Source organism: Lytechinus pictus, chromosome 5 (assembly GCF_037042905.1).
Source record: "Lytechinus pictus isolate F3 Inbred chromosome 5, Lp3.0, whole genome shotgun sequence".
NCBI lineage: Eukaryota > Metazoa > Echinodermata > Echinoidea > Temnopleuroida > Toxopneustidae > Lytechinus > Lytechinus pictus.
Window position 1 is genome coordinate 47,419,484 of NC_087249.1, and position 118,903 is coordinate 47,538,386.

At 36.3% G+C, this 118,903-nt stretch overlaps 3 protein-coding genes and 1 long non-coding RNA gene across 4 annotated transcripts; 1 reads left to right on the forward strand and 3 right to left on the reverse strand.

Moving 5' to 3' along the window:
* Window positions 1-7,144: 7,144 nt before the first annotated feature.
* On the reverse strand, window positions 7,145-24,855 carry LOC129261336 (neurogenic locus notch homolog protein 1-like). Its single transcript, XM_064099531.1, has 18 exons — window positions 24,840-24,855; window positions 23,948-24,076; window positions 23,616-23,732; window positions 23,031-23,153; window positions 22,216-22,341; window positions 21,049-21,171; window positions 20,193-20,318; window positions 18,722-18,844; window positions 18,205-18,330; window positions 17,699-17,824; window positions 17,166-17,291; window positions 15,163-15,285; window positions 13,981-14,106; window positions 11,659-11,763; window positions 10,980-11,108; window positions 10,111-10,164; window positions 9,457-9,544; window positions 7,145-8,150 (listed from the first exon to the last, which is right to left on the reverse strand). Exons 1-18 carry the CDS (start codon window positions 24,853-24,855, stop codon window positions 7,553-7,555), a joined length of 2,484 nt encoding a protein of 827 aa, XP_063955601.1. The 3' UTR covers window positions 7,145-7,552.
* Window positions 24,856-25,710: 855 nt separating this feature from the next.
* LOC135154147 (uncharacterized) lies at window positions 25,711-29,052 on the reverse strand. Its single transcript, XR_010293563.1, has 4 exons — window positions 28,957-29,052; window positions 28,137-28,259; window positions 26,674-26,805; window positions 25,711-25,826 (listed from the first exon to the last, which is right to left on the reverse strand). It is a non-coding gene; the product is annotated as an uncharacterized LOC135154147 (long non-coding RNA).
* An 8,960-nt stretch (window positions 29,053-38,012) lies between these two features.
* On the forward strand, window positions 38,013-46,744 carry LOC129261170 (neurotrypsin-like). Its single transcript, XM_054899230.2, has 5 exons — window positions 38,013-38,276; window positions 40,274-40,594; window positions 40,904-41,233; window positions 43,185-43,496; window positions 44,428-46,744. Exons 1-5 carry the CDS (start codon window positions 38,204-38,206, stop codon window positions 44,712-44,714), a joined length of 1,323 nt encoding a protein of 440 aa, XP_054755205.2. The 5' UTR covers window positions 38,013-38,203; the 3' UTR covers window positions 44,715-46,744.
* Window positions 46,745-47,443: 699 nt separating this feature from the next.
* Window positions 47,444-73,088, reverse strand: LOC129261335 (fibropellin-1-like). The gene is made up of 21 exons (XM_054899402.2): window positions 72,788-73,088; window positions 71,962-72,213; window positions 70,899-71,017; window positions 70,112-70,274; window positions 68,035-68,148; window positions 66,139-66,252; window positions 64,929-65,042; window positions 62,773-62,886; window positions 60,313-60,426; window positions 58,159-58,272; window positions 57,220-57,333; window positions 55,265-55,378; window positions 54,868-54,978; window positions 54,162-54,275; window positions 53,230-53,340; window positions 51,131-51,244; window positions 50,204-50,323; window positions 49,356-49,466; window positions 48,746-48,859; window positions 48,268-48,399; window positions 47,444-47,604 (listed from the first exon to the last, which is right to left on the reverse strand). The coding sequence occupies exons 1-21, from the start codon at window positions 72,939-72,941 to the stop codon at window positions 47,444-47,446; spliced, it is 2,688 nt and encodes an 895-aa protein (XP_054755377.2). The 5' UTR covers window positions 72,942-73,088.
* Between the last annotated feature and the right edge of the window lie 45,815 nt (window positions 73,089-118,903).

Genomic DNA, 118,903 nt, shown 5'->3' on the forward strand with positions numbered 1-118,903 from the left:
TTACCAGAGGAAGCAGTTTCTGCATCAAGTGTCAATATGTTCAAATCAGCTATTGAGAGGCACTGGAAAAACCATCCACTAAAGTTTTTACCCTACCAGAGACTATCCAACGTGCAGGTGCCAACGTGACGAGGGGCAAATAAGCTACAAGCTTTACGTCTCTACATCCAAGTATTAAAATCCAAGTAAGTAAAGTTGAAGTTGCGCTCAGTAACAATTAATTATGACGGAAAATATGAAAAAAATCGGCCCCGTGGACCCTCGGCCCCGTGGGGAGATCCCTATGACGGGTCTATTACAACACCAATAATTTTCATTTGTAAATTTATCTTTATATCAGACTTTATTGGTATATAACCTGCAGATTTTCAATGCATATTTGCACATTTGTAAGTAACAACATATATTGCGTTCTAGAAATATATACCAATAATTTGTTCATAGTTAACAAAGAAAGTCACTAAGTCACAAGAAAACACAATGTTTATGCACTGCAAAAACTCTGGTGTTGATTTAACACCAGCCCGGATTATGTCCAGAGCAGAGACAGAGAAGTCTTAAACAGCACCAGTTTCGTTTTGGTCTAACACCAGATAGGTGTTTATACAACACCAATTAGTATTAAAACAGCGTCGGTTTGATTCCAAACTATAGTGTTGTTTCAATATTTCTCTGGCGTGGACATAATAAATTCCGGGCTGGTGTTAAATCAACACCGGAGTTTTTGCAGTGTGCTAACACGGTTTACAAATTTGCCCGAAGGTAGAGGTTAAAAGGTCTTGTACGTTATATGGGGATCCTCAAATTGGCCAACATGCTTCAAAATGCCTGTGGGCAACTCTCTATTTGTTTTGTACACATTTTTTTAGATTTTCCCCATTATCGTCCAAATTGCATATAACCTCATTCTGAGCATAATATATGTCATGGGAAAATATAATTCACATCACATATGTCAAGGTCAGGAGGAAATAATGTGAAATATATACAATTGAGGGGAAATCTAACAAAACACTGTGTACAAAACAAATGGAGGGTTTTCCACAAAATCAGCCATTTTGAAGCATGTTTGCCAATTTGAGGATCCCCATAGAAAGTACAAGACTTTTAAACGTCTATAACTTGCTTATTTCACAACCGATTTTATTGAAACTTGTTTTAAATTGTTCCTTTCATTTTACTCTTTCCAATAAGATTGCTTTTCTTCTTGGGTTTTGGTTTCCTTTAAGGAAAAGTACCTGTACCAAAATAACTTTCTTAGGTTTTTTTTTTGCAAAATGCATCGGGTACATTATTTACATACATTCTTATACATTTACTATTTATATAGCGCCTTTCCATTATCATGACAAAAAAGTAAAATTGTACTCTCCAAGTGCTCCAAGCGCAAATGAAGAACACACTGCAAAAACTCCGCTGTTGATTTAACATCAGCCTGGAATCTATATATGTCCACACCAGAGAAGTGTTAAACAACACCAGTTTCGTTTTTGGTCTAACACCAGATAGGTGTTTATACAACACCAATTAGTATTAAAACAGCATCGGTTTGATTCCAAACTGGTGTTGTTTCAATACTTCTCTGGTGTGGACATAGATTCCGGGCTGGTGTTAAATCAACACCGGAGTTTTTGCAGTGCATGAACGGATAGTGGAAGGGAGGCTCGGCCTATTCCAATTACTGGGATCAGTGAAAAAAATGCATCGCTGACCTTTCAATCATAAGTAGCATCAAATTAAATGACTAAAAGTGAGAATAATCACTCATTAATGAATTCTAGGTGAAACAGATCTTATATTGACTTTGTATATATACGTTCTTGAGCACTTTGATCCGACATGCACATAATGTTGGGTAATTTCGTAACCGCGTGCTCGGGCGGGACAACTTTTGGTCTCAAAGTTGCGTGAGACTTGAAAGTAAAAAGTAAGCAAGCGGCGCGGTCAAAATATTTCACGCAGCTCATATCGCGAAAAATGTCGAGGGGGAGGGGAAGCCCTCCAGGTAAGTTAGAGTAGGCCTGGACAAGGGTATATGTGCGAGTGTTGATGTGTTTATATGTTGAATTTTTTTTTTGCCACTGCCTTCAATTTACAGTTGATACTTCAATATGCCTTTGTTCTATTGAATTGTCTCACATTTGTATTTGTTTAACAATTTGTGAATGATTAACGAATATGTATTTTCTGTAAAAGTGAGAAGACATCCGCTAAAGATAACTGCAATAATCTGAATTGGCAGAGTAAATTATTACTGAATTTGAAGTTCAAATGTTGTAGTAAGTTTAAATTGTCGTTGGAAGCTAATGGCCTCGCTTTGCATTTTGCATTTATGTAGGCTCCAATTACCAGATTTTTTTTTTCATATGTGACTGTTGCATGTAAAGTACTTAATAAATTCAATTCAACTGAGAAATAAGTCAAGCATTGGACGTAGAATCATTCCTGTTCCATGAGTTTGTAAAATTATTCCATTAAAACAGTTTTTATTTTGACAGGTATAGTTAATTAATTTGTTTGTGTGTTCAGCATTACAGCGAAATCAATGCGAATGCGATCATATAGCGTGACAACCGTTAAAATTGTATTCACCCTCAAAGGTTTCATCAATATTAAAAAAATAGAATATGCAAATAAACCATCCCTTTAAAGTTCCCGGTTAAAACTATGGGTTAAAGAATATAGTTTACCATGACTGTCACAAGCAATTCTTTTCTATTTTTACACTCAAGCCAAATTCTAAAATTTGTTTATTTAACATAGAAAATGTTAACAGGAAAAATTGATTAATGGTGTAATTTTGAAAGTTGTGTTTAAATGAAGAAAATAATCTAGATTTAAAAGGTATTGATAGATTACTCATTTTGGCCTTGTGGTGGCAGTATTATTGATTGAGTTGTATAAAAAAAAAACCTATGTATTTACTTACTTCAAATAGGAAGGGCTATAATGTATTCAGCTCTTCCAGGTTCTTTTGTTGTAGGTTCCAGGTTCTAGTAACAAGTGGAATAAACACTTAGCGTTCCAAGACCCGCCCAAGGTCCATTGATTGTACAGTGCACCTAATTGCGGTGCACAGAGAGTAGGATCACTCTCATTTTGTTACTCTTTGAGAGAGGTTGTGTTCTGAGGAGCAAGGAAGAAATGACCCTCAGTTTTTAATTTGTTTTGGAGTTTTCCTACCCACAATGGTGGGTCCTTTGGTCAGGGAGCTGTTACCCATGGACAGCCATTTTATTCTGGGGCTACATCCTAAGAAGCCTTCAGTTTTCGTCAGCCCTGAACCAAGATGTCATATCCTGAGTATTCAACCCCGAGTTCTGCTTATAGTTTCTTCTCGACGTCATGCGACAGGTCGGAAGCGCCTAGACTTCGGTGACGCCATTCTTCGACAGACTTTGTGGATCTTCGCGATAACCCTCGACACACGTCATTCTACGTCATCGGTCTTCAAGGTCATCGGATAACCGCTATTTCGGTCAACCTGTCATTTTTTCATCGACATCTTATGGACTGCATCCATGATTAATCAGGGAAGTCCTTTAATTTAATAAACCCGTTATATTGTCCGGATAAATCATTATTTCTCCCATCCATTACCGATATATATATTTTTTTATATTCCAAATCAAATTCTAAATTGATAAAATCAAACTCATTTTTTTAAAGATCTTTTGAAAGTAAATATCATTTATATGTGAACTTATGTTATATTCATTGTTGAAATTTCAATGGAAATTAATCGCATTTGGAGCGAAATGATATAGTTGTAATAAACAACTTTAAACCGGAATGATTATTGTGCAGTGCAATTACTTATGTGTACTTTGACTACATCATAGCTCTCTTCACTTTAAAAGAGGATGCTTGGGGTATGTGAGGTTGTTTATGTGATTTGGGGTGATTGGTGACCAAATCTTTAGGTAAACAAAAACCCAGGTTTGATCCTGACATGTAAAGTACTGTTGCATGTAAAGTACTTAATAAATTCAATTCAACTGAGAAACAAGTCAAGCATTGGACGTAGAATCATTCCTGTTCAATGAGTTTGTAAAATTATTCCATTAAAACAGTTTTTATTTTGACAGGTATAGTTAATTAATTTGTTTGTGTGTTCAGCATTACAGCGAAATCAATGCGAATGCGATCATATAGCGTGACAACCGTTAAAATTGTATTCACCCTCAAAGGTTTCATCAATATTGAAAAATAGAATATGCAAATAAACCATCCCTATAAAGTTCCCGGTTAAAACTATGGGTTAAAGAATATAGTTTACCATGACAATCATTTGGTTTCAGTAAAATAAAGAAAAATAGCTAAACAATACTGAAAGTTTTGTGAAAATCCGTTAAAGAATAAAAGAGTTATGAAGTATTAATTTGTGACGTCATATGCAACCGGTTTGTTGTGTTATATTAAGACAATAAGTTTCCATTCATAAGTTTTATGAGGAAAACAAATCATTTAGAAGGGGATATGAAATGGTGTGTGTGGTGTTATATTTCATGAAAAAATAAAATCTATTCAAATATTTAAGAAAATGGCATGTTATTTATACTACATGCCAATTAGAGCTGATCGTTTGCGACCTAAAAAAATACATTCTTTAAAAATCCACAACTTCTTTTCGCCAAACCTTTCACAATGCAATTTTTCTGCAGTTGTCGACCTCTAAATAACCTTTACGTCAGGGCACAGTGAAAAGTACTGGTAGGGGCACTCGCAGCCCCATAGGAAGAAAATACTGTGACAGAAAAGAATTTGAACGTTTTCAATCTCAAATTATTCATGTGAATACTTTCTGCCATGAAATGATGAAAATCCTTAAAAATTTCAGATGACGAGATCTCGGACCTTGTTTTGTCTGCATCCCTTAGAAAAAGATGACGAGATGACAAGATCATGGATTTTGTTATGTCTACATTCTGTAGAAATAATAATAATAATATAGGTATATTTACCCAGGGAAGCCACTTCAGTTTCAAAAACTGTTCTACCAGCGGGCCCTGCTATTATCATTACCCCGGCTTTAGCTGAGCTGCCTAGGCGCTCAAGCATTCAAGGAATTTCTTCCTACCGGGTACCCATTCACCTCACCTGGGTTGAGTGTAGCACAATGTGGATGAGTTTCTTGCTGAAGGAAATTACGCCATGGCTGGGATTCGAACCCACGACCCTCTGTTTCAAAGTCAGAAGACTAATCCACTGGGCCACAACGCTCCAGAAAGAAAGGTCAGGGCCTCGTATCACAAATGTAAGCTATTAATCGCTAAATGAAATCATAATTGCATATCAAGATCATTCTTATGTGGGCATTTCGCTTGGTAGAGTGACCAACTAGGAACCAATCAAATTTGCTCTTTCAATTCAAATTAGCGATTAATCGCTATCCTTTGTGTTAAGGGGCCCATATGACACGATCTTCGATCTCATCATGTCTCAAGAAATATGATGAGATGACAAGATCTCAGATGTAGTCATGATTGCATTCCACGATTTTGGATCTCGTTATGTCTATATACATCCAGAGAGAGGGGTTATCGAATTAGATTTCGGTTTACATCATGTTGAAAAGATGACCGGATGAACATGTCTTCTAAAATATGAAGTCTGAGGAGACTGATACTAAATTTCAGCCGTCAAATAAAACAGAACCATTTTGCTTCGGCATTTCACAACTATAAAGTATAAAAATGCAGGCCTATTTAAAGGAATATGGTAAATATATGGCAAATAAAACAGAACCGTTTTGCTTCGGCATTTCACAACTATAAAGTATAAAAATGCAAGCCTAAATTAAGGAATCTCGGTTATATGTAATTTCTTATAATCAGATTACAATTTTGAAGTATATGGGCTAGAAAAAAAAAGGAATTTGCTAATTAACGGCAACTCTGCAAGCGCTTTCTATATCTAGTCACTCATTCTTGTTTATAATGTACAATATAGGAATTAAACAAAAAAGATTTTCCTTAAAGAGTTTGATGAAGAGAAAAGATAGAAAGCCAAATCTCTTTGTCAAAGTCCACAGTGATCATTGGTACTGATTAATGTCTGAGTAAATTTTATATCAAGATTAGGTAAATCAATATAGATAATTTCTTCCATACATGGACATATAGAATTAAACGCATGCATTCTTATACAGACTGATTAAAGATTCAATATTGAAAGCGATGTTTAGTCCTGTCGGTAAATCACTCAGTTCAAATGCCCAAAGTTAGGTTCCCGACCAAAAACAAACTAATAAGAAACCGCTTATCAAGCATGGTGTGGAATTAAAATTACTTGATACAATTTTCGCAAGTAGTTTTCCGTAATGTAGTAACTAAACTTGTAAGAAATTTTTTTTTTAAAGTTTACCGAAGGAGTATGCAGAACCTTCATGATTTATAGATAAAAAAAGTCAAATTGTCATAACGAATATTACACATCAGTGTAAAGCCACTGTACGATCCATCAAATTGTGATATAGAATGATCCATTACGATTCATATTACTGAACTTTCAGAAAACATGTAAGCCTCCTTCACATAATAGACGCCGGACCAACCCCGATCAGATATGGGTGGTGATCCAGGGTACAGAGATCCGGCTTGGGCATCCCTTAAAGGTCAAGTCCACCTCAGAAAAATGTTGATTTGAATCAATAGAGAAGAATAAGACAAGCATAATGCTGAAAATTTCATCAAAATCGCATGTAAAATAAGAAAGTTATGACATTTTAAAGTTTCGCTTATTTTTCACAAAATAGTTATATGCACAATTTAGTCACATGCAAATGAGAGAATCGATGATGTCCCTCACTCACTATTTTTTTTGTTTTTTATTGTTTGAATCATACAATATTTCATTTTTTAAAGATTTGACAATAAAGACCAACTTGACTGAAACATAAAATGTTACACAATGGTAATTCCACATGTTCAGGGCGAAATAAAACTTTGTTTCACAGGACAACGAAGAGAAAATTCGAATATTTCATATTTCATGTAATGAAATACAAAATAAATAGTGAGTGTGTGATGTCATCAGTTCCCTCATTTGCATACCGACCAGGATGTGAATATAACTATTTTGTGAAATTAAGCGAAACTTAAAAATGTCATAACTTTCTTATTTTCCATCCGATTTTGATGAAATTTTCAGTGTTGTGCTTGTTGGATTTTTCTCTTTTTATTCAAATCCACTTTTGGTTGGGGTGGACTTGTCCTTTAAGGACTGTGAACGTCCGGAAGATCATCATGGCGAATTTGGGAGGTCAAAACTTCCGGCGTCATCCGTGGACTGCCAAATCCATGTTGGCAGAAAAATCCATGTAGACTCCTTCTATGCCGGTGAGGTCCATGTAAGCGTCATGTAGATGCCATGATGAAACTGCGTGTACATTTTATCAACGTTCGTCTCGTCGACACTTAATCTGCGGTAAAAAAAAATATTCCGAACCCCCCTCCCCCGGATCATGCCGGCATGATCTGGTGATTGCCAAGTAGATTTTTTTTAGGAATCGTGTTTGCGTGACAGGGGCTTTATATATTTACTTGCATCTTTAGCATTCTGTCTCAACCGTTGCATTGAGAACCATATGAAATTCATTGTTCTGAATTCCTCTGGGGACTTGTTGTTTAATGTCAGTCCGTCCCTGATTTGTTTCAGCGGTACAGTTCTCATACTTCACGCTGTTTTCACGTCTCTGTTCAATGGTTTCCTCGTAAACATGGTCCTTCGGGAGTTCTGGCTCGTACACAGGATCGTATCCACCGTGATCAACATCCGACTCAACATCAGCATCATTCTTATTCTCGGGTTCCAGACTATCATAGTCGCTTTCCTGTCCCTGCTGGCCATCGCCTTCATCGCCAACGTCTTCATAGCCGCCCTCGCTCTGGTGTTTCTTGTAAATCTCCTCATTTTCAATCAGTTCCACCTCCAGTGGTAGCGGAGGAAGTTGCCGGCCACTTTTCGTCATGGAATGTCCCGTGTTATAGGAGGTGGATACCGGTTCCAGTACGACGGTGTTTTCGTATGCGGACTCGACCCGATGGAACATCAGTGGTCCGAGTTTCAACTGATTAGCGAATAGCTCCGCAGCTTCAGCTTCAGGACCGGATAAAGGTTCATCTTTTCCTTGGTTATCACGTTTATGCCTGTTGAAAAAAAGGGTAACAAGAAAGACGGATAATGGGGAACTCCTATCTGCCTATAGGTCTACTAATCATCTCAATGTCAAGAGTCGGGAACGATGTATACATTGTGTTCGGGAAACACAGAAAAGAAACAACGAGAGAGGCATGCAGAGAGGGAGACAGAGCGTGTTCGTGAGAGAGGTAGGGGGGGGGGGGGAGAGGGGGAGTGAGATAAAAATGGGGAAAGTGATATGAGATGGGTTGAGATGGGAGAGGAGGAACTCATGAGGTACTATAAGGCTTTGGTGTTTGCTGGTGTAGTTTTGGTAGGGGCCGCGAAATTTACCAAAAGAACGGTAATACAATGTGATCATACTATGTATTTTTATTGATGTGCAAGCTATGAGAATCATGATTACCTTTTGTCTTACTTAAAAAAATACATTAAGATTGCGAAAATAATATATGATCCATATAAATAATTAAATTGAACAAAATTAATGAAAATAAAAACCAACTCTACAATCTACCATAATGGTTCTCTGAATGAGGGCGGAGCTTAGAGTGGTCACAAAATCTGAGCAGAGTGGACCTTTCTAAACGCAATACTGCAAAGTGTTGCTGCCCTCTACGTTCGTTGGTGATCATTTAGATTCATTAAAGCGCGTCACAAAATAATGACAATAGTTAACTGCTTTCATACATGGGGAAAAATCATGTTATCAGAGAAAATGATTTGGCGGGAAAAGGAAAATATATTTTAATTCCATCTGCTTCTGATTTTTTCTGCAATCTAGCAGAGTCGTTATATTACCCAATGATGCATATCTTCATTCGTACATTATGCGACCTTTCCACTCTCGTTGAGGCTCTGTTCAACCCATCGCACTCAGCCTATACGGCTTCGTGCAATGGATTGAACAGAGCCTCAACTTAAGTGAGGATAGATCGCATAATCAACCCATGTGTATGCATCTTTTGTATAGTATCATAATCATATATAAAAAAAAATCATGGATACACCCACAACAAAAGGGAATGAATAATAATGATTGAAAATGAAATGGTTTTATTTGCATCTTGTAGACCTATTTCGTTTCTCTATAATCCTCATTTGAGGAACTTTAGTTTGTACATACAGCCTGTATATTGCCATACACAATCGTCATTTACAAAAATATATTAACAATAAGCATTAATAAGCCTGTTGTATGGTAAATACAAAATCTCTCGATTTATTATTACATTTTTTTTACTTATCATTTCTGAAAGGGTTTTTTTACGATACTATTAGGAATATAAGTAGAATTTGTGATTAAATTATTACCGTTTCTTCAAGCAGTAACGTCCTATTGCTACTGAAGTCCCGATGATGATGATAACGACCAATATGACATTGATGATGATGACGATTGCTGGATAATAGGAAAGGCCATAAAGAATCATACTGTAAACAGGAAAGTTTGTGAATATATTTCATTACTCCTGTAAATCATTATGTTCATGCAAGTGCCTACTATCAATATCATTTAGGATTATTACTATCACCAACAATATATATCTTCACTAATACTTAATTTTCTTTACAACATAAGGCATTTCCACTGCTACTATACTACTTCTACTACTACTACTACTACTACTACTACTACTACTACTACTACTACTACTGCTACTACTACAACTACTACTACTAATGCTACTACCACTACTACTACTACTACTACTTCTTCTTCTACTACTCCTACTACTGCTGGTACTGCCTCTACCACTATTGCTACTGCTTCTTCTTCTTCTAATTCGTCGTCTCTTCTTTCTTTCCCATTTATATCCACTACTACAGTACTACTATATACGGGTGCTATTACTTCTTTTTCTCCTCCTCCCTTCTTTATTTTCATTTGCTCTATAAATGACTATTTGAATATAATCAAATTCATTGTATTTTCTTTTAATTCAAAGTGGAATGGTGGATACATACTCAATAGATCAAAGGATCCTGTAGGAGCCAATGTTGCCCGGTCTATTGTAGTACCTTGATAAGGGAGATAGAGAGAGGAGAGGGGATATGATAGAGAGAGAGAGTGGGATGGGGTAGAGAGTAGGATAGAGAGAGAGAGAGAGTAGTCAACTTATTAGAATAATGCCTATCATTTTCGAATGTATCAAGTACCAGCACAATACTGAATCTATCGTCCCACCTAGAGCTAACATGCTCGAAGTGCTGTTAGCAATGATCACCATTTTAGATTATAAGAATAAAACATTAATTCTCTTTTTACCCAGGGTCGGCACTCCAGCTAAAACGGGGCCTGAACAGCATAACATTATTATTACCCTTTTCCATTCTAAACCGACAAGCCCCTGACAAGAAAGCAGAAAGTCACATTTTAAGTCTGATATCGTTCGGGGATCGAACCTATTACCTCCCGTTCATTCGGCGGGCGCTTTACAACTGAGCCACCATATCTTGTATAAGATTCAAGTGAGATAAAGTACATCTTTTGTTTTCTTATTATACATGCTGAACGATCCAGTATTTCATCCTGTTTAGTGCACATATTTCAAGGCACAGAACGTTGAAAGGACGTGAACAGCAAAAGGAATAACAATTGAAAAAGAACGCTTCAGGACTTTCCCGTTTGTTATAAGATCAGGTGACTGTCGGCATATTCCCAAATTCACATGATATTCAAATGGTATGTATAAAGTCTAATGCTTCAGCACATTGGGGATTATGGCGATTTAATATTACCTTTTCACTCTCCGATTTCTTTCTCCTTATGTTTATTCTTTTATGTGAATAATTTCATTGAAGTTGTTTAATACCCACTTTAACATTACAAATACCTCTTGGATGGTCGGTGGGTTCTGCAGAAGACGGAGAGTAAGGGAGTGAAGGTTCTAGTGTCTCCAACCCTGTGACTTCTGTCCTTTCCAATGTGACTGAGTTTCCGGTGTTTTGAGTCATAGAATGTGCTGTTCAATCAAATGATAACATGAATGTCAGAATAAAGCCGTTAAGGCATAGGCTTACAGGCGCTGTTAATGACCTGCCTCGTCTCTCTTTTATTTGGGTCCTTCCTCTGTCTCTGCCTACTTATTTTCGTCCGTCTGTTTCTTTCTCAGCCTTCTCTCACCGCCTCTCTCTCGACAAGACGCATTTCAGAAACTTTAAGTTCTGACCTGGTATTTATTACGTAAACATGGCAACGTTAACGAATTTCGGCTAGCATGGTTATGCGACTTATCATATGTTTATGATTTATTGTTTTCTTTCATTTATGTACTTTGTGCCTTCGACTTTTTGAAATTTCGATGAATAAATATCATTATTATTATGAGTAATGGACAAAGCAAAGATCATGGAAACCATGGATCATTATGACAGGAAGTGAATACAATAAATGGGGAGAAAAGAGGCAGAGAAAGCTTCCGATGTGAATTAAACTGCCAGATTGAAACCAATAATAGATTAAAAAAACATTAAATTGAATACACATAGGTATCACTAAGCCATAAAACGTACAGTCTGTTGGAGTTGCTGAAGCTTCTATTGTCAAGACTGGCGACATCGTTGTGGTGCCTCCACTTTGGGTTGTATTTTGTTCCGGTGACGTCATAGTAGTAGGTGCTAAGATTGTTTTTCAAGATAAATATTCAACACAATCAATATCATGTACGGTATGCGTATCTATCAATTGAAAAACAAACAAAAATTATAGAGTTTCTAGGTATTTTGAAAGTTCGTGAAATACTCGAAGAATAATATAGGCTTGGCAAAGGAGAATGGTGCATTATGGGTACATATCCATGTACCAACATATCAACATACCACCACCGTGGTGGTGAAAGATGAGCGTCAGCTCAACATTCAAGTGTCATTTTGTTTCAAAACTTAAAGCGCCTAAGTTACCACCCGTTCTATTATTGAAGGTCAAGTCCACCCCAGAAAAATGTTGATATGAATTAATAGAGAAAAATCAAACAAGCATAACGCTGAAAATTTCATCAAAATCGGATGTAAAATAAGAAAGTTATGATATTTTAAAGTTTTGCTTATTTTTCACAAAACAGTGTTATGTACAACTCTAATGAGACAGTCGATGATGTTCCTCACTCACTTTTTCTTTTGTTTTTTATTGCTTTATTTATACAATATCTATTTTTTTATATATAGATTTGACAATAATGACCAACTTGACTGAATTTAACAGTATTAAACAATGCTCATTCCACATGTTCAGGGAGAAATTAATCGTCGTTTCACTCGACAATGAGGAGAAAAGTAGAATACTCCCTATTTCATATGAGAAATTACAAAAGAAATAATGAGCAGATGACGACATCAGTCAACCAGGATGTGCATATAACTGTTTTGTGAAATTAAGCAAAACTTCAAACTGTCATAACTTTCTTATTTTATCCGAATTTGATGAAATTTTCAGTGTTATATGCTTGTTAGATTTTTCTTTTTTCATTCACATCTACTTTTTTTTTTTTTGGGGGGGGGAACTTGTCCTTTAATAAAATCAGAAAAAAATTATAAGGAAAAAATGTTCGTAAATGTTTGATAAAAATCCGTAAAAATGCGGAGTTATAATTAAAGGTTTTGATTTCATGACGTCACTGCCAATCACATTATTTTTTCTCAAAAAGTGAAGAAAAAGGGAAACGAGGAGAAATAAATAAGAAGTGAAAGAAGAAAATAAAGGGATGGCGGATATTATAAAGGGGGTCAACTTTTTGTTGGGGTGGACTTGTCCTTTAAGCGATTCTTAACCAGTGCCGGGTTACTTACGACGTCGTAGAGTACTATAAACAAGTGGAGCGCCTCTGGCAGTCTCGCCTGGATTACGCGATTCAATATAGCAGCAGTGCTGACTTTGAAAATGACTATGAAATAATTATTCGCAAAAACATCATTCATATAATATACTACTACCTTTATTGACCCTAAATGATATTGGCCTTGACCAAGTGACCTAAGACAATAAGCAATGATACTGGATTTACCCCTATGTCCACATTTCATTAACTATATCTATAAACTTTGAATGTTACAATGGCAACTCAACAATTACCTAAAACATGGCCAAATTTCATCGACCTTAAATGACATTCGTTCGACCTTGATTATTTGACCTGAAACTCACACAGGATTTTCAGTGACAATTGATTACTCTTATGTGCAAGTTATATGAACTAGATCTATACAATTTAAGCGTTATGGTAATTCAACAAATACCCCAAAATTGAAAAAGTTTATTGACCTTAAATGACTTTCGACCTTGGTCATGTGACCTAGCTGAAACACGCACAGGATGTTCAGTAATCCTTGATTACTCTTATGTCCAAATTTTATGAACTAGACAATACAATTTCAGAGTTATAATGGTCATTCAACAAATACCCCCAACATGGCCAATTAAAGTTCATTGACCATAAATCACGTTTGACTTAAGTCATGTGACCTGAACCCGCACAGAATATTCAGTGATACTTGATTACTCTTATGTCCAGGTTTTATGAACTAGCTTCATGAACATTAAAAGTTATGATGGAAATTCAACAAATGCCCCTGACATTGACCCTAAATGACCTTTGACCTTAGTCTTGTGACCTGAAACTCAAGAAGGATGTTAGTAATACTTCATTGCTCTTATGTGCAGATTTCATGAACTAGGTCGATATACTTTCTAAGTTATGGTGCCATTTCAAAAGCTTTACCTTAGGTTAAGATTTTATGTTGACAACGCCACCGTCGGAGGAGCGGCGCCTATAGTCTCGCTCTGCTATGCAGGCGACTCAAAAACTAATAACTGATTAATCTGTGAACTTATATTCTTACCATGTTCACAGACATCTCCAATAAATTCATCTTGACACAAGCAAGACTTGACTGGTGGACTTGTTGAGCCGCCTATATATTCACAAGTACCCCCGTTCAGACAGGTCGCATTATGACAAGGGTCATCTGAAAAAGAACAATAACATTCAACCCATACCTGTAGACAATATGTGTGCAATACCATAGGAATATTACATATACACATGAAACTGTAAATCCGTTTTCCCATAGGCCAATGTACAAAGTTATGTGAAGCAATGGAGAGTATTTCTCTGACTGACTAATTAATGTAAATTCAGCGACAAGAATCCCCCCACAAAAATAACCTTTGCAAAAACTTCAGGTCTTAAAACTGGAATTGTGAGTTATAATATCTTCTCACTCTACTGATCAGATAATGCAGTTTTATCATACATCCCTTGAAACTATTTGTTCGAATAAGCTTAAAGAATCATTGTTCTTTAAATGTTACAACAAAAGAGACAATATTAAAGGGATGGTCCAGGCTGGAAATATTTATATCTTAATAAATAGAGTAAAATTCACAAAGCAAAATGCTGAAAATTTGATCAAAATCGGATAACAAATACCGAAGTTATTGAATTTTAAAGATTTGCATTATTCTGGTGAAACAGTTCTAGGCATGTCTTTATGAATATCTATTAGGTGTACCGATGATGTCATATCCCCACTTGTTCTTCTGTATTTTATTGTATGATATTAGGTTTACTAAAAAAAATTCTACCAAGAACTAAAACAATTGGATTAACAACTGATTAAGTGCATATTTTATTGCCACAACGTATTTCATCATAATGGAGACACATTATTTACACATGTATGAAAAAATGACACAATTAAGATTTCATGTAATAACATAAGAAAAAGGAAAGTGGGGATATGACGTCATCAGCCCACCTAATGAATTTTCATGACAATGTGCATATAACTGTTTTCACAAAATATTGATAAACTTTTAAAATTCAACAACTTAATTTGATCATTTTTTCAACATCTTGCTCTGTACATTTTACTCTCTTTACTTAGACATAAATATTTTCAGCCCGGACCATCCCTTTAAGGGGAATGGCATTGGAAAAGTAATGTGATGAAAGAACAAGTTCCTATTAATAGACATAATAGTACAGAACAATAATGGACCAAAGACACATCCCTGCTTACCATACTGACAAGTCAGCCCGATATGAGGAGAATTACAATTGCATATAAAGTTGTATGGAGTACTCTGAAGATTGTTGGTACAAATGCCTTTCCCACGACATGGGTTCGACGTACATGGGTATGCTGTAAGATTGTTAGAATTGTAAGAAAATTGAAGGCAAAAAAATAAATACCAATAAAATTGGTTAGTAACTTATTCATTTCAGGGGTAAATGTGAAATGTCCCTTAGAATATCTCACAAGAATAACATGATAGATTCTTCCCGATAAGACATTTACCCAGTCCCTACAAAATATTTATCGGTAGCAACGATCTATGATTATGAGCACGGGCGACTATTTTCATATCCATTTCTAAACGTGGATGAAGGTTTTGTTATTCGTATGTTAAAGGTATTCTAATATACCTAGATCACTTCATGGTTACATTTTGATATTGACATATCCTACTAATTAGACACAGTCATGAAATAATACATGATAAACTATGAATTATTACAAGTCATTGCAATAGACAAAAGGTCAACTTCGTAAGGTACCTTCATTTGTCAAAAGTCGGGGCCGCTTGCGAGATTCCTCGCGAAAAAGATGCGGCCCAAACTTTTGACAAATGAAGGTACATGTACCTTTTTTTTTTCATAGAAAGATTTTATTCAAAATCAAACACGAAAGCAATTCAATTTACAGAAAAATCGTGAAGCGAACATGTTTACAACAACTGTTCATGCGTACTATTATCTAATGATAAAACAAAATTATGATGTTTTTGACTGAGAACCCTTTCAATTTCAATAGCGTTTCAATACGTTCTTAAAAGAGCTAAAACACAACCTTACAACGTCTCGAAAAAATAAAATATTTAGCGTAAAGAATATAACGGTTTACAGTAGAGTATTGAGCGTCAGGGCAACCAAACAAAAATAAATTCTTATTCAAATACACGTCATTGTTCACATAAGAGGTTTGGAAGTTTCGAATAAATTGTTGAGTTACAGGGCAATCCCAAAACAGATGTGAAATACTTTCAACAGAGGAAGAACAAAATGTACATAAATTAGATTCAGACAAGCCAATATCGTAAATGTGTTTGTTCACCCCCATTATCCGATTGAAAAGTTTATATTGAAAGTAGCGGAGTTTTGTTGAAAGACAGCATTTAAAGGGAATCATATACAATCTATTCCAATTATTAACCGGTTCATTTAAAATGGATGCCCATTTTGTTTGCGAAGTAGGGGACTTTAAGATTTTATCAACATAAATTCTATGGATAAACTTGCATACCTTAAAAACATTTTTAAATTATAGAACAAATCTTCTTGAGTTGTTCTACTCTCAACAAGATGTTGACGAAAATGTTTCCATTCATTGGGTATTGCAGAAATCAATGAATAATATTCAAGAAAATTACAATTGATTTTGTATTTTTGTAAAAAAGTTGTATGTGAGAGAAAATTGTTTTGTTCATCCATTAAATGTTTAATACTGATGATCCCATTTTAAGCCAAAGTTGTTTATATATAACTTTCCCATCTACTTTGATCAATGAGTTATTCCATAATACTTGATTCTTTATATTCAAATCAGATAAATTAGGAGAGAATGTTAAACGACTCCAAGCAATTAAAATTTCTCGAATGAATTAATTTTTTATTTGTAATATTTTGGGATCATCGTATTTTAAATTACATGTCCCAAACAATTCTCCTCCAAAGGTGACCAAGTTGTGTTCGAAAAAACATTTCCATTTTCCTTTATTTTCTGTGCTCATATAACGTTTAACCCACGCAATTTTCAAGGTACCTTACGAAGTCGACCTTCATTACTATTTCTGACACTTCATTATAGTTAAACAATGGGGAACGCAGGAATGATGCTGTGAAAAGACGCGTAGTGCCTAAATAGCAGAATTCTTGCGAAAATACGACATAGACTGGGTGCTTTGAGGTATGGACAAGCTGCTATTTCTTTTTTGTTTATATTTAAAAGGGGGAATTTCTCACCATTTTCACAAAGGTTTCCGTAGTATCCCGATAAACAGGTACAATTTCGTACAGGATAAGTTGATATGCCCTCTACGTACGAGCACGATCCGTTGTTCTCACATGGATTTGTTGAACAAGGGTTAACTAAAAATAAATTAACAAAAGTTTCGATAGTGAAAAAACATACAAGTCTTTTGCTGATCTGCTTCGTAAATATTGGTAGATTGTACTTCTATCGGTAATGGGTAATAACCTATTACCCATGGTTAATAACCCATTACCCCTATGGGTAATAACCCATTACCACATGAAACGCATATGGCTCAAAGAATTAAGTGTAAGTAGTAGCGGTCGGGAGAAACCCTCGACATACCCAGGCCTAGGCTTATGAAATCGGCATACTCAGGTACGTATTCGCAAGACCGATGTCGCATCCATGGTTATGTTAAGCAGAAATTAGTTGTATATCTCAGTGTTTCATGGCATAAAATACAAAATACCAGGCGTAATCGTGACAGGGAAAGCAGGCAAAAAAAAAATGTATCCTTTACCATACTGACATGTCAGCCCGACGAAAGGAGAGGAACAGTCACATGTAAAGTTGTTTGCGGAGGCTTCCTCTTGGTTGTTCGAGCAGGAACCCCTTCCTTGGCACGGGTTAGATGTGCATGGGTAAGCTAGAAATATCATGGTTACAAGAAAATAGTCATTGTATAATTTTCGTATTCTTATACTGTAAGTGGATGTTGAAAAGTGAGAGAACGTCAAGATTTTGAACAGGCCTACAGGGCATCAGTCAACTTTGTCATTATGTCGTGCTTCATCTTCATTTTATTCGATACGATTATGTTCTTTGATTAAACATAAAACCCATTAACACGAGCCTCAGATAAGACGATCACCCACTTCCACTTGTGAAAAAAACTATTTTTTTATTACATTTTCTAAATAAATCCAAATTGTGCAGCGGTTCTTTCCAATTGCATTGAGAGATGCCGAAAATTCATCTGCTTTCAATACGCACGGCCACTTCGACAAGAGCAGTATAAGTACATACCATTCTCACATAATTCTCCGTAATGTGTTGAAGGGCATGAACACTCTCGCAAAGGGGGAGATGTCACGCCATCAGAGTATGCGCAAGTTGCTCCGTTTTGGCAGGGATTCTCATTACATGGATTCTCTGGAAAGAAAGAAACAATAATGGGTTGGTGATCTCACAGTATAGTTTGTTGATCAGACCCTACTGGAAGAAATACATTGCATGTCACAGTGAATGTCAACAGTGCATGATGGTGTCCATTAGAGTGAATTATTCATGTTATCCCAAAAGGTGTCCATCTGACGAAATATTTTGGCATTATTAAATGACACGATAATACAGACAATATAGACCAAATAAAGTGCACCTGAAGTTTGTTTTTATAATTCTAAAAATACTTTCAAATAACAACTTACATTGTTGGGAAGATTACTAGTTCACCAATGAGGAGTAATGATAGGAAGAACAAAAACCGACAGAAAGACAGAGATATACAAGAGCTTTCTAGGAACAGTCAATATTAGTTCCTTACCATACTGACAAGATCGACCGATGTATGGATGCGTACAGTTACACTCATAATCGTAGGGCAGTATTTGAATCGTGTTTGTACAAATACCATTCTCACGACAAGGGTTCGACGTACATGGGTAAGCTGCAAGGTAAAGAAAATTCACGAGATATCATTAAGATTCTACTTTTAACCTTAGGCATGTAGTTTCCTTCCCACTTATAGAATGAAGAGGGAACAAGTTAAATGTAGTTCATTATTACGTCATTGATTGTAATTGTGCTATATGCTGCGCATTGCATTGCTTTCATTGTCGTACGCAAGATTTTTAACTACCTATCAAAACTATCGTCTCTTCTACCCCTTAAATTAACTTCATGAGATAATAAGAAAACAGGACATCAGATTTTTCTGGAAAATTATTCATTATCTATGTAGATTGTTCTAGCGATGCATTAAAACGCGTATCTTGGTCTGCATCAATTGCCTGTTCAATACGAGAGCGTATTCCAAAAACGACCGAAATCACATAGGCGCCTGTACAAAACTAAGTATTGAATATGAGACTGTATTAAGCGAAATATACAACGCTTGACAATGACAATTATTTCCTTATGTCACCCGAAAAGGATATTGAAGAAAACCATAAGTTTACATTTACAACAGAACAATAATGTGAATATTTACAGTTTCATATACGGATCGTGTTTACAAGGACTTCAGAAGGGTAAGATGAATTTATTTATTTTTTATTAATTTTCTTGCTTGTCAAATTTTTTGTCGGACGAGATCCTTTGTTTGTGGTTGAAGACTTTTTTTTTTTCCTTGTCAAATTTTTTGGCAGACGAATTTGCCCCCCTGTGGAAAAACATGTTAGTGTGACCTTAACCTTTGATATTTTGACCTCCAAATAGATAGGCTTCCTGTATCCATGCTAGTATCATACACACCAAATTATATAGGCCTAGGTTAAGTTAAACTAAAGTTATCGCGTTTACAAGGAAAAGTTAACGGACGGACAAACGGACAGACAGACGGACTGACACCGAGCGTGATACCATAATACGTCTCGTATGACGGGGGTATAAAAGACTAAATGAAGTAATATATGACAAAAACATATAGGAGTAAAAAAAAAAGCAAAAAAAAAAAATAAATTGAAAATAATGAAAGCGATGTGATACGCAGCATAAAACACAATGATACTTTTGAGGTGAGGCCATATATTAACTGATTTTTAAGTAAAGTTTTCAGTTTTCCTTCCTTTTTCGGGGGGGGGGGGAGTGGGGTGGGATAGATAATATAAATCATACTGGATGGCTTTATTTCATGGAATACTAGAAATATTTCACTGGTTAGGACGAATATTCAACTCATCTGCGTTTGGTGGAATAAATGCCCTAACTCTTTGGAATATTTTTGTTATTCCATTCTGAGCCATCCAATATAATTATTACATCCCGTTGATGAAACACTCCCCTGATATACATACCATTCTCACACGATTCACCAGAGTATCCAGAGGAACACACACACTCTTGTACAGGTTGGGATGACACTCCGCCTGTATATGAACAAGTGCCTCCATTTAGACAAGGGTTCGTGTAACACGGGTCCTCTGGATATAAGGAAGACATCGAAATAGTGAATCATTATGGGAGACCTTATCAGGCACTGATCCGACCCGAATGAGGGGGCGCTATGCGAATGGACTTGTCTGACGCTTTATGATACAAAGCCATGTTTTATCAAACAGAATGCTTTCATGATTAGTAGGTGTGTCTCTCATCATCCAATCAAAATCACGGAGAGTTATCAGATCCGACTTCATCCTATAGAATGACAATTTTGATTTGGGAACGTGCCCCCTCCTTTCGACCCCATTGTGCTCTAATAAGTCGCTTGTAGTAAGTATACCCTCTCTTTTAGCCCCGACCTTCTCAGAGATGATAATGAATTATTAATCCTTTTCGGACGGTAGATGACACCTTTTCTGCTTTAGTGATAACCCTTTATTTTTCTTGCTCGTCAAAATAGTCATAACATTCATTACATGTATCATAAAATGGCTTTCTCCATAAGGGATATGCCAGGTGGAATATTGTTTGGCAAGTTATAACACAACTTACGTTACTTGCAAGTCTATCTACATTTGCTAATCTCCATCAAGGTGTAAAAAATGGGTACTCGGTCGAAATGACTTGAATGTTTGAATGCACGAACATCTTATCGGTGTAGCTGTGCTACAACCGGATCTATTATGCTATGCTTATTGACTATATAAATGTTGCATATTATCATCATTATTATTAATACAATTTATTGAGTGTAAATATTTCCATACTTACCATATTGACATGTTTGCCCGATGAACGGAGACTGACAGATACACGAAAAATTGTATGGGGTGATGTGTAGATGATCTGTACATATTCCATTTCCTTGGCATGGGTTCGATGAGCATGGATATGCTATGATCGAGATAACATGAAATAAATTAACTTGAGATCGAGTAGGGAGATGCTTATTTTTTTTTTTGGAAGCAGATCTAGACAAACATATAATAGTATCACTGAGTTTACACTCAAATACTACTTTGCAATCTGAAGAGTTGAAACAAAGGTCTACTTTTACAATTATTGTAAAAGTAGACCTATCTTTACAGACATGCATTACTTTGTTCACTTTATAAGTTTTTAATGTATACCAGGCTGATGTAGTTGTCGAGGCGTATTGAATATTTAATTAGGACGGAAATTAAGATGCAAAATTAATATAATCAAAACAATCTGATATACCTGGTATGAATTTGTATGATTTGTTTTAGATTGCCCATTTGATATTCAATTAAATTATTCATTATCTATGTAGATTATTCTAGCAATGTATTAAGAACGCGCATCTTTGTCTGCATTAGTTGCCTGTTCAATACGAGAGCGTATTAAAAAAAACGACCGAAATCTGACGAATATCACATAGGCTCCTGTACAAAACTTGCTATTGAATATGAGATTGTAATCAGAAGCCTAAAGCGCATGCGCGAAATATACAACGCGTGACAATATATGAAGAAAACAAATTATAAGAATAAAAAAATAAAAATAAAAAAGAAAGAAAGAAATGAAAATAATGAATGAGCGATGTGATACGCAGCATAAAATACAATGATACTTAATGATGTCATAATGAACTACATTCAAGTCACATTTTTAAGACAATCTTATTAAGTGAGGCCATATATTATCTGATTTTTGTAACATCACTTGTTCAAGCAAAACTTTCCCTCCTTTTTCGGAGGGGGGGGGGGTTGAGTGGGATAGATAATATTAATCATACTGAATGGCTTTATTTCATGGAATACCAGAAATATTCCACTCGTTAGGGCGAATATTCAGCTCATCTGCGATTCGTGGAATATTTGCCCTAACTCTTTGGAATATTTTTGTTATTCCATTCTGAGCCATCCAATATAATTATTACATCCCGTTGATGAAACACTCCCCTGATATACATACCATTCTCACACGATTCGCCAGAGTATCCAGAGGAACACACACACTCTTGTACAGGTTGGGATGACACTCCGCCCGTATATGAACAAGTGCCTCCATTTAGACAAGGGTTCGTGTAACACGGGTCCTCTGGATAGAAGGAAGACATCGAAATAGTGAATCATTATGGGAGACCTTATCAGGCATTGATCCGACCCGAAGGAGGGGGCGTTACGCGAATGGAATTGTCTAACGCTTTATGATACAAAGCCATGTTTTATCAAACAGAATGCTTTCATGATTAGCAGTTGTGCCTCTCATCATCCAATTAAAATCACGGAAAGTTATCAGATCCGACATCATCCTATAGAATGACAATTTTGATTTGGGAACGTGCCCCCTCCTTTTGACCCCATTGTGCTCTAAATAAGTCGCATGTAGTAAGTACACCCTCTCTTTTAGCCCCAACCTTCTCAGAGATGATGATGAATTATTGATCCTTTTCGGACGGTAGATGACACCTTTTCTGCTTTAGTGATAACCCTTTATTTTTCTTGCTCGTCAAAAATAGTCATTACATTCATTACATGTATCATAAAATGGCTTTCTCCATAAGGGATATGCCAGGTGGAATATTGTTTGGCAAGTTATAACACAACTTACGTTACTTGCAAGTCTATCTACATTCGAAATGACTTGTTTGAATGCACCAACATCTTATCAGTGTAGCTGTGCTACAACCGGATCTATTATGCTATGCTTATTGACTTTATAAATGTTGCATATTATCATCATTATTATTAATACAATTTATTGAGTGTAAATATTTCCACACTTACCATATTGACATGTTTGCCCGATGAACGGAGACTGACAGATACACGAAAAATTGTATGGGGTGATGTGTAGATGATCTGTACATATTCCATTTCCTTGGCATGGGTTTGATGAGCATGGATATGCTATGATCGAGATAACATGAAATAAATTAACTTGAGATCGAGTAGGGATCTTTTTTTTTGTTGGAAGTAGATCTAGACAAACATTTAAAATATCACTGAGTTTACACTCAAATACTACTTTTCAATCTAAAGAGTTAAAACATAGGTCTACTTTTACAATAGTGATTTTGACAGACATGCATTAATTCGTTCACTTTTTAAAATTTATACCAGGCTGATATAGTTATCTAGGCGTATTGAGTATTTAATTAGGATGGAAATTAAGATGCAAAATTAATATAATTAAAACAATCCGATATACCTGGTATGAATTTGTATGATTTGATTTAGATAGCCAATTTGTTTTATCAATTCAATTAAAGTTTCAGTTTAATTTTGTTCATGTTGTCTTTATATACATTTTCATTTAATGCATTATACTTGAGTAACCTAACTAAGAAAAAAAGAATGGTAGAACATTACCATACTGACAGTAAACTCCATCGTATGAGGGAGGGCAAAGACATTTCTTGAAAACTCCAGTAGATTCTTCACTCTCACATGTACCTCCATTTGAGCAAGTTGTAGCAGTACATTTATCTATAAAAAAATATGAAATCATAGTTTGATTTTTGTTATTACAGCATAATTTTGTTTATTGATTAAGAAAGATATAAACATATTTTTTTCCAAGTGAAGTAGACGGTAGCAACACAGGTAGAGCAATACTGCAAAGTGCTCACGCCCTCTACGTTCGTTGATTTTTAAATGTATACCACCTGTATAAAAGTACCTTGGTTTGAATTCATTATTACCTTTATTACAGCGTGGACCAGTCCAGTCGGCTGCACAGGTACAAGAGAAAGTAGGTGAATCGCCGGTAACCGCGGAAACGCATGTAGCTCCGTTGAAGCACAGGTCCACAATGTCAATGCAAGGATCACCTTATTTAAGAATATGATAAATATAGAACAATCAAACTGCGTTCGCTCATCCTGGTAAATAATCATTATAATATCATTATCAATTTTGTTTTTACAAAATCATTCAGCATTTCGTGGAACATTCCCGCCCTGTAACCCAAACAATTTCTGGTAAGCAAAACGATTATAACAGTTGAGGTGTTCTTTACACTGCTAGGGAAAAGGCCAGGATCGATCAATGAAGATTGAGTGACTGTCTTGACAAATTCTACGGAAATAATTGAGAGCACTATAAGTGTATGAATGAAGAGCTAACTAAAGGTATACTCTCACGCCACGGGACGGTCGGATGACAGTCATGAATGTTTTGATGGTTCTGGACCTGAATACTACCGTGAATATGGATGGCCGTAGAATAGATCAAACATGAGCAGCTGTTTTCCCTTGATTCTGTTTAGAACGGCAGATCGGTCACTCAGCCGTCACAGACGGACCGTGACCATCGCTTAAGTGTGAGAGCACCTTCAAAACAAGTGAAGCGTCTCTGGCAGTCTCACCTGCATTACGTAATTCAATAAAGTAGCAATGCTGACTTTGAAAACTACTATAAAATAAAGATTCGCAAACACACCACTACGTTCATTGACCCTAAATGACATCTGACCTTGATCATGTGACCTAAGACTTGTCAGTGATACTTGATTACCCCTATGTCCACAATTCATAAACTATATCCATAAACTTTGAAAGTTATGACAGCCCACAGTTCATTGACCTTAATGACCTTTGACCTTGGTCATGTCCCCTGAAACTCGCCCAGGATGTATAGTGATACTTGATTATTCTTATGTCCAATTTTAATGAACTGCACCAATGCAAATTCGAAGTTATGATGGTAATTCAACAAATACCCTAAAATGGCCAAAGTTCACTGACCCTAAATGACCTTTGACCTTAGTCATTTGATTTGAGGCTCAGGCAGGATCTTTAGTAATATCTTATTACACTTATGGCCAAGTTTCATGAACTAGGTCCATATACTTTCTAAGTTATGATGATATTTCAAAAACTGAACCTTATAAGTTAAGATTTCGATATTGACTCCCCCAACATGATCTAAAGTTCATTGACCCTAAATGACCTTTGACCTTGGTCATGTGACCTGAAACTCAGGCAGGATGTTCAGTAATACTTGGTTAACCTTATGTCCAAGTTTAATCAACTAGGTCCATATACTCTCATTTCAAAAACTTAACCTTCGGTGAAGATTTGATGTTGACGCCGCCGTCGCCGTCGGAAAAGCGGCGCCTATAGTCTCACTCTGCTATGCAGGTGAGACAAAAACACATAAATGCAGAGGCGTAATGAGCCATACATTTTGAGGGGGCAGAAATGGTATACTACTATGGGGCTAAACCTCTGAAAAGATAAGTGCCCTCGAAGTGCATGAACTCGAAAATACCTTCAAAAAACAAAATCTGCATTTAGGAAAAAAAATTGACAAAATATTCAAAAAGTATCATATTTCACCTTTCATTTCCTTGTCTTTTTTTTCTTAGTCCTCTTTTTTCTTTGAGGGGGGGGGGGGGGGTCCATGAGCCCCAAGCACCACCCATATGTACGCCAGTGCAAGCATGAATATAATTACCCAAGTCACAGATACTGCCAATGAAGCCTGTTTGGCAAATACACGTATACTGATGCTCTGGCAAAGGGTCACATGAGCCTCCATTCGAACAAGGATTGGTAGGTCTATCACACGGATGTATTACTGAAAAGAAAATTGAAACGAAGGAGAAGAACTCATTCAGTGCTAAATCCACAGCACAGAGAGCCCACACTTATTGCGAGCAAAGTTGGTGAAATTCAATGACACAGTTGTATTCTTATCGTCATTAATATGCAATGGGTAAGTTGATACCACGTACCCCACTTCCCCTATTTATATTCTGTATATGAAACACTAACGACCTAATTTTGTTTACACATATATATGAATATATCTCCATTGTATCAAATTACAATTGATCATGTTAATGATACCAACCAAGCCAACCCTATTTCAAAATTTGTTGGCCGGATGATTTGAACAATTGTAATTTGTGGGGAGGTGGCATCACCACCTTGCACAATGCATAGTCCTGATCATAAACTGTTTCACCGAATTAATGTAAAATTCTGTGTTCTTCATCTACTGTTATTGAAATGTTCAGTATATTATTTGCATAAGTTCAATCTCTTCATTCAATGTTCAAATCATATCATTTCCAGCCTGAAGCACCCTTCTTATGCCACATTTCAAATCGACTGCATTCAACTTTTCTTTTGTTTCCCTTTTTTTTTTACTGCATTCAACTTCATGTATACATTCAGGTGGGTGTTTCATAAAGCTGTTCGTAAGTCAATTGCGACTTTAAGAACGACTGGTGATCCTTTCTTGTGATAAATGGTATATTCATTGGCGATGGTTTAGCGCGTAAGAAGGGTTCACCAGTCGTTCTTAAAGTCGCTCTTCACTTACGAACAGCTTTATGAAACGGCCCCCAGGTCTTACGCCCTTTCCCAATGATATTTCTGGATCTACCCAACCATACACCCCTGTAAAATAATCCACTTACAGCTCTCGCAGTGGTCCCCGGTGTACTCCGGTAAACATGAGCAGTACACTACCGGGGTAATGACCCAACCGTTGCTGTAGGAGCAAGTAGCTCCATTTTGACAGGGGCTCTGGTCTAGAATACAAGGATCAGCTGCATTGTGGGAGAAAACGGGTGGTATAGCATGTGGTTGTATTTACTTGGGCTACTTCTCATGTGTTAAATAGATTCGGTCTCTTCTAAATATTGCCTATATGCCGTTTGGCCTACAATATACTTCGCGTTGTACGCCTCTGCCTCTTCTGGGGCCCGTTGCAGAAAGAGTTGCAACCAATCGCAACTCTAAAAATCACGCGCAACTTGATTTTCAACCAATCAACAGCGCGCATTTGGGACTTGCGACTGATTTTTTGACTTGCGTTTAAACGCAACTTTTTCTGCAACGGACCCCTAATACTTTACTCTGCAGTGATACGAAATATGACGACTATGACCTCGAGTTTGATTAAATGGGATAGCGATGGAGAATTTTCCTCTATGTAGATACCAGTCTTTTTGACGCGGTTTTTAAGGCACATTTGCTCCAAAAAAAGTGCTGATATATAGTATCGAAAACAAGCACAACCCTATTTTTTAGATGTTCACACCTCTTTCGTATAACTTTCTGTACAACCATGCAAAATTTGGTGAAAATGACTTGGGTTTTGAATAAAGTGCAGCATTTATTGCACTTATTAAATTTATTATATAAATTTCGATATTTTCTTTAAAAATATGTTTTAGTCGTCTTTCACACCTTATTTTCAAAATTAAAGGTGCTGCTACTCTTTAAAAAGCAAACGAATAGCAACATGAGTCGATTCTTTATCCTAAAATATCTGTAAAATTTACATTGATTTTGAAGGAGTAATAGTGGTATAAATTCAATGTTGTGATCTCGAGGGGTCTAAAAATGCAAAATTATTTTTATTGCGCATTTCCCGAGACAATTCAGGCGGGTGAACTTCAAAGCTCGATGGCCAAAATTCTAGCACATGAACCTATGTTACTTTTTGTATATTTGGAAAAACTGAATTGGTAAACCAACTCTGTGCAAAATTTTGTGAAAATGATATTGATTTCATTTTAACATCACCACTGATCACCGCAGTGGTCAGATCATGCCAAGAGGACGCGCACTACTGGTGTATTAATCAATAAGATTCGGAGTTGCATTTCATATACACGTCGGTATTTACTTGCGACTCTTAAATCACACTTCAATCATTGTGAAACATCACTAGGTTCTATTAAAAACTTCCAATTTCATTTCCGTTCATACTAAAACAAAAATAATAAAATATATACATATTTCCATGTCGGCCAGGCTGATGGAATAATAAATACATGTGGACATACCATAATCAGCCCAGCCCCCCCCCCCTTGGTCAGGCATGACAAAAAAAATATATATATTTTTTCTATCCAGCTTATGATTTACCAACCATATTGGCATGAACGACCGATAAAAGAAGGAGAACAATGGCAGGAGTAGTCGTAAGGGATAGTATCCAGAATATTGGTACAACTTCCTCTTCCGGAGCACTGTTCCAGTGTGCAAGGATAAGCTGTAAGGTATGGGATTGATAAAAAGGATTGGTTATATACATGTACATGTATATATACTTTTTAAATTTGTTTATGTAAAAGTGTTGCTTTAAAAGTAAATGAAAAACAGACCAAATAAACAGTTCATGTGAAGAGTGCGAAATTGATTAGAAGTTTCCATGTTTATTTTCTGCCATCAATCAGAGTGCTACCCAAAAAGCAGTTTTCTTAATATCTGTCTATTAACATGATTAACTATCTTGGCATTTCACCAAACTTCTTAACCTGATTAATTGTCGATTAAAAATATTGGAAGTTGACAATTATGTTAACTTTAACAAATTTTTGATAAATCCTTGATAACGTATCTGTTCCATGATTCTGCAGACACGTTGTATAAAACATATCTCACACAATTAACAAAGCTCTTGAACACGTTAAATTAACGACGGCAACTCTAACTGCTAAAGTTGTAATATACCGAAGTAAATGAAATAAATACACAAGTTCTACCTAAACAAAATCCTAGATAAGGGGAGCGTTTAATGAAATGACTTGTCGGACGTTTTATCTGACAGTTACAATAGCAACAGTGATTCTCAGCAAAAATCAAAATCACGGGAAGTTGTTCGATCTGACAACTTGTCGGATGAAAATGTTGATGAAACGCTCACTTGGGCCCTTTAATACTTTATTGAATGCCAAGCTGTAACTCACCGTTTTCACACTGAGATCCATAGTATTCTGACGTACAGTGGCAAGAGAGGAATTCCCCGGTTTCTGTGTCACCCTGGCACGTTCCTCCGTTCGAACACACGGGACCAATGCAACCAAGTGCTAAAATATGAATAACACACTGTTAAAACTAGGGTGTTAAAAACTACACCAGTTGGTGTCTACAGAGGAGCACATTTTCAGTTGTTAAATTACACCCTAGAGATTGAACATGACACCAAAGAAAGTAACACCATTCAACAATTTAATCATCACCACCATTTTTCAATTTTTAGTTAATCCCTTTATTTTTTATAAGAAAACTAAAAACGTTATTATAACTAAATAAAATGGAATCTGATGAAAAAAAGTACCTCACAAACACACAAGCACACCCTCACACCAACATACACCCCATGCTGAACATTTTAGTTGCGTAGAAGACACAAAATATTAACATGGGCTTTTGATTTTTATGAGAGCATACAAATAAAACTGAGAGGGGGAAGATGGTGAGAGAGACAGATACATGAGACAAAGAGAGGAGGGTGGGGAGAGAGAGAGGTGGAGAATGGAAGTTTCTCTCATTTGAGTGAATTCCGAATAGAATATACCAAAATTAAGATCGAGTAAAGAAGAAATCTTGAAATCATGAAGCAGGCAAAGAGGGAAGAGAACTTGAAGCTCAATCTATTCAGCCTTTTCCTTAATTTATGTTTTCCGTTGGGAATATAGAATACGGTGTACACTCACCGTAGCTTAAAACAATAGTTTCACCGTCCAAGATGGCAATTGCAGCATGACAGTCTGTGGAATATGCCGATACGTCAGCGCATTAAAACTTACCCGTTTGACATTCATCTCCAGTGAAGCCCTCACGGCACAAACAGGTGTAGAACTCAGAGACAGCGACGCAAGTTCCTCCGTTATCACAAGGACTAGAGCTCCAGCATGGATGAACTAATTCGTCAAAAAGGGAGAGAATATCAATACTAATTCTTTCTCAATCGTTGTGATTCCACATGATTCGGGCTTTTTCACAGACAGGCTGCTCCTATCATTGCAAATTTGTAATTTTCTGAATATACCAATACTACTACTACTACTACTACTACCACTACTGCTACTATTACTATTACTACTACTACTACTACTACTACTACTACTACTACTACTTCTACTACTACTACTACTACTACTACCACTCCTACTACTACTATTACTACTACTACTATTACTACTACTACCACTCCTACTACTACTATTACTACTACTACAACAACTACTACTGACTACTCCTACTTACTCCTTTTACTACTCCTACTCCTACTACTACTACTACTACTAATATTAATGATAATAATAAGAAGAAGAAGAAGAGGAAGAGAAGAGAAGAAGATGATAAGAGTGAAGAAAAATATAAACAAAAATAGATTAAGAATTAGAACAAGTATGAAAGTGATAATTATACTACTGATGATTATGGTGGAGGTATGACCATGATATTATAATGAGAAAAGGGACAAGATCAAAGAGAACAAGAAGGATATATTACCATTTTCACATAAAGGACCAGTGATGAGGGGTGAACTGCTGATACATTCTGCTTCAAAGGAATCACTGACTTTGCAGAGGCAGTCATTCTCGCATGGATTCGGTATACATGGATCATCTGAAATATAAATTAGAGCACACTCTTAACATGTTGGGCAACACACTGTCCACACAAGATTTGGTTAAAAACCTTATCCAACTCTGGATATTTTTCAACCAATGTTTAGTATTCACCCAAATCACTCATTATTGGTTTAAAACTTCCCAGAATTGGATAAAGTGTTAACCAATTGTTGTGTGGACAACATTTTTAAGAGTGCAGAGTGATACGACGACGACTACTACTACTTCAACTACTACTGCTACTTCTACTACTACTACTACTTCTTCTTCTTCTTCTACTTCTTCTTCTTATTCTTCTACTACTACTACTACTATACTATACTACTACTACTACTACTACTACTCACCGCCGCTACTACTACTACTACCACTACGACTACTACTACTACTTCTGTTACGTACTATTATCATTATACCTGTACAAGCACCTTTATCCTTATTATACATACATGAAACAGATATATTGTTTTATTACAAGACAGTAAACATTATTGTTATTCTACGGCGTTTAATGTGGGGAAACAGATTAATTGCGTTAGCGGTAACTTTCAAACAAGAATGCAATTCGCCTGGGGCCCGTTTCATAAAAAGTTACAACTGTTGTAACTTTGCCATTATGGCAACTACTATGGAAACGGCTCAGCAGCCAATCAAAATCAAGGTTTTCATGGTAGTTGCCAAAATGGCAAAATTACAACAGTTGTAAGTTCTCTGTATGAAACGGCCCCTGATGGCTTGCAGCATTTTATCACCATTTTTGCGGTCAGGAGATGACAACATATGACAATGGATAATTTGGGTGAGTTTTATGTGTACGGATACACTATTGTTTAACCATAGTTTAGCTTACGAACATGCTCCTTTTATGAAAACAAGAAATGTTGTGGCCCAGTGGATAAGTCGACGGACTTTGGATCACAAGGTCCGGGGTTCGAATCTCACCATGACACTCGCGTTTTTTGGCAAGGCGTTTAACTACAATTGCCACTCTCCATCCAGGTGTAGTAAATGTATACCAGAATGTAAGAAGGAAATCCATGAATGCTCGAGCAGTCCTGATCAGGGTATCCGTGCTAAAGCCGGGGATAAGATGGAGTGCACTTATATTAGAACAATTACATTGAGCACGTACTATATAAATGTTATGGAATTTACGTTTACTCACCAATACCGCAAAATAGTCCAACACTACCGGGAACACAGTCGCATACGATTTCATTGCTGACCACACTACAGGCCCCTCTCCCATTACAAGAACTGGTCAAGCAAAACTTCACGGCTGAAGTAAAATTGGAGGTCAAAATGTATTATTTATAGCAGCGGATTATGCAAACCACTCTTATCTAACACCATTTCGAAAAATTGTCGGATTTATCCATATACTACAAAAGTACTACAGGTTACCTGCTTTTTAGGCTAATTAAAATGAAAAAAAAAGTTCTAAAGGTAGGGAGAGTGCGAGCAGATGGGGTCGTACTGTGTAGTGAGCCAGAATGCACATAAACCAAAATGTTTGGGGTTCCTTAATAACAAGAAGGATCAACATCGAAAGTAACTAACACAATCCCACACCAATCCCGTATAAGCGTTTTTGGAGGGGATCCAATGGGTCGAATTGACAAATGTTTGATCATGGACATGACGGAGCTTTATTGATGGGTGAACATAATTTGACAAGCAGTAGCATAGGGCTGACCAAAACGGACGACATAGTCTTATTTCTTTTTCAGCCTTTCCGGGGCCTCACCAGCCAATTATATATTTGAACATATACATTGTGATTCCACATCAAGTCTAGATTTAAGACAAAACATTTAACTTAGTTTGCAATGCTTATTAAATGTTAATACAGTTGAAATTGAAGTTTTGCTACGTGCTTGTCACTAGTTCCCATGTTCTCATTAACACACATACAAATATTTTACACGTAAACGCCCACACACAAACAGGCATGCATCATATAAAGAAAGCTAGAAAAATATCATATATATACATACGGAGAATGTAATGAATATACATATATATACATAAACACACATTATAACAATAATAAACAAACTAATACAAAAAAATCGAAGAATGCTCACAAATTTCACTCTGACTAGTTTCGTTCTAATTTTTCAGAAAGACACTTTCTGAATTATTGAAACGAAACTAGTTAGAGTGAAATGTATGAGAATTCTTTGATTTTCCTTCTATTAGTATATTTATCACTTTATTTCCTTGGTGGAAAACACATTTTCATTATTTTGTGTGATGGTGTGTGTATATTTATACTGTGAAATAAATGACAATCACAAGAGCTATCATCCCTTTTCGAAAGAAAAATGTCTATGTGGGTAAAGGAGAAGAAGTAATTGTTGAGTTTGAAGATCTTTTTATCTGTCTGTCAATTGGACGAGGGTTTGCCAAGCCGTAACCCGTTCATAATTCATAATTCATTGAAAATGCTTAGCATTAATCCTGATATATAAAGCATATTAATTTTCATGTTACATTGATTGGCCTCTTGACATTTGAGCTGAATTGAATTATATATTCATGAGGAAAGTCTTCCTAATGAATAGACATGAGTCATGAATATTACTGGTCACATAGTAAACATGTCAAAGGTGTTTCGTCCTAGTAGTCCACTATTCTGCATGGGATTAATTTAATTGCGGGACACTAAAGGGGATATAACCAGCAAAATGCTACAAGTAGTGGTACTACTACTACTACTACTACTACTACTAGTAGTAGTAGTAGTAGTACTAGCCGTAACAGACCCATCACCGCCCCGAAACTTCCCGGGAGATCGGCCTGGTCAGACTCGAGTCAAGGGGAAGCACCACTAACTGCACAACTCGACTCCAGCATTCCCTCACTGCACCGCGGAGATCGATAATCGACGCATATTGGAATCGCATGAAAGATTACATTTTTTCCATATCCTGTGGGTAGATTTACAAAAACATCTCGTCTTTTCAGTGAAGATTTAATTTCAACGACTTGCAAATCCTTAAATCGGTCACTATTTAGCATTTTAGAGGCATATTCAAATGCTCTTTGATATTTCGTCGTCACTCTTCGCCAAGAATCCACGGGTCGCCATTCAAGATGAGCTCATATTCAATATGTCGTCATAGCAGCCCGCGCTCTCATTGGATGATTTTCACCGACCAGGTTTTGGTCGGAATATTGGTAAAAACAATAAAAAACAAAAGAAAGTCGGTGAAATTCCATAGACGGATCCAGGGGGGGGGGCCGGGCCTCCCCTATTGGCGGAGCAAAAAAAAAGAAGAAAAAACGAAAGGAAGAAAAAAGGGGAAAAAGGAGGGAAAAGAGAGGAGATAAAATAAGAGTAGGGGAAAACTTGGAAAATACAAATAATCTTTCATTATATAAAATTTTCGCTCGCGCTTCGCGCTTGCATTGACTGTTAGGTGATTTTCATATCTTGTTCGATATGGAGTTTAGATATAAAGTTTGGAAGTCAATATATATAACATATTTCACCTCGGAAATCGAACTTTCATTATTTTGTGTGATTTACAAATTGTTTTTAAAAAGTGCTCTGTAAAAATGTCAGTTTTATGGTCTGAATATTAACATTTTCTGCTCGTGCTGTGCGCTCGCAAATTTTGATTTATCAGGTACCTATTATTTTCCTGTGTTCCATAAAGTTTTCAAAATATCCCTTTTCAGGTCTGATTGTCTAAACGTATCAGCTAGCGCTGCATGCTCGCATTTTGATTGGCGAGTTATGTATGTCTCAATATTGATTATACAACAAACTACTTAAAACCCCATTTTCATGACAGTTTAATCAAAATTTTTGGCTAGCGATTTGCGCTCGCATTGATGGTTGAAATATATTAACTTGATGCATCCTATTTATAATTACAAAAGTGCTTGAAATGTCCAGTTTTCAAGCCATAATAACATCAGATTTCGTGCCCTCACTAGGCATTAATAAATAAGATATTGCTTTGATAATTAAAATGTCCCTTTTGTTTCATCTCTCACTTAGCAAGAGGAATAGGACGATAGTCATCATTTTCATAATTATGCATGTCCTAAGGATGTCCCGGTCCTATGTTAAAACTCAAAGTAAAAACATGAATAATATTAAAAATATTAGCTCTTTATTAAGTGCGATCCATATCCACCTCACAATTTTCCTACAAAGTGCTTGCAATTTAAAGCTGAAATTGACTCTTTTTTTCAGATCGGAATATCAAAAGGTTTAAGCTCGCGCTTCGCGCTCGCTTTGATTTTCATGATAAAAGATGTATTTAGAATGCCAAGAAGATTCTAGGTCTGAATATGAAACACATGCACGCATGTTTATTCAGATAGTCAACGTGTTCTCTATTAAATCATTATCCAGTTTCAGATCACAATATCAAAAATTTTCTGCTCGCGCTTTGTGCTCGCATTATTAATGTAGGAAGATCCCCTATTACTCATTCTTTTCATGATTTACAAAACATGAATAGTGTCACGTTTTTAGGTGTAAATCTCGATTTTTTTTCCCGCTCGCTTCGCGCTCGCATTAATTGTTTAGTTATATACTTATCCTGTTCACGATTACAAAAATTAATTAAAATTTTAAATTCTTTATGTAGAAATGTCAAAAATTTTCAGCTCGCGCTTTGCGCTCGCATTATTTATTTATTGAAATATGTAACGTTTTCATGGCTAAGTGCTAGCAGTCTTTAACAGGTACATTTTCGATCAGTTCAAAACGTATATAAAAAATTTCTGCTCGCGCTCTGCGCTCGCATTATTTATGTAAGGAAGATCCCCACTTACTCATCCTTTTCATGATTTACAAAACTTGAATAGAGTGCCTCGTTGAGTAGGTCTAAATCTCTAATTTCCACTTGGTCTAATTTCTATTTAGTCTAATTTCCACTTGGTCTAATATCCAATTGGTCTAATGACCACTTGGTCTAATGACCAGTTAGGCTAATCGTCACTTGGTCTAATTTTTATTTGGTCTAATTCACACTTGGTCTAATGTCCATTTATTCTACTATAGCATCATTCATTATTATTTATTTTATCTAGAATTAGCCAATATGATACGCAATGGATAAATACCATGCATCAGTTAATACATATCGCCAGGATCCGGAGGGGTAGAGCTGGGGTAGAGCTGGTGAGCGCAAAACCTCACCGTGAAGTACTATCGATGACAAGATAGTAGCTCATCAAAAAAATTATTATAATAAAATAATTCTCATAATTAGGCCTGTATATCGATTATAAGATGATGATAAAAATTACATCATACTCATAATCATTACATCACCGCATGCACATTTACAGAACAATAAGTTGGGGACCTTGTAGCTTATAATGGTCGAATGGCGGGGTTTCATCAGAATAAAATTATTATGAAGAAAGGAACGAAAATATAATGTAATTGATTGTGTGGATACGTATCTGGTAAACATGTTTATGCCTCTTTTAAATCATTGTTATGCACCATTACGGACGATACTTGAACTTGATGGCCTAGTTATGCAGTTTGGGGGATTCCAAAACTCACAAAGCCACTAGATCATGCAATTTTGTTATGAAGATTTGTTTAGTTATTTCAATAGTTAGTTTGGAGGCAAATAACAGACCAGTTAGATATAGTTTGATAACACTGTACAGGTCTATTGGGTTAGCTGCGACAACATCACTGCGACCATCTTGGTAGCAGCCACATCATTATGACGTGTAATAACATAGTATACATGTAGTCTACCCTTGCAGACCTTTATCAGTTATCACCACAGTAGTCATTCATCTTATATATCTTCGCATTCTGTTTTTTGTTCTACTTCTTCGCCTCTTCCTTAAAATGGATTGGCAAGGTTTCCACCACATCAGGGAAATAAAGGAAATCAGGGATTTTTTAAAACGTTTTTCCAGTCAGGGAGTCAAATCCGGGGAAAATTACTCAAATGAGGGCAAAATCAGGGAATTTGATCGGCCCAAAAGTCGAAAGCATGATAGTCAGTCAGACTCTGTTATATTTTGTTGTATATTAAAACAACATTCATTGAATGACATGTTATGGTGGTTTTTTTTTGTGTAGCCTCTTCTACTACAATACAAGTATAGGCCTACTGGTACACTATACATGCATAACTAAAATAATAATAATACATGTAATTCACTGCAACAACTTAGAAAACATGAGAAACTGGGAATGGGTTTAAATAATTATCAAGGAATTTTTCAACTTCATCAGAGAAAAATCAGGGATTTTTGTTTTCTTGAAAAGTTGGGAACCATGATTGGGTTAAGCCAGCGTTGACTATCTACAGTAGATCGTAAACATAGAGGTCGATAAATAAAAATCATATTTTTTCACCTCTATATTAGCGTTATTTTACATAAATATAGCAAATTTGATTGTTTTTCACCAAAACCTTCAAAAATCCCCTGAAACAGACAACAACAAAAATCCCCAAAGTTTGTTTAATCCCCAAATAATTTTTTTGGTCCCCACAGGCTTTAGAAAATCCCCATATTTTCAAAATTCAGTAGTGGACGAAATATACGTCACTCTAACTGTACTCCAATATCGAGGGGCGCGCGTGTGAAGATTCGAAGCCGGCGCGCGGAAAGTATAACTTTAAAAATTTCACCAGAAAATTGAAAACAAGTCACCATGCAGACTTTACAAATTAGACCAAATGGCATGTAGACGAAATGAATGTTAGACTATCTGGAAATTAGACCAAGTGGAAATTAGACCAAGTGGCTATTAGACCAAGTGGTCATTAGACCAATTGGCTATTAGACCAAGTGGCCATTAGACCAAGTGGATATTAGACCAAGTGGTCATTAGACTAATTGGCTATTAGACCAAGTGGTCATTAGACCAAAAGAGAATTGGACTAAGTGGGTTTAGCCCGAATGTTGTTAGCCCATCTGATATGATTAGACCGAGTGATAATAGACCATCCGCCAGTAAACCGTTGAGACAACACTGGTTTGGCGTTATAATATAGGTACACATTTAGTGTTAAACCATTATTGGTTTGATTCTTAACTGGTGTTACGATTCTCTGGTGTGGACTGATCCCGGGGGACTGATATAGATACCGGGCAGGTGTTAAATCAACACCGGTGTGTTTGCAGTGTATTGTCAATACTATTATTATTATCATTAATATTCTCTTTCGCAATTTATACAAATAGCTTCTGAAGATTCGGTAAAAAAAATCATTATTCAAAGAGATTGTCGGGGAGATTGTTCATGTTATGCACCAACTGTTAAATTAACAGTCATGATTAAATCAAGGAGATATCTCATGACGATGCGCCGGTCTGCCAAGCACGACCAAGGGCATCCAGGTTCCTCGCTCACGGAGTAATTCCAACGGAAGGAGGGCGGTGTCAATGTACTATCCACCGCTTCACCGGGCCGCTGCATATGGCTACACAAGTCATGTACTGCACTTGTACTGCACTGCACATGTACATGTACATAATAATCTCACGCTACAGCGCTATATACTTCTCCCGATCAACGCATCATGTACCATGGTATGGCTACCAACCGTGAAAATCCCAATACTTGGTAATGGATGTGCTGTTCTTGCTTTTATCTTTCATTATAATTCCATCATGTAGCAATCAGTTTTTAGCAGGACAAGGTAAGGTATATATGGTAGCGATAATGTATATATCTATATATAGAGAGAAGGAAAACAATGGTTACTTTAAATAGTGAGACCTTGGAGTTGGAGATTTTGATCCATAGTCAGTCTATGCAAAATTCTGCTTTACACTGCAGGGTGACTGATCACAAAATTTAAACGCAACCCTCGGCCCTCTGGATGGTTACGTGTGTTAATGTTGAACTCAATGTTGTTGTTATGTTCTTGTGGATTTTAAGGCGTGTATACGTGAGTATCATCCGCGGAGTAGACAAGGCCCAGGCCTGCGTGGGGATAGGAGACAAGGGAAGGATAGGTGGATTCGAGGCCGGCGGTGGTTAGTCTTCTCTTCAGGCACAGACCCTGATTTATTTTTTATCAACAAACGGGTTTCACACGAGACAAGCACAAAAAAAGGACTGTTTCAAAATGGACCTTTAGTTAGTACACAAGGCAGCATATTAAGACCACCTTTCCTTTAATCATTTAATGATTTGCACAGCAAACTAATTTGGCAATACGACATTATAAACCAAACCTTTGCCTTGGTTTTTTTTTATTATCGTATGTACTATGTTCATTCGCTTAATAGCCCTGTATCATTATTATTATAATTTTATATATATAGATATTATTGTGTATATATATATATATATATATATATATATATATATATATATATATATTGTAAAGAAATGGATGAAGAGAACAATGGTAGGCGTAGCTTAAATCAAGGTTCCCCAGAGCTATCTACCCTTTGGAAAAATTGGTGATGCCGAAAAAATGTCCCTGCCGGGAATCGAACCCGGGCCCCCAGCTTTGAACGCCGGTGCCTTAACCACTAGACCACAGAGACGGGTTAGTGGCTAAGGCGACCCCGATCCGATTGACCGTCAGATAGACAGATTTTCGACACTATACCAATTATAATTTCCTTTGTCGGGTGAAGGTGGGTTTCGAACAATGACAAGCCGCCATGCTTCAGCTGGATCAAAGCTATTGCTTTGATACAGTACACGTATGGGAGAAAGTATACAAAATGTGTAAAGTTATACATGTACAACAGCTTTGGCAACTCTTTTATTTATATATATATATATGTACATTATTGTATCATTATTAGAAGATACCACAGGGACCACATGGACACAAAGGTCATGGATTATCAAAGGATGAAATGTCGGACATATATTCAAACTCTGTCTATTAGCTGTGATCACTATTTTATGGGCAAAACAATCAATAATCGTCAACTTGCACAGTAACTTTTTTAATGTTCCAACATAGTGCCTATAGGTTTTATATGAATATTAGATCATCTATCATAATATATTGAAGTATATTTGAGTTTCTTATTGTTTTATTCTATCGTACTATATTTAGTTTTCATTATCATTATTGCTCGTCTTGGTTTTATAGTTATATTATATACTTAATTGAGTTCGGTTCAGGTTTATTGAGGGGACGGGGATGGTCCTAATCTAATGTAAGGATCCCGCCCCGTGAATGTACCTAGTCACTTTCGCTACGTCATAATTGTGTTTCAATTGCCACGCAAACTTTCATGGCCCTGAGAAGGGGGGATGCTGCGGGGCTGCGTGAAGCACCATCAAAAATTGTCCTTGGGGTGCTGCGTGTATTATATTCTCCACAGGCAAAACCACCAAGTATTCCGGAAGATGTTTAAAAATGGAAAATGTAGCCAAAATCACCTTCATTTTGTAGTGAAACCTTTTTTTTTTTTTTTTTTTTTGCTTTTCAAATTTACATCCGCACCCCACTTAAAATCCGTTTCCAGGGCCCTGCAAACTTTGATAGCTCTACAGAAATTGAGAAAAATTATCTTTTGAGCCGTTCTCCAATTGACACTAGGCTTGACACCATGAAAAGATTGACAGTGGGGGAAGTTCACCCCGGTTTCAAACAAGAAAACACACACGTAGAAATTAGATGATTTTGATATTAATGTTTATGGTTCCCATTGCGTCTTACAGCTATCGAGGGATCGCTGCGACTCGTCGATGGCCTTACATCCAACGAGGGGCGTGTAGAAATCTACAAGAATGGTGAATGGGGAACAATATGTGACGATAGTTGGGATATATCTGACGCCAAAGTGGTGTGTCGTCAGTTGGGTAACCCGGGAGCGGAGTTGGCATTCACAAGGTCGCTGTTTGGCGGAGGAGTCGGCAGGATCTGGATGAGGGAGGTACAGTGCAGTGGCACAGAGAAGTTGCTCTCGGAATGTTCCTTTAGTGATTATGACATATGTGACCATTCAGAGGATGCAGGAGTCAGGTGCCTGGTTGATGCTGGTAAGTTGGTCAGTTGGCAGCTTTGTGTTTTTGTGACGGAAGTTCCGTAAACGCTGAATATAACGTTATGACTAAAGTTCCCTTAGCTCACGTCGCGTTTAATATCATCATTGTTTTAATTGTTATGAAGCCACGATATTAGTCATAAATTCAGGTGGGCAGTGCGGCTCTACGCGTCTTAAATTTGTGAGGACAATAAATATACCAAGAACCGTTGTGAGAATTTAGGGATGCAAGAGGCATGAAAACTATTCTCTGTCATATCCTCGCATTAATACTTTTTTTTTAAATTATTGTATTGGATTTAAGAACCGGCTGAGGGAGACCTACGTTTGATGGATGGCAATGAAACTAACCAAGGACGCCTAGAGGTTTTCTACCATGCCGAATGGGGCACGGTGTGTGGCAAGAAATGGGGACTAGCAGAAACCAAAGCAGCCTGCAGACAGCTTGGATTCAAAGGAGGAGCCTCCTTCAGCACTGGAACTGGATTTGGAGATGGAAGTGGCCGAGGGTGGCTGGATCCTGTCGTGTGCAAAGGCAACGAGAATCGCCTGGAGGAATGTTCCAGAAGTGAATGGGTTTCATCCGAATGCAGCAATGATAAGAATATCGGTGTGGTGTGTCTACATACAGAAGGTTAGACCATTCTCGGAGGTCATTTCTACGGAAACTTAATTATTGATAAGTTATTATGTTGACATGGCGAGATACGTCCACCAGTATCTCACTATCTGCTTGGCAAGAAAATGTATTTCGTCATGGCGACATCTGGCTAGTCTGCTGGCACAGAATCTGATTGAAACTTTGACAGAAACTAGCAGATTAAAAATTTGCTATTTGGCCTTCAGTACAGAGTACAGAAGTCATTCTAGGCTGTGTATTCATCTCGAGTGAAGCGTTTGCACAGCAGACTACCATACAACTTTTTATAAGACGACTTGGTGAAATAACGTATCTCTCCATGACGACCTACAACTTTTTATAAGTTGACTTGATAAGGTAACATATCTCGCCATGTCGACATACAACTTTCTATATAGTCGGCTTAACAAGATAACATTTCTCGCGTTGTAAACATCGTAAGGCTACTAGGACGACTTGGTAAGACATATTATCTCACCATGTTGAATAAAAGCACCATTATGTCGACATGGTCAGATAAAATATCTTACCATCTTGTCGGGTCGACAGCAGTTCAAACCTACCATACATTCCCATGTGAGGCAAAGAAAAAAAAGAAATACCACGGAGCAAGGGTTGATCAAAAAGGTAGAATGCTCCTACCTTCTTACACATTATTGGCGAAAGTAACCTTTGTTTCGATGGACAGGATAGGGTGTTCCTTTTCAGTAAAGATAAGAAAACTTATCAAGAGGTCTGCTACGTTATAACCAATTAACGATACATGTAGATATTCTTCTTTTTCAGTGTGTATTATCACATATCGTATTAACACACCAAATAGTAATTATGACATCATGAATAAAACTTGCAGGTACTTTGTCATATGAATGTTCCAATGTAGGTCATCTTGGTAGTCATTGTTACGTCATTAAAGATATTAATACTGGCACCGTCTGAATTTTCATAATCTTGAGACACAGTAAAATACTGTTTTTAAAATTCTATACAATGCTGCTTACTATAATTATGTACCCTAGAGTAGTTGTTTAAGAGTTTACCCCTATAACCGCCAGGGGGGGGGGGGTGAATCAAACCCCCCTCGACATTTTCCGTGACCATTCCGCTGGGCGAAATTTTTCGCACGCGCCACTCGCTGACTTTTTACTTGGAAGTCTTGCATATCTTTTGAGCCCAAAATAATTTACGATGCCCGGGTATGCGGTTGAAATATTTCGCAACATAAGGTAAGTGCATGTGAGACCCAAAATGCTCAAAAACATGATTTTGTGGACAAAGTCAATGTGAAGTGAGTTTTCTCATCTTATTCATACAGATATGGTTATTTTTACTTTCATCAGCTGAAGTTAATTGATTTTAGCATACTTATCCTTCATAAAGGTTCTGCTTTTTTTTTTTGGGGGGGGGGGGGGCAAAGAAAAACAAAAGGCCGAGAAAAAAGAAATACATAATTCATAAAACAATAAATTCATATTCAAACCAGAGTGTTTTCATTTGTAATAGTTAGCAATGCTGTAAAGAATTTAAACACCAAAAATTAGCATTCTAGGAGTTTTTTATGAATTAGAGTAAACATATGTTTTACGCATAAATTAGCATAACTAATTCATATTAAAATAAAATCTTAAAAGAAAAATCAACCACACAGCCTTGTAGATCACATCCCACACTATTATCATGCTAATTTTCACGGCGTTCGCGCGATCGGCGGCCGAGATCTCAACCACCCCCCCCCTCCCCTGTCATATAATACCAAAAATAAGCCCGATCTGGTTAGGGTTAAACAAAAATGCTTAGTTCATTGAGAATTTGATACTAAAATCAAACTTAGTTTACAATTTGTAAACACTCGTTCAGACTGTTTAAGCAACAACTGCAAGGTTCATATACAGCGTTGTATAACAAAAATGAGAAACAGTGTCTTTACTGTGCATTAATTGTTCAGATGGAGATTCGCGCCTCGCGGACGGGAGCAGCCAAGCCCATGGGCGAGTGGAGGTGTATTACCAGGGTATCTGGGGCACTGTTTGCAACAGCAGATGGACCAAGGATGAAGCTGACGTAGTGTGCATGGGTTTGGGGTACGACGATGCAGCCAGGACCAGCGTCCTCAATGTCCCTGGTGGAAGCGGGATGATCCTCCTGGATGATGTGAACTGCATCGGCTTGGGGCGATCACTGCGATCTTGCAAGTCTCGAGGATGGGGTGTTCATGACAACTGCACTCACGATGATGACATCGCTATTAAATGCAGAAGTGAGTATGTCATATTTCTTCTGTATCTTGTGGTATGCATTCGAGTATAGGTGTCTCTTTGTCTCATTTATAGTGTATGTATCGTTAGACTCCTTTCGAATTTTACACATTTATGCTTAATTTTCTATAATTCGGTTATTTTAAGTTGGTATTGTTAAATAATAAATTGCAATGTACTTTGTAAATGTACATCATTGTTCAATTATTTTCCAAATCATAAACGTAAGTATTAAGCGCTACTCAAATTGAACTTATTATGGTAATGTACGTTCATTACAAGATTAAAACAGACCGGCCTCCATAGATTTACGTAAAGAAAACTACTCGTATGTTTTGAATCCGATCTCAAAAGTTGTAGACGACATCGAGGAAGAAATGTTGTGCACTCTGAAAATTAAAAAGAGTATAAGTTTTCAAAAGTACACTAAAACAAACTTTGCAAGAAATAGTATAGTTGCATATATTATTGGATCCTGAAGTTTAATTAAATGGCATGAAACATTCGCAAAATAAGCTCAATGCATCTGTATATACAGTTGAAAAAGTCCTAATGTCTTGAAATCCACTGTTTTTTTAAACATATTTTTACTTGTGCTTTTGATTTGTAAATTTTAATACTTTTTTATTTATGTTTTTCCCTCGATATTGTTTTGTTCGTTTATGAACGAACTCCCTGAAAAAGACAAACATCGGCTGATCGTGGGCTATTTTACCGTGATTTGAATAAAATTGTCATCAAGTTGATACATTTTAAAATAATGGCTACAAAGATTGGACGCAGGGCTTTCAAGACAATCCTACATTTAAAAAAGCTGGGCAAGTAACAATATTTAAATAATACATGTATTATGTCAAGTTGATTTTAAATGATATCGTGTCAAGTTCATGCTAAATTTTATTTGATATTTTTCTTGTTTTCTTTTTCATACAGACAAGGGACCTCTGTCCTGGATACAAATAACTGGCATAGTTCTCGGTTGTCTAAGCGTTGTTATAGCCGTTTGTAAATGTTGTCTAAGGTGTCTCTTAAATGGAAGCTCAAATGCCACAACTGTTGTGGAATCGACGCCGGAAGGAACAACGCAAGACGGAGAAGAACCTGCTGCCGGTGAACCACTGAATCCAAAGTCGGATACTTATGGAGAAAAGGTGTCACCGCCATCTTACGATGATATTGGACAGTTTCCAACAAAACCACAAGGAGATACCTCTGTGTGAAGATATTAGACAACTGTAGATTACCACTGTGAAGAAAGTGTACTTTTCGAACCTGAAATTATGATAACATTATCTCCGACAGAAAAAAAGCCTCGACAGCTGATTTAAAAGAAAAAGTTTACATCTTCTAGTAACCTAGACATATAATCTCCGCATGCTATCCCACTGCCCCAAAATGGAACAGCCAATTCGCTAAGGTAGGGTTTGTGTGGAATGGCAAAATTTATCGTTGTTGTAGCATGACATCGCCTTCGTGAAACAAGTCCAAGTTAATAAGTTCACTATGTATACAGTGAAAGTGCAAAATGGGTTTAACGAGCGCTTTTCTTTTTCATGTTTTCGCTTAGCAGGCAGAGCTGATAAAACCTTAATTTTGTTTGTGGAGTATTACTGATGAAGACGTGATAAGAGCTTGGTCTGCCGTGCTTAAAAACCCCTCATTACAACAGGCCGCCTGTGGGAGAAACGAATTTGGAGTGCGTCGCTAATTTTACACGACACTCGGCAAGCCAGTTGTTACTTTGAATACGAAGAGCGTATTCTACATCGCCTTGAGTTGCGATTACAGCCTGCCCTCTTCACGGTGAACGACTGTGATCTAAGAACCTTGTTCAACACTGAACAACATGCCTCATCGATGGGGAGACTCTTGCCCAGCTTGTTTAAATCTTGCCGGAAATTAATTCCTTTTTTTTAGTTTCTCAAATTCCAATAATAACTTATGAGTTATTTAGGCGGAGAGTTAGCAGATTATGTATAGTATAACATAGACGGAGAACAAGAAGGGGTGAGAAATGTTCACAAAGTCTTTTTTCAGAGACACACACCTTACTTAGGTAGGTAATAATCAAGCAACCAACTGTGTGTTTAAAGCACAAATTCGGATGGCAAATATTGTATGATCGAAGGTCCTGACCAATGCAATGTCTTTGAAGATTTTTTTTTTCTGTATTTTGCCATTCAATTGTCAAATTCAAATTGAATAATTTCTTCCGTTTGATGTATACACAGCGGCTGAAATTCCCCTTTTTTACTGGGATGAATAAAAACAATAACAAAAACACAATACCGTATGATTGTTTTAATGTTGAATTCATAAGGTGTAGTATGAAATGCTTGAATAGAGAAAATCAGACAGTCACAGCACTGATATTTCCATCAATATTCGATATGAAACAAAGGAGTTTTGGCAATGTCATTTGGGTAATTTTCACAAAACATTCAAATTCACATCCTGGTTAGTATGCAAAGCAGGGAGTCGGTTATGTCTCTCACACTCGTGAATTCTCTTGCATATTTTATCTGGAATACCAAATATTTCAATTTTCATAGATTTGATGATCAAGAAGACCTCCATCAAGTCACAAAATGAATTTAAAAAAATGAATTTAAAGACTGAATTGCATGTTCGATGAGGAGTTAAACTAGAATTTACATCATTGGAAGAAGATTTTTATTCGAGAATTACGTTAGTGGTTTTCATATTTGCACGTCTCCATTGACGTGCATATCATTGTTTTCCGAAAAATAAGCAACACTTTTAAATTCTCATAACTTTCTTATTTTTGCATCTGTTATCGTTTATATTTTCAGTGTTTTGCTTGATTATATTAAGATATATTTATCATCAGTTATTTGATGGGTAAAACTTGATCTTTAACTCCTCAAAAAGCTTTGAGCACCGGAATCGATAGACTACCTTAGCCGGGGTAATAGAGTTCATTGAGCACCAAAAAGGTGGATGTGTGGCCTACATTGTTATATTTTCAAGGAAAGAGCGGGAGAAGGCTATGTAACATGGTCTCTCATTTGGAAAATGGTTCTCTTAATTATGGTTTGTTAGTTTTTAGTGCCTACACGAACATGCCTACCCCAAAATTGACCTTATATACTTTTTACAACTAAACAACTGTTTGACGGATCAACGCCAGATTCGATGCATGTAGCGAGTTAAGGCGATGATCTACTTTGCGTGGATTGTAATTGATTTAATTGAATATTGGGGATAAACCGATGTAAAACAATGTTATTGTATGATGTTCATTTGGTTCGTCAGTATTATCAAGTGTTTCATTATCAAGCATGATTATCCGAAATACCCCTTACATATTACCTATCAAACATTGTTCAGGACAGGGGCGGATCCAGGATTTTCTAAAGGGGGGGGGGGCACATTTTTCCGAGGAAAATTTGACAAGCACCAAATAAAGGGTTTAAAAAATATATATATTTTCCCCCCAAAAAAAATTAAAAAGCAAAAAAAAAAGGGTCTTCACTTTCAAAGGGGAGGGGGGCACACTTCTGTTTTAACGGCATTTTTGCATTACAGATTTTAATTTTGCTTCTCAATAGGGGGGGGGGGGGCACGGGCAGGCTGGACCCGCCAGTGGTTCACGACCATAGATGAATAAGGTGTTTTGTTAAAACTGATTTCGTGGGGTGTTAGTTTTGGTAAAAACAAGAACAATTCTTGTTAACAAAAGTTAGTTCCTTTTTAGCAAAATAATATCCAATAATATATCCATTCAAATTTCACATCATCACACTCACGTGCTCGTCCAACCACATTTTCACTTAAATATCTATATGAACATATGCAGCTCTGCAAAGTTAAAATTAATCCAATCACAAACATATACACACGCACACCCCAAACATATCCAACACACATTCCCACACACCCTCCCATATTCCCACAGACAAGTCCGGACAGTTGTTTTGGTTTATTTTCATTTTGTCCAATGCCGATTCGTTGCCAACTCGTCCTTAACATTTGGTCTACCATCAGTTCCTCCAATATCCACGTGGTCTAATTGCCATTTCGTCCACTCACCCATTTCGTCTAATAACCAATTGTTCCAATATCCATTGTGTCCATATACCAGTAGGTCTAATTGGACAGTATGAATGAAAACCAAAGGAATATTAGACCAACTGGTTATGAGACGAAATAGTCATAGACGAACTGGTGATTAGACGAAGTGATGATTGGACCAAATTGTTGTTAGACGAAATGTTGAAGGACGGAATGGCATTAAACTAAATGAGGGTAGTCCATGTGGTGAGTGGACGAGTTGGCAGTGGACGAATTGGCAATTTACCGTTGTTTTCAGGGATGGAACAGGATGGGTGCATTCCCATTGAATGCAGCGCACATTATGACGTGTGTCATTAGGGAGTTAACACACCACGATGCACGACAGATTCAAGAACATAGAAAATCTATTGCCCTTCATGACACAAAAAACAACTAAGAAGTCTTTCTGATGAAAATGTGGTGAATCAAAACAGCAGTTTCGTGCTGAACTCTGGACAAATAACATATTTGTGATTTTTGTCAGCTTTGAAACTGAGAACGAAACTGCTGTTCTAGTTTACCAATTTTTGACAAAGACCTCCCAGCTGTTCATTGTCATTTGATGGGCATTATTTACTGAGTTGGTGAATCCGTTGTGCGTCACGAAGCGAAAACTCCATACTGTAACGCACAAAAAGCAAATCAACAAGTAGAAATAAAAAGCAAACGAACGGCAATTATTGAGTTGGAGCTTACCAATTTCACAACGGTCGCCTGTCCAAGATGGGTCACATGTACAAGATATGGATGCACTAGAAAAGGATTCATTAACATCGTACGTGCACTCTCCAGAATTATAACAAGGGTTTACAGGCAAACATGGGTTATCTGAATAGAAAAGGGATTTTAAAATTCAATGATAATGATGATGATGAGTAGTAGTAGTAGTAGTAGTAGTAGTAGTAGTAGTAGTCGTAGTAGTAGTATGAGCAGAAGTACTAGTAGTAGTGGTAGTGATTGTAATGAGCATAAAGTAATTTTCAATTTGTATTTTTATTTGGAAAACCATCATCTCAAATCATTTTCATGACCGTTCAAAACACTTTACTTACATATACAACATGATCAAGGCTACAAATGACCAATCATTTGGTTCATATACACTTCGTCATCTTTAATATAGTTTCATATTTTTAATTAGAGGCATAAATTGTGTTTTGAAAAGTGAGCCTACCAATATCACAAAAGGATCCGACCCAGCTTGGAAAGCAGAAGCACGCTGGTTCACCATCAATCACGGCACAATTGCCATTTCCGTGACACACGACCTCGGCGGGGCACCACGGAACTTTTAAGTAAGAGATAGAAAAAGTAAGACACTGATCGATAATAAAATTATGAGAATAAGACAAAGTTACACAGTAACAACGCTTCACACAACCTGGAGTGTGTTTCATAAAACTTACTATAATAACAAATTTGTAATGACAGTTAAACTTGTAGTACGACTATTTAAAAGAATTGTATCAAATAGCTTTAATCTCGTAAAGAACCCGAAGCTCATTTAGTTAACTAGGCTGTATAAAATATTTACACGCTGCTTAATTTTGTTTCAATTGGTATAGATACAAATGATAAGCGCAGTTTTGATATGATCTGTATACTGGCCTACGTTTAACATAAGGGGAATCTAGATTTCAGACGTACGTAAAATTTCTAATCAAACTGCTCCCAGATTTCCATTCTGATTAAGCAAACATATTTCTTAAACAAAGACATGACTAAGCGATTTCAACTATATTGCCAATTACCCCTACCCCGGAAAAATGGGAATACGGACTTACTTTCACAGCGATCTCCGGTAAAATATATTGGACAGATGCACTTGCTCGAATCAATCAAAGGAACACATGTACCACCATTCTCACAAATGTCGTTCAGAAAACATTCGTTAACTGAACAGAAAGACGAATAAAGAGCGGGAGAAGAGGATAAACAGATTGGGGAGGAATTAAGTACAAGGATGGAAAGTGAAAGAAAACGTATGAGACATGAGAAAAGGTAAAGAGAAGACGAGATGAAATGGGGGTAGAGATCGGGGAGGGAGAATAACAGAGAGGAGAGAGGAGGTATGAAAAAGAAAGAGTGTGTTATGTGTGAGAATAGAACAAAATATAAATAATTTATTTTGAGAACAAAAAATGCTGAATTAAAAATCACAAAAGGCATACGTCGGAGTTACATGGCAAAAATACAATAAAATTAGGTAACAATGGCAATGGAATCATATTATTATTGTTATTATTAATATTATTATTATTATAATAATTATTATTACATTATTCCTTTTTATATCATTTTGAAAGCATAACTAACTTTCATTGATATTTTCGACAAATAAAGTGTTATTTCGATACCCTGCTAAACGAAATTTGAGCGTATACTGATGGGGGTATTCGGTCGATCATTTCATTGCAAATTCTGCGGATCGAACTCCTCCCTCATTTGCGGTCAAGTGCACATGAGACTAGGTATCCACTTTGGTTTGGTTAAGGATGTGCAAAACCTATTTTTCAAACATTCGAAAATTCCTCTTTTTCCTACTGCGTATAAAGAGAGTTAACCGATTATCATTATTTATTATTAATATTATGATTATTATTCATTTTATACTTATTCATTAATTTGTTACCTATTTCACAAAACTCCCCAGCGATATACTGCGAGTCGGTCGTACATACTGCAATCATGTTGTTATCTGCCACGCTGCACGAACAGTTATTCATGCAGGGACTCGGATTGCAAGGGTCCTCTGCGCAGAAATAAAATATATCATTGTTGAATTGTCATGGCAACAACTTATGATTTCTTATCAAGACTATCAATTTTCCTAAGAAATAGTGATGTGACTCTGACCCCCTTTATAATATCCGCCATCCCTTTATTTTGAGAAAAAAATAATGTGATTGGCAGTGACGTCATGAAATCAAAACTTTAATCATAACTCCGCATTTTTTGGGATTTTTATCAAACATTTACGAATATTCTTTTTCCTTTTAATTTTTTCTGATTTTATTAAAGGACAAGTCCATCCCCAAAAGTAGATTTGAATAAAAAGAGAAAAATCCAACAAGCATAACACTAAAAAATTAATCAAAATCGAATGTAAATAAGAAAGTTATGACATTTTAAAGTTTGCCATGAATTTCTTATTTTACATCCGAGTTCGATGAAATTCCCAGTGTTATGCCCTTTTGATTTTTCTCTATTTATTCAAATCAACATTTTTCTGGGGTGGACTTAACCTTTAATGGGTATATGAACAGACAGCCTTAATAATAGCCCCACCCCAAGTCCTAAACTACTCATATCTGACCAGGTTCATCACCCATCATGCAACAGTCCCAGACAAAGGTCTGAGCAGCGTTGTCTTGAACATAATATTATAGACCCACTTGAATGATGACACACTTATTCGCTATACTCATATCCCAGTACATTCAAGTCGCAATACCCATGTTGCCACGAAGCAAAACATGTACTTTTCCTTTCAATAACGGTCCATTTTCTCTGCAAAAACACCTGATTTTTACACATTATGATAACGATTGTTACCTACCGTTTTCACAGAGTTGTCCTATGACACCGTCAGGGCAGTAACAGGTAAACCTATCGATTTCATCCATGCAAGTACCTCCGTTGTCACAAGGATTTGAAGAGCACTCGTTAATATCTGTGTGAGGGACAGTAAGAAGTTTATTATCGACACTAAAATATCCGATCAACATCAAACCAACATCTATAGGGTTAAACACCAGCTTTCCACGTTTATTGTTTTCATCTTCAAAATTCTTTTACCAATATATCATTAACTTGCTTCCTCTCCCACATATATTTGAATAACCTGTCTATCCAAATACACCATCTTTTATCAACAGAAACATTCAAGTCCGAACATTCATCTCTCATTAACAATTTTATAGCGTATTGTATTCAGAATTTAAATTTCTATTCTATTTCTATATTTCTTTTCTGTATTCAAGTGTATATTTTATTTCTTGAACAGCCATGAGAACCCAAAAGGTGGATATGTGCGTTATATAAATCGCCACTATTAATATTATTATCACCATTATCATTATCATAGTTATTATTATTATTATTATTAGTAGTAGTAGTAGTAGTAGTAGTAATAGTAGTAATAGTAGTAGTAGTAGTAGTAGTAGTAGTAGTAGTAGTATTAGTAGTAATAGTAGTAGTAGTAGTAGTAGTAGTAGTAGTAGTAGTAGTAGTAGTAGTAGTAGTAGTAGCAGCAGCAGCAGCAGTGTAGTAACAGTAGTAGAAGTCATGGTAGTAGTAGTAGTAGTAGTAGTAGTAGTAGTAGTAGTAGTAGTAGTAGTAGTAATAGTAGTAGTAGTAGTAGTAGTAGTAGTAGTAATAGTTGTAGTAGTAGTAGCATTCAGAAGCTATTCCTTGAATATTTAATCCACACCTAATCTTTCGTAAATTCAAATTGAATCCTTCATCGCTCTCTTGAAACTTATGATTCTGCAATTATTATCTTTCTTGAAAAAAAATTACCAGCCTCTATTTTAGTTTTATACTAAGAAACAGGAAATAAGTTGTTATTTTGAGAGTTGTTTTAGATAGATAACATGTTCATGCTTGGAGCGAGAATAAACTAAGACCTGCTTCTATCAGGATATTATCAGGTAGGCAGCGTCATGAATTTCATAAAGGGTCTTTCGGTTTTGGACTTTTTAGGCAGCGTATTCAGATATATAATATGGCATGTATGGTAATCCCTGCTATCATTTAATCTATTTTTTTATATCGAATATCATCTTTAAGAGTACCGTCGTGATGACGTCACAACTTTTTTTTTGCATTTCAACTTACTTGATACCACATTTTGGTAGCGCATGATGAAAAACACCCCCTTTTTAAAATTTAGTGACTATCGGTCCATGAGGGTCTGAGATATGACCTCATGAATGCATGATTAGCCCCATTGAGGTCAATGTATTATTGACCTGGTTCCTAACTTTTAGAACCAGGCCAGTAATACATTGATTTCAATGTGGCTAATTATGTATTCATGAGGTCATATCTTGGGGCCCCATGGACCAATTCCCACTAAATTTGGATTGTGGGGAGGGGGGGGGGTCATTATGCTTTACCAAAATATGGTATAAAAAGCGCTGGAATGCAAAAAGTGAAAATTGATGACGTCACACTTCAGTACTCTATACTTGATATCAAAATCTAACATAGTTTAACACAAAATGATTTCTTAACCACTGGCGTAAATTCAAGCAGTAAACAAATTGTTCGGGGGTGAACTATTGTACTTCCCTACCCCCTGAATACTATGAAGTCATGTATTTGCGTCTATGTTCTTAACAGTATTATGTTTATGAATTAAATTTCCAAGAGAAAATTAACATTCTGAACTCCCTGGTCTGATTTACAAGGGGTAGTGAGCTTCCATATTAATTAAGGTAAATTCATTGAATAAAATGATTGGATTTAAAAATCGGAAAATATATACGTTGATCTGATTATTAGCTTTTAACTGTTATTGTAAATTTCCATTGTAATAAGTTTTATAAAAACGGATCCCTGGCGATGCTCTCCTTTTAAAATCAGATGTATTCATCATTATATAAACTAGTATATTTCTTAAGGTCATATAAAAAAATACAAAAAAACGTTTACCTATTTCACAATTGACACCTGTCCAGCCAGGAATGCAGATGCAATTATAAAGATTTCTTCCATCGAAACATTGTCCATTGGCACATGGGTCCGATATGCACTCATCGATATCTTTTGCAGATAATAAATGAACAAATTAATTAAACAGAATAGATAAAATAAAATAAACAGTATGCTCAGTGCTCATAACGCTCATCAATATCCTAATACGATAAATGCACAAACATAACAAAAAACAGCTTTTGCTGAAGAGGTCTTGTCATGTTGAAATAAATGAAATGAAACAAATTCGCAGTCTCAGTGTATAGCTTGGACGGTGCTAATCTTGTTTAGAGAAATGAAAACCAGTGGTCTTTAAGAACCCATAACCTGAAGTGAAACTTACTGTTTTCCATAGCGTGTTCACTATGTGCAACCTCTAACACACAGATCTTAAAATGTGTATGAAATCACATTATTAAAGAATATCATGTTGTGTAGAATTCACTGATTATTTCTTCGATTACTTGAACCAAATCACATTTCACACGTGTTCTTTTTTTACTTACTCATAGTCATATAAATTCATTTTTCAAAATATCAACAACTAAATAGCCCAATATAGCCCGAAAGACAGAATTAAGAGAACCTATATTAACAATCATTTAAAGGCTATATGACTTGTTTCTGAAAACTATAAGAAAATTAAATCCCATTATCTAACAACATCTGGAGACATTCGGAAGCACGTTTAACTCGTTTTTAAAGTCATGCGTGACTTTCCGAATACTTAGTTCCCAGATTATGACTTTACAGTACAGAATTTATAATTTAGGTGCAATTGAAAGACATCCGATGCAAAATATAGTAAACAGTTGAGATTTCTTTCCACCTCTCAACCTGGCTTATCACCAATAATGACAAAACAAGGTCTTATCAATATAATTTCTTACCTTCCTGACAGCGATCCCCGGTGAAGCCGTATGCGCATGTGCAAGTAAATCCGTTTATCTTATCGATACACGAAGCTTCGTTCAGACATGGATGTGAAGAACACTCGTCAAAATCTGAGTTAAAAGAATAATTATGATATAATTTCTTTAGTTTTCGGTAGCAGTGGCATATCCAGCATTTCTAGGGGGAGGGGTGGAAAGAAAAGGCTTCCGATGTCTCACAATTTTTCTGACCCATCCCGCCCCCCCCCAAAAGTAAAATGAGAATTTGTTAATACATACTTCTGTTGTCTTTTTCAAAATATTTATACTTTCCGGGGGGGGGGGGGCTCTCACATCCTTAGTTTATTCTGGTTTAGTAATTAGTCCACTACATTTCTTAATTCGCAACTAAACAAAAAAAAAATGCGAAGGAAATTCATATATTAATATCAAAGAGATACGTACAATTTTACTTTAGATATTGATATATCCTAATGTAACCTTTGGAATTTAATTTTTTTTTAATGGAGAGGAAAATGGCCCAAATTAATTAATTTAGAGGCATTATAGGACACGAACGGGCTTATAGAGATATAAACAAATATAACTAGTGAAATGTGAAGTTTCTCTACCGTAAAATCAAAGGCTCTTAGTATAGGATTCAAGTAATTTATTTTATACTTAAGTAAAACTAATGAAATTCTGCTTCCTTTTATTTTCTTACTTATGTCACAGTTTACACCGGTCCATCCAGGTTGACAGGTGCAATAATACATATTGGTCCCATCTAGGCAAGCGCCATTGGTACAGGGATTCGATGTACATTCGTTGAAGTCTAATATTGAAGAAAAAAAATCAGAGACAATGGTATTTTAGGGCGTCAATAGGGTGACACAAGAGGGGGGAGATGAGGACATTTTTTTATCAAAAGAGTAAAAACAAATGTAAAGAAAAAACACGAAGGATATCAAAAAGAAAGCGGATGTGTAACTCTGGAATCATGACCCCATACTGATTTTACGAATATCAGATTACCATTAAAAAGACATACAAACACCTGGACAAACACAATATTACAAAATAGAATTGTATATAAATCTTAAGGAGTTTATTTATATTACCTTCTGCACAACGCTGACCTAGGAAACCGGCTGAGCAGTTGCAGGTGTATGCATCTATCTCATCGTTACAAGTACCTCCGTTAAGACAAGGGTCAGACGCACACTCATTGATATCTGTATGGTAATACTGCTAGGTTTATATACAGCTTGGGAAATTATTATCATACCACATTCCTCCTAACGTTCTATACAGTGTGGTTTAACAATTCATTTTCCAGGCTGGACATGTATACTGATAACAGTATGCAACATGAACATATAATGTGAATACACACAAAACGTAAAACATGTACAAAATCGTGTACAAAGTTAAGATGTTGAGGTCTATGTTGTTCAAAGGAATTAGAAGGTAGCAGAAATGCTAGTCTAGAATGATTATATCGATTTCTACAGAAACATGCAGGGGCGGATCCAGGATTTTCCAAAGGGGGAGGGCACATTTCCCCCCGAGGAGAAATTTGACAAGCAAAAAAAGTCCTCACTTTGAAAGGGGGGGGGGCACATTTGTTTTTAACGGCATTTTTACATTACAAATTTTGATTGTACCTCTCTAGGGGGTGGGGCACGAGCCGACTGTGCCCACCCCCCCCCCCTCCGTGGATCTACCAAACCTATAGACCTTATGCATTTACGTTACCGCGCCACCAACCCATTCTCAATTTTTAAAATTTGCTGATTAATAATAATTATAAATATTGCTGATTGACAAAAAAGGAATGAGTATGATTGACAATCTAACACTGATTCAAGGGAGGATAACTACTGAACTTCGTTTTTTCTACATTGGAAAGATATATCACCACTTTGCAACTATTTTCTTACTGGCGGAAGAATTAGGGCCATTTTACTGTCTCAAGTGATAAATTTGATCCTGACAGGTGTAGTCTTCATAAATGCCGATTTATTTTTAAAATGAACCTGTCGAGGTACCCTTTTCTGGTCAGATATGGAATGTCAGACACATATCCTATCCACTAGTTGTAAACATTAACCCTCGCATATCATCTTTTTTTTTTAATTGCCCCTTTAACACAAGGGTCTCTGGGAAATGTTTTTGGTCCGTGAAACCTATGGAGCCATTGCCTTGCATACGTTGGTGGAGGGCGCTATTAGATGCATGCATTATTGTACAGTAAATACAAGTGAACACAAGTGAAAATAAAGTAAATACAAGTGAAAATAACCATTATCTCTGTTAAATACTAATGTAACAACATTGGGTGATTGCATGCCTTCAATATGTAATAAAGGCCAAATTGGTTTCGAATCATAGCAAATCGTGCGATTGCTGGGATATCATTACGACTAGATATTCATTTCGCTTTTATTCTTATAGGGATGGTGGACTTATCACAAATTTGAACATATATATTTGCACGACGATTTAGAACTTAAAACAGCAAGATGCTCGATGTCTGAATATCAGCATCAAATTTTACTATGTCTTATAGTATACCGCAAACCAAGTGTGGGTAGCCTTTATATATGTTTCCTTTATAGAAAGACTTTATTAAAAATCGGAGACAAAACAGCTCATTCACTTTACAAAAAAAATGATGAATCAAGTATGTATTTTATTTTTAACAGCTGTGCGTGTATACTATATTCTAACAATAAAACAAACTCATATTTTTTTAAGAATCTGCTCACTTTCATAATAACGTTTGGAAATAGTCTGAAAAGAACTGAAAGATAACTGCTCTCGATTACATCAACTTGTCCAGAATATGAAACATTGGGCCTGATGATCAGCATGGCTTGGGATATAGGGGAATAGTCTGCAGGCACAGACCCTGCTTGAAACTTTGGTCAAAAGTGGGTCTTCATACAAATAATATAAAACTTGCTGTTTCAATTCGGACCTATAGTGCACAAGTCATTGCAAGCTTGTATTCTGATCCTTTCTCATGTGAAGGGATTCTACAGCAGACTAATATGAGAATATGCCTACGTACCTGTTTGACACCGTTGGCCAGTAAACCCCACCAAACACCTACATGAGAAAGCGTTGTTTCCATCCGTGCAGTCGGCTCCATTTAAGCAGGGATAAGATTCACATTCATTGATCTCTTTGGAAGGAACAAAAAAGTCATGACAAAGTCAAAAAGTCAGGACACAGGGTAAAAAGTATCATGTTTTCTTCAAAATCTATGAAAATGTTATTCTTTTTAAAGTTTCATTTTCAAAGTCTTGTTCAAAGTAAGATGGAAATGCACTTTGACATTCTTCTTTGCTACGCATCCATGTAATGCTTGCTAAGGCGTAGTCAGGATATTTTGATCGGTGACAAGATTCATTCCCTGAGAAATCATATAGGGTCACCAATGCCCCCCCCCCCCCCACCCTTTCCCTCTCTGTGGTGCTGTCCCCTGACCATCAGTTTGGCTGTCTTGCTAACCCATTCGTTTCAACGTGAGTACCACTGATAACATCCTTGGGTGGGAAGGACGGGGGGGGGGGGCAAGAAGTGTATGTTTTCGTGTATTTTGTGTACGTCATGTATGTGTGGCGTGGGTCTGAATCGATATGACACTTATTTTCAGGTCTGGTATTAGTAAGGCCATGGTCTAACTCTATATACTTGAACTAGGGAAGCTTTAAAAAAAGTCACAAGTTTGTTTTCGTTGTATGTTCATATTTACTGTATTCCCCCGAAATTTGTTTTGGTGGACAAACCTATGTTAATTATTATTCTCAGACAATTATGAATGGTTTGAGTGTAAAGTGAGCTGATAAAATCGTTGAAGTATGTTGCGAGATTCATAATTGGATATATATAGTTAAACGACAACAATTACTATAGTATGTGTCTTGTTTTGACAAAGAATGTGTATGAATGTGCGCTGGTTTTATTTCAAACCTACGAATGAATAAGTATGAAAGATTGTACAAACCTTCTTCACAGTGTAGACCAATAATTCCAGGAGGACATTCGCAGGTATATGCATTTATTCCATCCTTACACGACCCCCCATTCATGCAAGGATCTGGTTTGCAATCGTTGATATCTGCGTGAACATGGTGTAAAAAACACGAAAAAAAGTAACATTAATCTCGTGAATATTATCGTCGTTTGTATTATTCAGAAATGGTGATTACCTAGCTTCATTCAAAGAATGAAGGAAAATGAATTAAAGGAATGCTATGGAACGGTTCTGAAAGTAGGCGGGAGCTGAGACGAAGGGGGAGGGGGGTGGGGAGCGCTGACCACACAAGAAACATATTTTACGTTTTCGTACACGTTTATACAATTGTATAAAGGAAAAGAAACAACATCCCAGGCCCTTTACGGTTCCGCGGCTCCTGGAGTAAATCCTACAAATCAATTATTGTATTTTCTTGTATATTTTATTTCACTTTAGTAAGATGATAGTTTGCTCAGGCCTTCTTTGCACACAGTATTTAGCTTCGCACGCATTTAGTTAATTAACTCACATGCATGGCTTCGTGGGTCTTGCATACGCAATTTGATCAAAGTAAAGGCTCCTATTTTTTCCTAAATCGCCGATTCTTCACGGATCCACATGGTTTTGTGTTTATCGAGATGTATAACATCGAAAATGAAAATATATAATAGTTTCTCAATTTGATTTTACTATAGCTCCATAACCAATTTTTTTTTTGAATGAATTGAAATAATGCACATCTCATACATTACATTTTCACTTTATTCTTTATTATTTGCCACATTTTCATTTTCATTTTCATGGAAAGTGCATTTAAATATCTTTTAGAATGATGCTTGAAATTAATTTTTTATTTTAATGAAATCATATTTGGTAAATACGTCCATATAATCTGTATTTACAAAGCATTTAAGTATTCGAATCTAGCATAAGGTATTAATTTCATCATATTGTCATTTAAGCTACCATTTCACATTTAAAATCTACAATGTCTGGCGGCTTATGGACATGCCCTACTTACATAGCGGCGGCGGTTATAGTAGGAAAAGTATCAAATATGCATGCATTGTCTATTTATTTATTTATTTATTTATTTCATTTCCAGGCAAGAAAACATGACAGCAATAGAAACATTACAAAAGAAATGTAAAATTTAGCACCAGCCAATGCCTGGGGATCACCTAAAAGAATTGAAAATTCTGTCGAGAGGTTCTCCACATTGGCTGGTGTCTACATGGAATAACACAAAATAGCAATAAATTCAAACATGTAATTACAATACTTCTATATAAATTAATTAACATTCATCGTAATATGAATGAAAAAAAAAAAAACCAAGGTTTTCAAATTCATACTTTAAGAAAAAAAAATGTAGATTGGGTCAAATCAGAAATTAGTCATTTATCAAATTAGAGACAGAGATGGTAGGTCAACTTATTGAATTTCAAGAGTCTGAGATAAATTGTTGTATTATGACATTTGTCACGGTTATGTGCGGGTTTAACAAAAAAAGCAAAGTAAACGACTTCTTAGATATCAACTGAATTTAAGCTACCATATCAAGAAAAGTAAATAAATTTATGTGTAACAGAAAAAAATAAACAATATGAAGAATGGGAATGTATGGCAAAGCATTAGAAAATCAAATAATCAATCATAAATGAAACACACATTCAAAGCATTGGCCTGATGTGACAAGAACTAAGTTGAGAGCTTTACACGAAAAGAGGAATGGTAATTAATTAATTATATGAAGGTGTAATAGAATTTCAGTTGATTGAAATACATGTATAGCAAACTATTAGAAAACCAAATAATTAATCAAAGTACAAACAAGTGAGTGACATATAAAATGTTTTTTTTTTTAATGTAAAAAAAAAAGATCTAAGACATGCTAGGAAGACTTTAGAAGGGATCACAATTTTGATACTGTGTGAGACTACAAATTAAAAATGGTTCTAGCGTTATTAGGGTATGGGTACGTGCTAACAAATTAATATGCTTCTACGAGGGGAGGTAATTCAAAGACTAATTTCCAGTTAAGATGGGTAAAGTTGATAAAAGTTGAGCACATAGCAAGCTAGAATGAATACTGATTCTTTTTTTGATAGCTCTTCATTTAAAAGAACCATAAATACTCACTTATCTCGCAGATGAAACCTGTAACACCTTCTGGGCACTTGCAAGTAAACGAGTCTAACCCATCCTCACACGAACCGCCGTTCAGACAAGGCTCGGGTAAACAGTCATCAATGTCTGTAGAGATATAGTAATATGATAATAATAATTATTATAAAAACAAAATTAATGGTAATTATTATAATTACAATAATAACAATAATATTAATAATGATAATGATAATACTTGCTTACATAGCGCTTAACACTTACTTTATCAGAAGTTTCTCTAAGCGCTCTACTGTAATGCAGCATAATTACCCTGAATTTAGCAGAGGTTCTGCGGTTCAAGGGATAATCAGGGTCTGGTACCCATTTTCGTCACATGGGTTGAGTGGAACACATCATGGATCAATTTCTTGCTGAAGGAAATTACGCCATGGCCGGGATTCTAACCCACGACCCTCTGTTTCAAGGTCAGGAGACGAATCCACTGGTCATGAAATATTGGTATCTTACAATCTTGGCCAATAATTATCAAACATGTGAATAACTGTAATCACTAACCATTGACAACTTATTGTGGTTAATCTATTCTACTTGGGCCCCCCGGGCGACCATACTCATAATCAATCTGAGTCAAATAATATACAAAATGGAATACCATGACATACTCAATATGTTATTATTTTTTTTAATTATTTTTTTTAATCAAAAACATTTGTCAAAAGGATAAAACATCAATCAGCTCGCAGGCTGTTTCACATACTGGTCCTGCATAAAGAAAATATATACATATTAAAAGGAAAGATTACAAATAATTAGAAATACATGTTATTATATACAGCAAAACTAAAGTACAAATAATGCTAAAAATGAAACATCAGAAAAAAGGAACAAATAGCAAGATTTATCTCATAGTAAGATAAAGAAGTGAAGGAAAAGGAAAAAGGTTTTATACATCGATATCAAGACAGGAATGGGTCTCAATTTAAAGAATTGTAACAATTTGAATACTCATAGGAAATCATAATAATCGATAATAAGTAGATGTGTATCATTTGGTAATCATGCTAATAACATGCATAATGGCAATACTATAGATATATATGGACCAAAATAAAACAGTTAAATAGTTGTTATAGATTTAAGCGAAATTTCTTGTAATGATGTTTGAAACTTTCAACAGAAATGGCATTCTGGATATCTTCCGGGAGTTTGTTCCAAGTTACTGCTCCGGCACATTTAAAGGATTGTTTAAATAGGGATATATTAGGTTTGGGTAATACTACATTCAGTGAATTTGCATTCATAGTGTTAATGCCATGGCGATCGAAGCACATTTCAATTTCATTTGATAAGCGGGGAGGGGCAACGCCCCTTATACACTTGTACATGAGAATTGCCAGAAAATAATCTCGACGTTGGTCAATAGTTTGCCAGGAGAGTTGACTTATCAATGCATTCCCGCTCGCAATTTGATAGTCAGAAATTCCAGATACATATCTGGCAGCTCTTTTTTGCAATCTATTTAGGGGCAATTTGTAGGCTGCTGGACAGTTGCCCCAAACAGAGATTGCACAGTCTATACAGACAGAATGACAGAATTTGGTTATAATGCTGATAATGATGATAATGATAATAATAATAGGCAATAATATTCATATAGCGCTAAATAATCATGTTTCTATGCGCTTGATATATGAAATATAAATATTATATATATATAAATAAACTGTTGGAACAAAGTACAATGCATTACCACTTTGCCTCATTAATATCTTCTATGTCCAACACGCGGAACGTAATATCGTTATATCATATAGATATACATATTATATAAAAGTTGTATAGATAAATAATAAACATTATGGAGGTAGAATGACCATTGGGTGACAAAGACAGATACATGTAAAACAAAAATGAAATAAAATACATGTAATGCTTTATGCGTGTCACACACAAAGGAACTATCATGATATAAATCAATATCCCCTATCTATATTTTTCTGTGGGGGAGGGGGGGGGGGGAGGTATCCCTACCCACTACCCCGGAACGACACCGATGGTGCCTTAGCCATAAAAAAGGATGTTTCCGTTACTTCCATGCGAGTGAGTGTAGCGACCAACCAATGCAATTTGAAAATTCCATTAGCCATGTTAGCACATCTTAACATTCAAACAAATAAATGTATCACGCAACACATAAGTGATCCATATGACATACTGCAGTGCAATTTCATAAAATGATCAACCTTTTTGTACGTCCGAACCCCATTCTTCTCAAGTCTTACTTCACTTCATAAGCTGACAAAGTCATGGTCCTTTGAGAACATTACAGACTGTCAAAAGAACAAGAAATAAGAGACAGAAAATTTCTTAAAGATCCCACACATAAGAGGTCGGACGTACATATTTTATGATTTCGCCCTGTAGCATTTGAAATATGTGTTGCATTTAACAAATCATAGACATCATGTATACCTGTTTGGCAGCGCTGACCCGTATAACCTCTAGGACAGATGCATATAACCGTATTTACCCCATCTTTACACGTGCCCCCGTTATCACAAGAATCTGGTAAACAATCATCGATATCTGAGAGAGAGAGAGAGAGAGAGAGAGAGAGAAAGATTCTGTTAATGCAGTGAGTATCGATAAAAAGTTTACAATTTAAAGATCCCTTAGAAATTGAAAAAAAAATATATATAACATGAGGATCATGACATACACACATATATTATTAGGCTTTGGTCTCAACTGCCAGTTAAAAGTATAATTTGTGACAGGCTCTTACGGTTGAGTGAACATCGTCCATTTTGGTAATGCTCGCAGAAATGATGATATTCACATTGTGTAAACGAGGAAAGGCGAAACAACGAACCGGCCTTGCCTTGCATTCCTCCTCAATAGGCTGATATGGAGCTTAAAATATCAAGTTTTGAAGTCAATATACAAAACATATTTCAGCTCCAACATCGAGCTTTAATCATTTGGTGTGATTTATAAATTGATTTTCAAAAATTGCTCTGTAAAATGTCCGTTTTATTGTCTCAGTATCAACATTTTCAGCTCGCACTGCGCGCTCGCGCTATTTGATTTGTCAGGTACCTATTCTCTTCGTGTATTCCATTAAGTTCTCAAAATATCCCTTAATTTTCAGGTTTGTTTGTGAAAACCTATCAGCCAGCGCTGCGCGCTCGCATTTTGATTGGTGAGTAATGTATACCTCAATAATTTCCTTTATAATAATAAGCAATTCTAAAACAAATTACTTAAAATCCCCTTTTCATGACATCGCGATTTGCTCTCTCATTACTCTGTTAAAAATATATTAACCCATGCATCCTATTCATAATTACAAATATGTTTAAAATATCCAGTTTTAAAGAAATAATATCAACAAATTTCGAGCTGTCATTAGGCTTATTATATTAATAAATATCAAAATAACATTTTCATGAATTCCTAATAATTAAACTGTCCTTTTTTCAGAATGGAATATCTCGCGCTTAGGAAGAGGAATAGAAGAAAGTCATCATTCTCATATGATGACAAAATGTCCTTAGAATGTCAAGGTCCCAGGTCAAAAAAAAAAATATCAGCTTGCGCTTCGCTCTTACATCATTTATTGAAAACGATTCGTAATAGCCACTTCACGATTTTCCTACACAGTGCTTGAATTAGTGCTTAAATTGACCCCTTTTCAGGTAGGAATACCAAACATTTTCAGCTCGCGCTTCGCGATCACGTTATTGATTTTCATGATAAAAAATATATTTAGAATGCCCAGATACTAGGTATAAATCTTAAACACACGCATGCATGTTGATTGAGATACAAAGCTTCTTCTTTCATTGAAAACATGCTTAAATTATCAAATTTCAGACTAAAATTTTCTGCTTAAAGCGCTCATATTATTGATTTAGGATACCCAATTACCCATTCGTTTCATGATTTACAAAACATGAATTGAGTGACCCGTTTTTAAGTATAAAATTCTCTCTTTTTCCGCTCACGCTTCGCGCGCGCATTGATTAGTTATATTCCTATGCTGCCCATGATTACAAAATATGCTTAGAATTTCCATATTTTTTAAGGTTGGAATGTCAACAATTTTCAGCTCGCGCTTCGCGCTCGCTTTATTTGATTATTGAATATGTATCGCTTTATGGCTAACTATGGCTAACTACAAACAGGTCCATTTTCGATCAGTTATATGCGGAGTTTGTTCAGAATCACAAACATTGCCCAGAATGTTCGATTTTCAGGACAAGATACATGAAATAAACAAAATAGCCCGAGCTTCGCGCCCGCACTATTTAAATATGGCTTATGAGATTACTATGTTTTATAAGAATAAAGCAAAGAAGTGACTGTTACGAAGAAACATACAAAAATCATCTTTGAGTGGCCGATCGGGGAAAATATGGGTGAATTTTTTGTTTGCCCGCTCCCTTATGGGCGAAAGCTGGTTCCGCCCCTGAATTTAGGCCTACTTCAGCACCCCCAGCCAAAAAAATCGTTCCCAGGACCCTGCAAAGGTTACAGTAACTATTATTTTCATCAATGTCATCATTATCATTGTTTTTTCATTATTATCAACATTACCATCAGTAATATCAATTAATATTTCTTACTTTCATCACAGTCGTTGCCGGTCCATCCATTTAAACAGATACAATAGTAGAAATTTATCCCTTGACGACATTCGCTATTGCCAGCACATGGATCCGAGTGGCATTCATCTACGTCTGTAAAATAATTTTTAAACATGTAGTTGTGAGTTAATTTGAGCAAGTAAACACACTGTGAACTGTAGAGGTATTCTGAAGTCTTGTTCAACTTAGGCCATGGTCTAACTCTGTGCTAAAGTTATGGGCAGCCAAACATGTCAAAATTGGATTTAAATTATGTTTCCTATCTTTTCTGTGACCCTTCCCAATTCTTTGATAGTGAAGACAGTTATCCTATTTATCCTTCACAGACAATTAACAATAGTTTGTAAGTAAAATGAGCTGTTACATTGAGTCTCTACTGTTCGAGATTAATGTCACGATTGGCTGTCCATTATTAAATCACAAGTTTAGACAAGAGTTTAAAATTAAACCTGACTTCAGCATACAGGGCACTGTGAACACTGTCACTGTATAGGTATCAACAATGTGTAATTATCTTCACACTGCTTAAATTTGAGCATTTTAACAGTGTGAAACACATCTCCATATAAACCATTGTGTGCACGCACTGTGAACACACACTGTCGAGGTATCAACAATGTGTAATTATCTTCACACTGCTTAAATTGGAGTATTTTAACAGTGTGAATCACATCTCCATATAATACCACTGTGTGAACACACTCTCTGCACAGGCATCCACATTGTGTAATTATCTCCAGACTGCTTGAATTTGAGCATTTTAACAGTGTGAATCACATCTTCATTTGTTCACATAGAGCAGTATGTGATTTTAGCATTTTAACAAACTGAATCACAACTTCATGTAATCCATTATGTAAAAACACTTTTTGGCACGGTGTTATTATTTAAATGTATTATAAAAAATTAATAATTACAATAATAATGATAATAATCATAATAAATGATAATAATACCAATGATAATGATACTAATTATAATAATGAAAATAATAATATAATGATAATAATAATAATTATAATAATAATAATGTTTTATTTACTCAGGACACTTCAGTTAGGAAACTGCTCAACCAGCGTGCACTGCACTGCACTGTATGAATGATTCAATAAACTATAAAGAGAATGCTGTATTTGATTGTATCATCCCCCTGATTTTCTGTACACTGAATGATTAAAAACCAACATACCCCCATTACAGAGATCCCCTGTATATCCAGTAACACACTCGCAGAAGAAAGTATTTACTCCATCCGTACACGTCCCTCCATTAGCGCAAGGATTCGGAACGCAATCGTCAATATCTTTAGAATCAGGAAGATACATCCGCCAAGGTGTCATTAAGACATATACAAAAACAGATAGAAATGGCTAAATACATTATCATAGCAGCCAACAGTCGAGTTATTGTAAAATAATAATAATAATGATTATGATGATGATGATAATACTTAAAATGATAATAATCATAATGATAATAATGATCATAAGAAACATCAATGCTACAGAAAATAATTTTTCGTAATGCAAAACATTATAGCAGAATCCAAAAATTATATAACACGTAACATGTTAATTGAATGATTGAAAGAATGGGAAGACAGGGAAAATGACTGGTATATTATAGGAAGAAAGTACATACACTGCAAAAACTCTGGTGTTGATTTAACACCAGCCCGGAATCTATATAAGTGTTAAACGACACCAGTATCGTTTTGGTCTTCCACCAGATTTAGTATCAAAACATCATCTGTTTGATTCCAAACTGGTGTTGTTTCAATACATCTCTGGTGTGGACATATGTAGATTCGGGGCTGGTGTTAAATCAACACCGGAGTTTTTGCAGTGTATAAGAATGTAAGACAAAGACATGAGGCAGTAAAGAGAGTGAATGGAAAAGACAAGGAAAACAAAAAACAAAATAGAGACAGAATCTGAGATAGAGAAATAATGATAATAATAATAAACATTAATTTGTAACATTAATTTGTATGGCGCAGCTTTTATATGAATATATTCAACTGCGCTTGTTCAGAGCTCTTTTCACTTCATTCTACGCAGCAAATTTTCTTAACTAAAGAGATATGTTTTCAACTTTAATTTAAAGATAGCGAGTGATGGAGAGCTTTTCATGCCAACTGGCAGACTATTCTATAGTTTTGGGGAAAGAGAGATGGGAAGGGAGATAGTATGACGAGGGTCAGAAAAAGGAAAGGGAGAGAACGTAGCTGAAATTACACGAGACGAAGAGACGTGTAAAAATGTTCATCAAAGCTAGGCAGGAATGGACCTACCACTTAGAGGTAGTAGCAGCAAGAAAAAAAATAAATGAGGCTTTAAAATGCACAAATTTCATGATTTATGAATTTAACAAAATCCTTTTAGATTACTAAGAAAGCCGTCAAAAACATTTCAAATAACTGGTTACACTTCCCTTAAAACTTGTATTTACCATTTTTTACTGATCTATTACTATGATAAGGGCATTACTCGATGTTGATAGTAGCAGCAAGAACAAAGAAAGAAATCGATGAGGCCTAAGAATGCACAAATTTCATGATTTATGAATTTAACAAAATCCTATTAGATTAATAAGAAAGCCATCAATAACATTTTAAATAATTGGTTACACTTCCCTTCAAAACCTTGTATTTACCATGTTTACTGATCTGTTACTATGATAAGGGCATTACTCGATGTTGATAGTAGCAGCAAGAACAAAGAAAGACATCAATGAGGCCTAAGAATGCACAAATTTCGTGATTTATGAATTTAACGAAATTCTACTAGATTAATAAGAAAGCCATCAATAACATTTTAAATAATTCGTTACACTTACTATGATGAGAGCATTACTCAATGTTGATATTATGATTACATGTACATCTATATCAATCTCAAATATTACCATTTTCTAACTTCTGCCTCATTGGATCAAGGGGGCATTCGTTTTCTTCAACTCATCACCAAATTTTCAAACTAATATTTCATTATATAAGTATTAACAAAAGTCATATTGGGGAAGAAATATAATATTACTGAGAAAGTAAATTGAAATTGTTGTGTAATCACTGAAGCACTCTTACCTATATTGCAATTTATGCCTGTCCATCCTTCATAACACAGACAGAAGTAGAGATCTGGCACATTGAAGCACTCGCCGTTTTCCCCGCAAGGGTTTGAAATACATTCGTCAGTATCTATGTTTAAAAACGAGGTAATAATATAAACATTGTATATTTCCTGTGATTAATGTGCTCTTTCCCAACTCGTCATGGTGATGAAAGCTATATTATATATCTTTCCGAAACAGTTAAGAATGATTTGAGAAAAAATGAGCTGATATATTGAAATTATAATGTTGTAGATTTAAGACACTATCGGCTATACTTAAACCACAACTTTAAACCCGAGTTTGAATTAAATTTGATTTCAGAATACAGACCATAATTTTTACTTCGATGTTAAATGGTGTTGGTTCAACACGACAACGCTAATGGGTGCTATTCCAACACCTTATTACATACACTCTTTGATGCTAAGTTCCATCTCTAGGATGTAATTTTAACACCTCATGGTGGGGTTCTACAGGGACACCAACTGGTATTAGTTTTAACACTATAACTTTTGTAGTGTAGGTGTAGTAGCATCTACACTGAGCCATATTTCTGTTAAAAACTATTCATAAAATATTCTTGTAAAGTGACTATACAGTGCGTATCAAAAAAAAGTTTACACTTTGAAAAAGCCCTGGGAATTAAAAAATATACAACATGTGGGTAATTTTTTCACATATAATCTTGGGTTTGGGTCTCATCTATCTAATGAAAGTAAAAGTTTTGGCAGAATGTTACACTTGAGTGAGCACTGTCCATTTTTGTAAAGCTCGCGAAAATCTGTTTGCGCAGAAATGCTCGTTTTCACGCTGTGTAAAGGGGAAAGGGCGAAATCAAACTTATCCTGCGAAACATTTTCATCCAGTGTAAAGCAAATATCGTCACGATGGCCTTGGTGTGTGGGGGAGTGGGGTGGGGCGCAATGCACTGTTCGAAGTGTTTGGGCAAGGAAACAACTTAAAACAGGCACAAGATATCATCAAATAAATTTTACTAGCTAAATTCCACGTGTTCTTCATGATTAAGGTCTACTTTTATTCGCATAACTATTTCAAAGTCCTGCGCAAATAATTTTTCACTAACTTTTCAAAAGGAAGTGGTGCTCATTCAAGCGGAAATATTTTTCGACAGTTATATCGTCATTTGCTTAAATGGATCTGTACCAATTTAAAATGTGGAAAAATCTTCAGAATATTACAAATATATAATTTTACAGGATTTTTTTCTCTAAGTGTAAACTTTTTTTTGATACGCACTGTATTTGTGACAAGTGAGAGTATTTCCTTTAGAAGTATCGTTAGGTATAATTGATATATTATTGAAAATGTAAGATGTCCTGGTATCACATAACATTACCGTCAGATGCTGTTATACAGACGTTATCCGCATTCGCGATGGATAGCGCTATCAATCACCAGTGGTGACATGTAACGTTAAATTCATTCGTTATCACCACCCACAATGGATAGCGCTACCAATCATCATTGGTGATCAATAACATGTAATTCGCACGTTATCACCATTTGTGATAGATTGAACGGTACGATTATAGTAACATAATTTGCAGGATCAACATTTGCGATAAATTGCAAGTCTCGATCAGTAACATGTAATTCACTCGTTATCACCACTCACGATCCGTAAAGTGTAATCCACTTGTGATGGATTGCAAAGGGCGATCAGTAGCATATATTAATTCTTATAACTATTATTATATCCCCACCTTTAATGGATAAACGCGCATTGCACTCCACATCGGCAGTATTGTACGGTTCCTCATAGCGTGAAATGCATATTGCCCATGAAGACATACAATACGTGAAAAAAACTTTAACCAGGGGAGCGTTTCATGAAAGAACCTGTGAGACGTCTTATCCGACAAGTTCCTGTATAATGTCCTTCTCAGCCAATCTAATTCAAGAAAGGTTGTCGGATGACACAACTTGTCGGACATAAGAATTACGTTACTTTGATCACATCACTTTCTGCAACGGGCCATGCGTGGGTGAGACTCATAATATCCGCCCATATAATTCTGCGTACTTACCAGTTTCCGTTAAGAAGACAGATCCGATGCTTTTAACTTCGTTTACACCAGCGAGTGACTTTACGCTTATTCCATACGAAGAGCCTGAATGCAGATCTTCAATTGTGACCTCGGTAACGGTACTGTCGACTTTCACTATGATATCGGTTGGGAAGACTTCAACCTAAACAACCAATGGACAATGGATACTAAGATTAAATTTGTTTGGTTGTCATGGGAGAACATACTTTAGTGCAGGAAAATAATGCCTACATACTTCTAACATTATCAACGTCATTATCAGCATTTTTTTTTTTGGGGGGGGGGGGTGGGTGCAAGCAATCTCACAACATTTTTTAGTTGATTGAGTTAGAACATATAAAAATTATGTGATATACTTTGTATGAGTAGAGAAAGATAGATAAAGAAATGTAAATCAACCCTGTTTCCGTTTCTGTTTATGGTAACTCCCATAGGAACTCGGCAGGACAGCGTTTTGCTGGTAAACGCCAAGCTGGTATATAACCAATTACCTGGGAAAGTTTTATGCCTAGGTTAATCAGTCATAGTGGCTGACCTTAAAGACGACATATATTACTCTCGGGTCTTTTTATCAGAGAGGAGTGGGGATTCGAACTCACAATCTTGCGATTAGGAGTCCAATGCTCTAACCACTGGACCACACGACCCGATAATGTCAATGTCATACAGTCAGATAATTTTGAGGGAATTATCATAGAATCTATGATTGCCTGTTAACACCAATTTCGATATTAAATGACCCCAAGGTGAAAACAATCACTCGAACCTGATACGAGTCGACAATTGGTGGGGGATCGTCAATCTCGTGTGCAGGTGGATTCCATGCTATAGTCAGCGTGGTTGATGTGTAGCTCACTACCCGAACATTCTCTGGAGGAAGGGGAACTGAAAACATAATAATGATGATAGCAATTGATTTATCATAACACTCAAACACTTTCCCCATATCGCTCGTTATATAATAACAATACCTAATAGTTACATTTACATGTATACAGCGCTTAATACTTAATGTTTCTAAGCCCTTTACATTGTAATTGTTATTACTCAGGTCATCTGATCCTGGCATGTATGCGCTTTTCCCGATTTCCTGGGGAGCATTCCAGCAAGAGATCTAGGCATACTATAGGATTTCGCCTCCCTTTAACACCTGTGTGAAGAGTGGCAAAGTGTGGATTGACGCCGTGCAAAAAAGACGCTATAGGCCGCGACGATATTCAAACTCCCGACCCACTGCTTACAAGACGAGAGTCAGAACCACTACACTCCATACACACACACACACACACACACCCTTACACCCTCACATATATTAAGCGTCAAAAAGAACTGACACAAAAAACACACAAGAGGTTAAATATCATTGAGTACATCATGAATATAAAATATATGAATTGCACAGTATATGGTTACAAAACAACGAAACATTCAATAGATAGTCATATACCTTTATCCTATAGCAAGGGGGGGGGGGCTTTATGATACCCAACTATTGAGATCTATTACTTGCATGGAGAACACCTGCGTCCAGATGAGTGTGTATGTGTGGGGTGAAATATGCTCGTATTTTGTGAATATTTTGTAAAAATGTGTCACAAAATTAGATTCTATATTTAAAAGGTCGATTTCTGTTAGTTCTCGTCTAAGATTTTTTTCCCATACACCATGTCTGGCCTCCTAAAAAATGTTGGTATGCTCATTAAGCTACTGAGGGAGATTTTTATTCATCAACGCAGCATCAAGAGAATTTCTTAGTGCTAAAGACCATGCACAAACTTTTTTCATATTTCATCATCTTTCAGCGCCGGCAAATTAATCTGAAATCTTACTCGTGGTGACCCATTTTTCTTGACCGGTCATTCTATCTGTTCCGAGCACCAATCTGTAAGTTTCACCAGGTGTGAGTTCATAAATGGCCCAAGTCGAATGAGGATCATTAACGGAGCGGACGCTAGGATTTGAACTGTCACCGACTGTAAAGTTCAGGTAATGGTTAACGTTGCTTTGCAGAGGCTCGAATTCACACTCAAAAGAGTAACTGGTCAGTTTCCGCAAGAAGATGTCCCCAGGCTGCGCACCACCTGCATGATCGGATAAAAAAATGAAGAAAAAAAAGGGTGTTGGCTGCGAGACCACAATCTGGTGTGATCAAAATGTGGGACTCACAAACTTTAGCGACTTTTGACATGGCTTGCCGGTCGAAATATCTGATATGTCGACCGGCAAGCCATGTCGAAAGTCGCTAAAGATAACATATGGACCAATATTACATTAATATTATTGTCAGGTAAGGGAGTGGCGAGGAGCGGGCATATTACCCTGGCATCTAGAAGATGTAATTCCTATTAGGTTCTATGGAAATTTTTACCTGGAAAGCTTCACGTGCCTCTTTCTCAAGTTATGGCATCATTACCAACCCTCCTAAGAAGAGGTTTGCGTACACACCATAATTATGATGTTTTACGAGGTGGTAGTGAGAGACTGCTCATGGTATTACTTTCAAACCAGTTGTCACTTGACTAAAATAAAATCCCTTTGATTTTGTTGATACATCACCTTCGACAACAGATTACAACAAAGACCAACTCCTTTATATAGCATTGATCACTTGGCACTACACTGTCATCAAGCACGAGTAATTGTTAGGTTACTCACCAGTCCTGCCATACAGAGTGCGATCAGCCAGAATTTCACTAAATTGTGTGTAACCATCCCCGTCATCAACTGCTGATAAAACATTAATCACGTACAGAGTATTCGTCTCGAGTCCTGAAATCGTCGAGTTTGTTGCATCTCTCCCGACATCCATTGACACGGTCGTTGAGAGCACCGTGCGGTATCGAATTTGATAGAAGTGCACCGCGGAAGGTGAAAGTGTCGGGTGATCCCATGCAACCCGTAGTGAGGACAATGTGGTGTATTCATCCAGAATTCCGACGTTTGCTGGAGGAAGGGGTACTGTGCAGGTGTAAAATACATAAACTGTAAAAAAAAAGCTGCACTGCAAAAACGCCGGTGTTAATTTAACACAAGCCTGGTATCTATATCGGTCCACACCAGAGAGGTGTTGAAATAACAACAGTTATGTATCAAACCGATATTGGTTTAAGACTAATTGGTGTTGCTTAAATGCCAAATTGGTTTTAGCCTAATGCCAAACCAGTGTTGTTTCAACACCTTTCTGGTGTGGACCGATATAGATACCTGGTTGCTGTTAAATTAACACCGGTGTTTTGCAGTGTAGGTTATTAAACTAGCACCAGTTGGGGTCTCTATGGAACCAAACCCTGGCTTGTTAAAATGACACCATGGAGATTAAACACCATAGAATGTGGGATAGAATGTAAAAATTAAAACATAAATTCGTTGTACCATGGACCTACTACACAGTAGTAGGTCCATGGTTGTACTAACACCCATTATAGGTACAGGACTAACACCAAATGTTTAACCTCGAAGTAAAATGACTGGTGTTGACATAAATGCACATAAATCAACATTACAGTTTTTGGTGTGTTGCAAAGTGAGAGATGAATGAATTCTGTCTGAACGAAAAAAAAAGAATAGAAGCAGGTTTATAAAGTTCAGGTATCTTGTATAAATGTTTTCTCGTTTTACTAAGGTGACTTGACGGGGTCCATGGATCTTGTGCCCTTGACTTTCGACCTCCCGCCAAAACTGACTTGAAAAGAAATGAATTATTCGAGTTGAAAAAAAAAACCAGAGACCCGTTTCATAGAGAGTTATAATGATTCATATAGAATTATCCACGGTAGCGTCACCATTACGGCAAGTGCCATTGTAACAGGGCTCGGCAGCCATTCACCAGAGTACCATAGTTGTAATTCTTTTTCAAACCGGCCCTATAATTTGACTCATGTTCTCGTCTTGGTACAACTCTTCTGCTGCCGCACTGATAGTCTTGTTTTAATTTATATTTCACAGTTATTGTATTGTCTACAGGATAGTTTTCCCATTTCATCAATTAAAAAGATTGAATACAGCTAGTGCCAGTCACCATTCTTTGAATCACTATTGCCTGTTTCGGCCGGAGAGCAATGGATTTGGTCAACTGATTATATTGTTCTCTGGCTGAGGCAGGTAGTGGTGAGTCTGGGAATTGTGACTGGTAGTGTATTTTATCTTTGAACAATTTTGTATTAGTGATAATTCTGATTTTAAATGTTATTGAATTCACTCATTACTGTACAGAACCCAAGTTACTCTTTTATCTATTATGTATATATTGTTATTTTATGTTAACAGGACCAGGCTGAAAAACAGTCAATCTGAGCCTGTTATACTGTATAAAAATATTTTAATAAATAAATAAATTTTATACTTGCATTACATACACATGCAATAATACATACCGCGTTCTCACTCAGCCCCAGCTCGCGAGGCGAGTCTAACTCGCCTTTTTTCGCCAATGTGAATGGTAATTTTCAGCCCCTCGAGGCGAGTCTGACTCGCCTTTTCTGCCCCAGCAAATAGGTGGGATCAGACCCGCGAGCTGGGGGAGACACGGCAATAGTAGTGGGTTTTCGCCCAGCGTCGTACGACGTAGAACGTACGTGTGCAAAAATCGCCAACTTTCATGGAAACAGAGGCCCGAGCGTTCTTGAGCTCAAATCACGGACGGTTCTTCCGCAAATTAGCGGGCGTCCGCATTAGAACGTAGGATTTGTCAACAGCCGTCAACAGCCAATCAGATCGCTTGTAGAGCGAGCAAGCTGAGCCGATCGATGTAAACACATTCGCCCATCGCGTGCATGCACATGTTGTACTCTACTCTGACTACGCTGATAGCTGAAAGCTTCAAAACATGGACTCGAATGCGAGTTTTTCGGTGAGTACCATTTCAATTATACTAAAATCAAGCTAAGTATAATTTCAAAATGTTACAGTAGAAGTTTAAACGAGTATGATTATTGAAATATGATTGAAAAGCCGTTGCATGGCTCGGTCGACGACGCGACTGCAAGACACATGGCACTGCCAGTTGTGTGCACATAGTAGGAACATATACAATGCACATGTTGGCGTGTCAACATTACATGCCAACCATGCCAGCCGGTCGATCCGGCCGCGTTCAGCGATTTGCGAAACTGCTTACAAGCGAGAGTTGAGCGCGACGGACGCACGAACAAAGAGATCGTTCTACGTCGTAGATAGCGTCGTACGACGCTGGGCGAAAACCCACTATTTTGCAGTGTGGACAGAAAGCCGAGTCGAACCCGGCAATAGATTGCGAACTTCCGGTGTATCTCGCGCACTTTATTCGAATTTTGTTTTTCTACACACGCAGTCCGTCCAGGGTACACTCTATTTTATGCAGTTTTCAGTCGTGGTTAATTTTCAAGGTAAGCGCGCGCCAGAGTTTGTGTTTACATATTATCGCAGAAGATTGCGGGTAATTGCCGGAGCAAGGCGAGTCTGCTCCGCGAGCTGGGGCTTAATGTGAACGCAAGGGAGAAGACCCCACAAGCCGAGGGTGACTCGTGAGGCGAGTCTAATCCGCGAGTTGGGGCTAAGTGAGAACGCGGTTCCGATTCAAAATGGTGGAAAAATAATGAATTTGGGGCATTTCATGTGACGGCCTCAAAATACAGGCTTTCTCATCAAAATCCCCGAATCGTGTGCAAAGTTAATGGGTGCGTAGACATTGGGTACCATTTTTTTTTCAATCTTAAAATGACTGCCCGAGGTTTTTTTCCAAGAAAATCCTATATTTCTTTCATATTTTTATGAGATATTTGGTGCACTTACTCATAATAATATAAAAAACAAATAAAACTAGATTTTAATTCGTCATGCGGACGAATTAGGTGGTCTGTCCTTATTCTCGCCAACATGATCACTATTACCATGTTCAAGCAGATCAATATGATCTTCATGATGACAACGGAATGTTCATTATGGATGGAATACTTGTGAAAGTCGGGAGATGATAAAGAACTGTGAAAAGGGTCTCTTTGATATATAAAAATACATGTGATACGAAAATAGTAATTATAATCTGTTTAATCTTGCGTAATTTTAACTTTCATACCTTTTAAATACCATAAAGGATCATGTACGAGGTGGTAAAAAGAAAAAAAAAGAAAAAAAAAATAAACTTGAACCTGCGCCCCCGAGAACTCAAGTCAAGTGCGTTATCCATTGAGCCACGATATTCCCCATAGAGATTACACGTTCCCATAGAGATTACACGTAAGCAAATTTGAGAATTGCAAATCCAATTTTGCAAGCGAAAAACGGGCATGATCCTGGCATCTGATCGAAAAATGGAGGGCTCACTTTCGAAAGCTTAGAATCTCAGCTACATCATATCAAAAGCTCAGGGATAACCAACAAGAAAAAATGGAGATATAGCTCACGAAATAGAGGAATGTAGAATCTAGTTTTGAGAAAAAGTCATGTCCTATAGAGATTACACGTAAAATGAGGAAAAATGACATGCCTCTTTTCATCGCAATTTTACACCATGATGCGTTTTTCAAAATGAAAATTCATGATAGCTGACGAGAAAGAGTACATTCTAAACTACAACATATCGAAATATGGGCGACAAATGATCAATATTCACGGAGTTATGATTAAATTTGCATAAATTTGATGACGTCATTTTTGAAAAAATGAAATTTTCAGTTTAGGCGCAATTTTGATGACGTCATGATCAAATTGAGGGACAATGGTGACATGAAATCAAATTTACAACTCATACTCTATCGATATATGAAAAAAAATTGGGGGTCAACGGACTATTTAAAGAACTACAGTGAATTTTTAATAGGCATGTTTTTGCCCATATATGGCCTATAGTAAGAGCTCGCGCGCACACGTGCTGCAAACTTTAACGGGTGTTAATTTCGTTATTAATGGTCGTAGAAGGTTGATCAAGGTATCAAATTGCTCAGAATTATATTATCAATGCAACGATATAAAAAAAAACGGCGTTTCTGCGTTGCGTTGAAGGCGTTACGCGCGGAAACGCGCGCGCATACCTGTGCGTGCGCAAATTTTTGAAATGCTTAAAATGACCTGAAACGTACTTTACTTTGGTCAAAAAGTGATTTAGAGCATTTTAAAAATTTGACGAGCGCGTACGCGCGCGTCGTGACCTCCAGGTGACCTTTGATGACATGACCTGTTGACCCTTGACCTGAAGTTGATGTGATGTTAATTTGATTGATTTTTGATAATTGATAATGGAGATATGATCGACAATGTGATTTTACAAAATGGCGCCTGGATGACGTCATCATGACCTGCTGACCTTGAAAAAGTTGATTTAACTTGAAATCATAGGGCTTGATGACTGACAGAAATTTGAAGGAAATTGACCATGTCGATTTCGAGTGAACGTGTGTACAAAAAAGTGTACGGAAGAAATAAAAATAAACTAGATTTTAATTCGTCATGCGGACGAATTAGGTGGTCTGTCCTTATTCTCGCCATCATGATCACTTTTACCATGTTCAAGCAGATCAATATGATCTTCATGATGACAACGGAATGTTCATTATGGATGGAATACTTGTGAAAGACGGGAGATGATAAAGCACTGTGAAAAGGGTCTCTTTGATATATGAAAATACATGTGATATGAAAAAGGTAATTATAATCTGTTTAATCTTGCTAAATTTTAACTTTCATACCTTTTAAATACCTTAAAGGATCATGTACGAGGTGGTAAAAAGAAAAAAAAAATGAAAAAAAAAATCAACTTGTTCACCCCCAGGACTCGAACCTGCGCCCCCGAGAACTCAAGTCAAGTGCGTTATCCATTGAGCCACGATATTCCCCATAGAGATTACACGTTCCCATAGAGATTACACGTAAGCATATTTTAGAATTACAAATCCAATTTTGCAAGCGAAAAATTGGCATGATCCTGTCATCTGATCGAAAAATGGAGGGCACACTACCGAAAGCTTAGAATCTCAGCTACATCATACCCAAAGCTCAGGGATAACTAACAAGAAAAAATGGAGATATAGCTCACGAAATAGAGGAATGTAGAATCTAGTTTTGAGAAAAAGTTATGTCCCATAGAGATTACACGTAAAATGAGGAAAAATGACATGCCTCTTTTCATCGCAATTTTACACCATGATGCGTTTTTCAAAATGAAAATTCATGGCAAGTAATGAGAAAGAGTACATTCTAAACTACATCATATCGAAATCTGGGCGAAAAATGATCAATATTCACGGAGTTATGATCAAATTTGCATAAATTTGATGACGTCATTTTTGAAAAAATGAAATTTTCAGTTTAGGCGCTATTTTGATGACGTCATGATCAAATTGAGGGACAATGGTGACATGAAATCAAATCTACAACTCATACTCTATCGATATATGAAAAAAAATTGGAGTCAATGGACTATTTAAAGAGCTACAGTGTCGAATTTTCAATAGACATGTTTTTGCCCATATATGGCCTGTAGTGAGAGCTCGCGCGCACACGTGCTGCAAACTTTAACGGGTGATAATTTTGTTATTACTTGTCGTAGAAGGTTGATCAAGGTATCAAATTGTTCAGAATTATATTATCGGTGCATTGATATATAAAAAATTGGCGATTCTATGTTTGAAGATGCAATTACGACGCGAAAACGCGCGCGCATGTGCGTGCGCGCGTTTTTTGCAAAATGCTTAAAATGGCCTGAAACGTATGGAAAATTAATTTGGAACGAATTTGAGCATTTTGAAATTTTAATGCGCGCGTACGTGCGCGTCGAGGTGCGCGCGCGGAATTTGATGAAATTTTTAGTTGACCGTTGACCTGAAGTTGATGTATACCAAATATAGTTGATTTTTGATGACTCGTTATAGAGATATGATAATGACCTGATTTTTACAAAATGGCGCCTGGATGACGTCACGATGACCTAATGACCTTGAAAAAAGGATGGCACACTTCCGAAAGCTTAGAATCTCAGCTACATCATACCAAAAGATCAGGGATAACTAACAAGAAAAAATGGAGATATAGCTCACAAAATAGAAAAATGTAGAATCTAGTTTTGAGAAAAAGTCATGTCTCATAGAGATTACACGTAAAATGAGGAAAAATGACATGCCTCTTTTCATCGCAATTTTACACCATGATGCGTTTTTCAAAATGAAAATCCATGTTAACTGACGAGAAAGAGTACATTCTAAACTACATCATATCGAAATTTGGGCGAAAAATGATCAATATTCACGGAGTTATGATCAAATTTGCATAAATTTGATGACGTCATTTTTGAAAAAATGAAATTTTCAGTTTAGGCGCTATTTTGATGACGTCATGATCAAATTAAGGGACAATGGTGACATGAAATCAAATCTACAACTCATACTCTATCGATATATGAAAAAAAAAATTGGAGTCAATGGACTATTTAAAGAGCTACAGTGAATTTTCAATAGACATGTTTTTGCCCATATATGGCCTGTAGTGAGAGCTCGCGCGCACACGTGCTGCAAAGTTTAACGGGTGATAATTTCGTTATTACTTGTCGTAGAAGGTTGATTAAGGTATCGAATTGTTCAGAATTATATTATCGGTGCATTGATATAAAAAAAATTGGCGATTCTATTTTGGAAGATGCAATTACGCGCGAAAACGCGCGCGCATGTGCGTGCGCGCGTTTTTTTGCAAAATGCTTAAAATGGCCTAAAACGTATGGAAAATTAATTTGGAACGAATTTGAGCATTTTAAAATTTTAATGCGCGCGTACGTGCGCGTCGAGGTGCGCGCGCGGAATTTGATGAAATTTTTAGTTGATTATTGACCTGAAGTTGATGTATACCAAATATAGTTTCTTTTTGATGACTCGTTATCGAGATATGATAATGACCTGATTTTTACAAAATGGCGCCTGGATGACGTCATCATGACCTGATGACCTTGAAAAAGTTGATTTTACTTGAAATCATAGGGCTTGATGACTGACAGAAATTTGAAGGAAATTGACCATGTCGATTTCGAGTGAACGTGTGTACAAAAAAGTGTACGGAAGAAATAAAAATAAACTAGATTTTAATTCGTCATGCGGACGAATTAGGTGGTCTGTCCTTATTCTCGCCATCATGATCACTATTACCATGTTCAAGCAGATCAATATGATCTTCATGATGACAACGGAATGTTCATTATGGATGGAATACTTGTGAAAGACGGGAGATGATAAAGCACTGTGAAAAGGGTTTCTTTGATATATGAAAATACATGTGATATGAAAAAAGTTATAATCTGTTTAATCTTGCTAAATTTTAACTTTCATACCTTTTAATTATCATAAAGGATCATGTACGAGGTGGTAAAAAGAAAAAAAAAAGAAAAAAAAAATCATCTTGTTCACCCCCAGGACTCGAACCTGCGCCCCCGAGAACTCAGATCAAGTGCGTTATCCATTGAGCGACGATATTCCCCATAGAGATTACACGTTCCCATAGAGATTACACGTAAGCAAATTTGAGAATTACAAATCCAATTTTGCAAGCGAAAAACGGGCATGATCCTGGCATCTGATCGAAAAAAGGAGGGCACATTTCCGAAAGCTTAGAATCTCAGCTACATCATACCAAAAGCTCAGGGATAACTAACAAGAAAAAATGGAGATATAGCTCACGAAATAGAGGAATGTAGAATCTAGTTTTGAGAAAAAGTCATGTCTCATAGAGATTACACGTAAAATGAGGAAAAATGACATGCCTCTTTTCATCGCAATTTTACACCATGATGCGTTTTTCAAAATGAAAATTCATGCTGACTGACGAGAAAGAGTACATTCTAAACCACTACATATCGAAATCTGGGCGAAAAATGATCAATATTCACGGAGTTATGATCAAATTTGCATAAATTTGATGACGTCATTTTTGAAAAAATGAAATTTTCAGTTTAGGCGCAATTTTTATGACGTCATGATCAAATTGAGGGACAATGGTGACATGAAATCAAATCTACAACTCCTACTCTATCGATATATGAAAAAAAATTGGGGGTCAACGGACTATTTAAAGAGCTACAGTGAATTTTCAATAGACATGTTTTTGCCCATATATGGCCTGTAGTGAGAGCTCGCGCGCACACGTGCTGCAAAGTTTAACGGGTGATAATTTCGTTATTACTTGTCGTAGAAGGTTGATGAATGTATCAAATTGTTCAGAATTATATTATCGGTGCATTGATATAAAAAAATTTGGCGATTCTATGTTGAAAGATGCAATTACGCGCGAAAACGCGCGCGCATGTGCGTGCGCGCGTTTTTTTGCAAAATGCTTAAAATGGCCTGAAACGTATGGAAAATCAATTTGGAACGAATTTGAGCATTTTAACATTTTAATGCGCGCGTACGTGCGCGTCGAGGTGCGCGCGTGGAATTTGATTAATTTTTTAGTTGACCGTTGACCTGAAGTTGATGTATACCAAATATGATTGATTTTTGATGACTCGTTATCGAGATATGATAATGACCTGATTTTTACAAAATGGCGCCTGGATGACGTCACGATGACCTAATGACCTTGAAAAAGTTGATTTTACTTGAAATCATATGGCTTGATGACTGACAGAAATTTGAAGGAAATTGACCATGTCGATTTCGAGTGAACGTGTGTACAAAAAAGTGTACGGAAGAAATAAAAATAAACTAGATTTTAATTCGTCATGCGGACGAATTAGGTGGTCTGTCCTTATTCTCGCCATCATGATCACTATTACCATGTTCAAGCAGATCAATATGATCTTCATGATGACAACGGAATGTTCATTATGGATGGAATACTTGTGAAAGACGGGAGATGATAAAGCACTGTGAAAAGGGTCTCTTTGATATATGAAAATACAAGTGATATGAAAAAAGTTATTATAATCTGTTAAATCTTGCTAAATTTTAACTTTCATACCTTTTAATTATCATAACGGATCATGTACGAGGTGGTAAAAAAAAAAAAAAAATGAAAAAAAAAATCATCTTGTTCACCCCCAGGACTCGAACCTGCGCCCCCGGGAACTCAAGTCAAGTGCGTTATCCATTGAGCCACGATATTCCCCATAGAGATTACACGTAAGCAAATTTGAGAATTACAAATCCAATTTTGGAAGCGAAAAACGGGCATGATCCTGACATCTGATCGAAAAATGGAGGGCACACTTCCGAAAGCTTAGAATCTCAGCTACATCATACCAAAAGCTCAGGGATAACTAACAAGAAAAAATGGAGATATAGCTCACGAAATAGAGGAATGTAGAATCTAGTTTTGAGAAAAAGTCATGTCCCATAGAGATTACACGTAAAATGAGGAAAAATGACATGCCTCTTTTCATCGCAATTTTACACCATGATGCGTTTTTCAAAATGAAAATTTATGCTAACTGACGAGAAAGAGTACATTCTAAACTACAATATATTGAAATCTGGGCGACAAATGATCAATATTCACGGAGTTATGATCAAATTTGCATAAATTTGATGACGTCATTTTTGAAAAAATGAAATTTTCAGTTTAGGCGCAATTTTGATGACGTCATGATCAAATTGAGGGACAATTGTGACATGAAATCAAATTTACAACTCATACTCTATCGATATATGAAAATAAAATTGGGGGTCAACGGACTATTTAAAGAGCTACAGTGAATTTTTAATAGGTATGTTTTTGCCCATATATGGCCTATAGTAAGAGCTCGCGCGCACACGTGCTGCAAAGTTTAACGGGTGTTAATTTCGTTATTAATGGTCGTAGAAGGTTGATCAAGGTATCAAATTGCTCAGAATTATATTATCAATGCAAGGATATAAAAAAAACGGCGTTTCTGCGTTGCGTTGAAGGCGTTACGCGCGGAAACGCGCGCGCATACCTGTGCGTGCGCAAATTTTTGAAATGCTTAAAATGACCTAAAACGTACTTTACTTTGGTCAAAAGGTGATTTTGAGCATTTTAAAAATTTGACGAGCGCGTACGCGCGCGTCGTGACCTCCAGGTGACCTTTGATGACATGACCTGTTGACCCTTAACCTGAAATTGATGTGATGTTAATTTGATTGATTTTTGATAATTGATAATGGAGATATGATCGACAATGTGATTTTACAAAATGGCGCCTGGATGACGTCATCATGACCTGATGACCTTGAAAAAGTTGATTTTACTTGAAATCATAGAGCTTGATGACTGACAGAAATTTGAAGGAAATTGATCATGTCGATTTCGAGTGAACGTGTGTACAAAAAAGTGTACGGAAGAAATAAAAATAAATAAATAAATAAATAAATAAAGAAAGAAAATTCTGGCGAAATCAATAGGTGATCTGTCATAGACAGACCACCTAATAAAGAATAAATAAATAAAGAAAGAAAATTCTAGCGAAATCAATAGGTGATCTGTCGTTGACAGACCACCTAACTAGATTTTAATTCGTCATGCGGACGAATTAGGTGGTCTGTCCTTATTCTCGCCATCATGATCACTATTACCATGTTCAAGCAGATCAATATGATCTTCATGACAACGGAATGTTCATTATGGATGGAATACTTGTGAAAGACGGGAGATGATGAAGCACTGTGAAAAGGGTCTCTTTGATATATGAAAATACATGTGATATGAAAAAAGTAATTATAATCTGTTTAATCTTGCTAAATTTTAACTTTCATACATTTTACTTATCATAATGGATCATGTACGAGGTGGTAAAAAGAAAAAAAAAAAGAAAAAAAAAATCATCTTGTTCACCCCCAGGACTCGAACCTGCGCCCCCGAGAACTCAAGTCAAGTGCGTTATCCATTGAGCCACGATATTCCCCATAGAGATTACACGTTCCCATAGAGATTACACGTAAGCAACTTTGAGAATTACAAATCCAATTTTGGAAGCGAAAAACGGGCATGATCCTGGCATCTGATCGAAAAATGGAGGGCACATTTCCGAAAGCTTAGAATCTCAGCTACATCATACCAAAAGCTCGGGGAAAACTAGCAAGAAAAAATGGAGATATAGCTCACGAAATAGAGGAATGTAGAATCTAGTTTTGAGAAAAAGTCATGTCCCATAGAGATTACACGTAAAATGAGGAAAAATGACATGCCTCTTTTCGTTGCAATTTTACACCATGATGCGATTTTCAAAATGAAAATTCATGTTTACTGACGAGAAAGAGTACATTCTAAACTACAACATATCGAAATCTGGGCGGAAAATGATAAATATTCACGGAGTTATGATCAAATTTGCATAAATTTGATGACGTCATTTTTGAAAAAATGAAATTTTCAATTTAGGCGCAATTTTGATGACGTCATGATCAAATTGAGGGACAATGGTGACATGAAATTAAATCTACAACTCATACTCTATTGATATATGAAAAAAAATTGGGGGTCAACGGACTATTTAAAGAGCTACAGTGAATTTTCAATAGACATGTTTTTGCCCATATATGGCCTGTAGTGAGAGCTCGCGCGCACACGTGCTGCAAAGTATAACGGGTGATAATTTCGTTATTACTTGTCGTAGAAGGTTGATCAAGGTATCAAATTGTTCAGAATTATATTATCGGTGCATTGATATAAAAAAAATTGGCGATTCTATGTTGAAAGATGCAATTACGCGCAAAAACGCGCGCGCATGTGCGTGCGCGCGTTTTTTTGCAAAATGCTTAAAATGGCCTGAAACGTATGGAAAATTAATTTGAAACGAATTTGAGCATTTTAAAATTTTAATGCGCGCGTACGTGCGCGTCGAGGTGCGCGCGCGGAATTTGATGAAATTTTTAGTTGACCGTTGACCTGAAGTTGATGTATACCAAATATAGTTGATTTTTGATGACTCGTTATCGAGATATGATTATGACCTGATTTTTACAAAATGGCGCCTGGATGACGTCACGATAACCTAATGACCTTGAAAAAGTTGATTTTACTAGAAATCATACGGCTTGATGACTGACGGAAATTTGAAGGAAATTGATCATGTCAATTTCGAATGAACGTGTGTACAAAAAAGTGTACGGAAGAAATAAAAATAAACTAGATTTTAATTCGTCATGCGGACGAATTAGGTGGTCTGTCCTTATTCTCGCCATCATGATCACTATTACCATGTTCAAGCAGATCAATATGATCTTCATGATGACGACGGAATGTTCATTATGGATGGAATACTTGTGAAAGACGGGAGATGATAAAGCACTGTGAAAAGGGTCTCTTTGATATATGAAAATACAAGTAATATGAAAAAAGTTATTATAATCTGTTAAATCTTGCTAAATTTTAACTTTCATACCTTTTAATTATCATAACGGATCATGTACGAGGTGGTAAAAAGAAAAAAAAAGGAAAAAAAAATCATCATGTTCACCCCCAGGACTCGAACCTGCGCCCCCGAGAACTCAAGTCAAGTGCGTTATCCATTGAGCCACGATATTCCCCATAGAGATTACACGTTCCCATAGAGATTACACGTAAGCAAATTTGAGAATTACAAATCCAATTTTGGAAGCGAAAAACGGGCATGATCCTGACATCTGATCGAAAAATGGAGGGCACATTCCGAAAGCTTAGAATCTCAGCTACATCATACCAAAAGCTCAGGGATAACTAACAAGAAAAAATTGAGATATAGCTCACGAAATAGAGGAATGTAGAATCTAGTTTTGAGAAAAAGTCATGTCCCATAGAGATTACACGTAAAATGAGGAAAAATGACATGCCTCTTTTCATCGCAATTTTACACCATGATGCGTTTTTCAAAATGAAAATTTATGCTAACTGACGAGAAAGAGTACATTCTAAACTACAACATATTGAAATCTGGGCGACAAATGATCAATATTCACGGAGTTATGATCCAATTTGCATAAATTTGATGACGTCATTTTTGAAAAAATGAAATTTTCAGTTTAGGCGCAATTTTGATGACGTCATGATCAAATTGAGGGACAATGGTGACATGAAATTAAATCTACAACTCATACTCTATCGATATATGAAAAAAAATTGGGGATCAACGGTTTATTTAAAGAGCTACAGTGAATTTTCAATATACATGTTTTTGCCCATATATGGCCTGTAGTGAGAGCTCGCGCGCACACGTGCTGCAAACTTTAACGGGTGATAATTTCGTTATTACTTGTTGTAGAAGGTTGATCAAGGTATCAAATTGCTCAGAATTATATTATCAATGCAATGATATAAAAAAAAACGGCGTTTCTGCGTTGCGTTGAAGGCGTTACGCGTGTAAACGCGCGCGCATACCTGTGCAGGCGCAAATTTTTGAAATGCTTAAAGTGACCTGAAACGTACTTTACTTTGGTCAAAAAGTGATTTTGAGCATTTTAAAAATTTGACGAGCGCGTACGTGCGCGTCGTGACCTCCAGGTGACCTTTGATGACATGACCTGTTGACCCTTGACCTGAAGTTGATGTGATGGTAATTTGATTGATTTTTGATAATTTATAATGGAGATATGATCGACAATGTGATTTTACAAAATGGCGCCTGGATGACGTCATCATGACCTGATGACCTTGAAAAAGTTGATTTTACTTGAAATCATATGGCTCGATGACTGACAGAAATTTGAAGGGAATTGACCATGTCGATTTGGAGTGAACGTGTGTACAAAAAAGTGTACGGAAGAAATAAAAATAAATAAAGAATAAAGAAATAAAGAAAGAAAATTCTAGCGAAATCAATAGGTGATCTGTCGTTGACAGACCACCTAATAAAGAATAAAAATAAATAAAGAAAGAAAATTCTGGCGAAATCAATAGGTGATCTGTCGTTGACAGACCACCTAATAAAGAAATAAAGAATAAAGAAAGAAAATTCTGGCGAAATCAATAGGTGATCTGTCGTTGACAGACCACCTAATAAAGAAATAAAGAATAAAGAATAAAGAAAGAAAATTCTGGCGAAATCAATAGGTGATCTGTCATAGACAGACCACCTAATAAATTTATGTTAAATCTTAACTCATATCGTGAGGTGAGCAGACTTGGGGACAACCATCATATATGCTTATATATTTTCACAAGACGTCTGTTTATACATTTTCACAAGGCACCTCCCAAAACGCACGTGACTTCAATAACTTTAATATAGCCTTACTCAAGTATCATTAATGTAGTATCATATTTTTATGTATATATATTTGGTAGTATCCTCACATGCTAAATTAGTTTGTACATTTGTTTCTCTTGTACATCTTCAGAAACCTGAAGAGGGTCGAAAGGCCGAAAGCTCGTAATTAAGCCGTCATCGGGAAAACGGCGCCTATGTCTTGCTTCTGAGTGTATGGGGACGTATCAACATAGTCTGCAGGCACAGACCCTGATTGAAACTTTGATGAACAAGTGTGTCTCCACGCAAAGACTAGCACATAAAAAACTTGCTGTGAGCGAGAGGGCCTTCAGGACACAAGGCATGCATTTCAGACCCTTAACTCGAGTGAAGGGTTTGCACAACAGACTAGTATCAACACGTAAGAAATAACTCGCACTCGCGCAGGCAAAAGGAAAAAGTGTAGAACTGCGTGCACGCATGACCTTTTGGAGTACGTTAAGCGTTTCTGATGGTCTGAAATAAGCGCGTTTTTGCTTTATCCATCTTTTTATATCGATGGTAGAAATTGATTGTATTTTCAAACATTTCAAATTATGCCCAAGATTTAATAGATACCATTACCTGTTTCTCCATTCGTAGCATCCTGAAAAGAGAACAATGAATGGAAAAAAAACAATTATATTCGTAATATGGAATAGATTACATAAATAATGTTTATAATTCCTTAAAGGTCAAGTCCACCCCAGAAAATTATTGATTTGAATCGATAGAGAAAAAAAATAAAAGCTGCAAATTTCATCGAAATCAGATGTAAAATAAGAAAGTTATGAAATTTTAAAGTTTCGCTCATTTTTCACAAAACAGTGATATGCATAAGTAGGTGACTCAGTAGATGATGTCCATCACTCACGATTTCTTTTGTTTTCTATTGTTTCAATAATACAATATTTCAATTTTTACAGATTTGACAATAACCATAAACTATTACATTAATGGTAATTCCACATGTTCAGGGAGAAATAAAACTTTTTTTCTCTTGAAAAGGAGGAGAAAATGAGAATATTTCATATTTCATATAATAAAATACAAAAGAAATAGTGAGTGGGTGACGTCATCAGGCTGCCAATTTGGATACCGACCAGGATGTGCATATAAGTGTTCTGTGAAATTAAGCGAAACTTTAAATTGTCATAACTTTCTTATTTTACAACCGATTTTGATGAAATTTTCAGTGTTTTGCTTGTTAGATTTTTATCCCTTTTTTCAAATCAATTTTTTTGTTGGGGTGGACATGTCCTTTAATAATGATTAAATTTCATCACGTAAAAAATGCTCCCTAATAAGTTATTGTAAAAAAAAAAGACGCAGACGCTACAAATGGGTGCACATTCGACAAAGCTTTGTTTGGCAGAGAATCCTCGCTAATACCCCAGACTTTTGTTTAAAAAATTCCTCCATGCTGCAAATACCATGAAGTATTCTGTTCATTTGTGTAATCGAATAAGGGATAACCCCTACTGCTGTTTTGCATCGCTTTATTGAACAAAGAGCAATAAAAAGAGGGGAAACATAACAAGACAGATACACGTAACACATTGGATAACAAAGAGTCAGAGCAGGGACTGTTAGTGAGAATTCGTGGGCCTGGGAAGCGTAGGTGATGAGGAGCACCCCTGAGATTTTCCAGGGGGTTCATCCTCTGGACAATAGGCTGGTTTGCTTCATTCCCCCTTTTTTTTTGCTTCTTAATTTTTTCTGACCAAAATCATCTTCATTTTGGGAGTGTAAACATTTTAATTTATTATCTGTTTATTAATTAATTCTTCTGATACTTCTTAGAATAAACCTGTACTCCCTCTAAAAAAAAAAAAATCCCAGGCCCCTGTGAGAATTCCCTGGTACGAGAGAGTCTAGGACATGGCCACATTACTGGCTTTGGCCGAAGGGCGGGGTTCCCCTTCACGCGATTCGGCGCGACATCACCCACCCTTTTAAGTACAAGCCAAAACATAATACTTATTGTTTGCAAAATGAACATAACTGTTTAAATTTCGAAACATTTCAACTCCTACCAATGCATTTAGGAATCAAAAAACAAATTATCAATCTAAAATATGATACACAAGATTATATCCCCTCTCTTCTCTCCCCCCTCTTCTTTTTTCTCAGTACCCCTCTTTATTTACACTCTAAATGTCATATAGATTTTAATTCAAACCTTAGGATTTTAATTCAATCGCTTTAGAATGAAATCTTAGGATTCAGAAACAAGATTTGGAATGGTCGCTATTCTCAGACGAGCTGGATTTCTTTAAATCCACATAATTTAGAGTCTATCTTTATATTGCAAAAACATATTTCCATCAAAAATCATATTACCATGTCGTTGGAATTCTGCAATTTAATCACGTCTACAATTCAGAAATAACAGACTATATAGGCCCTATGCACTAGCGTACATACGGGGGGGCAGGGGGGGGGCACTCTGCCCCCCCTGACGAGTCAAAACCCATGCAAAAACGTATCTTTGCCCCCCTGACGGGCTTGAAAAACCTTTTTTGCCCCCCCCCCCCCCTGACGAGCTTTAAGACCTTCAATGCCCCCCTGCGAGTTTGAAGACCTTTTTTTTTTTTTTTTTTTTTTTTTTTTTTTGCTTGTCAATTTTTTTCTGGTACGAAATCCTTTATTTGTGATCGAAGACCTTTTTTTTATTTATTATTATTATTATTTTTTTTATCAATTTTAATTTGCACATTTTACATGAAATATGTAGAAAACACTATGATGTTCTGTGAAGTTGATTGTTTAATCTATTAAGTTGACAGGGAGCCACAGAGGGGTTGTGAATGTCCTCCTAACCTCCCAAGTGATGTAAATTGTGGTAGGCATGGCCCTGGGAAGCAGGGGTGCTGGGGGTGCTGCGTGTATTGTTCTCCATAAGCAGCACCCCCTGGATTTCTGGTAGGTGTTAAAATTGTAGAAATGTAAAGAAAACGACATATATATATTTGGTAGTGATACCCTTTTGGGGGGCTTGTCAAATAACCTTCATTTTGTAGTGAACAACTTTTTTTATTTGCTTGTGAAATTCCTGTATAGACCGAAACACCCTTCATTTTGCATTGACCCCCCTTTTTTCTTGTCAAATTTACATCAGCACCCCTACTAAAAAAATTATTAAAATAATTCCCAGGGCCATGCACTGCAAACACTACGGTGTTGATAGAACACCAGACCGGAATCTATATGTGTCTATACACCAGAGAAGTATTGAAAAAACACAAATTTGGAATCCAACCGATACTGTTTTAATACTAATTGCTGTTGTATAAACACCTATCTGGTGTTGACCAAATTAGTGTTGTTTAACACTTCTCTGGTGTATACAGATTCCAGGCTGGTGTTAAATCAACTCCGGATTTTTTGCAGTGCGGTGGTAGGTTATTAGGATACATAAACCCTCTGCATCTCTCTATCAACTTGTCAGGAAAACAATTACATTCACAGAGCACCAGTATTTTGTACCTAGAATAACACTGCCAGCATGTAAAATACGTGAATTGTAATTAATCCTAATTTGATTACATTGTCAGTAGAGATAATAACAGGGAATACTCACCCTTGTTCCTATCATTTCCTCCTACATGGGTAATATTTCAGAATTTAACATTTGAATACCTAATGTGAGTCTTTTTTGCATAATAATGTAAAAACTATAATTCCTGAGAAGCTTATACAATGTAAACCCATCAATGTGAAATGTAACATTGATATTTACTAAACTTTTCAAGGGCTTGATTGTACTCATTCTTGTCGGATATTGTATATCTTGCCGTATTTGTAAGCCGATGAAAACGAATTAAGTAATATACCTTGGTCACATTTGCTCTACGGCGGCCGTACGGCGGCCGTAGATACCTGAATTCGAGAGATTTCTGCGGCGGCCGCAGAAAATCTGCGGTGGCCGCAGGGTCGACGTACGGCGGATTCCTACTTTTTACAGGCCGTAGGGGTGGCCGTAGAATTTTAACTCGGAGTTATAACATGTTTTTCTTTTCTACGCTCGCCGTAGAAATTAGACTAGCCGTAGGCATGGCGTAGAACGGTCTACGGCGGCCGTACGTCGAGCGTACGGTGGCCGTGCGGCTTCCCTCGTGTTTTTCTTCCCTACTTTCCCCTTCTCCTTTTGTGTTATCTGCTCGGGAGCCACCAGGCGCGTATTTAGAATTTTGCACCTCGGGGGCCCGACCTATAATTTTGGCCCATATGCATGTGTACTTTTCAGGAAAAAAAATGGCGACCCCTCCTCGTCAGGCAAACAGGTGCCTTAAATGCATGCTGAATTATCTTATTTCATAATCACATGAAAAAGGGCAACTGCAGACCACTTTTTTAATGATGACTTGATAAAAAGTAATTTCTATCCATGAATATGATGTAATATCACTTTTTTTTAAGAACAAATGTGACCAGGAAGCACAGATATTGCCCTTTCACCAGCGGCTAACTTGGGTAAAATTATTATTATTATCATTATCATTATTATTAGTATTATCATGGGGAGTTAAATGCTGATTTTTGTTGTTTCCTAGGGTGTAGTTCTGACTTAATACTAACGCGTTTATTAACATCTTAACTTTATTCATACAAAAAAGTTTACATGGTTAAGGGAGATTTATTACATAAGTCCAAATAAATAATGCGAACGCGATTTTTGATAGCTTGTGTATAGACCTGGAAATAGAATATTCTGAGAAGTTTTGTAAGCATGAGCAGGATGGGCATCTCTCTATCTGTCAGGGCGAGCCGAAAATTGTCTATATTCCAAAATGACCCAAAGTTTGGAAATTCTAAGCATTATTGGTAATCATGAACAGGATTGGCACTTAAAAATTATTCGATCCGAGCGCGAAGCGCGAGCTGAACCTTTTTTTATAATCCGTTCCAAAACTAGACATTCTACACAATTTAGCTAATCAATAGGTAATCATTAACAGGATGTCCATCTAACTTACCATTCGATGCGAGCGCGAAGCGCGAATCACCCCAAAGGTCGATTTGCCCCCCCCTTCCTAGGTCGAACATTACTGATCGTATAATATTCAGATCAGTGTCAAACATTAATTTGGCGACCCCCCCCCCTTCCCAGGTCGAACATCAATTCCCCCCCCCCCACTTTTATTACTCCCCCTTTCCCCTTTTCTCTTCTCTCCTTTTCTCTTCTTCTTGTTTCCTTCTCTCTTTCTTTTCTCCCTTTTCTCTTTCTCTTCTTTCCCCCTCCTTTTTTATCTCCCTTTTCTTTCCCTTTCTTTCCTCCCTCTTTTTGGTGCCCCCTTTTCGCCTACCCGGGGGCCCGGGCCCTGAACCCCCCTCCCTCCCACCCAGAATACGCACATGGGCATGGTGCGACACTTTGAAAACTTTCTGAAATGAAATGTCTAATGTAAAATATCATGATGAGTGTGACAAGCAATTCATGGTATACTCACTGTATAGTCCCCCTGCGGCCGCCGTGAGGGCGCCTTGCGGCCACCTCGCGTCTGCCGTAGTATTTGTCAAAAACCTACGGCCAGCGCAGGGTCGCCCAAGGGCGACCGTACGTCATGATTTCAAGGACATACGTCAGCCGCAGATTTTTTCTCCATAAATTAAAAAATACGCCGTGCGGCGACCGTAACATATGTGACCGCTAGAGTAAGTGGCCGTGGAAATTCTGAGGCGACCGTAGAATTGCTACTCGCCGTAGAAATTTTAGAATCTACGGCGGCCGTAGCAAATGTGACCAAGGTATAAATCGTGAGGAGTACTTCTCATTTCTGACCAATTTTGACAGGACACGGTAGGGCGAAATATGACCCGGTAGGGCGATAACCACGGCGCGATGTTTCGATAGGTTTCGGGTGAATGTTCGGACAAATTAGCCATCTGACGTGGATTCAACGTTGATCCATCAAGTCTTCCCAAAGTCCAATATTTTCCAACGTTGTGCCAATTGACGTTCGCCTGTTACTTGGGAAGTCGAGGGAATGAGTTTTAAATCGTATGAACTACTCTCTAAATCCCGTAGATTGAAAGCCAATGTAATCGATTATTGTCAGAGACTAATCCAAAATTGGATCGAAGGTTTCAATTGAATAAGATTGAATTTTCAATCTCTTACGATTAAAAACTTCAGTCCATCTTTGGATTGGTCCCTCATCGCATTACATTTTAATAGAGAGTCGAAGGAACGAGCAAGTATGACGTAGGAATATGTTATGAAGAAAAAAAAAACATGTCATGTCACTTTAAGGGCTCCAAACGATTTGCGAAGAATATTTGCCAAAATGAAATGTACGTGATTCAGAAAAAGAGGTTGTTTCAAATAAGCCTTTACGATGAATCGAAAAAAAATGTTGTTTGCACTTGAACTCAGAATTTCATTTTTTTCTAAGGGCCTAATTTGAAAGTTTGTCCTATGTTAGTACTTACCCGATATAACACCATCAAAAAGACGAAGTAAATCCAAAGAAAACGAGCCATATTCTACCAAGGTATTCCATAACACTTTTAAGCCGACCAAAATGAGCCTATTATGACAACTTTGAGTGCAAGAACATATTGCATAGAACGTACGTGCTATTTGTTCAATCAACTAGAACTCGCAACAACAAAAAGGATATGAAAACCAACTGGGAGAATATTCAATGGGACGATCCTTCTGCATTCGGGGGCGAGTGCATCGGATGAAGTATTTTCCCCCTTTCTCCATTTTCATGATTATTGGATTTATTTCTGCTTCCCTTCAATCATACGAGAACACGTTGGTATACATTATAATCTGCTGTGTATCAAGTTATCAGGTTGCCGTTAAAGGACAGGCCCACCCCATCAAAAAGTTGATTTGAATAAAAAGAGAAAAAAATAACAAGCGTAACACTGAAAATTATCAAAATCGGAGGTAAAATAAGAACTTATTTTAAAGTTTCGCTTATTTTGCACAAACCAGTCAAATGCACAACTCGGTGATATGCAAATGAGAGAGTCGATGATGTTCCCCTCTCATTATATATTTTGATTTTAATTGTTTGAATTATACAATATGTCTTTTTTATACAGATTTGGCAATAAGGACTATCTTGTTAATCCACATATTCAGGGAGAAATAAATCTTTTCTTCACATGACAATGAGGGAAAAAAAATCAAGTAATGCAGTGAGATTCGACGCACTGCCCAACGAGCACAGTCAAATCCATTAGATTGCTATGTGAAATTAAGTAAAAACTTTTTAAGTGATACCAACTTTTTTAAATTCTATTTTACAACCTAACGTGATTCAATTTCACTGTTGTGCTTGTTTAGTTTTTATCTTTATGTTTTAATCAGCTTTTGTTATGGGGTGGACTTGCCCTTTAATTTCCTTGTAGTTCCTGGCATCATTTGTTTAAGTTTGATAGAACGTGAAAATAATGTCTTTTAGAATCTGTTGCAATTTTCTAAACCATTATCTAAATTCATCATGTTCAGTGAAATGTAACATAGGCCTACAACGGCCGCGGAACGGGTTTAAAAAGGGGGAAGTGAACAGTGAACATGCGCGTAATCGAAGATTGGTGTAAATTTTGATGTATTTTGTACACGTCAACTGAGAGGATGGGGATGAACCCCCCTCATTGGTCTCGAGGCCCTTTACATAGGCAATACGATTTTGTAATTAGTTTTCAATATCCAAACTGCTCATCTCCTGATCTCGATATTGCAAAGTTTTTACCAAATCTTTTACTTATTAATACTCGTTGAATGAATCAATGGTTGAATAAAGCTATCAGTCTGCAGGCACAGACCCTGATTGAAACTTTGATCAACAAGCCCGGGGGGGGGGGGCACTTCCATTGACGAGTGGATACCAGGGACCTGGGAACGATTTTTTCAGTGGGGGTGCTGAAATCTCTCCTCAAAAGGTGGGGGGAGGGGACACAATTGAGTTTTCCATAATTACACACACACACCCACCCACACCCTCTCTCTCACACACACACACACACACACCCTCACCCACCCACCCACACACACACCCTTACACACATATATTATATATATATATATATATATATATATATATATATATATATATATATATATATATATATATAAACCCCTCAAAAAGTTTGGAAATCTGTGTTTGGCCATTAATTTATCCCAACTCCCAATTTTACGTCATTTAAAAGATCATTTGATTCTCTTTAAAATGATACCCTGCTTGTTATGATCATGCCATCACGAAAAGAGCAGGATTCAAAAGTGTTGGATGAGGTCTGAATTGAAAAGCTGCAAAACAAGCAGAAAAAGTCACGAATGATCAATATAGAACATGATTCTTTTGTCTGTGTCAATGGAGATGAAAATCCATTCAAATCAAGCCCCTGCTTCTGCGGTGATGGTTCTGTGAGATAACATGGTTTGAGTCGTGGTTTGAAATACCCTTGCATGTTTGTTTGTTTGTTGTGTTTGCTTGTGCAGAGGTGTGTTTGATTACATGTTAATGTTGATGTTAAGGTGCATGAAAATAATTAAAAGAAACCGCTGAGAACCCACTCATCACCACTGAAAAAAGAACAGTGACTTTCAATATTGTGTCATTTTGCAACTTTCGAATTTTTATCTTGCCCCATATTTCAAGGCACTGCACCTCCCTGTGAACCATAATCATATCATGTAGGGTATCATTTTAAAGAAAATTAAATGTTCTATTCATTAATATTAATTACATAATGATATTTACTAAAACCGAGGAGGGAATATCGATCAAAATCAGATTTCCAAACTTTTTTTGTATATATATACATATGATGGTCACTTCTTATAAAAGAACATAGATATGTAATTAGATAACTCGAGCGCCGCAAAGCGCGAGCTATTTTTTTTTTTGGGGGGGGGGAAATTTAATGTATTTTTCCTGTAAATTGAAAATTTTGAGCAATGTTTGTGGTTCTGAACAAGATGCGTATGTAACACATAATAACTGCGAACGTGATCAGCGAGAGCAGATATTTTTTATATACGCTCTGGTCTGATCGAAAGGGAAGTGTTATAAGGACTGTTTGCAGTTACCCTTTAAGACGATACATATATCAACAATCAATTTTTTTTTGCAGGAGTTTCTGCATTTATTGTAAAGTCAAAATAAATTTACAATACATAAACATAATCGTAGTATGACATTAAAGTACATTGTAATGTGACAAATTTATAGCAGTGTGATAACAAAATTTAGACATGCATACAATTTAAGGATAAGACAAAGTATATTAGTGAAAAACAAATGCAGTGGCAAACTATATAAGCAAAATAAATGCTTGAGTAACAGCAGCCAAAAGGGAAAAGGGGCTACATGTACATGGAAACCAATTATATCCCATAGGTCTGGAAGAAAATATTACATCACAAATCATCAGAAAAGGAGAAAGAAGAAAAATGAAGAAATGAAGTGTGCGTGTGTGTGCAAGTGGGTGAACGTGCAGGTGTGATATTTAAGAATACTTCGATAAAAGATATTTTTTTAATGAAGCTTTAAAAGAAAAGATAGATGCAGTGAGTTTAATAACATTGGGCAAATCATTCCAGATGTCTGATCGTTTTGTGTGCTAATATTGTTATCGGGTTTGTGAGGTGGATGTTGGATGATTGGCGTGTAGGATATGAATGAATGTTGCTGTTGTAAACAAAAATATCTTGAAAGGGTGTAGGTACAGATTTAGTTGAGAAATTGTACATGAAAATCGCAGTTTGGAAAGAATGAATGTCATGAATTTTTTATGTTTTAAGGTTCCGAAAAATAGGATCAGTACGTGATAAAACTTGCGAGTGGGAACAAATGCGGAGTGCTTTCTTTTGGAGGCGCAGAATTTAGTCTATTTTCGTTTTGTTGCTATTACCCCACAATATGTTGCAATATGATATATGTGACAAAATAAAAGAATTGTACAGCATAAATAGTGATCTTTGGGAAAAACAATATTTAATTTTGAATAGTATGCCAATACCTCTGGCAACAAGTGTGCTAATATAGCGAATGTGGCTATTCCAAGTTAAATTAGAGTCAATTAATACACCTCAGAATTTCGTTTCTTGTTTTTCAGCAAGATGGATGCTATCAATGGAGCCACGAAATATATGCTTAGAATTTATGTGTTTAAAGTACATGAAATTTGTTTTGTTAATGTTTAAGGAGAGTTTACTTGATTTAAACCACATGGACAGTTTATTTAATTCATTATTGAATACTGCTACAAGCGTGTCTAAGTTACTTTGTGAAAAAAAATACATTGGTATCATCTGCGAAGAGAACATAAGTAAGGGTGATGCATTGATTATATCATTCATATAAATTAAAAATAACAAAGGGCCTAAGATAGAACCCTGTGGTACTCTACACTTTACATTACAAACTTCAGAAGATTTAGAGTTAAAATTAACATATTGATATATGTTGTATAGAAAATCTTTAAACCATGATAAAACAATCCCTCTGATTCCATATGTTTTTTATTTACTCAATAGTATATAATGATCGATAGTATCGAATGCTTTCGATAGATCCATGAAAACCCAGACAGTGTGCTCTTTTTTTAAAGTGAATCTGTTATTTTGTCGTATAACTGTAAAATTGCGTAGTCAGTTAAGTGATTTGTCCTGAAACTGTATTGATTAGGAATTAATAATGTATTTGTGTCCAAAAAATTATATAGTCGTTTGTAAATTATTTTTTCAAGTATTTTAGATATGCTTGGTAATAAGGAAATAGGGCGGTAGTTGACGATTTGGCAAGGGTCTTCTTTTTTGTATATGGGAATTATTTTTTGCAATTTTAAGTTGATCCGGGAAAGTTCCATTTGTGAGAGATAAATTGAATATATGTGAAAGTGGAGAAGCCACAAAATGAATTATTTGTTTAAGTAAATGTACACTGATACCGTCATGACCACAAGATTTAGTAGGTTTAAATGATCGAACTATTTCTAAAATTTCCTAAATATTGGTGGGATTGAAAAATAAGGAATGTTCAGTGTGGTTATCTAAATATTTTGTAAAGTCGTTTGCATTAGTTACTATTTTAGATGAAAGGTTAGGGCCAACATTGGTGAAAAAATAATTGAATGCATTAGCAATTTCGGAAGGATCTTGCGTTTTATGCCCATTTAGATGGAAATCAACATTATTAAGATCATGCGTTTTTTACCTAACATTTCATTGACTGTGTTCCACAATGTTTTGTTATTATCTTTGTTGTTTTCTATTTTGTTAGAAAAGTACAATTTACGAGCTAGACGGATCATTGATGTTAATCTATTTCGATACTTTTTGTATTTGTTTATAATGTTCTTGATTAGGAGATTTAAGCGATATCTTATATAATCGATTACGAGTGAATAATGATTTAATTATACCTTGGGTGATCCATGGTTGTTTATTCTTCTGTTTACTTGGGTTGATTCTAGTCAGAGGTATATTTTTGTCATAGTATTGAAGAAGTTTATTTAGAAATATATCATATGATATGTTAACATTATCTTCTCTAAAAACATATTCCCAGCCCTCTGCACTCAAATCAGTTTTAAGAGCATCTATGTTATGTTTAGTTTCTTTTCGCCGGGAGACTTTTCTTTTATTGTGTGGTTTATGTAAATGTTTGTAATCAAATAATGCGAGCGCGAAGCGCAAGCTGAAAATTTGACATTCCGACCTAAATACTGGAGATTCTAAGCACTTTTTGTAATCATGAACAGGATAGGTATATAACTATACTATTGATGCGAGCGGAAACAAAATTGAGATTTCAGACAAAAAAACCGAGACATTCTAAGCACTTTTCTAATCATGAAGAGGATAGGTATATAAATATACAATTGATGCGAGCGCGAAGCGCGAGCGGAAATAAAAATGAGATTTCAGACCTAAAAACGGGATATCTTAAGCACTTTTCTAATCATGAACAGAATAGGTATATAACTATACAATTGATGCGAGCGCGAAGCGCGAGCAGAAACAAAATTGAGATATTCTATTCATGTTTTGTAAATCAAGAAAATGATGATTAATTTGATATATTCTTACATTAATAATGTGAGCGCGAAGCGCAAGCAGAAAATTCTTGATATTCTGATCTGGTGAAACTCCACCCTGAATGTAATATGGTTTGAACAGATAAAGAAAAATCAGACGAACGTAAGAATAACGATTTGATCAAAATCCGACAAGGAATATCAAAGTTAATGCATTTTAAAGATTATAAATATTCTGGTGAAACAGCCTCTTGGTCTCTTGGCTCTGAAAGGATTACCCTGTTTTTAAATAAGACTGAATAAATAAATAAATATTCAATGAGTAAACTGATGATGTCATATCCCCACTTGTTCTTTTGTATTTTATTATATAAAATTAGGTTTATTCAATATTTTCCCTTCAAGAACCAAAAACAGTTGAATTGACAACTGATTTAGTCTACTAGATATTCTTTGCTGTAACTTATTTCATTATAAGGGAGACATATAATTCACACTGGTATGAAAAAATGAAACAATTTTTGATTCCATGTAATAACACCAGAACAGGATAGTGGGGATGTGACATCTTCAACCCACATGGGCAGAAATCCCAGAGGGTACAGGGGGACGTGTCCCCCCAACCAAAAATAGTAGGGGGACGCAATATCAAATGTCCCCCTACTATTTTTGGCCTTTCATGGAGAAAAATACATCACTTCACAATAGAAATAATACATGTATTTTGGACTATCATGACCTTACATTTTTGGTTCTACAAAACGTCGTTCATTTTCATTATATTCCTGTCATTTATCAACTTACCATTAGATTTCCAGGAGGTGCTGCCTATGGAAAGTAACAAATGCAGCACCCCCAAATTTTGGGGGTGCTTCACCCCAGCACCCCCGCTTCCCAGGGCCATAGGGCAGGGCGAAAACCGGGCGAAAAAGACTGGGAAATTTGATTTCTATTGTCTGACTTGTAATTGTTAATACAAAACACGAGCGGTCGAGCGCGCGCACACTTATTAGACATAAAACCTGGAAGTTTCAAGTCCAACCACATATCCCATATGTCCCTCCCTGCTATCGAGTAGTGTGTAAACTACTGGTATATGGTTATAACGTATCGCTCGCGACCAAGTCTGTATCGGAATGCCGGAGATTGATTGAGTCGCGTTATAGGAGGGATGTTATTGGAATATGTGATAGACTATGTAAATTATTTGCGATTGTCGGATGTGATAGTTATGTACATTATAACATATTTTAAAAAATACAGGGGGAACCTGATTTCGTGGGGGTGTGTTGCACCCACAAATGTAATAACGCCCACAAATGTAATAACGCCCACAAATGTAATAACACTTTACCCACAAATGTAATAATTTCACCCACAAATGTAATAATGCACTTTACCCACAAATGTAATAATTTTTGATCGCCCACAAATGTAATAATGACTTTACCCACAAATGTAATGAATTTGAAGGGATTTTTGGCGAATCCGTTCTAAACTAAAATCCTTTAGTAATGCGTTCATATAGCACAAAAGTGCAAAGTCTTTTTTCCAGACCCAGTTAATTAAACATTATAGTACAAGTCCAAAGTCTTTTTCCAGACCCGGTTGTTTCAAAGTTATAATATACGTCCAAAGTCTTTTTCCAGACCCGGTTAATTCAAAAATTATAATGCAAGTCCAAAGTCTTTTTTTCAGACCCGTTTGTTAAAAAAATTATAATATAAATGCAAAGTCTTTTTTCCAGAACCGGTTGTTTCAAAAATTATAATACAAGTCCAAAGTCTTTTTTCAGACCCGGTTAATTAAAGAATTATAATGCAAGTGCAAAGTCTTTTTTCCAGACCCGGTGTGTTTCAAAAATTTTAATATAAGTCCAAAGTCTTTTTCCAGACCCGTTTATTAAAAAAATTATAATATAAGTCCATACTAAGATACGATAATAATATTCCAGTGGAATAAAAATGAGAATCGAGCTTAGTCTTTTCTCCAGACCCAGTTAATTAAAACTAGTGGAATTAATGTCTTTGTTGTTGTTTCAACTTATATGGCGTATATTGTGAATATATGTGCTAAGAGTAAATTGAGAATTAAGCGTAGTCTTTTCTCTAGACCTGGTTACTTAAAACTAAAAACTAAACCCTATAGCAATGCGTTCATATAGCCCAAAAGTGCAAAGTCTTTTTTTCAGACCCGGATAATTAAACAATTACAATATAAGTCCAAAGTCTTTTTTCCAGACCCGGTTGTTTAAAAAAAATGTAAGTCCAAAGTCTTTTCCCAGACCTGGTTATTTCAAATATTATAATATAAGTACAAACTAAGTTACGTTAATGGTATTCCAGAAAAAAATGAGAATCGAGCTTAGTCTTTTCTCCAGACCAAGTTAATTAAAACTGGTGGAATTAATGTCTTTGTTGTTGTTTCAACTTATACGGCGTATATTGTGAATATATGCGCTAAGAGTAAATTGAGAATCAAGCGTAGTCTTTTCTCCAGACCCGGTTACTTAAAACTAAAAACTAAACCCTATAGCAATGCATTTATATAGCACAAAAGTGCATAGTCTTTTTTCCAGACCCGAATAATTAAACAATTACAATATAAGTCCAAAGTCTTTCCTCCAGACCCGGCTATTAAAAAATGAATTAAAAAACTTCATATCTAAGACCAATTTTCCAAAGTTTCACCCAGTAAAAAAATATGTCTTTACCCCACGCCCAGTTTTTTTTAATAATACTACGACCCCTACAAAACATTGTAATAATGCATGGGTAAAGCAAACATCCTTTCTCCAGACTCGGTTATTATTTGAAAAAAAAATAATAATTTTTACAAATATTCTAAAATTCTCCAGACACAATTATTTCAAGAAAAAAACCCAATAAAACCCTACCCCCAAAAACGAATCTTAGAACCAACAATCCTCAAAATTAAGACCATGCATGTAGAAAAGCACATGTTTAGAGCGTTGTCTTTATTCCAGACCCAGTAATTTAAAAATGATTTAAACAATCTTAAAAACAAAAGACTTTGTCATATTCTTATTCTTGTGGAATAACACGAGTATTATGCTTAGTCTTTCGTCTAGACCCGGTTATTTAAAATATAAACAAATATTGAAAAAAAATCACAGCTAAGACCAATCTTCAAAATTAAACCCACTTAAAATGCTTGGGCTTAGAGTGTTGTCTTTACCCCTCACCCAGTTCTCTTTAAAATACAAATTAAGCGAAACATTAATCTTAAAACTTAGACCCCAGCATCTTCCAAGCTATAAAACCCTTGTGATAACGCATACTTAATTTGACCAGACCAGTTTATTAAAAAAAAACAGAACAAAAAAAATTAACCCTCTTCCAGCCTAACATTCTGTAATAAATGATGCAATTAAACATTCATTTTTTCTTCCAGGCAAAGGAATTTATAATAAAAAAACAACATCAAAACTTAGAGCCCGGGGAGCATTTCATGAAAGGAGTTGTCTGACGTTTTATCCGACACTGGTAGCACTGCTTCTTAACCAATCAACATCAAGAACAGTTGTCAGATCTGACAACTTGTCGGACATAAATGTTGATGAAATACTCCCCCAATCCTCTTATTCATGTTGAACAGGCACAAGAATATGATTGAGTCTTAGTTATGAGGATTTCATTTATCTTATTTTTGAAATGACAAGGTCTGGAATAAAGAAAACTCTGTAAACTTTTATTTATTGAAGGTTCTTAGTTTGAAGGATAGTTGGGCCTTAGATTCTGTTATTCTTTTGTAATGATTTTGGTTATTTTGAAATAATTGGGTCTGGAGGAAAGACTACACCATATTGCCATGTTATTCAATGTTGATAAGATTGCAGGGTCTTTGTTGTTGTTGTTGTGTTTTAAATGACTTTTATAAGTGGTTCTGGAGGAAAGACTACACTATATTTCCATGTTTTTCAACATAAATAGGATCGTGTGTCTTTGTTTGCTTTTTTATTATTACTAATTTATTATTATTATTTTTCATTTGTTATTTCAAAGATCTGGGTCTGGTGGAAAGACTACGCTATATTTCCATGTTATTCAACATAAATAGGATCGTGGGTCGTTGTTTGCTTTTTTATTATTACTAATTTATTACTATTATTATTATTCATTTGTTATTTGAAAGATCTGGGTCTGGAGGAAAGTCTACGCTATATTTCCATGTTATTCAACATAAATAGGATCGTGGGTCGTTGTTTGCTTTTTTATTATTACTAATTTATTATTATTATTATCATTCATTTGTTATTTGAAAGATCTGGGCCTGGATGAAAGACTACGCTATATTTCCACGTTATTTAACATTTACAAGAGAGTTGGGGTCTTTGTAACTTTTCCACCAGTTTTAATTAACTGGGTCTGGAGAAAAGACTAAGCTCGATTCTCATTTTATTCCACTAGAATATCATTATCTTAGTTTGGACTTATAATAATTTTGAAACTACCGGGTCTGGAAAAAAGACTTTGGACGTATGTTATAATTTTTGAAACAACCGGGTCTGGAAAAAAGACTTTGGATGTATATCATAATTTTTGAAACAACCGGGTCTGGAAAAAAGACTTTGCACTTATATTATAATTTTTGAATTAACCAGGTCTGGGAAAAAGACTTTGGACGTTTATTATAATTTTTGAATTAACCGGGTCTGGAAAAAAGACTTTGGACGTATAATATGATTTTTGAAACAACCGGGTCTGGAAAAAAGACTCTGGACGTATATTATAATTTTTGAATTAACCGGGTCTGGAAAAAAGACTTTGGAAGTATATTATAATTTTGAATTAACCGGGTCTGGAAAAAAGACTTTTGACGTATATTATAATTTTTTAAACAACCGGGTCTGGAAAAAGACTTTGGACTTATATTATAATTTTTGAAACAATTGGGTCTGGAAAAAAGACTTTGGACGTATATTATAATTTTTGAAACAACCGGGTCTGGAAACAAGACTTTGGACTTGCATTATAATTTTTGAATTAACCGGGTCTGGAAAAAAGACTATGGACGTATATTATAATTTTGAAACAACCGGGTCTGGAAAAAGACTTTGGAATTGTACTATAGTGTTTTATTAACCGGGTCTGGAAAAAGACTTTGCACTTTTGTGCTATATGAACGCATTACTATAGGATTTTAGTTTAGAATAGATTCGCCAAAAATCCCTTCAAATTTATTACATTTGTGGGTAAAGTCATTATTACATTTGTGGGCGATCAAAAATTATTACATTTGTGGGTAAAGTGCATTATTACATTTGTGGGTGAAATTATTACATTTGTGGGTAAAGTGTTATTACATTTGTGGGCGTTATTACATTTGTGGGTAAAGTGTTATTACATTTGTGGGCGTTATTACATTTGTGGGCGATTATTACATTTGTGGGTGTAACAGGGTGCTGCCTATGGAAAATAATACACGCAGCACCCCCGCTTCCTAGGTCCATGGTGGATACCATGCGTGACACGTAAAAGGATCTCTTCTCAAGATAGGGCACGTTACGTACGTAACGTAATAAGGGTGTCAGAAACCAAAATAATGGAAGAGGGTATCTATTTCGCTAGAAAAGCTACGTGTTAACGGTCTAATTTGCGAGGGTATAAAAGATTATAATACTTTATAAAGGATGTACTTTTTACACCAACACTACGTGTTTAGGGTCCTGCGGGAGATAGGCCGGGCAGTACGTGCCCAGCTTCTCTCATGTAATTGTAACTCAAATGTCCATACACATATTAGAAACAAAATTGCTGCTAATGCTGGGGCTGTGAAACTATTATAACTGTATTTGTTTAGGGTGTCAAAGTAAGAGAATGCTTGTGAAGAATACCATTTTGTTTCCAATACTTGTTAGGGGTAGGACTTCACACGTCAATACTTGATAAGGGGTGCATTTTCAGAATATGGAAATACTTGTTTAGAGTGCTTTTCGAAACCCCATGTTCACGCATGATATCCACACGTCAATGGAAGTGCCCCCCCGGTCAACAAGTGGGTCTTCACACTAAGACTAGCACATATAAAACTTGCTGGCCTGAGCAAGATCGAGGGCCTTCAGTACACAAGTCATTATAAGCCTGCACATTCAGACCCCTTACTCGAGTGAAGGGTTTGTACAGCACAGCAGACTATACAAACCGTGGGGCTCCGTCTAACAAATTAGAAAAGGTTATATAGCGCCATCTTAAAAAGACCAGACCTGAGTGGGTTCTGTAACAATGTCCAGGTTAGCAATCGTACGTTTGATTGTCACAATTGAATGTACATTGTAGTCAATGCAATCAATCGTAACAAAATATTCTCCGATGATTGCTAAGCTTTGTGTAACGTACCCCGAGATGATTTCGTGCATGATTCATTTCATTACGAAATTGCTAAATGAATATTGCTTTTTCGCAAAATACATAAATAGTAATAAGGCGTCTTAATATTTCGATGTTTGATTATCTATTTTTCTTGATTGAGTTTCCACGACCTCATATTCTCCTTCCTTCTTCCCTCTTTCCCCTCCAATTTTTGTATCCACCTTTTCTCGTTTAAATCAATATTTGTGAGAAAAAAAAAACATTGGAGTGGACGCACCAAGCACCATCCCCTCTCTCGTGGCACTGCTTTTGCTATTATTTCAATTATTAAAGGATTACTGCTGTAATTGCTATTTTTGCCACCTAATGATTCTACGTTTCATTGTTACTTTCTTTTAACTGTGGAGCGTACATTCTGGAGAGCACAGAGATACGATTTTGTAAGCTCCCGAAGGGAGATGGAGAGATTGAAGAGTGCCATCACAGTCAACTACAATCACTGCGCAAAGACAGAGGGCAAAAAGACAAGATTAAAAAAAAATCTAGTCAACTTCTCATCGCTACGCTCCCCTGCAAAAAGAAATCACCACTTACTGCAATCTTACTTTATACCGTGTAGAAGGCTAAATGCGTCAATATTAAAATTATTGAATTATCTTATATGTTCGCTACACGCCCTCGCACTTCTACCCTAGTTGATATTCTCGTTTCCCTAACCATGATCTTTTTTTATGTGCAAAATATATTTGCATGGTCTGATTAAGTTATATACCCTTACTATTGAAGGGGCCTGAAATACCGGGCTTACCAGATGTTTGGTGTTTCTTTATCGTTGGCCCTGCGGACTGAAAATGGAAAAGGCTTCAATAAAACCATATAAGCTGAGATCAGTTGTATTATTGAAGGTGATTCGAGAATTGGACAGATTTATTTTGTCTCGAAAATCTGAACGTTGATTTCTTATCAGCCTTAGCCAATAAAAATCCTGGTCAGCAACTTGAAAGTCCCAAAATAGACTTCTCAGTTGACCCTCATTCATCGTTTCTCCTGAAAAATGGCTGTCTGCCTCTTAAAAGCAGACTTGAATTATTCCAGAATAGCATAAACATCCCAATGCTCCCTAAAGTGTTGCAAAGTGCAAACAAAGGCTTTCTACACCTCTTAAAATAATCGTCAATAACTGGGCATTTCCATTTGTAAGAGTATAAACCAGTATTCAATAGTATCGATTCATTCATTTGAATGACACAATGGCCCCGAAAGGGGTATGTTTGCACACAACTAAATTTCTGGCATAAGTGTAGAGTAAATAGTTGACGGTTGTACGAGTCTTTTTTCAGACATGTCTAAAAAACGCTTCATAATTATAAGAATATGACAAATATGAATTATTTTCAACTGGAAAAAGAGATTTATAATACACTGCTTTTACTGGCTAGTTTGTATCACTTGTGAAGTGTAACAATTATGATAACCTATTAAGAATATAAAACATTGAAATCAAGTCAATTATCCCTATCAAAGAAATTTATATTCTTTTGTGCCGTTTTGATCAGGGGTTTGTGTGTAACTTTGTTTCATTTAAGTCTGTGCTCATATTGAAACAAGGAAGAAGTAGAAGAAAGAAATATTTCCAATGTCCATTTTCTCGTCTTCTTTTTTTTTACTATCAGCAAAGTTTGTATTCAGACAAATACACTTGTCAATCGTAAACAACGTCAATATTACTTTGGAGGCAGAACACAACTCCCCGAAAAGCATTTACCTCGAGACGTATTTAATCTATTTCCGAACAAAACGACTTTTGTAGAGCATCAATCGTGCGGATTTTATAAGCTATTTTCTCCTTCGTTGCACTTTGGTAATAAGACCTTTCTGTCGTTAACATGGTTAAAGACGCACATATCTCGATACCAGTACACAATATTCTTGACGAGCTTTTCACGACGATCTATCGTTTCTTTACAATCTCGCAAAGTTAATGGTTTATTTAAACCATAAACGACGACCACATTGAGATAAGTCTCAAGATAAGTAGAATTTTCCTGGATTTCTGCATAATATTTGTGTACATGCCGTCCTCGTGAGCTGAAACATCGCCTTATTTGTTGGAGAGAAATTATCTCGTCTGCGAATCTGTAACCATGTATTTTCAAATCAAACGCAGAGATCGAAATTGACGGATATGACGGACTCGAAACTTACTACCAGCATGGCCAGAAGGGGTAGAGTCTAAGATATCTAATGATGTGGATAACTTTGGAATATACAGACAAAAATAATGATTAAGTTATGGAGATTCAGATACGTGGGATGACGCTCTAATATTGTATGATTATTAAGAAAACTAAAAAGCTTTTTACAACTCAGTACGTCTATCATCTCCAGTTGGTAAGTGTTTTGTTCACAATGTTTTGGTGTCAAATATTGTTAAAATTAGAAATTTTATCAAAAGGCTGCTGTGCCCGTTTCATCTTATCTGAGTTTAAGTTCGTATTGTTATACAAAGTATTCCTTTATCTCTTTAACGATATCCAAGCTTGTATCTGTGCCATACACAATATTGTCTGAAATTACTCGAATGCTATATAATGACAAATTGATCCTTTTTTGTTTTTTATCCCATTTTAGAAACGTTAAGTGAGTAGGGTCATCCGTTTTCATTTGTCAATTTCACATGCATTATTTTAAATGTATTATTTATTTATTTAACGGAATGAAATTCAATCAATCAATCAATTAATCATTTTTCGAAATTATATTAATAACAGCTTTAATTGAATAATCTCCAGCATTTTTGATATTCCATGAAGCTATATTTATTGGTCTGTGATACTACCATTTCTAAAAGTTTTGTTCTGTTACCAATGTAGGCCTAATTATTCTGACATGCCGTCCGTTTGTTATCTATGAATCTGGGACCTTTTGAATAAAACATTTGCCAAAAAACTCCGGCAAAAAACAGGCCCATGGTATATTTATGTATTTGTTTACTTTTTTATCAATGTCTTGAACCTTAATAAAGTAATGACTAAACAATAACCAAATGCTCCCCTTAAATGACGTTGGAATTTCAAGTTGAAAATAGTTTTGTTTCTGAATACATCAAAGCATTGGGGATCTACAACGATTCAAATGAATGCAAAAGATATGACTTTACATGATTATTTCATTTTATAGTAACTTAAATATTTATTTTATTCCAATCAAAGTTCAATAAATTATAACAATAGACAATGATATCAAACAATCATGAAAATGAATGATTTATTCATCAAGAGCACGAGTGAATTTAGTTACGAAACTGATCTAATAGCAATCTCTGAAAATGTAGTAAAAAAATAAAAATTAGTACACCGCCAAGTTTGCCAGTTATCATGATTATAATTGGCCCTTTTTTTTCAACACCAATCATATCACATTTGTACATGTATATGTATCTAAATGAAACGTCAGGCAACATATACATTTCCAGTAAAAAAACCAATCATACTTATTCAAAAGGTGCCTGATGTATGATGTTTATGCTGCAGTTACATTTATTCTACGACGGCCGTACGGCGAGTCAAAAGCGGCTGTTTTTATTTGTATTCAATCCCATCTACATGTACATTTTGTAGCTGGTACAAACAAAATGTTAAAAGGCCTGTTTTCGAATCATCGTACGGCAGCCGTATAGGGAAATGTGACTGAGGTATTATCAACACAACTGCTTAAATAGTTATGATAGTATTGATATGAATTTATTGTTAAAAATATAATAGTACCTACCGTACAACGCTATTCAAAATTGATTTATTGAAAAGAATATTGGTTCAATCTTTTACCAAAATTATGAAAGTGATTATAATCATACCTCTTAAAGGAATATGACGCCCTTCGATTAATAATACATAGTTATGTTCCAAATTTTATTTATGAATGATGAAGATTGCATTTTATTGGAATAATCGTTTGAAAATAAATTATTCTACAAGAAAATTTTTGTCAGCAAACAAACTTAATAGTCAAAGAACAACATTTTAGACTGACCATAATAATGCACAGGACTGCTTTTTAATGCCTCTTACGAGATGCGTTATGAAACGACTGGGACAAATGCCTTTAAGTATTAAGACGTAATTGTGGTAATTACTAATAGATGGATGAAGGGGGACAATTGTGTTTCTCGGCACACAAGTCAAAACCCATTCTTTTCATGGACTGATGATGATGGGGGGGGGGGGCCTCAGGGGCCATGGGCACCAAACAGAGGCAGCAAAAAGAAAGAATAAAGGAAAAAGACAAAAAGGCGAATATATGAATTATTTTCTGATCAAAATCCATGAGAAATATAAATGTGTGTACTATTTATTATAGAGGTCATTTTTTAAAAGGAAATTTTCCCCATACATCATATCTGGCCCCTTCAAAAATTGTGAAACATTACACCACAGGTTATCATTGAGTCACAGTTCACTGTTACACAACAAAAACTGTAGTGTTAACCGGTGTGCATAGAGGACCACACCAGTCATTTTACACCGGCGTTAAATTGAGTGTTAATTTAACACCTATATGTGTTATAACAACACCTTTGGTTGTTACATTTACACTCTCTGGTGTTATGTTCAATCTCCATAGGTGTTATTTTAACACCTCAGGGTGTGGTTCTCTAGAGACACCAACTGGTGTCAGTTCTAACATCCCAGTTTTTAAAATGTAGATATTACTTGATTATGTTTTTTTTTAATGTAATATAATGCAACAAACCTAGAATGTTCACTTTGCCCACTTCCACTTATCTTTCAGACAATTCACGTTCTAATGTTGTCAAATGCATTCCTGTCGAAAAGTGTCTCTAAGAAAAATCAAAGTTTATTGTATATATCTAAAATAGCAGAAAAAATAACAATATTGGTAAAGGTTTGAGGAAAATCCATCAAAGATAAAATAAAAATGAATAAAATCTAAATTCTGAGCTTTTTGATGTATAATATGCGAGCAGCTTCCCCATACATTGTGGAGTAAAAAAATGTAAAAAATTGAAATATTTTTATTGTGCTTTCAGTATATCAAAAAATTATTTCACACCAGTTCCTGAAGGATGATTATTTTGTAGTCATAATGAACTATCAAAAAATTGAAATTCAGGCATTATATATAACATAAGGGCATTTTCCTCAAACATTCACCATTATTCTTTTTATTTTCTGGTCTTTTAAAACAAACTTTTCTTCAGGGTAAACTTCCCCTGTAAGCAATTGACGGGACATATATATTCTTTTTAATGAACCATTCAAATGTCAGTGGATGACCTTATGGCTCAAAATTTCAAAGAAATGTCATTTCACATTTTTTGTTGTCAAATGAGAAGACAGTTTCAACCTATAGACCGAAAGCTTTAATCCGTCTTTGTATCGTCACTACGCCTTGTTTCGTTGAGAAAAAAAGTTAAAACATTCCAAACGGACGGATTTCCTATGTCTAATTTTTAGAGTACTCTTTCATCATTCTATAAGTTATTTCTTTCAAGTTATTTCTTTAAAATTGAAACTGCTCTGTTACAGATCTGTATAGTATATTTAAAACATAAGTATTTGAAATAATTACTGTCATAAGAAACGCCATACGAGAAATTAATATGAATAAGTCAGTCACATACATACACGGCTGCTTTAGTAGTACAAGGGCATTGCCAGATCTGGGGCCCGTTTCATAAAGGACTTGCAACTGGGTCATTATGTCAACTACCATGGAAACCTTGATTCTGATTGGCTGCTGAGCCCTGTTACCATGGTAGTTGCCATAATGGCAAAGGTATAACAGTTGCAAGTCCTTTATGAAATGGGCCCCTGGATTATTGTTCTACTAGCTAATTTTTCATCTTGGTTTCTTTTTATTGTGCATGAAACACACATACGTATGTGGGTAGACTTTTGGATGACTTCAAATATTTCGGCAGAGTTGACTGCCCCTTGCATCCATTTTACTAGTGACGCCCTTGCACGTAACAGAGTCACCGCGTGAAGGTAGCAGCATGACCCCGGGTTATAGTATAACAGAAAAGTGATAGTAAATCGAAATGAATAACAACATTTTTATGTAATGTAAAATATGGTTAGTATAATACCCCTAATGAATGACAGATGAATAAATAAAACATGTAAATATATATACAAAAAAAAATACAAACATTCATAGATATGCACAAAGAGATTGTGCACAAATAGACATACATATGCACAAATATAAATAAATATGCACAAATAGACAAATATACAAATATATATCAATATGTACAAATATACATTAATGTATAAACATAGATAAACATGCACAAACAGACATGAATATGTGCAAATATATATAAATATACACACATAGATATAAATGTGCAGATATAGACATACAGATGGACAAACAGATAAACATGCACAGACATACACAAATATGCATCAATGGACATAGATATCAAAATATCACAAACAGATTGAATACGTCCAATCTTAGAAAAAGCCGGAGCAAACATAGCATGCGAAGTAACGATAGCAGCATTAGTTGACACAGTCTGTTTTTCCATGGAGGGGATGCAAAGACAAAGCGAACGTGGAGGTGACGATCGCGAAGGTATAAGGCGGCTGGTAAAAAGCGGCGGAGGCAACCGGCAAATATCATGACGAAAACTCGACAGGCATGGCGCCTGCCGCAGGGAAATATGGCAGTGATGGCGCCGGGAGCAGTCCTGGTGCACGGAGATAAAAAAAAGTTTAATTATTCCAATATTTAATCAATTAATCGATTATGCTCTCCTGCTGGAATAGGCCTACTGCAAAAAAAAATGAAATGAGAAGTGGATGTCATAAAAAGGTCAGGATTATATGATGAAAGGGCGACATGTTGTATGAAAGACAACCTGTTGCTATATGATGAAAGGGCGACATGTTGTATGAAAGACAACTTCTTGCTATATGATGAAAGGGCGACATGTTGTATGAAAGACAACCTGTTGCTATATGATGAAAGGGCGACATGTTGTATGAAAGACAACCTGTTGCTATATGATGAAAGGGCGACATGTTGTACGAAAGACAACCTGTTGCTATATGATGAAAGGGCGACATGTTGTATGAAAGACAACCTGTTGCTATATGATGAAAGGGCGACATGCTGTATGAAAGACAACCTGTTGCTATATGAGGAAAGGGCGACATGTTGTATGAAAGACAACCTGTTGCTATATGATGAAAGGGCGACGTGTTGTATGAAAGACAACCTGTTGCTATATGATGAAAGGGCGACATGTTGTATGAAAGACAACCTGTTGCTATATGATGAAAGGGCGACATGTTGTATGAAAGACAACCTGTTGCTATATGATGAAAGGGCGACATGTTGTATGAAAGACAACCTGTTGCTATATGATGAAAGGGCGACATGTTGTATGAAAGGCAACCTGTTGCTATATGATGAAAGGGTGACATGTTGTATGAAAGACAACCTGTGGCTATATGATGAAAGGGCGACATGTTGTACGAATGACAACTTCTTGCTGTATGATGAAAGGTGACATATTGTACGAAAGACAACTCATTTCTCTATGATGAGAAGGCGACATGTTGTTGTATGATGAAGGGGTGACGTGTTGTATGGAAGACGACTTGTTGATCTATGATGACAGGCTGACCTGTTGTATAAGAAGCCAACTTGTTCATCTATGATGAAAGGGAAACATGTTGCGTGAAAGGGTAACTTGTTTTATCACGAAAGGGCGACATGTTTTATGAAAGGCGACTCCTTGCTATTAGATGAAAGGGCGTCATGTTGCATGAAAGGCGACTTGTTGCTTTATGATGAAAGGGCGACATGTTGCATGAAAGAAAGCCTGTTGCTATATAATGAAAGGGCGACATGTTGCATGAAAGACAACCTATTGCTGTATGATGAGAGGGCGACTTGTTGCTGTATGATGAAGGGGTGACATGTATGAAAGGCAACATCTTGCTGTATGATAAAGGGCGAAATGTTGTATGAAAGACAACTTCTTGATGTATGATGACAGGCTGACCTGTTGTATAAGAATCCGACTTGTTCATCTATGATGAAAGGGAAACATGTTGCGTGAAAGGGTAACTTGTTTTATCACGAAAGGGCGACATGTTTTATGAAAGGCGACTCCTTGCTATTAGATGAAAGGGTGACAAGTTGTATGAAAGGCGATTTGGTGCTGGATGATGACATGGCGACATGTACTAAAGGCGACTTGTCATGCTTTTTGCAGTATGATGAAAGGGCGACTAGTGTTGAAAGGCGTCTTGTTGCTATATGATGAAAGGGCGACATGTATCAGTGACAGGCGACATGTTTTATGAAAGGCAACTTCTTGCTGTATGATGGAAGGGCGACATGTTTTATGATGAAAAGGCAACATGTATGGAAGGCGACTTGTTACTGTATGATGAAAGGGCGAAATGTTGTCGAGAATGCTTCATGTTGCTGTATGATGAGAGGGCGACTTGTTGCTGTATGATGGAGGGGTGAAATGTATGAAAGGCAACATCTTGCTGTATGATAAAGGGCGAAATGTTGTATGAAAGACAACCTTTTGCTGTACGATGGAAGGGCGACATGTTGTATGAAAGACAACCTGTGGCTGTATGATGAAAGGGCGACATGTTGTATGAAAGACAACTTCTTGCTGTATCATGAAAGGGTGACATGTTGTATGAAAAACAACTTCTTGATGTATGATGACAGGCTGACCTGTATAAGAAGCCGACTTGTTTATCTATGATGAAAGGGAAACATGTTGCGTGAAAGGGTAACTTCTTTTATGATAAAAGGGCGACATATTTTATGAAAGGCGACTCCTTGCTGTATGATGAAAGGGTGTCATATTGCATGAAAGGCGACTTGTTGCTTTATGATGAAAGGGCGACATGTTGCATGAAAGAAAGCCTGTTGCTATATGAGGAAATGTTGACATGTATGAAAGACAACCTATTGCTGTATGATGAGAGGGCGACATCTTGTATTAATGACAACTTCTTGCTGTATGATGAAAGGTGACATGTATGAAAGACAACCTATTGCTGTATGATGAGAGGGCGACTTGTTGTTGTATGATGAATGGGTGACATGTTGTATGAAAGGCAACATCTTGCTGTATGATGAAAGGGCGACATGTTGTATGAAAGACAACCTATTGCTGTATGATGAAAGGGCGACATGTTGTATGAAAGACAACCTATTGCTGTATGATGAAAGGGCGACAGGTAGTATGAAATACAACCTGTTGCTAAATGATGAAAGGGCGAAATGTTGTATGAAAGACAACCTATTTTTGTATGATGAGAGGGCGACATGTATTAAAGACGACTTGTTGATCTATGATGAAAGGGTTGCATGTTGTATAAAAAGCCACAGGGAGACATGTTGTGTGATAAAAGAGTGACATGTTGTATGAAAGGCGACTCCTTGTTGTATGAAAGGGCGATATGTTGTATAAAAGGCGATTTGTTGCTGTATGATGAAAGGGCGACTAGTTATATAGAATGCTACATGTGTTGTTGCTACATGTATATGACGAAAGAGCAACTAGTTGTATGAAAAGCGTATGATGAAACATGTTGTAGAGAAGGCGACTTGGCGCTGTATGATGAAAGGGCGACATCTTTTATGAAAGAAGATTTGTTGATCTATGATGAAAGGCTTACATGTTGTCTAAAAATCCGACATCTAGGACGAAAGGGAGACAAGTTGTGTCATAAAGGGGTGATATGTTGTATGACAGACGAATTTTTATTGAATGATAAAAGGGCGACATGCTTTATGAAAGGGGACTCATTGCTATGATGAAAAGGCCAAGTGTTGTAAGGAATGCTACGTGTTGCTGTATGATGAAAGGGCGACATGTATTAAAGGCGACTTGTTGCTGTACGATGAAGTAGCGACATACATGATACTGTAACATGAAAGGACGACTAGTTGTATGAGAGCAGTCTTGTTGCTAAATGATGAAAGGGTGATATGTTGCATGAGAGGCGACTTGTTGATCTGTGATGAAAGGCATGCATGTTGTATAAAAACCCGACTTGTACCTGGTATGACGAAAGGGAGACATGTGTGATAAAAGAATGACATTTTGTATAACAGACGACTCCTTGCTACATGATGAAAGGGCGATATGTTGTAAGGGATTCTTCTTGTTGCTACCTGATGAAAGGGCGACTAGTTGGATGAAAGGCGTCTTGTTGCTATATGATGAAAGGGCGTCATGTTTTTATGAAAGGCGACTCTTTGCTATATGATGAAAGGGCGATATGTTGTACAGAATTCTACATGTTGCTACCTGATAGAAGGGCGACTAGTTGTATAAAACACTGGCGTAAATCCCGGGGGGGGGGGGATGGGGGGATATATCGAGGAGGGGGGATGGCCTGTACAAACATCCCCCCCCCCCACTTTTTACGAAAGAAATGGAAAAAAAAATCACAAGAGATAATTGTTTTATTGGTGAAAATTCTTCCAAAAATACCGCTTAACAAATAAAATAATATTATTGAATCATAAAATGCAAATAAAGAGTCAGTTCACCATTTCCAAACGAAATACTTATGTCCTTATTATAACATTGAAGAGAAACCCCCGTTTCTTCCAATTCATCAATGTTGGGGTCTTTGGGAAGGGATAAGATGGAATGTCAATTTTTTTTTAATGTAATGTCTAATAAAACCATTAAACCATCATGGGGTAAAAAAGATAATGATATTGGAGGTGTAACTACGGGGGACATGGGGGGCACATCCTCCCCCATCAGCTGACAAAAAAAACAGGGAAAGGGGGAAAAGGAGAAAAGAGGGAGAAAGGAAGAGAAACGTAGTGGGAAACAACAAAATATTATTCATTATAATGTTATATTATATTATAATTATGTTAAGTTACATTACATAAGAAACACTTTTATCATAACTTTATGAAACATAATTTGCCCAGGGCCTACGTCTTCATTGTTCCTGGTGCTCGCATTGTCTGTTTAACAAAATATATAATCCTGTTGTACTAAAACATCCCGTTTTCAAGTCAATATGAACCAAATATATTTCCTAGCACTTGAGTTATCATTGTTTTATGTAGTGACATATCCTTCTTTTTCATGACTCAAAAGTGATTGCCCCATGTTAAGGTCTTCGTATATATGAAACATTTCCTGTCCGTGATTACGTTCGCATTAGTGGATTGGCGAGATATGTCTGCTCTTCATGAATTCCTTAAATCAGTCCTTAAAATGTCCCTTCTTCTGATCTAGATATCAACATTTTTCAGCTCGCGCTTCGCGCTCGCATCATTTGGTTAATGAAATACGTATGGTCCTAGTTAATTCCTACAAAGAAACCTTGGAATGCCCCACTTCAGGTCTGAATTATCTAAGTTTTCAGCTCGCACTTTGCGCTCGCATTGTTAAGCGAGACAGGTATCTATCATGATTACACAAATTTGATTATAATGTCCCTTTTTAGGTGTGAATATAAAAAAAATTCAGCTCGCGCTTCGCGCTCGCATTATTTGATCAGTGAGATACATATCCGTTTAATGATATTGTCCTTAAAATGTCTCTATTAGGTCACTCACTCAGTCATTCAAAAATTTTGCTGGTGCCCCCCCCCCCATGCCGTGACCCACGGTACGCCACTGTGGACATATCAATGACAATTCCTTGCATATCTAAAAACATGATTGCAAAAAAATGCCAAAATATTTCAGTCATCCCCCCCACCCATCAACACGGATTTACGCCAGTGGTATAAAAGGCGCCTTGTCGCTATATGATGAAAGGGCGACTAGTTATACGAGAGGCGTCTTGATGCTATATGATGAATGGGCGACCTGAAAGGCGATATGTGCTGTATGATGAAAGGGCGACATTTTGTATGATGAAAGGGCAACATGTTTTAGAGAAGGCGACTTGTTGCTGTATGATGAAAGGGCGACATCTTTTATGAAAGAGGACTTGTTGATCTATGATGAAAGGCTTGCATGTCGTATAAAAAGCCGACTTGTACATCTATGACGCAAGGGAGACATGTTGTGTGATGAAAGGGAGACATGTTGTGTGATGAAAGGGAGACATGTTGTGTGATGAAAGGGAGACATGTTGCTTGATAAAAGGGTGACATGTATGACAGGCGACTGGTTGCTGAAAAATGAAAGGGCGACATGTTTTATGGAAGGCGACTCCTTGCTTTACGTTGAAAGGGCGATATGTTGATAGGAATGCTTCTTGTTGTTATATGATGAAAGGACTAGTATGGAAGGTGATTTGATGCTGGATGGTGACATGGCAACATGTACTAAAGGCGATTTGTCATGTTTTTTGCAGTATGATGAAAGGGTGACATGTTTTATTAAAGGCGACTTCTTGCTATATGTAGAAAGGGCGACTAGTTGAATGAGAGGAGTCTTGTTGCTATGATGAAAGGACGATATGTATGAAATACTTCTTGGTGAATGATGGAAGGGTGACTTCGTGTATTGAAGGCACCTTTTTGCTGCATAATGATGAATGGGGGACATGTATGAAATTAGACCTGTTGCTTATGAAGAAAGAGCGACATACCTGATACTGTAAGATGAAAGGAGGACGAGTTGTCATAAGTTGTATTAGACGATTCTTGCTACTATATGATGAAAGGGCCACATACAGTATGAGAGGCCTCTTGTTGCTATATGTTGGTAGGGCGACATGTCGCAAGGAAGGAAAGTTGCCGCTGTATGGTGAAAAGGTGATACGCTATATGAAAGACGACTTGTTGATGTGTGTTTTAGAGAAGACGACTTGCTGCTGTATGATCTAAGGGCGACTAGTTTTATGAGAGTCGTCTTGTTGCTGTGTGATGAAAGGGCGACATGTTGTATGAAAGAGGACTTGTTGCTGTATGATGAAAGGGTGACGTGTTGAATCGCAAATCTGTAAAAGAGAATCCATTTTAAATAGCTCGACCCTTTTTAGGATCTGAAATTACCACTCAAATACACCTATTTTTTTACCATTCATTATAACAACCAAATAATCAACATATCGTATAGTCAACCATACACTACCAAAACATCATGTAATCGATTTACAAATGTCCTTTCTCTTTAAAGGATTTCATACAATGTCCATTTGTAGGCCTGTGAGCTTTGCTGTGGTGTTACAGCAAAGTCTATTGTCAAGTGATGGTCTTCCGCAGAGCTTGGTTCATTTCCATAATTTTTTTCCGAGTCTACATGGGTGCAGTTGAAGCTCTCTGTGAAGATATATCGACATGGATGTAGCCGGAGCTTCACGTCAAAACTTAGTGAAGA

What these genes read in the sequence shown, in the direction of transcription:
- LOC129261336 (XM_064099531.1), bottom strand. An exon ending in CGGGCAAACATGTCAATATG is followed by an intron (nt 22,342 to 23,030) that starts GTAAGTGTGGAA and finishes CCTTCTATCCAG; the next exon opens with AGGACCCGTGTTACACGAAC. An exon ending in TGGTGAATCGTGTGAGAATG is followed by an intron (nt 18,845 to 20,192) that starts GTATGTATATCA and finishes TTTACCTTGCAG; the next exon opens with CTTACCCATGTACGTCGAAC.
- LOC129261170 (XM_054899230.2), top strand. Translation starts at nt 38,204, where the DNA reads ATGGATGTGCTGTTCTTGCTTTTATCTTTCATTATAATTCCATCATGT. An exon ending in CAGGTGCCTGGTTGATGCTG is followed by an intron (nt 40,595 to 40,903) that starts GTAAGTTGGTCA and finishes ATTGGATTTAAG; the next exon opens with AACCGGCTGAGGGAGACCTA. An exon ending in GGTGTGTCTACATACAGAAG is followed by an intron (nt 41,234 to 43,184) that starts GTTAGACCATTC and finishes TTAATTGTTCAG; the next exon opens with ATGGAGATTCGCGCCTCGCG.
- LOC129261335 (XM_054899402.2), bottom strand. Translation starts at nt 72,941, where the DNA reads ATGGATGTCGGGAGAGATGCAACAAACTCGACGATTTCAGGACTCGAG. An exon ending in CACTCTGTATGGCAGGACTG is followed by an intron (nt 72,214 to 72,787) that starts GTGAGTAACCTA and finishes CCGATCATGCAG; the next exon opens with GTGGTGCGCAGCCTGGGGAC. An exon ending in AGGGGATCTCTGTAATGGGG is followed by an intron (nt 65,043 to 66,138) that starts GTATGTTGGTTT and finishes ATTATTTTACAG; the next exon opens with ACGTAGATGAATGCCACTCG.